The 121,896-nt window shown below is 39.6% G+C and overlaps 1 protein-coding gene across 1 annotated transcript; it reads left to right on the top strand.

The window, feature by feature from the left end:
* Window positions 1–1,917: 1,917 nt before the first annotated feature.
* FBLN7 (fibulin 7) lies at window positions 1,918–79,213 on the top strand. Its single transcript, XM_036747989.1, has 8 exons — window positions 1,918–1,992; window positions 45,939–46,098; window positions 53,621–53,791; window positions 66,419–66,544; window positions 69,749–69,886; window positions 71,489–71,626; window positions 75,459–75,597; window positions 78,841–79,213. Exons 1-8 carry the CDS (start codon window positions 1,918–1,920, stop codon window positions 79,211–79,213), a joined length of 1,320 nt encoding a protein of 439 aa, XP_036603884.1.
* The last annotated feature ends 42,683 nt before the right edge of the window (window positions 79,214–121,896 follow it).

Genomic DNA, 121,896 nt, shown 5'->3' with positions numbered 1-121,896 from the left:
ACAGGAAGGGAGAACTTCTGGTTGTCATTGTCTTTAGAATACCCCTTTAATTACTTTGTTGCTCCTAAATAGAGTAGGGCAGTTAGGTGACACAGTGGATAGAGGGCCAGATTTGGAGTGAGGAAGACTCATCCTCCTGACTCCAAATCTGGCCTCAGACACTCTCTAGTTGTGTGACCCTGGACAAGTCACTTAATCCTGTTTGCCTCAGTTTCCTCATCTGTCAAAGGAGCTGGAGAAGGAAATGGTCAACCACTCTAGTATCTTTGACAAGAAAACCCCAAATGGGGTCACAAAGAGTCGGACATGACTGAAATGACTGAACAACAAAAAATAGAGTAGCTCCTGGGTGCCATACTCAATGAGTTGAGAAGACCAACCCCATGCTTCTAAGAACTTGTAATTCAACTCAAAAAAAATCAATTCAACAAATATTTTATTAAGCACTTACTAAGTGCAAGGTGTGGGGTGGGCCCAGATAGAGGGCCAATCTTGTTGTCACAAAGATCTGGGTTCAAGTTCTGTCTGATATGCTAGCTGTGTCACCACGGGCAAAGTACTTAACTTCTTTTGGCTGTGATGACATCACAGTTCCTAAATGTTCAAGGCATTGTGCTGTGTTGGGCATATAAATACAAGCTATTCCCTGCAAGGTCTAAGAGAGAATATAATCCAATTGGTTTAAAAGATTTAGAATGTTTATCTTTCATAGAATAATAAAAAAATGAAGAGTAAGTCAATTGTAGCTTGGTATAATGAAAAGAGCACAAGATTTGATATCAAAGGTTCTGGGTTTGGATCCTGGCTCTGCCCCTTAATGTCGGTGTGACCTAAGGCCAATTGATTCACCTCTGAGTCACAGTTCCCTCATCTATTAAAATAGAAGGGCTGTACTAATTCAGGGGTGCAGAACCTGCAGCCTCGAGGCCAGAAAGTTTGGATTCAGTCAAAGGGCAGCACTTGAGGACCTAGAAGGCCACATGTGGCCTTGAGGCCACAGGTTCCCACCCCTAGACTAATTGATCTCCAAGGCCACTGACAGTTAAAAAACCCCTATGAAATCAATCCCAGGGCTTGAAGCTCTATAGAAGAACTCCCGTTATTTGGCCTTTTCTCTCGGGTGCTCATTTTCAACTCTTTAGTCATCTTCATGGTTCTTTCTATATCCCGAAAGGAATCACCCACCAGCATGACTTTAACAGCCAAGAAGGCCATGTGTCCAATTCTCCCCTGAGAGATTTCTACCATCTCTTTTTTATCAGATGCCTAAAGAATGTGCTGGTTGCTCTCGGAGGCATTCTCTGCAGGAGCAGCCCTTCTCTTTTGGAAGAGACAAAGAGGGAAGGAGCATTTCAGCTCCCTTTGAAGCCAGTGCAGGCTGCAATAAGGTCCCATTTGCACCTCCCCCTCGATCCAGGAAAGGGCCTGGGGACTCAGCCAGCAATTTGGCAGGCAGAGGCACATGCTGGTGCTGTCCTCTCCACCCCTTCTTCCCCCTGGATTACAACTAGAGGACTGGCCTAGGCTTTGCTGGGTATTTGAGTGGGAGGGATAGAATCAGAGCCAAACCAAGCCACTTAGGTGTTAGCTCATAAGCCCTCAGAGCAGCAGCAGCAGCAGCAGCAGCCTCTGCATCTGGGACAACAGCAACAGCAGCAGCAGCTGCAGCGGCACCACGACCACGACCATAGAGCTGGGTGTACAGAAGAGGACTTGTAAGAGCAAGAGCAGCCTGATGCCTCCCAGCCTTCAACGTCATTAACAAGCATTTTGACTTCTCAGAGGCGTCCCAAACTAGCGCACTGCTGGATTCTAATTGCTGTCAGGACTTTTGACACATTTAAGACAATCTTGAAGGAGGGTAGGGAAAAAAAGAAGCATTTTTCCTCCCTGAAAAGAAACTCACAAATTAGAAAGATGATTTCAGGATCTCAGTGTGCCTTGTTCTTTTTCTTGTCCTTCATTGCCTGTCAAGGATCCCCGGTATCTCAGGTAAGATAGTTTTTCATGGATTGTATCACTGGAGGATTTCATGACTGAGAATCTGGTGTCCACCTGCCTTTCACAGGTGGAAGATGCTAGCTCCAGATGCATATGCCCCTGGGGTTTTTTTTTCACAGTCCATGTTGGTGCTTTGGTCAGGGGCTTAGGGGATGGGGCAAGTTAGAAAAATAATTTAGAGTTTGTGTCTTTAAAAAAGCATATTTTATTAGCTTTTTCAAGTATGTGTCTGATTCTCCTCATGTGGCACACTGGTCTTGCCTAAAGGTGGGTAGAACTATTTGCCAGCTAGTAACTGATCAACCCTATGAAGAAAGTGACTTGGAAAATGCTCTCACAAGCATAGAAAAGTGCCTACAGATATGATGATTTCTGGGAGATTTATAATTCATTGTCCTTTGCAATGTCTTGTCAGAAATCCTGTCCTCTTGTTAAACTTGAAATATTCTCTACCCTGGACAGATGCTTGTTTCCCACTGAAAATAGTGTCATAAGTACTTTTTTCATCTCTTGTGAGAGGCAGTATGGTATAGTGGATGGAGAACTGGTCTTGAACAAGGTCATGAAGATCTGTGTTCAAATCCCACTTCTGTTACTTACTGGCTATGTGACCCTGGGTAAGTCACTTAAATTCTCAGTGCTCTAGGCAAATTTCTAAGACTATAAATTGTAGAGAAAGTGCTGACCTGTACTGATAGAAGGAATTTCCCAATGGAGACTATCCCTATACCAAGGGAAACACAGATCTAGTTCCTTTTACTTCCCCAAAGTAACATCTTGTCTCTGTGTTTGTATCACTTCCAGGAGAATCAGAGAGAAGTGACTAACATTTTCTATGGGGCCATTTGGAGTTTGGGTTTGTATTTTATTTCACATAGGGAAAAGGACAACTTGCCTTTTTGATTTTCCAATCTGGCTGCTTTTGATCATTGAAAGAATTCCAAATGATTATGCCGTATTTAAAAATAAAAGTTTTCTTTTCTCCTTCTCCTCCTTCTCCTTCTCCTCCTTCTTCTTCTTCTTCTACTTCTTCTTCTTCTTCTTCTTCTTCTTCTTCTTCTTCTTCTTCTTCTTCTTCTTCTTCTTCTTCTTCTTCTTCTTCTTCTTCTTCTCCTCCTCCTCCTCTCCATCCTCCTCCTCCTCTTTCTTCTCCTTTTTCTTTTTCTTCTCCTTCTTCTCCTCCTCTTCCTCCTCCTCCTTTTTTCTTCTTCTTCTTCTTCATCCTCCTCCTTCTCCTCCTCCTCCTTCTTCTTCTTCTTCTACTACTACTACTGACTCTTGGTCTGACAGTTGTACAAGGGGTTTCCCAGGTTGGGATAAGGTTGAAACTTCCTTGGATGCACATGAGCTGTCACATACAAGGATAGGAGGAAGGAAAGTTAGGACAATTCTGGGAAACTAAAGAGCTTTGCAGGATGAGCTTTGTAGACTTTAGTAAACTTAGGAGACTAGTGGCTATCGCTGTGCAAATGTGTTGGTTATAATACTAAGGATATCAATATCTCATCTGTCATTACTTTGGCAAAATTTTCTATATATTGGACCGTATCTCTGGAGTAAGTGATCTGCTGGCCAAGACTAAGTACATTGTTTTGACAGATACATCAACATCTTTGAAACACTTAGGGACGATGAGTGCCTAAAAGATGGGCAGGTTACTAAAATCACTGTTTTTCCCAAGAAATTACTCAACAGGATCATAGAATTTCAGAGCTGGAGAGGACCTCAGTGGTCTGACCTGTGACTTCATTTAGTCCATTTAATCTCTCTTTGAGCTCTTTTGCCCATTTTACAGGAAGTAAAAAAGTCAAGTCAGCAAACATTTATTTAATGTCCACTATGTGCCAGGCACTGCAAAAAAAAAACCTAGTGGAATTGGGAAAAAATGTCTTGGAGCAGCAGCTAGGACTTGGACCCAGGATAATCGGTTGCCAATCCTGGCTCTGTTACTAGCCATATGGCCCAGGGTAAGTCACTTCCTAGCTATAAGACAATGATAGCATGTACACTACCTATCTCAAAGAGTTGATACGTAGAAAGTACTCTGGAAATGCTAGAGAAATGTGAGTCATCATTAGATGTAAAAGGAGAGGTTAGCCAGACTTTGCTGCTTTGTTGTCTCCAAATCTCAGGCACAATTTATCAGACCATACTGTCAAGGTGGTCTGAAAAACCCCCAGAGAATCCTGGTTTCCTGCCCCAGATTACAGGAAGGATGGGAAGAGTTCCAGAAAGGACCAGTCTTCGAGTGGTTATTTATTTAACCCAATAGAATGTAAGCTCCTTGAGGGCAAAGGGTCGATTTGTTTTGGTCTTTGAGAAGTGAGGGTATAGAGGCTAGAGTACCAGCCTTGCAGCCAAGAAGACCTAGGTTCAAATCCTTCCTCTGACATGTACTGGTTATGTGACCCTGGGATAAGACACTTAACCCTTCAATGCTCTAGGTGCCTCTTGAAATTGCAAAAAATTACTGACCTGCATTGATGGAGGGAGTTTCATCCCCTGGGAATTTTCTAGATTAATTGAATCATACATAGTTTCAGGCCTTATCCCCTCCTCATGCCCGGTGTGTGGCACATAGTAAGTACTTAATAAATGCTTATTGATTGAGTTCCTACAATTAATGAGCTATATAGGGGGCATAAGAGAAGCAAAAAGTTACTGCAGTGGTCCTAGACCATTCTCCACTGAAGAATTTTAGGTAATTATAGTGAGTGGGTGAGAAAGCAGGAGAAGGAAGACTGTTGACTTTGATGGCAGCAATCTGGATAATTAATTTTATATTGTTTAATATTATATTGCTATCTATTGGCCATGAATTATAGACGTGTGTCAATTAAGTCATGTCTTAGAGTTAAATGCATCTAATAAAAATGAAGAGTGTTGAGTGATGGCTAGGAGGACCTTTTCTTTCTTGTCATTAAGTTTTGTTGGTTGGGATTGGGTCTAGGTGAAGTTAATGAAAAGTAGTGATAATTGATTAATAAAAACAAAAGACTGGAAAATTCCACCCACCTCCTCCTATCCCTACCACCCTTTTCCAATTGTGTTTAGATTTGAAAGCAATTCCAGGTTGGCCTGGATCATAGCAAAGTTTAATAATTAAGTTGTAGAGATGCTGTTTGCCTGAGAAGAGATAACGGTCTGGAGAAGTGACTTTAGAAAGCTTGAAGTGACTTGTCTTTGTGTTAGCAGTAGGATCTGAACTCAGTGCTTCCAAACTATGTAGTATTTCACCAGGCTATTCTCCATTGCCTTGTGGGTAACTTAAAATTTTGATTCTTATTCTTAAGAGATTGCGATACTTCATTTTTGCAGCCATATAGCACCACTGGGAAAATATTGATATTAGAAGATATGAATTTTTGTAAAAGGTGGCAGCTTGGGATTGTAGAAGGCCCTGTGGAAATTCTCAAATGTAACTCAGCCTGCTGTCTTCCTGCCATTCCATTTTGGGACTAGATCATTGTCCAATTACAGCACTCATTCAATACATATAAGCTGATAGATTAACTCAATAAATTGGCAAATGATAATAATACTAATAGCTGGCATTTATACAGCACCTAATATGTGTCTGGTACTATGCTAAGCACCTTACGAATATCTCATGTGATCTTCACAACAGCCCAGGGAAGTAGGTGCTATTATTGGCCCCACTTTATGGATGAGGAAACTGAGGTAAATAGAAGTTAAGTGACTTGCCCAAGATCATACAGCTAGCATATGTCTAAAGGTGGATTTATACTCAGGTCTTCCCAAGTCCAGACTCAGTGCTCTATCCACTGTGTCACCTGGCCGCCTAACATTAGGCTGTTCACACACATGTCATAGTCTGGACAACAGCTGCTGTGTATCCATTTGATTTTTCTTGTGTGAATGGTTAGGCTGTCTCTTTTTTTGAGTGACCACCGATTTAACTGAGGAGGCCTGGTAACATTATGGGGCTTGATGAACAGCGAGCTCTCTCATCAATAAGGGATACCTTGCTTATTGGTAGTCTACACAAAAAGTATTCCATGCCAGTGAAAAACGCCTTTCGTGAGCATGTGTCTCCCCGGCCTGTCCTGTGTTTGGTATCCACAATCAGAGGATCGCTGAACAGAGTTATTATTATACCTATAGTCGCTTCTCTCAAAGAGTCTGAAATGCTCATAATGGGTATGTATGTAATCAGGACTACAGGCCTGCCTTATTTTGTCATATTTCCAGAGAGCCTGGCATCGCCATGAATGCCTGCTACTAGACCAAATATTGCAAATATGAAGGAATTATAGGAAAATGTGTTCTTAGAGGAAAGAAAACTGTCCCTAAGCAGGGCAATGGGAAGAACCTACTCAGTTTTCAGTACTTGTTCCTAGAATGTTCTCATTATACTTTGGCTAGTATCTCTCTATCTTTATTTTCATCAGTTTCCTCACTTTTCACCTCCGTCTTCCAGCATTTCCTAAACCTCCTCACCCCCATCCGTTTTTCAACTCTCAGTCACTCCCAATCTATTCTTCATCTCTTTGGCCCTGTAATAAAGCTATAAATTGACCAGCTGTATCCCAGTTGATTGAGGTGCTTGGCTGTGAGATCTGCTTGTCTGTCCCTGGTCCAGTTCTCCTTATGAGTACACAAGCAATAACGATGCTTTAGTGAAACCAGGTAAATGCAGAGGACTGAATATTTTCTTTAACACATGGGAGACATCTTGTTGAAGGAGAACCCTCAAAGCTACATGTTTTTTAAACGATCAAAGACTAAACAAAGTGGGATCTTATATTCTTTTCACTTTTCAATTAGTTGTTTGACTGTAAAAATGTGTGCTGCCTATTAGAATTGCCTGCCCTTATGTTTCTTTCTCAAACTTCTGTCAATGATTTGTTTGATATATGTATAGATCATTCTTGTATTTTATCAAATGAGGAAATAGGTCACTGATGTCCTTATAAACAATTTTAAAGGTTATTGACACCATCTAGGATTTTTTTCAGTCATTTGGTAAGGTTCTTCCTGCAGAAATTTTGAGTTCCATATCTCATTGGTACTTTAAAAATTATATCAGTTCCTGGAGAATTTCTTCTGTTTGCATGTGATCTGGTCCAGCTGTTCCTCTTTACTTCATCTTTGTTGTTATGGGCACAGAGACATCAGTGATGAAGACAGATTGTTATAGAAACATTACTCTTTTAAAAATGTATTTGTTATATTTCTTTTTCATCTCTAAGTACTCTTGGGGTGATCTGGCTTCATTGAATTTCATGCTAAACTTTATATAAACTCATTTTTGATGCTATTACCGCACTGATACACTGGCTTGAGAGGTGATACTCCTCATAATCCACTCCTGAAACATTTCACAAATGAGTTTACTTTCTAAAGTTATTTGCTATCTGTTTTTCGCTTGAAAAGAGCAAGTGTTCCCTGATTCAAATAACTTCTGAGATATTTTTGCCTCCTTGTGGTGGCAATTGCTTTACATTGGCTAAATTTCTGTAGGAAACACAATCAAAGACAATTGGCTTTTGATTTGTTCATTTCTAATTATTCAGCATTGGTAGCTTGCTTTCCTCATGCTATAGTAAAAATAGTTCGTGCCTTTGAATTGACTTTGGGGCGGACGGGCAGAGCGATGTAGAAAGGAGTAACGTAATGAGTTTTGTGAATTTAATATTCTGAAGAAGAAATCCCCATTGGTTCTCAATTGGTAGTAGCGGCAAACTACCCAAGGGAACCACCACAGGAAATTCCCTCAGAGGCTTTCTGTTTGGGGGCTGATGAGTTTGTTTCACAACAATGGTGACAAGTGGAACGTCTTTGTAGAACTTCATAAACTCTCATCTTGCTCACTCTCTCCCACATGTACCTGTGTGTTCTTCATCTCAGAGCTGTAACTGGGAATTTTTATACTTGGGTCAAGGAGCAGGATGGTTCTAGAGTGGGAGTGTGGGCTGGGGGACAGGGTTTTGGGGAGGGTGAGGTGGAGTGGGAAGTGTGTCCCAGATAGGTTTGGTCCGCACTCTTGTGGCTTTCTCATCTTTGTCTCAATCCTATTTTTCATAATGCCAGCTGAAGGAAAAAGCAGCTGAGTGTAAAGAAGGGCGCAAACATGAGGGAGCCTCTCTATTCCAGTCCTTCTGAGTCACTGCTTCTTAGCCAATGGGGAAAGTCATGGATGAATCAAGATGAGAGAACTGAGGCAGAGACTGATTTAGAGTCGGGGATCTAGGTTGCTATTGAGGACCTTTTTGGGTTTCTGTTTGTGTGGAGGCAATCAGGGTTAACTGACTTGCCCAAGGTCACACAGCTAGTAAATGTCTGAGACCAGACTTTAACCCTAGGTCTTCCTCACTCCAGAGCTGGTGCTCTGTCCACTTCACCACCTAGCTGCCCTGCTGTTGAGGACTCTTAAAGTCTAGGGGGAAATATTCCAGTGGCTTTCAGTACCTTGGCCAAATAGCAAGTCCCAGAGTTCTCCACCCACTGAACTGTGAGACAGACTTTTAGATTCTAACTTATGATGTAAATAACCATAATAATAGCTTCCATTAGGTAGTGCTCTACAGTATGTGAAGTGGACATGGCATATCTGTTGATTATTATTGCCTTTGAAAATAGATTTTATTGATATCTTTTCTTTTTACATCACCTATATTTGCCCCACTTGTCTCCCTCTCCCTCATAATAAAGGACCTTATAATATAATAAATATAAATAAAATAAAAATAATAATATAAATATAATAATATGATATAATAAAAAGGATATAATATAATAAGGGACCTTCTAATACAGGACCAAAAAAAAAGAAAAGAGAAAGAAGAGAAAACAGGAAGGAATCACTTTAAATTGGTAACACCTTAGCATGAAAGAGTTATCAGATGACATTTCTTTGTAACATAAGAGGAACCCAGGTAATGTCAGAACACTGAAGGTGTGGGTATGGAAGACTGAAGTGGGGGTTGGGGGAAGCAAGGATGGTAGAATTGTAGGCTAAAAATTTGCCTAATTTATAGTTTTGCTTAGGTTCAACCTCCTACCTTTCTGGATCTCTTCTTTTTCAGCTCACTAGCTCTCTGCATATTTTGAAGTTACATTCAAGGGGTCATCCTTGCTGATCCACCCTGGCACTTTTCATTTTTACCAAGTCAGAGAAGCAAATTTGGTGCTTTCCACCTTCATAAGAAAATGGTCAATTAAAGTTTCATTTGCTTGAACTTCCTCAGCCCTCTTTAGATCAGGGGGAAATTCTTGGTGATGGATTGAAAGGAGAGGGAGAGGGAGAGAGAGAGAGACAGAGAGAGAGAGAGACAGAGAGAGAGAGAGACAGAGAGAGAGACAGAGAGAGATAGAGAGACAGAGAAAACATTTCTTAAGCACCTACTACGTGCTGGGCACTGTACTAAGGGCTAGAGATACAAATGCAAGCAAAAAGGTGGCACAGTCTGTTGACACATTAGAAGAGGGGGCTGCAAGGTGGAGGGAAGAGGTGGAAATGTCTGGAAAATGAGGGGAGCTAAAAAGATCCAGTGAAGTTAAGTAATTTGCCCAAGATCACCCTGCTGCTACAGAGCAGAGATAGGATGTGAACCAAATTCCGTATTCTTTCTACCACACCTCCAGGCCTGTCAAGGGGACACATACCTCAGTGCTTAGAGAGCCTCTTTCTAGAATCTGTCCTAGCCCTTAATCATCAAAATAAATCTGACTGTTTTGTAGCAGCCTCTTATCCTTGCTGTTGTGTAGTGAGGTCTCGGTAAAGGTTCTCTGAGCAAAGCTTAGTCCTCTGACAAAGAGCTTACTATACAAAAAACTACATTCCAGGAAGAAGAAATCTTTGCCATCCAGCAAAGCCTGTACTCCTCACCCCCCAGCAGGTGCCGCTTACCATAACAGGTGTTTTCTCTTAAAATCTAAAAAATTAAATTAAATTAAAAGGCCCTCTTGCAATAGAAGAGAATTTCTTAACTCAGGACCAGGATTCTGGCACCTGTATAAGCAGGTCTTGAAAACCAGGTATTTGAAAATGAGGGGCTATAATTGATAAACAAATACAAGTCCATGAAGAGGGGGGAATATTTGGGTTGATGTAAGTTGTTAGCAGTCTACAGCTATGAGTCACTGAGGACTAGAGGAAGAAGTGGGGGTACCCTCGACATCTGTGCCCCAAATGAAAGAAGTGTGGCAGTTCCCCCTTTACTCAGCAGGACACTGGGGTCCAACTGCTATCATGGCTTTTGCCCAGACTCACCCAGGACTCCTGGGATCAGCAATAGCACTATTAAGGTGCTAATAATCAACACTGGCCCTAGGATGTTCTAGGATCTCTTCCCCCTCCCAACCCCATGTGTCAGAATTTCCAGTTATGGCACTGATGCTCAGTACCCTCATTCTCTTGACCACTAGGATAAACTTATATGAATCATTACTACTAATGTCTGGCACAAGCACAGTGCCACCTAGACAGTTAAGTGTGGATAGAGTGCTGGTCCTGGAGTCAGAAAGACCTGAATTCAAATCTAGCCTTAGACACTTACTAGCCAAGTGACCCTGGGCAAGTCACTTAATCCCTGTCTGCCTTATCTATAAAATAGGGATAATAACGGCACCTAACTCCGGGGTCTTTGTAAGGATCAAATGAGATAATATTTGTAAAGCCCTTAGCACAGTACATGGAACATAGTAGGCACTTAACAAATTTTTCTTTCTTTTTTTCCTTCCTTCCTCCCTCCCTCTCTCCTTCCATCTCTTCCTTCCTTCCTTCCCTCCCTCTCTCCTTCCTTCCTTCCTTCCTTTCTTCCTTCCTTCCTCCCTTCCTTCCTTCCTTCCTTCTTCCTTCCTCCCTTCCTTCCTTCTTCCTTCCTTCTTCCTTCCTTCCTTCCTTCTTCTTCCTTCTTCCTTCTTCCTTCCTTCTTCCTTCCTTCCTTCCTTCCTTCCTTCCTTCCTTTAAATAGGACATAAAATGTGAAAGTTCTTTGAGAAAATGGTACTTTTCACAACTCAGAGAGAGGCAGGACAGGGCAGGTAATATGATGCCCATTTTTCAGTAAGGAAAACAGTCTCAGAGAAGGGAAATGACTTGGCTAAAGCCAGTTTGTGGCAGAGCCTAACTGCTCTCTTTGGAGTCTCATTTATTACTTTCCCCCCCACCACCCCATCCCCATTAAGGCTTGGTGTTATGGAAGGATCAAGATGTGGAGTCAATCAGAATGGCCCTGGGTTTGAATTCCACCTCTGACATTTACTAGCTGTGTGACCATGGGCAAGTGACAAACTTTCTGAGCCCCAGCACCCTCATCTATAGAATAGGGAGAATAATACTTGCAGTCCTTACCTCAGAGGCTTATTATGAGGGGCAAATGAGATAATCAATCCATACACACTTATTAATGCCTACTATGAGCCAGGCATAGTGTTAGGTTCTGGAGACACAGACAAGAATAAAACAGTCCCTGCCCTCAAGAAGGTTCTATGTCATGTAGGAGGCGCAGTTTGAATGGAGCTTTGAAGGAAGCTATGGCTTCTAAGAGGAAAAGGTAAGTAGGGTTGGAAGCCCGGGCACTAGTGGCAGAAAGTACAAAGGCACGGAACATAGGAGATGTTTACAAACTTGCGAGTGCGTGTGTGTAGATGCGTGCACATCCATGTATATGTACATCTAGATATATACATATACGCACATGTATGTGTGTGCATATTAGCACTTAATTGTTTTTAACCATTGTTGGACCACACCTCCTCTTTTATTAATCATTGTGCTATAACTCCCCTCAGGGACATGTGAATTTTATCAAGAAAAGCTCGAGTCAGAGGAAAGAACAATGGAAAGTTTACGTTCATATAGCATTTTACAAAGGGCTTTGTCTTTAAGACTCATTAAGAACTTAATGAGGTAGATAGTGTAAATGTTATCTCCATTTTATAGACGAGGGAGGCTCAGAGGGGTTAAGTGACTTTCCCAGCATCAACCAAACAGTGCAGTGTGTGCTAGAAACTAGGAACTTTCAGGTTCCACTAAACTACAATCACTTCTCTACATTCTGGAATTTGAATTATCAGCTCCCCAGAGAAGAGGGCGGGCAGCGCGCGCGTGCGTGTGTGTGTGTGTGTGTGTGTGTGTGCGTGTGCGTTGCAATGGGAGGCAGGAGGGGACTGGGCTTCCACGTTCCCCTGAAATGCCTGAAATTCCAAGCTAGTAAACTCCTTGGGTGAGGGTGAAGGGACTGGAAATTCTAGAACTGGGAAAGGAAGACCCTAAGTCAATGTGGAGGCAGCTAAATGTCATGGAGAGCAAGTGGTAAAGAACAGGGTCCTAGCATAGGCCTAACAACATGAAATGTCAGCATGGCCCTGGCCACTTGTCTTCCCTTTGTACACATGAAAAACCTAAAAACTTCCACAGCTGAATAAACTAGATAGTGCTTAAAGGCATATGACATACTTTATATGTATTATTTACATGCCTAAATTAATTAATGCTCATTATCTTTAACTCCAAACCTACACCTCTTCCCAGCTGCCTTGTTTCTGTCCAGGGTACCCTACTCCTTCTACTTCACCCATGTTGACAAGGTCACCCTACATATCTGATCAGCAGCCAAATCTTTTTGTTTGACTTCCCTTTCTGTGTCTGTCCGTATCTCCTCTCCACTCCCATGGATGCCATGTTGCTTCATCACCTCTTACTTGGACTACTGCAATAACTCATCTCCCAGACTCAAGTATCTACCCTTCAATCCAGTTTCCACACTGCCGCTCAAGGGATTTTCTTAAAACACAGCTCTGGTCCCATCCTCAATAAACTCCAGGGGCTCTTCAGCTCTAGAATAGAAATTCCTCTGATTGTCATGCCCCAGCTTTATTCCGCATTACTCCCCTTAACTGAATCAATGGTCCAACCAAACCTTTTCCTCATGCATGGCATCGCCCCTCTTGCCTCTTTTGTACAGAATGTCTGTGATGTCATCATTTCAATGTCTTTGCATCCCCAGATTTTTTTAGGGTTTAGCTCAAGAGCCATCTGCTGCTAGGTCCTCCTTCAATTCTCCCCTCCCTGAAATTACCAGGTATCTACTAACCTATGTTTTCTCCTCTGACAGAGTGTAAGCTCCAAGAGGACAGGTACTGTCTCACTTTGTATGTGTGTGTATGCGTTCTGTTTATATGTGTTATTTACATGCCTAAATTAATTAATGCTCATTATCTTTAACTCCTGATATATCTGTTTGTTTTTCATATTTTAAATGTTTCCTTTGGTTTCTTGCACCTGGATGTGTCCTTGGCACACAGTAGGTACTTAATACCTTACTGGTGATTATCTCATTTGAGTCTCACAATAACCCTTTGAGGTAATCACTAATATCCCCACTTTACACATAAGGAAACTAAAGCTCATAAATGTGAAGTGACCTTAATCAGAAGGGAGATTTGAACCCAGGCCATCCTGACATCCAGGACTAGCACCCTATCCTCTGTGCTACTTCTCCCAAAGTCACTGAGAAATTCAGCAAAGATGAGAAGTTGAAATTCCTGCTTGTTGCTAAGGCGTTTCATGATTACAGTTATTTCCAGTATTTAATCAGTCACAGATGATCCATAAGACCCCCCACCTACCCACTGAGGTCTGGAGAATGTGACTCTGTTCACTTGAGCCTCTGTATCAATGTCTTAAGAAATTAATTATATCATGATAAGTTACTTACATAATATTCCATCAAAGGAAAAACCATAGCATCTTCAAGCTGGAAGGGGGTGTTAGAAGTTATCTAGCTCATCCTCCCACCCCTCTAAAGCATCCTTGACAGAATAATTCATCGGACTTCCAGGATCACTAAATCAATCTCCCACAAGTGGAAAGCTTAATGAAAACCATATATCAATTCCCCAAAACTCAGCCAACAAGAACTCTGAACCCCTCTCACATTTGATCCATTGCCAGGAGACAGCCCCATTTCCTTTCAGTCCTTTGGCCTGGCTCTTTCTATGATTTCTTTCTAACCAGCTTTATTTCCAAGTACGACTTCATGAAGACACTGAATCATACATATTTGGATGCTAGAGAAGAAAAAGGCTGTTTGTTCCTATTCTTTCCAACAAGGGAAAGATTTACCTTATATCAACTCTATCTTGAAAAATCGAATAATTTCTTTTTATTGTTGTTCAAATATTTCTGGCAAGATCCGTTCTTTAGAAGCAGCTGTTGTCATTCATATCTCAGTATCTGGTTCTTGTCTTTGTTTTTCCCAAATTCTTACCCAAATCCTGACCACATTCTGCTCTTTGGTAGAGTTTTTCCCACTGGTGTTGAGTTGTGGCAAACAAATAATAGTCTTTGCTAATGTGGAAAGACAAGACGAAAAAGAAGCTATTAAAGCTGTTTGCATGGTGGAATGATCATGCCCGGGTGCATGAGAACATCTTAGAGTAGTTTGAGGAAAAGTCAGATTTTAACTTAATCCTTCTAAACTGCGTTTGAAATCAAGACACCACCATGATCAAAAATTGTACAGAAGTCTCCATCATCGACAGAACAAAATCTTAAAATCCTTAGCTCAGCCAGCAAGTCTTTCCATGATCTAGTTTCAGTTTTATCTTTTGTTACTCCCTTTCATGCACTTTACAATCTGTATTTCACCCAGTTCTCCCAATATGTCCATGAGAGGATTTTAGAGGGCTTAGTGGAAGGATTGGCAGGATCCCTTGGTGTAGACTTCTTCAGGAGAAGCCAGAGAAGGAAGGTTGGGAGGCTGGAGGGAGGATGAAATTCTGAAGACACAAGGAGGAATAATTCTATTGGACAGGAAATGAGGGAGTTGTCTAAAGAGGCTGATGGGGATGCCCAGGGAACCTACTGATCAGCTTAGATTTTTAAAACATATGCTGGAGATTGAAACAAAAATGAGTAATGGAGGAAGAGTACAAAGTATTCTTACCATCTTCTGAGAAGAACATCAGAAACACCAAAGTTCAGAATCAGATAAGGTTAGAAAGGAAAGCTAAGGATAAAGAAAAGAAAAAGGAAGAGGAAGGATAAAGGAAAAGATAGAACTAGGGGTAGGTGGGGTGACAATGCTTGAAGACTGAGAAAAGACAGTTACTTTAGTTAAAAAAATTTTTTTACATTCATCTCCTCTGCCAAGGAGTGAAATATTAAAAGTTGGATAAGACTGATAAAATATAGCTAATTGGGATTCAGTCAGTCAAGGAGCGTTTATGAAGCACTCACTGTATGCCAGGTATTCTACTAAGTGTTAGAAATACAAAGAAAGGCAAAAACACAATCCCCACTTCAATGAACTTCACATGGAGTTGATATCAAAGATGAGTAATGGGATTATAAGAGATAGATGATCTAGTGCTTCCGAGTCAGAGGAACTCCATTCCAGGGCACTAAAAGAAGCAACAGATGTGACTGCAGAGCCCTTTGAAAGATCATGGCAAAATGGGGCAGCACCCCAAAATCAGAGGACAAAGGAGGTTCCAATTTTCTTTATTATAATAACTGACATCTAAGCAGGGTTTTGATGTTTTCAAAGCACTGTACAGGCACAGCACATCTCATGTGAGGTGGATAATGCATGCACTGTTATTCCCGTTTTACTGATGAGGAAATAGACCCAGAGAGGTTAAGAGACTTGACTAAAGTCACACAGCTAGTCATCATCAGAGGCAGAATTTGAACCCAAGTCTTACCTTATTCCAAGTCCAGCACTCTACCCTATAGTTCATTAACTCTCTGTTAGCCTAGTTTTCTCAAAGGGAAGAGAATATAGTCTGCAAGCTAGTGAGTTTGACTTGGATTGTCACAGAAGTTTTAGAATTAAAGGGATGATTCGTGAACATCTGAAAAAAAGAGGTGATGTTTATAAGAAATCAGTATGGCTTCCTCAATAATAGAAATCTATTCTTTCTGTTGTTGAGGCAATCGGGGTTAAGTGACTTGCCCAGAGTCACACAGTGTCTGAGGCTGGATTTGAATTCAGGTCCTCCTGACTCCAGAGTCAGTGCTCTATCCCCTGTGAGGAAGACCTGTTCTTGACAGAATGAACCCATTGCTCTTTTGGACTGGGTTTCTAAACTGGAAGACCTGGGGAAAACTGAAAGATGTAGTAAATTTAGATTTTTGCATAATGTTTGGCATAGTTTCTGATGCTAATGTTGTGGACAAGATTCAGAAATATGGGCTAGATGAATAGTTGGATTCAGAACTTAGCAAATAAGCAAAAATGAAGAGTTTGATGTCAACATGATCAGTGGACTGCCTCAGGGGTCTGTACTTGACCTCATCTTTGTCAATGAGTAGAACAAAACCATCGATTGCTTGATTATCACAATTTTGGATGTCATGAAGATGCATATGTGTGTGTGTACACGAGTGTGTGTGTGATAACCAGGATACTAGGTGACAGGATTAAAAAATATTGACAGACCAGAAAATTGGACCAAATATAAGAAGATAAAATTTAATAGAGAAATTTATCAAGTCCTACACTTGGGTTGAAAACATCAATTTTGCAAGTATAATAGAAGGGGGAAATGGCCAGATAGCAGTTTTTCTGAAAACAAACAAACTAGGGGTTTTAATGAATTTCAATATGAGTCAGTAGCAGGATGTGGCAATTGCAAGAGATAATATGATGATAATATGATCTTAGGCTGTAGTAAAAGTTAGGTAGAATGTCCAGGATTAGGGAGATGAGCATCCTGACTTATAGCAACCTGGTCAGACCTCAACTGGAGTGTTGTGTCCATTTCTAGGTTCATTTCTAGGAAGGACATTGATAGGCTGGAGAGAACTCACAAGAAGGCAGTAGGGTACAGGGTACTTGGAATCATGTTTTACAGAGTTCATTTGAAGGAACTGGGGATATCTAGGTCGGAGACAAGAAGATTGGTGTTACATAATAGCTATTTTCAAGTATTTGAGGTACTATATCTTGTGTAAGAAGGATTAGATTTGTTCTGCTTGGCTCCAGAGGACCGAATGAAGAGCAGTGGGTGGAAGTTGCAGACACGCAAATTTCGGTTTAATATAGGAAAAAAATTACATTTAGAGTTATTCTAAATTGGAATGGGCTGACTCAGGAGTTAGGGGATTGCCCCTCACTCGAGGTCTTCAAGCAAAGGCTGGATGATCACTAGTCAGTTATATTACTGAGAGGATTCTCATTCAGATACAGATTGGAACAAATACCCTCTGAAGGCCCTCTCAAGTCTTAACATTCTGTGATTCTATCTCTTTCTGTGACCTTCAGAAGATCCTCTGCTCTTACTGCTCCCCTCATTCTATCCCCAACCTCCAAAATACAACTGTGGATCTCTTAATCATTAATGCCCTGAAGTGTTCCATGATGCCGCCTGGCCAGATGCAATCTCTCCCACTAAATATTGTATTTCTCCTATAGCAATCTGTCTTTCTGCATTGTTATTATTTGTGCCCTTGGTCATTTTCCCTACTACATAATAAACTAACTGTGTCTTACTCCTCTCTGTGTCTCCTATAGGGCTGAGCATAGTTTAGTCACTCACTTTAGCCATTCAACAAACATTTGTTGAAGAAATAAGTGGAAGCAATACATTGTTTTTGTTGAGATTAAAGTAATCCACAGATTCTTGTTCTAGGCTTGGTAAATGTGGATTTGTTTCATTTTAGCATAATGCTTGGCACACAGTAGGTGTTTAACAAATGTTTGTTGACTGATTTGTTGACATGAATTCATGGTGGATATCATTCTCAAGTGTCATGGGCTTCAGCTTTTCAGCATTTCATTAGACAACATAATCTACATTGTGGTGATCGATCAAGTCATCCCCACCTTGGACCTGTCAAGGTGGTCCTCTGATAACTTTCTGGACTTATTTTTCATTTTTATAACTTTTGTTTATTAAGAAAGAATAAAGGATGTTTATCTTGCCAGAGGAAGTAGGAATCTAGTGACAAGAATACTAGATCTGGACCCAGAGGGCTTGTGTTCAATGTGGACTTTGCTACTTACTCCCTGTGACTTAGAATCACAGAATTTCATAGTTGAAAGAGACTTAGGTGGTTGTCTTGCTCAACCCATACCATAGAGGCTTCCCCTCTATAACACACCCATCCTGTGGTCCTCCAGCTTCTGTCTGCAAACTTCCAAGAGCAAGGGTTCCATTCCCTCCCGTGGCAGCCCATTCTACTTTGGGACATCTCTAATTGTTAGGAAGATTTTTTGGTTTGTTTATTTTTTGTCTGCTTTTGTTTTTTCTGACACGGAACCAAACTTTGTTCATTTGAAATGTCCACCCATTGCTCCTAGGTCTGTCTTCTGGGTCCACACCCTATAAATCTAATCCCTCTTACACATGACAACCCTGCAAATACTTGAAGATAGTTATCATGTGCCTCCTAAATCTTCTTTTCTCCTGTCTAAACATCCCAAGTTCCTTGTCACACTCCTCATATGACATTGCCTCAAGGCCTTTCACTCTCCTAGATGCCTCTGCTTTGGACATTCCTCAGCTTATCAGCTGAATCTGATCAGTAGTAACCGCAGAGGGACTAATAACAAGCAAATCCTAAGTGCCTACTATGTGCCAGGTACATGTGCTGGGATTACAAAGAAAAAGAAAATGCAGTCCCTGCTTTTGTCTCAGAGCGCTTACATTTGACTCAATCAATCCTTCAACCAACCAGCCAATAAACATTTACTAAGCACACCTGTGTTAGGTACTGTGGCTTCAAATACAAAGAATGAAACAATCTCCTTATGCTCAAAGAGGTCACGTTCCATCCATCACCTTCTTAATCCTGAAAGTTCTGCCTTCCAATGCTGCCCTAGATGGCATTCCCTTTCTCAGGAGCCTCATTACTCTTCTGACCCATTGCCCTTGACTTCACTTAAACCCTGTACCTTTTTCAGACTAAGTGCTGCCTAACCAAGCCCTCCCATCCTGTATTTGTGAAGACACAGATGAATGAGACACATTATATACTTGAATTCAAGTGTAAGACTTTACATTTACCTCTATTGAATTTCATCTCATTATATTCTAACCAGAGCTCCAACCTGTTAAGATCATTTTGGAACCTGACTTTGTTATCTAATCTGTTAACTATCCCTGCCCCCCTCTGTTGTATCATCTGGAAATTTTATAAATAGGTTATCTATAACTCCATCCCAAGTATTGAAAAATATATTAAATGGCATATGGCAGAGGGCAGATTCCTGGGACCTTAGTTCTACTAACTTCATCTCAAGTCACTTCAATCTCTCTCTGTCTCTGTCTCTCTGTCTTTGTCTTTGTCTCTGTCTCTGTCTGTCTCTCTCTCTCTGTCTGTCTCTCTCTCTGTCTCTGTTTCTGTCTGTCTCTCAGGCACTATACTTTCTTTTTTAAATTTTTTAAATTTTTATTTAATTTTTAACTTATGGAATAAAACAAGTATCTTCATAACATAGTATAATTTTTTTTAAAAAAAGAGATGATTGCACACGAAGCTACAAATCTATTACGTACAAATTGCTATTCCTTTGAATTATATAATAAAGTTATCATGTAAATTTCTTTTTTTCCTTCTCCCCTCTCACCCCCGGCCCTAGAGATGGCTACCATTAGACTATTATACTTTCCAATTTTATAGTCAATGGTCTCCTATAAACAATGATACAAAGGAGAGTGTAGTAAATACAGAGGTTAAGTGTTTGTCTGCATCATGCCTCATTAGGTGGAGGTAGCTCTGAGTCAGTAAAATGTATTTTTGGATCTTTGACTCTCTTTACCAGCCCTGGTCTTTGCCTCTAGTCTGTGTTTCTGAAAGCTCACAACACTCTACTTTTTTTTTTAAACCCCAAACACAGCCTGTTGGCCAAGACACAAGAAGTCATTATGAGCATTTTAGCTGGACCTCAAACTTGAATCCCTGGCTTGTTTATTATAGCCCAGTGTGTGAAAAAAATGCATAGCACAGCCTGGGGAAGGAGGTTTGGATTTTAGCATCGAGCAGAGTGAAGTATCCCCAGAGACTAATGGCATTTCTCACATAGGAATTGCCTTAAAGGTAAGTTAAACTTTAGGAAAGATTGTACTTTTCCTCCTCTCTACCTTCCCTAAAGCCAGCATTGGAAATGACAATCGAGGCCAGTTTTTGCCCAACCAGAACCCTTAATAAAATGGCAAGTAGGGGAAGCTCTTTGCAAGACCTCCATATAATGGAAAATATTAGAGCCTGAATCAATGCCTGGCAATCTGAAGCAGTGGAGAGGACACTGCATTTGGAGGCAGGGGAGGACCTAGGTTTAAATTCTGGCTGTGCTCCCGCTCATGTTATTTTACTTCTATCATATCAGGTCTTGGATTTTCTCCTATGTAAAATGAGGGGTGGGGTAGAATAAATAATCTCTTTGGTCCTAGAAGACAGAAGCTCTGGCTAATGTGTCCATCACAGGAAGACCCCAGTGCTAAGCCTGGCATGTTATCATTTGTTAAGCTTACTGGCTCTATGGTTAGATAACTAAGGTGAGTGGTGTGCCAGCATTTACAGTTTTATGACTGGCTTTCCCCCCTCCTCCTGTAAAAGTACTCAGGATATACTCTAAACTTTAATTTGCATTATTAACATTTTCTTCATCACTTTCTTAAGTCTGGATAATCAACAAAACAATAAATCTAGCCTGCTCTGTAGCATTTGATTTCTGAGGTGTAAATTTAACAACCAGCTTTTTCTCCTGGAGCTGACTCCAGCACACCCTTGGTTAAGGTCATTTTCTTTAGAGACAACAAGGCTTGATCCAGGCAGAATGAACATCTGCTCCTCATTGAGAGTTTCTAAATTTCTTCAAGGGCCAGTGGTGCCTCAGAGGGCCCTGAACATGTTTCCCATGTTCCCAGCCTGAGTGATGTTCAGAAATGGTGCTCTTCTCTCTACCTTTTCTATAGTATAGGGATACTTAACTTGAAGATCATGGACTTGGTTTAAAAAAAATTTTGTTGGGGGAGGAGGGGAATCTCTATTCCAACATAATCGATTTCCTTTGTAATTCTATGTATTTTATGCCTTTAAAGATGTCATTCTGAGAAGGGGTTCATAGGTTTCACCAGATCAACTGCCAAAGGGGTCCATGATTCTTAGGTTACGAACTCCTGTTCTAATGAGGGAAGTATTTGACTAAGAGTCAGATCGTTTGCCTTCAGGTTCTAGCCCTGGGCCTCATCAGCTGGGTGACCTTAGCCTTTTGGGCATCTGGTCCTCACCTGGAAAAGTGGGTAAACATTGGCAGCCTCTCGAGGTTATGATGAGAGTCAAATGAGGGAGTGTATGTATAGTTCTTTGTATGTGAATTGTAACACATCACATGAGAATTCCTTCCCGGTGCCTCATATAAGCTGCCCTATAGCCTTGGAACAGAGAACCTGCCTGCTGCTTACTACTTGGCACGTCAAACACTATTAGTTTTGAAGTAGCAGATCTATCTATTCTCTCTTTTATTCCCAGTTAATAATTAGGTTTGGATTAACAAAGGAGTATCTTTTGATTTACTTTGTCATTTTGTTTGACCAGAATTCAGAGGACAGAGCTTGGAGTTTACAGGCTGCCTGATAAACACTTTCCATTTCAGTTTCCAAAAATCTGTACCTTCTTTGATGTGGGTGCTCCCTCCAACTGTGTAGACCACAAGACACCTGATGAGATAGCTGCACGAATTTCTGTAGATGAAAAAAAATAAAAATCATCACTTCTTTGTCAACCTTCTGCTGAAGATGCTCCCTAAATTCAACACAACTTACCCTTTAAGAATAAACACAAACTAGCTAGGGTGGGATGGCTAGAGCTTTGACCACAGGTCTTGAATTTAGGGGTTGCAAACAGCATTTGCAGTATTTCAGCATCATAGAAACAATAGCATTTAACATTTACCATCTAGCAAGAAAAATTAGTTAAAATAGGAGGTTACCAGATGGCAGGTGAGGTGATCTCCTCTGCTCTCTGCACTATGACCTTCCTAGCAGCAAGCTGCACTAGTCTATGTCTTATTTCTGCCATGAGATGATATCTTGTCCCTACTCCCATCTTCACCCCTTTCTCCCACTCAACTTAGTACTCATGTCCATGCTTCTTGCCTTGGGCTCATCTGTGATACTTACTCAATTGCAAGAGCTCTGATTGCTGGGCAGTGCTAAGAACTTTTCCAGATCAGTAGGATTGCTAAAGCTTCTGTTCTCTTGGCCCAACCTTTAGGAATCCATGGTTACCTCCACACCACAATGAGGCCTTGGACTCCCAGGAAGGCTATTCAGTATCATTGCCTTCTCTTGATTAGAAGTATTATTGTTTTGTTTCTCATGTTTTTTGAAAATGGGATTCCCTATCTGTCTCAGACTGGAAGTGCAGTGATTGGCTACTCATTGCTGGGCCTAATCCCATTGCCAACCTGCACAGAAGCTTTGACTTGCTCCTTCCAACTTAGGCCAGCTCCTTCCTCCTTAGAAAACCTGGTTTTCCCTCCCTCCCCCCATTGGTGCCTAGTGTGGACACCCTACAGGCTTTAGCCCCATTACAACTCAAAACTCCTATCTCAAGTGATCCACTAGCCTTAGCCTTCCCAGGAGTAGGGATGATAGGTGTGTACAACATGTCCAGCATATTTTATCGTCTCTAGTGTCTAACACCGTGCAGGGTATATAGCAGGTACATTTTCAAGGCTGGTTGATTGACTGATTGGGAGATGAGGGAGGAACCATTTATATTGCAAATCCAAGCCTGGGTCCCCACCTTATAGTTCCAGACTGCTCAGTGAATTTCCCATTATATTTTAACGCCTCACCTGATATAAAATCCTGTTTGGTATTGAAACCTCTTCATAACCCAGCCCTGTTCTACCTTCCCAGATTTCTTAGGCCTTGTTTTCTTCCATGAATTATATAATTGATTTACATTGGCCTCTCGGTGGTTTCTTGAACACAGTATTCCATCTTCCCTTTTGTTGCCTTTGCACTGACTTTCCCCCATGCATAGAATGCTGTACTACCTAACCTATGTCTCTTAGCTTCTAGCATCCTTGAAGGCTCAGATCAAATCCCTCTCTCTGTAGGCTCTTCCTGGTCCCCCTAACTACTAATGCCTTCTCCTTTAGGGTCACCTTCATCAATGTTATCTCCCCCATTAGAATGCACGCTCCTTGAGAGCAAGCCTTTTGTCCCCCTTTCTTTGTATCCCTAGCACATGGTAAGCACTAATGACTGACTGACTTTGTCCTCTTTTCACTTTCCTTCAGGTGTCTCAGGGGCCCTCATGATCACCATTGACTAGCCTGCTTTTCTTTACATCACCCTCTAGGCTTCAAAATCATTCCTCCACTCTCTCCTCTCCTTGCCAATCTCCCATTCCTCATTTATGAATGACTGATGTCAGACACTAAAGGTTCATAGGCTTAACCTTATCTGTGTTTTAAAAGGGGAGCTTGTTAATTAGTAGAATGCGCAATGGAGATGGTTTTGAGCAGTGGCTTCTTTCTGGTTCCCTTATGAATAAAAGGAGCCAGACATTCAGTCCTCACTTCTGAGAGCCAGCCCTGGCTTTATGGGCACGGGAACTTTTCTAGAAAGCTTTATGAACCTCAGTGTCCCTGTGTCCTTTTGAGTTTCTTTCTTTTCCCCTTGTGACTATTTCTGACTCAGACAGATGCTGGTGGGTGAAGGGTGAAGGGATGAAATCCAGACAGGCTGGTTAAGAAAAAGTAAAATATAGATCAGGCTGATTCTTGTGCTAACCGCAAAAAAATTGTTTTTTGTATTATTTCAAACCAGAAACTCAGTCCTGTCCTGAATAACCTCACCCCTAAAAGCATGCTTGCCGGACATTAGATTTGATTCATAAGCAGAAGCAACCCTAGGCAAAGTTGTAAAGTGGGAAGAACTCCTATTTTTAGAGGGTTTTAAAGTTTGCAAAGAATTTTTCACAAAACTACCCAAAAAGAGATATTTATATCCATCTTGTAAATAAGCAAACTGAGTCAGATGATTTGCCCCTGGTCACATGAAGACAGGATGATTTAGTAAATATAAGGCTGGCCTTGTAGCTAGGAATATAAGCCTGGGCCAACCACTTAGCCTCTTGGGGTTCTAGCCTAGGCAACTCTCCATTCAGTTTAAGGGAAGGTGCTGACCTGTATTGGTTAGGGAGTTTCCTCATCCGGGAGTTTCCTCATCCAGGAATTCCCTAGGCCAATGGAATCACAAGTCCAGTTCTCATCACCATGTTATCACTAGTGCCACAGAAGGATTCTGAGCTCTGATTTCCTGACTTCAAGTCCAGTCAATCTCATTGTCTTTTATAAATGGAATATGTTCTCAATTTCTCTCTTAGCTGCTGGTTAATGCCACTATCCAATTTCCCATTTGTATTCGATCTCTCCACCTTCGTGCTCCCACTCCTTCCTGCCTCACTTCCTCTTTCCCCACTCAAAACTTAATTGCTTTGTATGATATTCTTTCTGGGCTCTGCACTCTGTAACATTGGTCTAACTGAACAAACTTATGATTGACCATAATGTGTGTATCATATTACCATATAATAATAATCCTTAGAAGCATACTAATAAATAGGCTAGCATATGTTTCATTCAAGTACAGGTAGGACAGAGCATAGATTTAGAACTAGAAGGAACTTTGCTGATTTTTTAGTCCAAATCACTTGTTTTATCAGATGAGTAAATTGAGACCTATGGAGGAAGCTCTGAGATTCTATGATTCCATGAGAGTCATATAGTCAGAGAGTCGGACACGACCGAAATGACTTGAACAACAAAAAATCATACTGGTGGATGATAAATTAATATCCCCTCCCCAAATAACATGTTTTCACTTTATTTTTAAAATTTAATTGATAAACTTTGGTTTTATATAATATTTATTTCCCACCCCTGCCTAAAGAGCCATCCTTTACAACAAAGAAGAAAGAGAAAGAAAACAAGCGATTCAACAAAATTATTCAACATATCAACCAAGTCTAATACATTTTCATGGAGATGTGACTTTCCTAATACTACTTTTAGGTACTATAAGAGAGATGATCTCGAGTTGAGAGGTCTTTCTGTATTCCTCAAATTACCTGAAACTGGATATTTATTCCTAGTAAGCCCTACAGAGAAGGTCAAAACCATAAATAGGGATTCTTGTACTCGGGAAAAAGTGAGTGTTTTTTTTTCTTTGGGAGGGGGGATGGCAGCAGTGAAGAAAGCAAGTCACCAGTGGATACAATTGTGTTAGAAGAGGAAGCTGCCTGTCCCCCAGTATCCTGAGGCCCCTTTGGGAATTGGACCAAAGGCAAGTCATCTCTTCTTGAGAGAAGGGAGCCAAGGCCCCTAAGTGATGGCCTAGGGGGAGGAGGGAAGAGTATCCCATTATTTGCTGTTGTAGCCTGGCTGAGGACTATGAGGTCCTCATGTTGTAACAGTGGCTGCTACAGGGAGGAAGTTCTGCTCCTTCCCCACTTGTATACCCTGGTACAAAACTCTACTTGTCCTGTGTTAGTTAAAGCTCTGGTTTGGGTCTGGATTCTTTTGCATGACCTGCCAAATAGATGGAAATAAATCCCTTTGTAATTAGGATTTGCATTGCTCACACATAGTCACAGTTGGTTGGGGCGAGAGATGTACCCTGTGGAAGGACAGGCTTGAGTATTGGGTTAATCAGAGCCCTTTGATGATGCTTATTAAAAATGCCTAGAGATAAGAGTATTTACTGGCTACAAGGTGAATAATAATGGTGGTTATATATTCTATACTTAATGCTGACAAAAGTACATTTTACAAAGCATTTAAAAGGGGAAGCGGGGAAGGTGGACAATAAAATAGTCTTTCCCAACATAAGTCTTAGTATTCTAGGCAGGAGCAGGATTAAGTAAATACAGGAGCAAAAGAAAAATACCAAACTGGAAAACTGAGACAGTGCTTGCAAAGTGAGCAATGAAATCTCATTAGCTCATCATCAGCATCTGGGGAATTAGCCATTCTCCTGCCTCCAATATTCTTTTCTCCTTCTTTGAATAGTGAGTAACTACCCGACTCCATCAAAATAAACACATTTTTATTAAAAACAACCCATGGTTTGGCAGGAACCAAATGTATCCATTTCCAAGTAAGTAAAATCTGCATCCCAAGAAATTAATCTTTTTTTCCTTGAGTGCACTCAGCCTCGTGTGTGGGAAAATATGTACCCATCTGGTTGGATACAGATAGATCCGATTTTTCCATTCTTGAGATGAAGTCATCCTTAGATCCTTTATGGAGGGGTACTTGGTGAGCTGGGGTTTGGAAAGACTTTGGGGTTAAGTGACTTGGAAGAGAGAGGCCCACTTTTTGGGAAGCAATTTAGCAATTCCTTGCTTTTCAGGGGAGTTGGAAGCAAAGATGGGGGTCTGGGCCACAGGAGATATCATGTGGTCAGGATATCAGGCGATTGAATTGTTAAAGGCAAATGAGATCCTAGAGTGTTCTGGCCTAGCAGAAAGGGCTGCATGAAGGAAAAGTGATGCTGCTGTCATGGTGGGTCCATGAAATCTTTGAAGACCCTGAAGTCTACTCCCTCTCCTCACCCCACACATATTCTTGTCCTTTTTCTCCCTTCAGGTATCCCCCCACAAAATAGATCAAACACTAAGAATGTTTTTAAGCATATAAGCTATGGCAAACTATGCTAATTATTGGGGGAGATAAAAGTTTAGTTAAGACCTAGCTCCTGTCGGCTCTATTCAATTCACTAATTTATTAAGCACCTGTTATGTGTCAGGAACTGTGCTATGTACTAGGAATTTTTGAAAAACCCCTGTCCTCAAGGAATTTATATATGACCTCAAGTAGCTTGTGTGCATATCTTTCTTCCTGTGCCTTCCTTTTTTGAAACACACCCTCTAGACTGTAATGCCCTCCATCTAAAATGCCCTCCTTTCCATGATTGGTTAACTACCTGATAATGAATCCTTCCCAAGTACTGTATACCAAAAGAACACTAGCCTTGGGCTCAAGAAGGCACATTTTTAGATTCTGGTTCTATTTCTTACTGACTGTGTGACCTTGGCCAAGTCACTTTCTGGGCTTTAGGAAATAAGATGAAGGGGCTGGACTTCACGTTATTAAAGATATTTTTCTAAATCCAGAATCTTCTGATCATATGAAATCAGACCAGGTTTACATTAAGGCCTCCTGCCTCCTACAGCCACAGGCGAGGCCAACTCAGGTCATCTTGGGGATCATAGGATCCATTTAGAGCTGGAAGGGCCTTACACTTGGAGTCCAAGCCTCTCATTTTACAAATAATGGGCCAAGAAAGATGAAGCAACTTGACTGATGTCACACAGATAATAACTAGTGGTGCTAGGATTCAAACCCAGGTACTCTGACTCCGAGTCTAATGCTATTTTTTCATTTTATTTATGTCCTTTCTTGCCCATTCTGCCAATCATTTGGTTCCTTTTCCTCCTCCTTAACCTCTTCCTTCTCCTCTTCTCCCTATCCCCTATAAACCAATACCACACATTTTCTCCCAGAGGCTAGTTTCCCCCATCACTTAGGAACATGGGCTCATAGATTTAGAGCTGGAAGGGACCTCAGAGGTCATCTAGCTTCCTCTACTCCAATCTCTTCATGTTACTTACATGAAGAAATTTGAGGCCTAGAGAGATTGTGACTTGCCCAAGGCCTCACAGCCTGCAAATCCTCTCACTCCAAATCCAGGGTTTTCCTTACTATTATACCATGCTGCCTGAGTTGTACTTTATGTAAATGAATTATTTGTATAGTAAAAAAGTACTCATGAAACCAAGGGAAGCAAGTTCAAGTCATTTAGAGTAGCAATATTTATATTTGTAGCAGCAATATTTATAAATGCAAATATATTACAAATATATATATAGTAGAAATATTTATAAATGCAAAAAACTACAAACTGCTGAAATGTCTCACAAATGGGGACTAGCTGAGCAAAACATCGCTGTTAATAGAATGTAATTAATAATGACAAATAAGAGACTTTTTTTAAAAGGAAGAACAGTACAAAACTGTGCGATGTAAAGAAGGTAGAAGTTGAGTTTCAGCATATACACTGACTGTATAACAGGCACATAGAGATGCAGAACTGTGCAAAGATGATGGAGAAGGGCACAACAACCACAAAGGTATTGAACAAGCAAGGCCCCAAATATAGACAAGTTCACTGTGTTCATTGCTGTTGTTGCTCAGTTATTTCAGTTGTATCTGACTCTTTGTGACCCCATTTGGGGTTTTCTTGGCAAAGACACTGGAGAGGTTTGCCATTTCCTTCCCTAGCTCATTTTACAGGTGAGGAAACTGAGGCAAACAGGGTTAAGTGACTTCCCCAGGGTCACACAGTTTGTAAGTGTCTGAGGCCAGATTTGAATTCAAATCTTCCTGACTCCAGGCTCTGTGTTCACTTGCCTCCAAAGGTAAGGCTTTACTGCTTTTGTTTTTTGCTCATCCCTTTTAAACAAATGTGAAAGGAAGAGACCTAGGTCATCTGTGTTTAGGAAGCCTAGCAAAACAGATGAACACACTTCAAAGAGATTCTGTGGTGCCTTAAGTTTAAATTGGATTAGAAGGCTTAGTTTTGTTCATTTATCTCTTTAGAAGTTCAAGGGAAAGGGAGGAGGTTCTTGGGATAAGATGAATTGAGAAGTTCTCTTGTTCATAAAATCATAGAATGTCAGGACCTCGAAGGATTCCTGTTGATTATTTGAGGCAGCTAGGTGCTTTAGTCAGTGGATAGAATATTGGACTTTGAGTGAGGAAGGCCTCAGTTCAAATCCTGCCTCAGGTATTTGCTGGATGTTTGACCCTGGACAAGTAGTTAACCTCTTTGTGCCTCAGTTTCCTCATCTGTAAAATGGGGTAATACTAGTAGCTTCCTCTTAGGTGGTTGTAAGAAACAAATGAGATAACACACGTAAAGCTGCTTGCAAACCTTAAAAACTAGCTATTATTTCTATGATATTGTTTGTACCCATCTTCATGTCATAGAGGAAGAAGCAGGGGTCATATAATTAGTAAATATTAGAGCTTGAAATAAGCCCAGAGCTTCTAATTCCAAGTAAAGTGCTTTTGATATTACACTGAGGTGCCAGTTCTAATAACCAGGTGTCCCCAGTCCTTTAACAGAGGTACTATTGTGCAGTGGACAAAATACTACATTAGAATAAGGAGACCTGGGCTCCCTACCCACTGCTCCCGTTGGCTAGAAGTGTTAGGCATTTACATCACCTGCTCTCTGTGAGGCCTCAGCTTCTATACCCATAAAACAAGGGATGGAAGGGGTTGAGGTTGGAGTAAGTGACTTCTAAGACTTCTAGGTATTTTGAGATTCAGCCCCTCCCCTCCCTCTTAGGCACAAATAAATAAGGCCTGAACGAATCATCCTTAGGAAAAAAGATGAGGGATATTGATCAGAGTTCGGTGAGGTTCGATTAGAGAGCCTGGAGAAAGTCCAGCTTCATGTTGGCTGTGGATGGTGGAGAAAGGAATGAGGCTTCACAGGTTGGAATAGAGTCTAGGTGGGAAAAAGTAGGGGCACACTGACGGAGTTGCTTTGATTGGAGAGTGATACAACGGAGAGCTGGATTTGGTTAGCAAGTCCCTGGTTCAAATCCCATCCCTGACATTGTGTTATTTTGTCATAGAGGAGTGAGTCCCTTAACTTTTCTGGCCCTCAGTTTCTTTATCTGTAAAATTAGATTAGATTAGATGCCCTTCCAGCTCTAAATCTATGATCCTGGGTATAACTTCTAAGTTACTATAGAATTTAATTCAATTCAACATGCATTTATGAAATGACTAATACTAGTCAAATATTGGGCTTAGTCTGGGAATAGAGCGACAAAAATGGCAGTCTTCACCCTTGGGGAGCTTCCACTCTATTGGAGAGGGATATGGCACACAGATAAGTTAAAAACAGCGACAACAACACCACCCAAAGTTATACAAGGTAATTTCAAGGGGAAAGAAGCCCCAATAACAGGAAAGATCATCTGAGACCTTCTGTGATAGATACTGAGAGGTAGAGGTGAGGAGTGACTGCGTACCGGAAATGGGGTGCTGCTCACACAAAGGGCTAGGAGATAGATGTCACATACCAGGAACAGCGACCAGGCCAGTTTGGCTGGAATGAGTAGGGCCAGGTGTTACAGATTGGGGATTGTTTTCCTTGAGTTGTTCCTTTCCAAACTGGATAGGTTTCTTGAGGGTAGGGACCACATTTTAATAATGTTAATTATCTCCCCCATTCTCAATAAATTGTCAATCAATGTGTAACAGGGGCATTGAGAATCAATTTCCTCCAAGGAGGAGAGTCTTATGCAAATGAACTCAAGCCCTGATTACATTTGTCCGATGAATCTCAAAACTCCCTATCTCTACTTCCTCACCCACCTACTACTCAATCTCCTAAAATTTATTTTAAGTCCCCACTGGGCAACTAATATTCTTTCCAAGGTCGGCAATGACTCCTTAATTAATCAGTCTTTTTCTCAGCCCTTACTTTTTTTTTTGGCTTTTTTGTAGCATTTGACCTTTCTATTCACCTTACTCCTATTCTTTTTCTTCCTTAGCTCATATTTGTTCCCAAATGCCCCTCTCCTCTAATCTCACTATGCCCTAAACATCTATCTGAAGCCCTCTCCTCTTTTCTCTCTTCAATCTCCTAGTTACCAAACTCCTCTGCTCTAATGGCTTCAAATTTTACTTCTGTTGGCCCAAATGCTGGTGGAACAGGGTTAGCTTGAGTAAACCTCTACACTTTCTCACCACCAGCTGGTTCTATTGTGAGCAAAAATGATGCAGAACAGACCTGGGGTAGATTGAACTTAACTTTACCCCAAACCAGACTGATCTGGGACCCTTCTGTGGGTTTTCTGGGGAAGGAGCATCTAAAGATAGCTTCAGAATGCTGTTGGGAGCTCCTTGGGACTTCCTTGTGGACTGTGTTTTATTTCCTTCAAAGTGGCTTTTATTTCTTTGTGGATTGCTTTAGCCTGGGGGTTACTGAATTTGTTTTTATTAAAGAAATCATATATTTGAACCCTTAGGCTTTGAGTGGTGCATTGCACTAAATATGGGGCCAGGACAATCACCTTCATGTAAATCTGTATTTTCAGCCCCCTTTAAGCAAATAGTTCATGTTTCCAGTTACTACTATAATAACATCAGAACCTACTTGTGCTTCAAGCACTTTATAAATCAGTTGATCCTCATAACAACCCTGTGAAGTAAGTACCACAATGGGCATTATCATCCCCATCTTGTGGAGGTGGAAAATGAGGTATGGGAAGTTTAAGTGCCTTGTTTATAGTTGTAGAACTAGTGTCAAAGAAAGAATTCAAACTATGGCTTTACGTGTGTGTGTGTGTGTGTGTGTGTGTGTTTGTGTATACACATATTTGTTTCTAATGATAGCCATCTCTATGGTGGGGGAGGGGAAAAAAGGAAAAAATTAAATAACTTTATTATACATTTAAAAGTAATAGCAAGTTGTACATAATGCATTTGTAGTTTCATAGTCATCTTCTTTTCTATTCTACTATGTTATGGAAAGGCTTGTTTTATTTCTTAAATTCATAATAAAACTAATAAAATTAAAAAACAACGAAACAAACACATGCCTCTCCTTACTCCATGTCCTCTACACTGAGCTTCATCTGTTCACTCCCATTCGGGTGTTACTCTGGCTCCTCAAGATCAACATGCCCAAAATGAGACTTATTCTCACCATAAAACCTGGCACTTCTCTTGAATTCACTATTTCTAGTAATACTGCCATCATTCTTCTAGTCACCTGGGCTCAGAACCTCCCCCATATCTGACTGTTCTCCTTACTCTCTGTATCCATCAGTCGCCAAGCCCATTCTGTTCTCCCTCCACAGTTTCCTTCCTCTTCATCTTCTCTCCATTCACACTATGTGTAATTCAGGCTCTCAGCACTCTACTTTCAAACTCCAGTCTCTTTCTCTTTCCAATTCAACATCACAAAGGTACCAGATTAATCTTATTAATACAAAGGTCTGATCTTATATTTCTCCTTCCCTCCCCACACCCACTCTCATCTTTCAATATCATCCTATCAACCATAGAATCAAATATAAATTTCCTAGCCTAGTACTTAAGGTTCTTTATGATATGGGTCTTACCAACTTTTCCAACCTTATTTCTCTTCATCCTCCTCTGCCTAATCTCCATTCCAGTCAAACTGAACTACATAGTAATAAAGGCAGAGTCATGTAATACAAAGGCCCCTAAATTTTGAGTACAAGCATTTTAGGTCTGAATTCCAGCTCTTCTGCTTATTAGGGTGGTAGCATGGGATAGTTGGGAAGATTTGAATACAAGTCCTCCTTCTCAGACATATTGGCTACCTGACCCTGGGCAAATCGCTGAATCTCTCCCTGTTCTTGGCAACTCTTTAATTCTCTAATTTTCAGAAGGTGTCAGTCTGCATTGGTGGAAGGAGTTTCTTCATCATGAAGTTCTCTATACGCATGAAATCATTAGTCCAGTTGCCATTCTTCTTCTACTATTTACTACCTGTATCACCTCGGGCAAGTCACTAAACTCTCTGGGTTTGTTTCCTCTGTTTCTGTAAAATAATAGAGTTGAATTATATGACTTTTAGTCTTCTGGTTGGTCTCTCTGACTTAAGTCCCTCCTGCCTTCAGTCTATCTTCTACTTAGCTGCCAAAGTGATCTTCCTAAAATATAGGTCTGACTATATCACTCCTCTACTCAATACACTCCAGTGACTCCCTGTCACTTCCAGGATCAAATATAAAATCCTTTGTATGGCTTTAAAGTCTTTCACAAACTGGCCCTTTTTTCTCCCTTTCTAACCTTCTTGTACTTTACTACCCTCCGCATACTGTATGATCCAGTAATGCTGGCCATCTTGTTCCTTATATGTGACACTCCATCTTCCAATGTTCACTGACTGTCTCCCAGGCCTGGAATCCTCTCTCTTCTCACTTCTACTTCTGCCTCTTGGCTTCCCTGGCTTCCTTCACTATTCAGCTCAAATCCTATGTTCTGGAGAGGCCTTTCCTGGTTAGAACACTCCATTCCCTCCCATTCAGTGCCCACCACCTCCTGTTTACTCTCTCTCTTTCTATATATGTATGTTTGTATGTATGTATATATGTATCTATCTACATATATATATATAGATATAGATGTGTGTACATGTATGTGAATAGATGTGTATAGGTTTATTTACAGAAATATGTGTGTATATATGCACACAATACATATATATATGTATGTGTGTATGCACTCCCTTTCTAATGGGGAGATAGCATGCCAGCAACTATGTACATACTATATATAATGTATATATTTATGTATATATAAATATTATATATATGTACATACTATATATACACATTTTATAATACTTTATATACATATATACAGCATTAATGGGAGGTGATCAATCTGTCTGTCTACAGTACAGATGGGAGGCATTTTATCTAATTATCTCTCTATCCAAATATTATATGTATATGGTTGCTTGCTTGCTAGCTCTCCCCTTAGAAAGGGAGGTTCTTGAGAGCAGAGACTGTGTTTTTCCTTTCTTAGTGTTCTCCAGTCCTTAGCACAGTGCCAGGCATATCGTAAGAAATTAATCAATGCTTGTCAATGGATAGACTGACTTTACAACTTTATATCTGTGATCCTAAATGCTCTTGAATTTAACCCTTCCAGTAACACTAACCAACAAAAACCAAGACAAACCAACAGAAACCAAAAATAACTCATTGCCTTGTCTTTGCTGTCCTAGGATTCCAGTTGCTCTTGGCTAAAGAAAAGTGATAGCATGATTTCAAAAATCATTTACTCGTTGCTGAGCACACATTAGCAGCTTAACATTATCAGCTACATTTGAGGATCTGTATTCTGTACATGTGGGGATTCCCCTGCCAATGCGGACCACACCCCAGCTACAGCCCTGCAGACAAGTCTTAGTTAGCTATGGCTCCTACCAAATAAACAGAGAATGGAAAAAGACAAAAGGCCCAGGAGCCCCGGCTCTCTAGGGGCTTGAGATGTAGAGAGGGTAGAGGGTAGAAAGGAAGGAGGAGCATCTGTCCGGTCAGCTATGTCAGGGAGGGAAAGGTGGCTGGTTTGCAATGTACATATGCTGCCAGATAAATAACCAATCATTTAGAAGGAACTTAGATGCTGATGATAATGATGTTGTTGCTAAAGGCATTCCTAAGGAGTTGGCACAAGACTGGCAGCAACAAGAAAAAAACACAACAAACTGAGTAAATAGTAAGTTGAAAAGTAGATGCTGATGGAACAAATAAATGAAAGAGATATGTTCTAGGCTAACATTTACCTCCTTAATTCATTCAACAAATAGTAGCCAATTGCACATTACTCAAGATGTGCTTTGATTGGGAGAAAATACAGTGGGGCTATCGTTTCCCTCACTCTGGACGTTATAGCTTTCTTGAGCACTGGACTTGAGGTCAGGAAGATCCGGGTTCAAATCCTGCCTTAGACACTAGCTGTGTCATCCTGGTCAAGTCACCTAACCTCTCTATATCTCAGTTCCCTCATCTGTGAGATAAGGGGGAGCACTCAATGGCCTCTAAGCTCCCTCCCAGCTCTAAATCTATGATCCTATGAATGGAGCATAAGATTATCTCTCCCATTTCTATGACTTTGTACAGCTACATGGTGCCATTGATAGAGTGTTGGAGTTGGAGTCAGGAAAACTGGAATTAAAATCCTGCCTCTCATTTCCTAGCTGTGTGACCCTGAGCCAGTCACTTAACCTCTGTCTGCTTCAGTTTTCTCATCTGTAAAATGGGGATGACAATAGACTCTGCCTCCTGGAGTTATTGTGAGGAATATTTGTAAAGCGTTTTGCAATCCTTGAAGTGCTATTTAGATGCTAGCTATGATGGCGATGATGATGATGATGATGATGATGATGTTTTCTCTCCCCATACTTGGGATGTACTTCCCTTCCCAAGTGGAAAATTAAAGCAATCACCCACAGGATTCAGGTCTACAGCACTCTGAAGATAACCAGAGAGGTGAGGGGAAAGTCCTTTATTGGCTTGAATTAGCCAAACAATTTTCTCATTTCCCCACTTCAAGTTTATGATGTATAGAAACATCCTAACTTATCCTATCCTATCCTATTCTATCCTGTCCTGTCCTGTCCTGTCCTGTACTGTCCTGTCCTGTCTGGTCCCATACTGTCCCATCCCATCCCATCCCATCCCATCCTATCCCATCCCATCCCATCCCATCCCATTCTATCCTATCCTAGCCTAGCCTAGTCTGTCCTGTCCTGTCCTGTCCCATCCCATCTTGTACTGTCCCGTCCCATCCCATCCCATCCCATCCCATCCCATCCTATCCAATCCCATTCCATCCCATCCCATCCTATCCTATCCTAGTCTGCCCTGTCCTGTACTGTCCTGTCCCATCCCATCCCATCCCATCCCATCCCATCCCATCCCATCCCATCCCATCCCATCCTATCCTATCCTATCCTATCCTATCCTATCCTATCCTATCCTATCCTATCCAAAAATGCCTATCCTGTTTCTGAAATCTAGAGTTCTCAGAAGATGAGGCCCAATTGTTTTCTTTTGGTTGACATGAAGGGTTTGGGGAGCTGTGGAGCCCAGTTAGCTGTGTCTATATGGTCTCCTAGTCATTGGTAGGGAATGCTTTCTTTCTGTAAAGGATACAGAGCTATTTATTTTCAGGTCAGGATCACAGCTTTAGAGCTGGAAGGAAACTTGGAGGTCATTTATTCCAGTCCCCTTTATTTGAAGATAAGGAAATTGAGATCCAGAGAAGGATATGACTTGCTGAGGTCATACCAGTAGTAAGTGAACCCAAATCCATATGGCCTCCTTTAATAACTACATACATTGGGAGGGATTCCCTCCTCAGGACTTTCCTATACTCATGAAATCAGGTCCAGAATGAAAAACATAATATGTTTTTGTGAGACCTTAGGTTTGGGAGGTACTTGGTGGTAGGAGATTCCCCAGTGTAGCCAATCTGTAAATTCTTGGTATTTTTCTTTTTTAAGTAATATGCCCAGAGTAACCAATCTCTAAATCTCTGGTATTTTTCTTCTTTGAAATATGAAATTGGATTTATGAAGTTTGTTTTATAATAGTTTGTTATTGTCTTGGAGATGAGCTTGAAAAATAGCCCAGAAACTTTTTCTTTTAATAAAAAAAATGATGTTTTTTATTTTATCACAGTCACTTCCCATGCAAGTCCCCAATTCCCTACAGAAATTTCTTTTGTAACAAGTAAGTACAGTAAAACCAAACAAATTGACATATTGGCCAGGTCTGAAAACGGATAGCTCATTGTTCATCTGTATTCTGCCCTCTCTGCTGAGACCCAGATTTCATACTTCATTGTCAATCCTTTGAAATCACATTCGAGCAATATATTGACTAGGGTTCTGATGTATCCAGAAACAGTTTCTGTGCCACCATCACACATTATTTTTTAAATATTTTTCCTAATTACATGTAAAGATATTTAAAAAGCTTTTGAGTTCCAAATTTTCTCCTTCCCTCCTTCACCTCCCCTCTCTCTGAGATGGTAAACAATTTGATATAAGTTATATAGGTGCAATTATGCAAAACACACTTCCATATTAATCATGTCATCACACATTCTTGAGCATTTTCCTATCCACCTTCATTTTATAGATGAGGAAACAAAATGTAAACTGTTGTTTTCTGTTTTAAAATCTAGTGCCCTTTCCACTTTAAATAATTTCCTCTCCATTCCTAGACTTCATAAACTTCATGGACAAAAAAGGGGTGGTGGTGGAAATCATCCTTGTGAAAGTATTGTGAGAAAGAGATAACAGAAATGAAGAGAAATCTGTGGAATAAACGCACAAGTTGTATTGTCAGGCAACATGTCAGTTGTGTGTTTTTCACCAAGATTGAAACAGGAAATAGTGTCACCCAGGCAACAGTCTGCTATCCAGGACCAGTGGTATCTAGGACCCCAGGCAAACAGTGAACACTTCAGCCTACCCACTGAAAACAAGTCAATCTTTTTCTTTCATAGAATGGTCTGTTTTTCTGTTTCTTTTGGGTGGGGGTTAGGGAGGAGTTCTGTGGATTCTGGAAGTCAAGAGGAAAAAGGGAGATGTCTGTGTTATAACACTCTTCTGGTTTAGCAGTTCGAGAGAGAGAGAGAGAGAGAGAGAGAGAGAGAGAGAGAGAGAGAGAAAGGAAGGCAGAAAAGAAGGAAGGAAGGAAGGAAGGAAGGAAGGAAGGAAGGAAGGAAGGACGGAAGGAAGGAAGGAAAAGAAAGTAAGACTTCTGCTAGGGAAAAGATGTACAATTCCTACATGACTCAGATTCCAAAGTCTTTAAACCCTTGACTTCAAGGTAGACATTTTGTAAGTGTGTTTGGCACTTTAAAAGAATACCTAAGGCATCGATAACATCTGTTTTCCCATTTTTTAATGCTGAAATGAAATATAGTTCTGAATTGGAAAAAGGCTAGCATGAGTTGTGGGCTCTGATCCACAAACTCATGCTACAAAGGAGCTGCAAAGTGATTACAACTCCTACCTATAGTCTCAGAGGTAGGATTACTCTTTCACAAAGAAAAGAAAGAAATCTATGGGAAATCATTCCTGCATGGCATTTATTATTTTGGACCTCTCAGCTAGGTCATGTGAAAAACCCAATACATACTAAAATCTTGGGAAGCTTCAGAAGCCTGGTGAATTAGTCCCTTGGTGACTTTATAAAAGCTTTGTACTGTTAGATGATGATCTCAGAATTCACATTCTGTACAGTAAATTTGAGTCCTATAATTTCAACAAAATGAGCTCCCTCTGCTTTTTTTGAGACTAGGTCTCCCTAACTCTCCAGGCTGGAAGTTTAACCGCCACTCATGGACCTGATCCTAATACTGATAAGCTGGGAAGATTTTTCCTGAATATTTGCTTGGTGGCCCCCTCCCCACTTCCTCCCTTCCCTAAGGGATCATGTACTTAGTGCAGACACCCGCTCAGCATTAGCCCTACAGCAGCTCAAAATGACTGAAGTCAATTAATCCACCAGCCCCAGCATCCTCATAGCAGGAATTACAGGTGTGGGCCACTACAGTGCAAGCTTCCTTTCTTGAGCCACGTTTATCTATTTCTGCTACAACAGGAAGCGTATATAAACAGTAAAGGATGGGGATGGGATGTTAAACAACAAGGGTAATGTGGAAGGAAAAAAAAGCTGTTCCTGGGTCCCAGTGGTCACTGAAATATTACTTCTTTTTCTGTGAAAGGGGTAGGGGTGTGTGTGTGTGTGTGTGTGTGTGTGTGTGTGTGTGTTATAAATAGCTTTTAGCAGACAAAAAATCCTGTTCAGTGGAAGCCACCTGGAACACTCCCCAAAGCAAAGAGTATTTCCTGGCTTAGAAAAGAGAACACAAATTTTTTCAATGGAATCCATTTCAGCAGATTTGGATAGCAGGTGGATGAAATGGCCTCATACTTTTCCTAACTCCAACATTCCCCCACTCCAGCATTACCCAGCATTTTAAAATTTATATAAATTGAGGCTAGAGGCCTTGATAATGATCATGCCAGATCTTCCACTCCTGGATCAGGTAGCAGAGAAGAAAATCAGGGGGCCAACAGAAGCCATTTCCTATGGTGGTTGACCACCCTCAAATTAATGCTTGCTTATTGAGAGAATCCTCATGCCTAGGGAACTCCCTCTCCAGTCTGATTCAGAGACAGAAGCTACAGAAACACCTTCATGAGGTTAGTTCCTGAAGAGATCATATTTCTAAATCAGGTATCCTAAAAAGGATCAAGTCTGACTTCCCAACTAGTCTGATGTATGGTAAGGAGAAGCCTCTGGCCTCTTGATTTGGGTGCCATACGTGCAAATCTCCTGACTTTCCTGTTGGGTTTCCATCTTAAATGTTCAGGGTGCCATGATTCTTCACAGCAAAGTTTACTGCGCCATAAGAAAAGCATGTTTAAGAACAACTGATCTCATCCAATTCCATCATTTATAAATGAGGAAAACCAAGGCTCAGAGATGTCAATTGTCTTACTCAGGATGACACAGGAAGTTGGTGGAAGAACTGGGATTTGCACTTAGGCCTTCAGAAGCCAATCCCCATGCTCTTTCCATTGTACCAATATGGCACAAGGCCCCACATCTCAGAAAACATGTTGGTATCCAAACCTCACCACCACTTGATAATAAAATCAAGTTGTTACAATATAAGCTTGATTTTTTAGTTTCTTTCCAGAAGACTCTAGCTTCCAGATACATTGGTTAAAGGTTTATGCCCATCAAATTTTGTTCTTTCAGATCGTGTGGCAACTTGCCCAAGCCCTTTCAATTCTCGCTAAGCTTTCTGGGCTCATGGAGTAACAAGTCTCATAGCAGCTGCTGCCAATAATCATCCCACAAGAGGGCTGGAAATTCCTCATTGGAAACCCCCACATCCTTCTCATTTCCTTGGCAGCTTCACCCTAACAACTGGTACCCTCCCTCCACAGGGCTCTGCAGAGATGACTTGCACCTTTGGTTCATTCTGCAAACAACCAATCTGTATGGTTTGCTCATGGAACCAACAACCCGTGTCCAGAGAGATGGAAACAGAATTTTTGCACCCCCTGACCTTGTTAGCAATGTATTTCTCTAACCTTTCCCCAGACTATTGTTGTGCTTTTCTTCCCCAGTGGGAATCAGGATTTGATTTGAATTCAAAATTCTTTCATCAACTGTCTCTCAGGATCATGGCATCACAAATATAATATATAAACCAAGAAACTATATAAAGAAACATTCTCTAGCTCTGAAAATAGAAGTTAATAATTTCTTGACTTGTCTTAGTGATGATTTCATCCTTCATTGGTAAAGGAACCAGCAAGGATAACTTCTATTCTGGATCAGATTCTCCAGAGGCAGCATGGCTTAGTGGATAGGATATTGGCCTTGAATTCAGCAAGATTTGTGTTCCAATCCCACCATAGATACTTTACTAGCTTTGTGACCCTTGGCAAGTCACTTGAGTTTTTCTCTGCCTTAATTTTCAGACTTTATGGCCTTTCAGACCCCTTTCATTTTTAAATCAATGATCAATCTAAAACAGGAAAAAACTGGTTACTATGATAGAAATGATGGGAACCTTCCAAGGAAGAGACTCTTAAGGGTTTTTGATAACAAAGGGGAGGACAGTTGGGCCTGGTATGACATGCACCAGGGATTTGGGGAGAGCAGAATTAAATAGTTTAGGGAAGACAATTCAAGAGGAATAGGAAGTTTTCAAGAATGAATTTATGGAGATACAAAAGAAAAAGTTTTCATGATGAAGGAAAAGTGGAGATATCTAAAGAGACGTGTAGAGATAGAGAGAATGCATCAGCCAACTTTTATCTTTAAGAAATTTTTTTAAAAATGGGATTAGCTTGAACTCATCAAAGTCACCTAATATTATCTCCTTAATAATCTTCACTACCAACTCCTTATTCCCCATTTTAAACATTTCATATGTGTACACATACACACACATGCACACACACACACACAAACACACACAATTTACTTTTACTTTTATTCTGAATTTGCCAAATAGAACAAAATGAACATTTCCCTAGGTAGCAGAGAACAGAAGGATAGGATTGTACATGAAACTGTGGATTTCTTATGGAGAGCTTACCTTTCTTGTTAAGCATGATAAATTCAACAGGTAGATTTTCAAAGCTATCCTGCTGTCTATAATTCCTTCTCCCAAGCTTTTGTATTCTTCATCCTCTTTATCCATCCTTGAAGAGTTCAAGTCACTGGGCTTAGATATGCTTCATCCCAGGGCACTAAAAGAATTAGCAGTTGTGATAGATGAGCTGTTTACAGTGAGCAAGGCAGCATAGTATCAGCGAGAAGGCCCTGGACTGGGAATCAGCAAAGCCTGGGTTCTAATCCCACCTCAGAGACATACTAGCTGTGTGACTCTGGGAAAGTCACTCAATTTACCTGTGCCTCAGTTTCCTCATCTGTAAAATGGGAGGGATTGGGCTTGATGGTCTTTAAGGTTCCTTCCAACTAAATCTATGACCTTCTCATTGTTGGAAGACCATGGAGAATAACAGAAGTGCCGCAGGAGTGGAGGAAGGCAAATATTGTCCAGATTTTCACAAAAAGGAGTCTGAGCACTATAAGCCAGTGAGCTTGTCGATATCTGGCAAAATTCTAGAATTCTTACGTGGCTAGTTAGTAAACATCTAGAAGAGGAAATGGTGAGATCACAAAGAGCTAGCCTGGCTTCATCAAGAGTTGGTCACTCCAGACTCAATACGTTTCTGTTTTTGACAGAATTACTAGTTCAGGGCAATGCTTACAGATGTGATCTATTGGATTTTAGCAAAACCTTTAGTAAAGTGCATTATGCTATTCTTTTCGGACAAGAAAGAGACATGGGGAATAGATGACATTAGTTAGGTGGTTTTGGAGATGTGTTGAAAAGTCAGATCCAAAGATTCGTCATTAATGGTTCAATGTCCGCTAGGAAGGAGGTCTGCAGCAGAGAGTGACTATTGGCCTGGTGCTAGTCAACATTTATATCAATCATTTGGATAGGGGTATAGGTAGCATCCTTATTAAGTCTGCAGGTGACACAGAGCTAGAAAGGAGAGCCAACTCACTGGGTAATAGAATCAAGCTCCAAAAGAGATTATAATAAACTAGAAGCCATTTAATTTGATTCTTTTATTTCATAGATTATGTAACTGAGGCCTAGAGAGGTTAAGTAATTTGCCGAGGTCAAATTTCTAGTGAAGTGGCAGACTTGAGATTTGAACCCAGGTCTTCTGACTCTAAATTCAATATATCATGATGCCTCTCATAAATCTAAAAAGATGAAATTGAATAGAAATAAATAGAAGATAAAGTCAATAACCACTTATTAAGTGCTTACTATATGCCTAGCACTGTGCTAAGTACTAGGGATACAAAAAGACAAAATACAAAATACAAAATTAGTCCCTGACCTCCTTCATTTACCTTTGGCCCCATCTTCTCCAGTCTTCTTCAGCAGATTGCCCCCACCCTCATCCTCCCTCTCTCTTATCTTCCCTACTGCCCATAAGCTTATCTATATCTCTTCCAACCTTGAAAGTCCTTCACTTGATCCTTCTCTCCCTTCAAGACATTGTCCTGTTCTCTTTGTGACTAAACTCCTTGATAAATCCATCTACTCTTGGTGCTTCCTCTTCCTCTCCTCTCACTCTCTTCTAAACCCTCCGTGACCTGGCTTCCAGCCTCATCATTCAACTGAAGCTGCTCTCTCCAAAGTTACCAGTGATTTCTTAATCACCAAATCTAATGGCTTTTTTCTCAATCCTCATCCTTCTTGACCTCTCTGCAGCCAGTGACAGTATTGATCGCCTGCTTCTCCTGGATACTCTCTCTTCTCTAGAGTTTTTGTGACATTTTCTCCTGGTTCCCCTGTCTGACAGTTCTCTCTCAGTCTTCTCTGTTGGTTCCTTATCCATGTTTTGTTCTTTAAGCATGGGTATCCCCCTATTCTCTGTCCTGAGTTTTTTTCCCTTTCACTTTATATTATCTCACTTGGTGATCTCATTAATTCCCATTGGTTCAGCCATCATCTCACTAAAGATGATTTCCAGATTATGGATCCAATCCTAGTCTCTCTCCTGAGCTGTAGTCTTGCATAATCACCTTTTGGGCACATTGAACCGATGTTTTATAGCTATCTCAAACTTAACGTATCCATAATAGATCTTAATGGCTTTCCCTCCCAACCCACTCCTAATTCCGAACTTCTCTATTACTACTGAGAGCACCACCATACCCTCTAGTCACCCCAGCTCACAGTCTCTGGGTTATTCTCAATTCCACATCAAAGTCACCCCACATATCTATGACTAAATCTTGAAATTTCTACCTTAATAAGATCTCTTTTATATTCCTTTCTTATTGTTCTTACACCTGTCACCCTAGTTCAGGTTCTGATCAACTCTTAACATACCATTGCAATAGCATTCTAGCTGGTCTCCTGACTTCAAGTCTCTCCTCATGCCAACCCATCCTCCACTCACCTTCCAAGGTGATATTTCTCTAAAAACAACTAACTTTATCTATATTACTCCCCTGATCAATGAGCTCCAGGTGTTCCCTATCACCTGAAAGATCAAGTATACAATCCTCTGTAAGTCATTTAAAGTCTTTGTAGCCTGTCCCCTTCCTTCTTTCCCAATCTTCTTACACTTTATTGCACTCTGCACTCTGTGATTCTGCTACACTAGCCACTTGCTAATCCTCAAATATGATACTCTGCCTCTTAGCAACCTCTGAACTGGCAATCCCCCATTCCTGAATGCATTCCCTCTTCACTTCTGCCTTTACATTTCCTTGGCTTCTTCCAACACTCAGCTCAAATCCTACATCTTCTAGCCCTCCTTGCTACCAGTGCCTTCTCCTCCATAGTATCATCCATCCGTTTGTACCTAATTTTTTACATATTGTCTCTATCTTTAGAATATGAATTCCTTGAGAGTAGGGGCTGTTTTTAGGGGCCTTTCCTTGTATCCCCAGCACTTAGCACAATGCCTGGAAAATAACAGGTGCTTAATAAATGCTTGTTGACTGACTGAATAACTAGTGGAGGAGACAACATGTAAATAACTAGATGCATATAAAATCTCAAATTTTTTCTCTCCCTCTCTCTCTCTCCTTCCTCCCTGCCTCTCTCTCTTTCTGTCTCTCTCTCCCTCCCTCCGCCTTCTCTCTCTCCTCTGCCATCCTTCTCCCTCCCTCTTTCTTTTGAAGCTTGTGCCCTTAGTGATTTCAAAATTATGTTACCGCTAGTGTAAACATCTTCTGTGTTCTGATCGAGCTATTCTTCGTCAGAGAGGCATCATGGTATATAGGATAGTGTGCTCTTTAAAGTCAGGAGGACATGGACTTAAATCCCACATCAGACACACTCTCTCTCTCTCTATTGGACGGGTCACACGATCATGCTGAGCCTCCATATCCTTACCCATTAAAATGGGTACAGTAATAAAGCCCACCTCCCCAGGCTGCTGTGAACATCAAATGAGATAATGCATATAAAGTGTTTTGCACTATGTAAAATTGAGCTCCTTTTGCAGTCTTCATCTTCTTAAGAGTCATTTCCACTTACTTTTATAGCCCTTCAAGTACAAGTAACATCTTTAAAAAGGAGAATAGTTTGCTGTGGACACATTGACAGATCGTTTACATTTTCTGTCCATTTGTGGGTTTCCTTACAGTTTTTTAGATTGGCTTGAAATGGTTTAACTGAGCCTCATGTCAAATTTGGCGTAGGCTCATCCTCTGTACCCCTAGTGCTTTGTACTCTTTTCTGAGGTGACATTGAACACAAAGGATAACAGTAGGGTAGTGACTTGTCCCTGGACCATTTCTATTTTTATTTCATTGAATATAAGATGGAAAGAGAAAAGGATAATAATGACAATGATGATAAATAATAATACTAATAAATAACAGAAATTCAATCTGACCACACCAAATAAGCTATTGGTATTAAATAATGGGAAAAGCCACAAATGTAAAGATGTTTACTTTAGCATAGTTTTTTACAGATTAAATAGCAGAAGTAATCACCACCATGAGGAAGACGTAAGAAACCATTTTAGTCAAGAAATATTCAGTCAAGAAACAGTTATTAAGTGCCTGCTATGTGCAGGCACTGTGCTAAGTGCTGGGTAAGGAAGCACTATTTGCCCAGAGGAGAAATATGACAGTCAAGGACAATGCTTGATTAGAATATAAACAAATTTGTAAAAAATGATTGAGAATGTTCTAAAAATTATGCTCAATATCAGGATGATTTTAAGGTGAGGGTCATGGATTAGTGAGCTCAATGCAATATAATACAATATAAAAATAAGGTAAATACAATAAACATTTATTAAACAACTACTGTATGTATAGCATTGACCTTAGCTCTGGAGGAGATAAATATTCATATGGAATGGGGCCATGGAGCTTATATTCTAGTAGACTGTCCTGATGCCAGAACTTTGGCTGTAGGAAAATCACCAGTCATATCAAGTTTGTGACAGGGATGTGTTGGAGCCAGTTCATTCTGGCTCCCTAGAGTTGATTGTTAAATTTTCAACGTGAAAATTTACACTTCGGAAATTGGATAGGACTTAATTTAATGTTTTGTTGGTTGTTTAGACTAAAGGAAGTGATAGTGAAAATGTAATTAATACAGATTAGACTTAGACATGTGTCCTACGTATTTTTCCCCCAGCGAATCCACTGTTAAATATTTGCTGGTACATCCACTGCTTTTGGGTGATGTACTTTAAGGAAATACCAAATTGCTACTTGGCAGGCTGGGTTGGCCTTAAGCACATCACTTTCTCTCCTTTCCACTTCAGGGCAAACATTAAGGGGAAAAATCTACCATTTTAAATGACCAGAAGGGAAAGAAAGAAAAAGCTCATCTCAAGTCCAGTTTTCAGAGTATTAGGGTAGGTTGAAGGAAAGAACATGGTGTCATTGATATCTGAAAGTGTTTATTATTTTTGATCCAAAATGATTCCCAACCACCAAATAATATTTTTTGACCAGTGTTGTTAATTTCCTTTCCCAAGATCGGTAATCGTATTTTCTTGGAAAGATTAATTGGGGGTAAGACATTTACAGAAAGTATGATGATTGGTGACCTGTTCTGACAGACACTGGAACCAGCAGGAGCACTATGAAGGAAAAACAGGCTCATGTAAGTAACATCAAACCTGCACAAATTGGCCATTGTAGTCTGGGGCTATGCTACCTACAAATAGGGCCAGATCACTGAGGCAATGAATGCTCAGAAACAGAAATATCACATGGCTATTGGACTGACCCAAATGCTTCATATTTTTTTCTTTTGCAGAACTGTCTCAATAAACAACAGCTCCTATCTGCTATCCGTCAAATGCAACAGTTGTTAAAGGGCCAAGAGACCCGCTTTACAGAAGGGATTCGCAACATGAAGAACCGGCTGACCATGCTCCAGAATTCTGTTAACAAAGCTGTTCCAGATGTCCCAGCAGGTAAGATGGCAAACCAGCAACTAGCTGCTGTAAAGCAGTGATGCTGGCATCTGTGGTTTTTTCCAAGTGCTATGATAACTTTAAATTTGTTTTTCTTTCGCAAGGCATCTATTTGGTCCTTGATTACATTGACCCAATTTTGAAGATGTTGCCAAATAGCTCTGGTATAGCAGAAAGATCAATGGATCTTAAGATAGGAAGACCTGGGCTCAATTCCTGGGTTTACTCTTTTCTACCTATGTGATACTTATTGAAAGGAAAAAAACCTGCCCCCCAAAAAAACCCTGTGCCTCAGTTTCCCTATCTGTAAGATAGGCATAAATATAAGATCCATATTACTTGTTTTGCAGGGATGTTGTGAGGAAAAGTGCTTTGTAAGCCTTAAACTGCTATACCAATATGTTATGATGATTGTTGTTATTGTTATTATATTTTCACAGGCATTTAACTCTTCAAGAAGAAATAGTGTAATAAAGAGAGTACTTGGGTTTAAATTTTGGTTCTCTTGCTACTTGTGTTCCTTTCAGCATGTCACTTAATCTCTGTTGACCTCAGTTTTCTCATCTGTAAAGTAGGACATTTGTTCTATGATCCCCAAGATTCTTTAAAGCTCTAATGCATGACTTCTTGTCTAATTTGTGGAAAGGCATTAGATCTTAGCACAGCAGTTGTCTGGTGTCTTCTTCCCAATGGATCCAAACAGCTCCCTTGTCCTGGAAGTGAACACATCCATTGTCCCCCTCAGCAATGGAAACACATCATTATCTAGAAAGATGACGGGTTGGGAAACTATACAATAAATGCAATATAATATAATATAATAATATAAAAATACAATAAAACTTTAAAATATAAAAACCAATATAACAAAATATGATATAATAAAACTTTAGAGGTTGCAGGACAGATTTGGCCCTTGAGTTTACCAACTCCTGATCTAGATGCTTGGCTGATATAGCAAATATGAGTGAATAAGAAGTAGGAAACAGGAAAGGAAAAAAAATACTCTGGCATCTGGAAGTATCCTGTTTCTGTCATCACAGATTCCATGTCATGGACCACATGGTTTAGTGGAAAAGTCCAAAGGTCTGCAGGGTTTCAAATTCTTGGTCTGCCAATTACTAATTTAACCTCTCTGGATCTCATTATCTCTTTCTCTCTATCTGTATGTGGCCATTGAAGTAGGTGACCTCTGATCCTTTGACACTTACTATGTGACCATGGTCAAGTCACATAACCTCTATTTGCCTCAGTTTCCTTAACTGTAAAATAAAGATATAATAGCACCTACCTCTCAGGGCTGTGGTGAGGGTCAAGTGAAATAATATTTGTAAAGCACTTAGCACAGTGCCTGGCACATGGTAGGTACTATATAAATGCTATCTGTTATTTTATTAACTTTAATTAATAATAATAATACCTTGGAACTGTGGAAGTACCCTGCACATAACTATACTACAAAGGTCCTTATTTTGTTGTTGGAACTCCCTCCACCTCAGAGATCACAAGCTCTCCATGCTCATGAATTGGGCTGGCTGAAAAAAAATCTCCCTTAGGCTAGACTTCCTGTGATCAGCCTCTATGAACTTAACTAGAGCTGGTCCTTGTATAGCAGATGAAGGAGTAATGCACTTGACCTAGCAGGGTTAAATAGGGTCTGGGTATGACCACACTCATTTATAGGTCAGACACCCTCAGCCTGCCGTTTAACACCAAGGTGATTCCCACAGTGGCTGTGGCTGCTATGAATATGCCAGTGTAGTTCTGAATCGCAAAATATAACAGACCCTCTCCACTGAAGGTGAAACCAAAATGTTTATTCAAACACCAGAAAAGCAAATCCATCTTAGTAACAAAGAAACCCATACACATTATCAATGTGGGGGCACCGACATCCCCAAGCCTTCCCTCTGTTGGGGCCTTCCCACAAACAAGGGCACAATCACTTCCTCTCTCACTTACCCTAGCTGTTGCTCTGTGTCTCTCTCTTCCAGCTTGGACTATTCTGTCTCATTTCCTGCTCCATCCCTTCCTGCTCCACCCCTTCTCTTCCAAACACAGGCTCCATGTGACTCAGGCTCCATGTGACTCAGACTCATGTGACTAAGACTCACATGACTCAGGCAGGTCACACAGGCCTATTAATGAATGGGAAAGATCTTCCCATTTTCATTAACCTAACAACTCATAATCATATAGTTTCATTTATCCTCTCAAGTTCTCTAATTGGAGTCTGTTGTGAGAATGAATTTCTTCTTAGTAACCTTACAATCTCTTTCATTTATCAGTTAATCGACTTGAACTCCAGCTCAGCTAATTAAATATTAGTTATTTAATAAAATGGATAAAATTCCTTTCCCAATACTTAACTATAATTGAATAAATATTGAAATTACTGAATGTAGAAAAGTTATAAATGGGTAAAAGCAATAAAAAGCATAAAGACATATATAACTACTTATAATATTTTGGTGATGACTAATGTCATGGTCAGTTGTGCCCTCAATATAACAGTAATGGACATGTCTGGAAATTCAGTTTAACTTCATTAATCTATACTAATAAAAGTCTCTAAAGAATCTTAATATTTCTATTAAAGATTAGTCTTTTTTCCTTCATCTTCTCTTCAGTAATCATAGAAAATAATCTTTTAAAATATGTTGTATTTGTCACTTCCTCATAGATTCTTCACAGAGTTCTCTTTATAATTTTTTAATAATACTAATTAAAATAGTTACAATAAGAAGGAAGTTTTTCCTCACCTCCTTCCTGTCTGTCTTCTTCACAGATACCTCACAGATCCTCATGCATCACAGATAAAAAAAAAACCTTCTTCTTGATTCTGTAGAGAGAAGTACTTCCTATTGAGTTATCTACTCAACTGTCACTTTGAGACTGACAGCGCAAACTGCTTTTCTTGCAACAATTCACATGACTTCAATACAGAGACAGTAGTTGTATCTATAATCTAGGTGAGATAGGCATTCAAAACAGGAGTTATACTTGTGGGACAATACAGTCTGTCCCCAGGGCTGAGTTTCCTAACGGAAGACCTGTTCGGACCTTCCAGAGCTTAGGCTCTGTTGGTATTGGTGATGGAATCCTAGGGTCCCCACACCCCATGGAGACTTTAGAGGAGGATTTTAGCATAGGTCTCAACATAGTGGATGTTTAAAAAACATCATGATAATCTGTAAAAGGGGAGACATTTAGATGAAATGATCTTGAAGATCTCTTGTAGTTCTAATTCCTATTATCTGATGATCCAACAGTCCTGTGACTAACTTCCCATTTGAGTAATTCTTTTAAACTCGATGACCCGTTGTCACGATGACAACATCATGGGCTATGGTCCAGGATGGGAATAATCCTGGGAAGAGAAGGCCCTAAGGATGGCACCATTTTCCAAGTTCTTTTTCTTCCCCAGCATTGTGGTTGAATTGTCACAGCTCCATTCCCACCCTTCCCCATGGCCCCTTGTGAGCAGTGATACACTGTGAAGTCTGTTCCCACAGCATAGACAAGCCAACAGGACACTTTTTCCTTTGGCACAATTATGAGCAGGTGCTGGTACATTATGCTGCATTCCCTACCCCCCCACCCCCACCCCCGAGGAATTGACTCATCCTGTGATGCTCTGGCTTTTAAAATCAATTAATTAAAAAAAAAACCAGGCTTTTTTCCCGTAAGTCGAAAAAAGTAATCTTACTGAAGTCATGGTGACCAGAGAAAGGCAAACCATCCGAGCTTTAGAGAGCCTGACAAGACTAAGTTCTTTTCCTTTCAAAAAAAGAAATGTTAGAGAAGAGAGCCATTGTGTACTCTAGCAATTGTGTGACTGGCAAAGGTGCCACTTACTCTTGGCTCTAACCATAAACAAATATAAGCAAAGTCCCCTGAGCAGGTACTTTGCCTTTACGGATCATGAGGAATACAAGGAAACCCCCAAATGGTTACCAGTGTGAATGTTCAGAAGCTGTGGCACTTGTATCTGTTTGCTCTGGCATTCTAACATTGGAACATCATGGAAGAACATTTCAGAGATTCCAGTGCTGGAAAGCCAGAGCAAATGGATACAAGTGCCACGACTTCATATTGTCTAACTTCATGAATCAAGGAATTGTTTTGGTTGTTTTTTTGGATGTACACAGTGCAGTTCAAGCATGGCAGGTCTTTGCTGTCCATTCCAGACATGGATTTCATGACCAAGATGGGGCTAGACTTGGAGCAAAAAGCTATGACAAGATATAAGGATGAGCTGGTGAATTGGAGCAATGCAGACAAGCCGATTGGATTGTCTGGGTCAAAAATACATCCATTTGGGTGGGCTTAGTAAGTCAGTTAGTCAATAGACATTTATTAAGTGCTTACTATGTACCAGGCACTGTATTAAAAGCTGGACAACATGCAAACAATATACATATGAGGAGCAGACAGAGTGGATGGAAAATAATCTTACAAAAGCTGACTCATATACTGACTGAATTCTTTGCCTTGGTCCTTACTGAAGAAGTTGGAAATATCTGCATCGTCAAATTATCTCTGGGATTGTCCAGATTCCATGGAGAAGCATTCAGTTCTCTGCTTTGCTCTCCTCTGAAGACCTGGCCAGAGAATGCCAGAGGGGGATCCACTCTTGATGACTCTGTGTGTCAATACTTCATTTGCTGCTTTTCCCTTTGGGGAAAAGAAAGTAACTTCTGGCTTCCTAGCAGTTTTTCAACTCCATCACTCAGATCACTCCTTCATTCCTCCAGGGTTCAATTACCAAGTAACAGAGTATTAACTGTGCATTTATAAAGCTTGAAATCTTTTAGAAATAAGTGAAATTTGGGGCAGCTAGATGGTGCAGTGGAGAGAGCACCAGCCCTGGAATCAGGAGGACCTGAGCTCAAATCTAGCCTCAGGAATTTATTAGCTTTGTGGCCCTGGGCAAATCACTTAACCCTGAATGCTTCACACAACCCACCCCACAAAAGAAAGAAGTGAAATTCTATGGAAAAATCATTCTTAGGGCCTCTCTTCCAAGATAAGGGCTAACTGAGGGGTAAAATGGAAATAGATAATGTTTGATAGAAATGTAGATGAAAGCCAGATTTCTTTAGAAGATGTTCCCAAAGATAACAGCAAGAGCACTTATTACTTATATTATGATTTTGGCAGTACTACTAGGTCTTTATCCCAAAGAGATCATAAAAAAAGGGAAAAGGACGTACACGTACAAAAATATTTATGGCAGCTCTTTTTGTCATGGCAAACAATTGGAAATTGAGGGGATGCCCATCAATTGGGTAACGGCTGAACAAGCTGTAGTATATGAATGTAATGGAATACTATTGTGCTGTAAGAAATGATGAGCAGGAGGATTTCAGAAAAACCTGGAAAGACTTATATGAACTGATGCTGAGTGAAGTGAGCATACCCAGGAGAACATTGTGCACATTACCAGCAACATTATGCAATGACCAAGTCTGATAGGCTTAGTTCTTCTCAGCAAAGCAATGATCTAAGACAGTTCCAAAAGACTCATGATGGAAAAAGCTATCCATACCCAGAGAAAGAACTATGGAGTCTAAATGCATATTGAAGCACATTATCTTCACTTTCTTTGTTTTGCTTTTTCTTTCTCATGGTTTTTCCCTTTTATTCTTGTTCTTCTTCCACAACATGACTAATGTGGAAATATACTTAATATGGTTGTACGTGTATAGCCTATATCAGATTGCATGCTGTCTTGGGGAGCGGGGAGGGAAAGGAGGGGCAAAATTTGGAACTCAAAATCTTATAAAACTGAATGTTGAAAACTAAAAATAAACAAATTAATTAAATTTTTTTTAAAAAGAAAGAAAAATGGGACACAGAAAAAAAGAAAGACCACCAAACCATCAGAACTATATACTTGTCTGGAAATTCTACCTTCCCAAAGAGGATGGATGTAGATTTTCTAAAAAGGAAGCATTTTCCCTTGCTCCACAAAATGATGAGGATTATGCATAGGTTCATCTTGGAGAGTATCTTCTATTGGTCAAAGGAAAAAAGAGATAAGTCATGGTGGTTGGTGACTCCTTGCTAAGTGTTGTTGACATTGTCATATGATATGAACAAAGAGAAGAGGTTCATTTCCTGGGATCTGTTCCTATGATATAATGAAGACCCTCCCAAGACTAACTGTGTGTGTGTGTGTAGCCTTGGGCAAGTCACTTAGCTGCCATAGACTCAGTTTCTTCATTTGGAAAATGAAGGGGATTTGACCAAATGGCCTCTGAAGTTTCATTTCTAAATATGTGATCTACTGTGTGATTGCCAAATCTGAATATTAATACTCACTTTAGATTTTCTTGGGGCAAGGGATACTAGCAGAAGGAAACTAGATAGACTCTCTAGAGATGAAGTCCTGGGCAAAAAACTGAAGACCTTTGGAATACAGGTGATGTTTTCACTGGGGCTGCCAGTTGAAGGTACTGCAGGAGTCTCAAAAGAGAAAGATTTATGGGAAAGGAATAAAATCATTAAGAAGGTGGAATATGAGAATAGGGACTAGATTCCTGGGCCAGGGCTTCAGACACAGTAGTGATGGACTTTTGGCTAGGGATAGGGTAAAGGCCAGGAAGAATATATTTACTCAGTGACATGATTCTGATCAAAAGGGCTTTTAATTAAAAATGGAAGGGGAAGGAAAAAAACTATTCACATAAATCTACAATACCAGATATCAGAGAGGATAGGAAATAAGATAGGAAGAATATCAGTCAGGAAGATCCAATAATTCACAAGTGACACCTGTTCACCAATGCACAGCATATAAGTAATTAGCAAACTGAACTAGAGATCTTCAGTCAAGAAAACAAATTCTGCCTCCAAGGTATTACTGAGACTTGATGAGATGTGACTCACCAGTGAGGATATATTTTATTTAAAAAGAACCGAGTAGATAAAGGAGAAGGTAAAACAACCTTTACTGTAGAAGCCGAGAGAGAAATTTCGCAGGTCTGACCATGTTGCCCCTCCTTCCAACTCCCTACTCAATAAACTCCAATGACTCTCTATCACCTCCAGGATCAAATATAAAATCCTCTATTTGGTGTTCAAAATCTCACCTTTCTAGGTCTTCACCTTACGCCCTCCCCACTCCCATGTACTCTGTGATCCAGTGATGTTGGTCTCCTTGCTATTCCTTGAATAAGATCCTTTTATAGGCTTTCTACCAGCTTAAATTCCTCTCCCTCCTCATCTCAGACTGTGGACTTCCCTGACTTCCTTCAAGTCCCACCTAAAATCTCACCTTTTTTCAAGTGAGAAATGGGGAAAGTGAGATTTTAGCCGGACCTTCTTAATTTAGAAAAACCATAAAAGCATTTTGCCTGATTAACTTGGAAGTCAATTTCCACAGATTTGCAGAGAAGACACTACCTTCCCATTCCTCCTTTGAATTTGTAGATCTAATTTTAGAACTGGTCTTGTGCTACCTTCTCTTGAAGCATAGATTATCACTGCAGTAATTTCATATCTGTTCCTTTTGTAGTCTCTTGTCCTGCGCTGGAAGCTCCACCCAATGGGAGAAAATTTGGCAGCAAGTACTTGGTGGAGCATGAGGTTCATTTCACCTGTAATCCCGGCTTCCATCTGATTGGCCCCAGTAGTCTTCTCTGTCAGTCCAATGGCAATTGGACAGGTGACAAACCGGAGTGCAAAGGTATTTATTGTTCTCTATCTTCTCATGGATGGGGTGTCTGTGTGGGCCTGGGTTACCTTCTCACAAGCTCATACATGACTTTAGAAAAGTCAAGTTGTATAGTGACTATCCTACCATTATAAAGTAGAAATCAATAGTAATTAGGGTGCTAATAGAATTCCTATGCTTTATTTGATTTTTAAACCTCCTACTGAAAAGCTGTGGCACTTTATATAGGCTGTGGATAGAATGAGAAAGGGGAATATATTTCTTTGACTTTTTTTCTTTCCTTACCTTCCTTCCTCCCTACCTCTCTCATGATTTCCAGTTTGTGAAAGAATGAATGAATAACAAAACATTTATTAAACACTATGTGCTAAGCACTGTCCCAAGTTCTGGGGACATAAATTTTAAAAAGTAGACAGTCAGGGCAGCTAGGTGGTTCAGTGAGTAGAGCACCGGCCTTGGAGTCAGGAGGACCTGAGTTCAAAGCCGGCCTCAGATACTTGACACATGTACTAGCTGTGTGACCTTAGGCAAGTCTCTTAACCCCAACTGCCCTGCCCAAAAATTAAAAAAAAAGTAGACAGTCATGCTCTAAAGGAGGTCATACTAAAAAGACAAAACATAAAAGAAAGTTCATCTGCCTGTGGTCATCAGCCCTGGAACAGAGGGATGGCTCCTGAGGCCTTGTGATACCAATTCGCTACATGTCTTTTAGGCAGGCAAATCCCAGCAGAAAATGTAGGACTCTGGCAGAGTATATGAAAGTGAGAATGGAAAAAGTTTCATCCTTCTTTCCCCTCTGCTCAAAGGAGACAGAACATTCTTTTCTGAATGCACTAGGAAGAATCTTTCTTCAAAATGGGAGTGTTCATTTTGGATGGACCATCTGTTTAGCTTTCAAAGGACCAGCAATTAGGTCTGCCAATATTATTACCAAGGAACATTTGCAGAGAATTTTCTTCCATGGTGACTTTTGGTATGACAAGACTTACATAGTTTTGGCTTGTTAGATCTGACCTCAACAGAGAAAGAACTGACAAATAGATGTACAGAATAATTTTACACACCTATTTGTGTCTAATGGTAGCCATCTCTGGGGCAGGGAGGGGGGAAGCAAAAAAATTTATGTGATAATTTTGTGGTATATTTGAAAAGAATAGCAAGTTGTACATAGTAGATTTGCAGTTTCATATGCAATCATCTTTTTTATTGTACTATGTTATGGAAATGCTTCTTTTATTTCATAAATTAAAAATAAAAATTTTTTAAAAGCAACTGACAAAATAAATGTAGTAGAATGAGGCTGTATTGGCATATGTGTTACAAATAACTGTTGATTACATTAAATAATTCATAAACAACTTAGAATATGTAAATAAATTTAATACAGATTGATACATTTAAAACTTCATGTAGGAGTTGGATTAGATAACCCTCAAGTTCCCTTCCAAATCTTAAATTCTTAAGTCATACTTGTATTTATGGCACACCTAAAGATAGCTACCAGTTAACATCAGCTACAAGGAATAACACTGAGTAAATTTGTGAATTAAGGTTCTATTTAACCTTCTTTTGGGAAGTATAATGATTTGTCAGTTGAATACACATACCATCTACAAAACTATTAGCTGACTTAAGTCAGTCTTTTCAAAAGTCACATTGTTGAAATTCTATTATGTAGAAATTCAAATACATTTTAATTTATTCATGGCCACAATAAAAGCTAAATATCTACTTAAAATGAAAGATTTACATTCAAATATAGGGATAAACTGAAACCCCTAATTTGGGAATTTGCTTTTTTTTTTAATCCTGTGCACACTTTAGTTTTGTTACATTTAAATCAATGGTTCTTAAGCTGGAGTCCACAGACTCTGTGAAGGGATATATAAACTTGGATGGGTATTTTTCCTAACCTCTAACTTTAATTTAGTATTTCCTTCAGTTCTTTAAAAACATGGTTCTGAGAAGTGATCCATACTGCCAAGGGGGTACAGGACAAAAACACAATGATCTATAACCATTACACCTACACAGAAGTTAGTGTCACATGGTTGCAATGAAATGGTGTGGGTTAGTAGATGGGTTTGTATTAAGGTAATGCCTTCTTCCCCAAGTGTGATTAAGAGCAGATAAGAAGCCTCAGAATTGCATTCTTACATAACATTTGAATTCTTCTAGTCTAGGGCCAATACTTATCAGTAGTTGCCAATTTTTCTAGCCACCAAGTTAGAAAGCTGACCAATTTAGGACACTTCCTTCCTAATCACCCACAGATCAAAAGAGATCAGCAGGACTCTTACTCTGCATCCCTCTCTCACCTGGGAACAAATGAGCAGAACGTGGCTGCTTGGGCCAGTTCCAAATGGACAGCTTCTAAGGGAGCACACAAATCGATGTCCAAGATCAGAAAGGGGTGGTATCCTGTAACACAGGAAGCAGAAGATTCCCTGAATGCCATGGCCCTGCTTAAGCTTCCCACTCGTGAAAACACACAGGATTTTTGTGATAATAACTTGTCTCTGCGTAGGTGTAGAGAGTTTTTGTTTGATTTCTTTTTTGTTGTTGTTGTTTTGAAAAAGGCAGCAATATTTGACTACTGTCATTCTCCTCATAGTGTTTATGTTCATTATTTAGTTCTTAAGGAGGTAGAAGGATGAGGGAAGGGGTTTCACTGCTAAGCAGCCTCTAGGAAAGGGGCCCTAGAATCCAAGAAACAGCTATTGCATTCATTTGTTTTGTATTGAGTTAACCCTAAATACTGTGCTCAGGAACTTCAGGGGGAAAGCAAAGTGATTTTGAATCAAGTAATTTCAAAATTAATCAAAATTAATTTTATAACCTGTAATGTCAATGTAATTGAAGAAACTGACAAGACACATAAATACCAAACTGTCTTCCTCTCATCCTGCCCTCAGATACCTATTTGGAAAGATGCCTCTCTGTCAGCATATGACTGATCCAACTTGGCAGGGAAGAAAATTACATATAATTACACCCTGTTAAAAATAATTTAGTGGGCAGAGGTTGGTTCATGATGGAGAGCAGCCATTTGGCATCTTAAATGTCCAACAGATTTTTCTCTCTTGTTCCTCTGAAAGCTATGTTTGTAAAATTTAGGGCCTGCCTAAAACTAGTGTATAATAGCCCTAGCTGTTGTCTCCCTGAAAACATGACAAACCAAGATCCCCAAACAAAATACTGGCTGAACCTCATAACACTACTTCATTCCGTTTAAAAATTCAGCACTGGTCCCAGCCCGAGCTTCCTTTGTTTTCTCTTTCCCAGGATGCCTTTCCTTCTTTAAACATTAACTCAGCAAATGTGTATTATGTATCTACTTTATTATTGTTATGAGAAAGCATATGTATTAAATACCTACTATGTGCCAGGTACTCTACTGGGTTCTGAAGAAACAGATACAAAAATGAGACAGTCGTTGGTTTTAGTGAGCAGATAATCTAATAGAGGAGGATGACGTATAAATATAAAGTTGTCTGGTGACCAAGGAGGGGAAGTCATAGGGACAGTGAGTGGAGCCATGGCACAATCCGTGGTCATTCCCTTTCCAGAAGCAATAGTAGGCAGGGTTGGTTTGATAACTATTCTCAGAACAAGAGATGGAAAATGGGAGAGGGAAAGGGGTATACAGAGGCATGTCCTGCAGAGGCAGGACATCTGGGTTAGACAGTTAGATGGATCACTGGCTAGCTAACTAGACAGATAAAGTACTTCTTAAGCACTTATTGCCAGGCACTGTTCTGAGTGCTGGGAATAGGAATATAAGCAAGGAGCTTATACTCTAATGGAGGAAGCCAACACATAAAAGGGAGCTGAAAAGGGAATTATAAGGGGTACTAGAGAGAGGAAATATACCCATATTTACATGTTAGTGTGAATTTAAGTGAATAAGTTTCTCCTTTGGATATTTTTTTAAGCATGGTTGCAAAAAAGCAGCATTATGGAAAGCAGTTCCTGAAATTTCCTGTTATAGGAATTTCAGACCTCAAGGAGAAGATGAAGAAAGCAAGTGGTTTTTTGGATGGGGGAGGGGTGGGTTTGATGGTACCTCTGAAATTGCAGTGTGTATAGGTTGTCTCCTCCTCTGGCTATGAGTGAAGGTGGGCCTGCTGAGGACGTATCAATCAATCGGTAAAAATTTATTAAGCATCTACTATGTTCCCGGTGCTAAGCCTTGGGTTCATGTAAAATTGTAGAAGAGATCATATTCTGGAGGAATGGATCAGAGAGTCTCAGCTCTTTACAGAAGGCTGACTTAGGACCCTTGGCTTGGCAAGAGAAGAGAGGAAGAGGATGAGGGCAGGGAATAGGAAGGTGAAAGCAGATGGAAGCAATGTGTGAGGGCTAGTAATTTCCACTTCTAAGGAGAGTTAGGTTCATCTTGTTATGTCTCAAATCCAAACCCAGTTTAACTCCAACAGAAGCTGGATACTCTTTCAGCTGGCACCAGGAAGTGAATCATTGCCTATTACCACTGGGCCCAAGAGGTTCATGGAATTTGACTGGCAGCATTTGTCTGGGTATCAGGATAAAAAAGCAGGAACACCAGTAAGGTCTGTTTTAATTCTGATAGGTAATTTCTTAAACTTTTTACTGACTTGGAAAGTCTCTCCTCCATTAACTCCTCCTACCTTCCCATTCCCCCAGTTCTCAGCGACGGACAGTGAAATTATTTTTTAGGCAGATAGCTAGGTGGCCCAGTAGATAGGAAGCTAGAATTGGAGTCAGAAGGCTTGAGTTCAAATATGGCTTCAGATTCCTACCAGCTGCGTGACCCTGGGCAAATCACTTGTCTAGGATAACATTAAAGCATAATTGAGGCAGAAACTATCTGCCTCAGTTTCCTCATCGCTAAAATAGGATAATAATAGCACCTACTTCCCAGGGTTATTGTGAGGATCAAATGAGAAAACATTTATAAAGCTCTTTGAATACCTTAAAGCACTATATAAATGTTAGTTACAGCCAACCCTCGACTTTCACAGAAATAACGTTCCTAGAAAATGGCGCAGAAGTAAAAAATACAGATATTGAAACGTTGAACTTATGGGAAATAGGGGGTTAGATTCCTGCAGTCACCAAAAACTGTGATCTTTCACTAGAGGTGGCTGAAAATATACTTTTCTGCATACAATTCTTTATAACAAAACATTAATTTTGATAATATGTACTTTTCTTAACAGTAACCTTGAAATAACTCATAAAATGCAATACACAAAATAAAATTGGTAGCATGCAAAATATTTTTTCTTACTAGTAATTCTCTACAATTCTGTGGCCTCTTGTGCTAACATTCTCAATTTTTAAAAAATTGATTTCAAATAATATTCACTTTTTATAATATGTGAAATCTACAATACCATAGCTGCTAAATAGCAAATAAAGTTCTTAAAATGAAAATATTTTTAACCTGAATTTTACCTTCCACTGTGTCAGATGGCAGTATAAGGGTATTGTTACTATACTGCTGTAAACCTCCCTACCTTGGCCACTCTCTGAAAACCAAGGGAAAGGTTGCTGGGACTTGAGTCCCTGCTGTCAGAAGATGGCCAGACTGGAGAGGTCTTGACTTCACCTCTAACACTCTGTCTTGCTAGGCTGGTGGATGGCTTTGGAGAATGTGGAGGATTCATCAGCTTGAAATAATCCATCAGTACATCTAGAGTTAGAGTTGTCTGCTTCGTGCCCCATTTGAGATTCTTAAGGGCCTCCTGGCCCACAATGGCTACAGACATTTCTGCCCATAGTTTATCCAACACCTTTATTTTCTCGCTAAGCCACATCTCTAACTTTGCACACTTGGGCTTAGAGACCAAAAGACTTGCACCAGGCTTTGGGGGAATAATTGCAACACAAAATTTAAATTTTAAAGGCAAACAATGAAACAAACCTACGAGAACCCTTTATAATGAAGCCCCTAGTAGGATGCCAGCCGCTCCACAGATTTGCTCGCATCTTGCCTTTCTTTTTTTGGTCTGTTGGACATAGCTGCAAATGTGGACATTTGCCAACACGAAAATGAGGTTATTAATAAAATCAGGTGAATGCTTGAAGTCACAAAAGTTAAACATGAGAATCAACTGTATTATTAAATGAGATAACTGATGTTTCATACGCGACATTAGCTTTCCTCTTCTAGCAACAGCCAGGTACCACAGTGGATAGAGTCCTGGCCTAGAATTAGGAAGACCTCAGTTCAAATCCAATCTTAGATACTAACCCTGTGACTCTGGGCGAGTCATGTAACTCCCATCTGCCTCTGTTTCTTCAACTGTAAAATGAGGATAGTAATAGCACCTGACTCACAGTGTGGTTGCAAGGATCAAATGAGATAACATTTATAAAGTGCTTTTTAACGTGGTTACTGGAATATTATAGGCCCTTAATAAATGCTTATTCTCTCCTTACCTCTTATCTTTCTTTTTCTGATCCTCCTTAATTTTAATTCCTTCCCTCTGAGATTATTCCCAATTTATCCTGTATATATTTTATTTGTACATAGTTGTTTCGTGTTGTCTCCCCCATTAGGCTATATGTTTCTTGAGAGCAGGGACTTTGTTTCTTCACCTTTCTTTCTATCTCCAGAACTTAAACAGTGCCCAGCACACAATAGGTACTTAATAAATGCTTGTTGATTTGTGGAGTTTGTTCCTCTTTTCTCTTCATCTCTTCTCTTCTCTTGGCTCCTCTTTGAGGTGGAACAGTTACCATTTGACAAGAGCATGATGGGTCATTGCCTGAAGACAACATACTTGAATTGCTGAGGAGAGAGTCAGAATGGGAGGTAGGGGGATGAGAAGCTCTAGGGCTATATTAGCCGTTGCTTAATAAATGGTTGTTCGAACAAATGGATGAAACAATGCTAGTAAAACCATAGACTTCTTTGGCTAAGTCAACCATTTAAATTCCTATAGGATAATGTTGACAGGATGAGAGAATCATATATTTAGAACTAGAATGGACCTTAGAGACCATCTAGTCTTTCTCATTTTACAAATGAGGAAACTGAGGTCCAAGAGAGGTTAAATGACCTGCTCAAAGTCATGCAAGATTTGAAAGGCAGTCAAGATTTGAACCCAAGTCCTATGATTCTAAATCCAGCACTGTTTCCCTTACATGGCATCAGTATGGTATAAAGCCCCAGGACTCCTTATTCCCAAACTTATCCTGACTTCTTTATGACTCTCTTTCCATTCATTCAAGTATATTCCTTCCAGGTGATGATACATCATGCTCCCTCCAATAATTACTATTTTAACTTTAAAGAGAGTAAAGAATAGAGGAAAGATGGAATCAGGAAGGATTTGTGTTTAAGTCCTGCAAGTCATACAATGACTAATTTACAGAAGGGTTGTTGATATGCCTTGGTGAATGGATTTTCCATACTCAGATTTTCCTTACTCTAATAAAGTCATGGGGCTAGAACTGCTGCCATCCCCCAAAGTGAGAATTTTTAAAAATAGTATTTTGTTTTTCCAATTACATGTAAAGACAGTTTTTAATGTTCATTTTTTAAAAAAAATTTGAGTTCCAAATTTTCTCCCTCCTTCCCTTCCTTCCCCCATCCCTAGGACAGTAAGCAATTTTATATAAGTTATATATGCACAAGCATATAAAACAGATTTCTATATTAGTCATGTTGTGAAAGAAGAAACAGATCAAAAAAAGTGGAAAAAAATAAAGTGAAAATAGTATGCTTTGATCTGCATTCAGACCCCATCAGTTCTTTCTCTGAAGGTGGATAGCATTTTCCATCATGAGTCCTTGGAATTGTCTTGGATTATTACTGAGAAGAGCTAAGTCATTTATAGTTGGTCATCACACAACATTGCTAATACTGTGTACAATATTCTACTGGTTCTGCTCTCTTCACTTTGCATCAGTTCATGTAAGTCAAAGTGAAAATTTTAAGAAAACTTTCTAATGCATCCCAAAGCCCTTTGATTGATGCTACATCAGTCATTGGAGTAGATATGTGTATCCTAGGCATTTAAGTACTTATTATGTACCAGGCATTGTAATAAGTCCTGGGGATGCAAAGGAAAGACAACCACCCAGTCCCTGCTTTCAAAGAGCTCACAGTCTAATGGGGAAGGCAATATGAAAAGAACTATGTCCAAACAGGATGTAGCGGGAGGAGAGAGGGAGCAGGGAGGAAGCTTCTTAAAATATGAGAACTATTTAAAACAACAGCAGAAGTGAAACATCACTATGTCTCCTTCAACATTTCAAGGAGCTATGATTTCCCCTATTTGGGTACTCCCTCTATAGCTGCAGATTGCAATCCCTCCATACCTTTATACATAGTTTAACACTGAATTTTTGTGCCTTCCTGTCACCTCAAAAAAGTCACGGTCTGCTGGCTAGTTTTCTGGTGCCAAGCCTTTCCGAATTCAGCTAGACTAGTCTGACAAAAGACACTAACTATATTCTCAAGCCTGTGTTTGAAGACCTCTCAGCTATGTAAGACCAGCCAGAGGTTGTATTCCATGGGCATACCTTTAAAAATCCTAGGGCAACCCGGCATTGGAGAACTTGGTCAATGGAATGCAAAAGATGCAATAAATAAACTAATTCAATAAAGTCAACCATACCACCAGATCACCTGCTGCTTTGCTCTCCTACCTACTGAGTTTAGTACTTAGTAACCTGACAAATGTCTGTGCTGTTAACACTCATCTGTCCATCCAGAGAATAAGGAGTTACTTGGGGTCTCCGAAACTGCTAAGTATTTTGCCACATTCCACAGTCTTTTTTTGTCTGATCCGGTAAAGAGATAGCTTAGCCAGGCTGCAGAGACCTGGGACTTCCTAGAGCTGCTGGAGGGGAGTGGGGAGTGGGGAGTGGGGAGGGTAAGAAGCACAAAAGGATTATATCACATCTACTAGAAAAGCCAGAAGCTAAGAGGGACTTATGGACTGAGGTCAGTGGGCCATTAAATCCTCCCTGACTCCTTAGCAAGATAAAGAATAAAGAGGGTACTTATGATGCCTTTTCATGAAATGAAAATTCTTGGCAACCAACTCCAGAGAGGGAAATATTATACTCTATCTCCAAACACCTGTGCAGGGGCTGAACCGTGCATTCCAATAAGGAGCTGGCAATTATCTGGCACTTGGCCCCTCATTCAAATGCAGTCATGGCTCCGTGCTTCCACCTTAGCCAAAGCAAGAAAAAGATAGGGGAGCCCAGTCCCTATTGGGGGTCAAGTTGAAGGACATTGGGGTTAATGCTCTTTGGCTTTCTGTCAATATCTTCATGGTCTAGCAGGTGGCCAGTATTTAGGCTATGCTACTGGGAAGTATAAGGGTAGGAAAAGGGGAATTTCTAGTTCTACGGTATTTGCTGACTGTCTTCATTGACATTCCTTGGAGGTGGAGATTTGGTAACATAAAAGCATGAGGAATAGATTAAGCTAGGGCTTAGGTTAATAGGAAGTTGAAAGCATTCTTTCCAAAAAGATGGGTATCCAAGCTAAAAACAGGTTTTGGAATTTTTTCTTCTATTATTAAAAACATTAACATAATTTTCTTCAAAATTTAGATGAAGCTTAATTCATTCTTTTAGATTTTTCCCAATCTGTCTTCTATGTGAAGCCTTTCTTATTTGTTTTAATACCAGTGCTTTCCCTCTATTATTTCCAACTTATTCTTCATACATTTTGTTCATACACAGTTATTTGCATGTTGTCCTCCCATTGCTGTGAGATCCTTGAGAGCAGGAACTGTCTTCTTTACTCTCTTTGAATTTCTAGTGCTTAGCACAGAGCCTGGTACATATTGGGCACTTAATAAATGCTTATTGAATGACTGATCTAGACAAATATCAAGGCTTTCTTAGCAACTGGTTAACAGTGGATAATCATTTCTTCCTCATGATCCTTTTAAGACTGGTATTTTGTGGAGCATAGACTTTCAGTCAATGTGCCAGGCACTGTGCTCAGTGCTGCTAAACTTCCTAGCATCATATCTTCTGGTTTAGAAAGGAAAGGAGAAGGAAAGGACACAATTTGGCAACTGGAGACCAGGTACAAGAATGAATGGAAAGATCTTTGTCTTTGGAGTCACGGTACCTGAGTTTGATTCCTAGCACGAACTTGGGCAAGCTACTTAGCCTCTCTGGGCCTCAGTTTCCTTATCTAAAAAATGAGAGCATTGGATTCTTAAACGATCCTGTGGTTTAAGGAAATCACAAAATTTCTGAGTTGGAGAGGGCTTCAGAAGCAATCCAGGTCAAGTCATGCCTGACTAATAATCCCCTCCACAACAAACTACATAAATAATCTGGTGAAGGGGAACCCACTACCTCCTCAGGTAGCACATTCCCAGTTTTGGATAGCTCTAACCAGGATATTTTTCTTTAAAACTTAAATTTGCCTATTTTTGCCATTTCTGTCCATTTCTCCTAGTTCTGTTCTTTGGGGCCAAGCAAATTCCTTTTCTACCTGATAGTCCTTCAAAAACTTAAAGACTTTCCTTTTCCCCCCATCATTTATTCCCTTCTCCAGGCTGTGTGCCCCTACTTCCTTTAGTCATTCCTGGCTAGATTTCATGGGAAACTAAAGGGAATAATAAAAAATAAAAATAATAAATAACTTCCCTATCTGCAAAATGAAGATGGTTAACTTCAAAGTTCCCTTCCGGTTCTAACTCTGTGATCCCATGAGATCTTGCCATGTGAGGAATAGTTAAAGGATCAAGGCTATGCAGGTAGTTAAGGTTATATAGATGATAAACCACAGAGCCAGGGCTTGACCTCAGGTCCTCTGACACCAAGTCAGGTGCTTTTCCCATTATGCTTTATTATCTCCAAGGCCTGTTACTGTCCTAATTGCTTCCCTTCAGCTTAGCGATGTCCTCCTTGCCAGCAGGGATGGTTTCTTCTTGGTATCTGTATTGCCATTGCTTATGCCTGGCACACAGTCTGTGAACTGCATTCTTCTTGTTTCACTAAAATGTTTCACAAGACTCAGTTCTAAAATCACTGAGTTCTTTAACTATCTTTTCAGTTTGATTTAACAAATTTAGCAAGCATAAATTAAGTACCTACTATGTGCTAGGAACTGTGCTAAATGCTTAAAAAATCCCCAAAACCCAAAACAACACAAACAAAAACAGTCCCTGCCCCTAAGGAGCTTACAATCTCTCTACTTAATGGGAATCACCTGGTTTTAAGAAACAAGTTAGGAGGATTTGTCAGAGTCTAATATGAACTATGTTTCAGTATTGCAAACTCTAATCCAAAATGGATATGTTAATGTCTTCCAACATGTGAAGTCCTGCTCCCCTAACCAACAGGTTGGTACGTACTGCAGCAGTCTGTGGATCTGTGGATATGCTGGCAAATGTATGTGGTTGTAGAAAGTGGGGCCAAATTAAAGTTCATTGGAATCAGAATACAAGCTCTGCACCTGGGGCAGCCTTGGGGAAAGTGGATTGGCAAGGATGTGCTGAAACCAGCTTGTACAGGCTCAGGAGGGCCAATTGTTAAATATTTAGTGTGATCATTTACACCTCCGAAATTGGAAAATGCTGCAGAGCAGGGCTTGATTTATTGGTTTGTTGACTGTCTAGACTTACGGTGATGGTTAAAATGTTAATAATACAGATTAAATTTAAAAGTGTGTCATGTGTATATTCCCCTCCCACTCATCGCTGGTTATGAAACATTTACCAGCACATCCCTGGTTGTGGGTTTTATTGACGCTGAGAGTTAGGGACCAGTCGTCATGTTGGGCAGATCTCGGTTAATGCTAGTGCATTATCTCTATTATCTCCAATTTATCCTTTATACACCTTGTTTGTGCGTAGTTGTTTTCAAGTTGCCTCCCCCATTACACAGTGAATTCCTTGACAGCAGGGATTGTCTTTTGCCTTTCTTTGTATCTTCAGCATTTACCACAGTGCCTGACATGTAAGAGGCACTTAATAAATGTGTATTGACTGACCAACTGAAAGAATGTACAATTACCCTTTAACTAGTAGTCATAGAGTTCTGGTATTATAAAACTGACAGTGAGATGTAGCAACACAGTTGTCAATACTTCCTGATTCAACAAAAAGTGTCAAATTCAGGGATTATGTGGTTAGGGAAGTTACTCGTACTAACCATCCCCTGTGGTAACTTCTCCTTCCCCGGAACAACTCTATCTTTAATCAAATCTCTTTTTAGCCAGATACTGAATAATACAGATTAAGGTTGAACTGTCTCAGGAGCAATTGGACAGCTGACTTCATTAATACCTTACAAAATAATATGGCAAACTTTTAAATAAGAGATGTCAAAGTCCTAAGCCCTTTACTTTGGATCTTGGGAGGAGTAGTTGGAGGAAGGAAAAGTGAGTTCACTCATGAGATAATAGAAGTTGAGGTCCCACTTGTTGGTCTCTCACTGAAAAACAGGACAGGGTATGTTTGCTGGAAGCTAATTCTCACAGCCTGATGAAGTTCATGTTATTGTTGGGGAGCAGAATATGAAAGCAGCAGCTGGCATTTGTGCCAATGAAAACAGACCCATGCATCAATATGGGGTAGGGGTTTCTGATATCTGTTTTGTGCTAATCTAGTCATTTTCGGGGCCAAACCCCACATCGTTATACTTGAAAATAATTTCTTTCTTTAGATATCAGTGAATGTGCTAGCCATCCTTGTCAAAATGGCGGAACATGTGTGGAAGGAGTCAACCAATACAAATGCACTTGTCCACAGGGATGGACTGGAAACAATTGTCAGCACCAGGCTCAGACAGGTAGGTAACAGCTTTGTGAGGGGGTAAAAAGAGCAAGAAATTGGAAGGAAAGGCACAAGTCCTGGTACTCCAATCTATTGATTTGCCTGTATACTTTAGCCCATGCTTGGAGTCATGGAATTCTCCCACTGTGCTTCCTGGTGATTTCCCTTTGTGTTTCCCAGAAGTCTATCTTCCGTGGAATGGCACTTTAGCCATTCTTTTGGCCAGCACCAAAGCCACATTTCTGTTTATATTAAAACACAAAAGTGAGAAGTCTATGCAATCATCTGAATAAGTAATGAAATATGAGGCCTAACACTCTGAGGTAGCTGTAGAAATATTATTATTGTTTCCTTGCCATAAAAAGGAAGAGGATTAATAGATATTCTTAGGGCACTCAATAGCTTAATAACAGTTACAAATCATTGCGTCTGTTGAATGTAACCAAAAGAGATTTATCTCTGGAAGATGCCTATGAAACCACTAAGGTCCAAGAATGGAATCAAAAAGGCCCTCTGTGAGTGACAGCCACATGAACTCAGCCAAAAAATATGTTGATATGCTGACAACCATCCAACAAATGGCTAGGTCATGTGGATTTGTTTATGGAAATAGAAAGATGTATTATGATGGTAATTCAGAACCAGATCATTACCACCAGAGACCAAGAAAAGGTTATTATCTCTAAGGGGCCCAGGATTAGTGATCAAGGCAGATTGTATAAGGGGATGGTAGAAACCATGCATCACATCACTGCAGGTTGTAAATATTCAGTACCTACCATATACCTAGTAATACATGATCTGGCGCCTATAATTATATTTCAGAAGTGCACTATCTTTTATGGACTAACAGATAGCAAGTTCCCATATTACACAGATCTCAACATATATTGGGAACTCAGCCGCTAAATTACCCTGAGGCTGGTTTATTATCACACAATGAACTATATAATTGCTCAGATATAACACTGATCCATAAAAGCTGAAGAACATTTTAATAAGATGGCACCATACCAAAAACTCATAATCTCCAAATTGCATGCAATGCAAATTTTTCAAAATATAGAGACTTAATAGAGTTTATGGGAAGAGAATGAAATATATATCATCCTTGTTGCTCTATCTGCTAATGGTTTTGTACTAAGGGTGATTTCAGTAAGCCTCTAGGCAGATGATAGGTGACTCAGTAGATGGAACGCTAAGCCTGAAGTCAGAAAGATCTGAGCTCAAGTCCAGTTGCAGACATTTCTTAGCTGTGTGGTCTTGAGCAAGTTGTTTAACCTCTGCTTCAGTTTCACCAATGTTAAAATGGGGATAATGGTTACACCTATGTCACATTTGTTGTGAGGATCAAATGGGATAATATTTGTAAAGGGCTTAGCATGTACCTTGCACATAGTAGATGCTTAATAAATGTTTATTTGTTCTCTCCCCTAAAGAGGACAGGTTTACATCCTAATACCCTTTTTTGTTCAACCACAAATAGTTATTCTATCTAGCTATGAGATAGTCCATGGACATTATATTATATTATATTATATTATATTATATTATATTATATTATATTATATTATATTATATTATATTATATTGTATTATATTATAATAATGGCAGGATAATGACTTGTCCCGGAACTGTTTTTTATCTGAACCCTATTAAAAATGTGAGAAGGATGAAATAATAATAAAGTAATATAATTCCCATTATCCTGTCTTCTATTGGAGATGCCTCTAGGGTGCTTTCAGTGAGCTTATGAAAGATCAACTTATACCTTATACTTTTATTCAATTATAAAAAGCAGTTATTTTATCCATCATATAATAGTCTACAGAATATTAAGTATAAAAGAATAGTAGCATGAGATTTGCCCAAGGACCATTTTTATCTGAACTCCCCTAAAAAAGGTGAGAATAACAACAACATCTAAGATCCAAGAATGGAATCAAATACCCTTCATGGGTGATAGCCACATGAACTCAACACACAAACACTGAAGAAATGGTGAAATGAAGTAGATTTGTTTATAGACATTGAGAAGTTTATAATAGTGATATAGAGTCAGGTCATTCCCGTGAGATATTATATAAAAGCTATTCTCAAAGAGTCTAGACTTATTGGTTGATAGAGACTATGCAAGAAAATGTTAGAAACTGTGCACTGTATCATTGCAAATTATAGAAATTTAGCACCTCAAGAAGCTTTACATCAGAATTTTATACGATAAGTTCACTCTTCTTCAAAAATCAACAACTAATCCCTATATTACAAATAGTTTTCAAAATATTCTTAAGAATTCAATAAATAAGCTGTAATGGAACTAAATAACTATCAGAGGCACAACTGTTGCCCACAGTCATCTGGATATAACATTGATCTATAAAAATTTAAGAATGTCATTTTAAATAGATGTGACCATAATAAATATTCATCCTCCCCAACTATGAAAAGTGAAAAGACTTCAAAACACAGTGACCTAGCAGAATGAATAAAAGCTACGTGGAACCAAGACAAAATACGGATCTTTCCAACCATCATGGCTACTCGTTGGAGTTGGCCAGAAGATGCTTTTAGTGAACCTACAGGGAGCTTACATTCCAATACCTTTATTCAGTTACAAAAAGTAGTCATTTTATCTACTTGACCACAGAACGCTGAGCACAAAAAAATACCGGAATAATAACTTGTTCTAGGACAATTTCTCTAAACCTCGTAAACAAAGATGAGAACAAGATTAAAAACCATAATCTCTGGCATCCTGCCCAAACAGGATGAAAAGCATGAGATAACAACATCAGCAACAGTAATTACGGTAGGGGCAGCTGACCATTATATAACGCTTTCAGATTTGCAAAATGCTTTACATACATCATTTCATATTATCCTCCCATTGGCCCTATTGTTTGGTATTGTAGGCGTTATTATCTCTGTCTTACAGATGAAGAAGCTGAGTCTTGGAGAGGTTAAGTGACAACTATAGTCACAAATTAGTGTCACAGGCAAGATTCAAACCTAGGTTTTTCCTAAGCCCAAGCTCCTTGCTCTTTGGCCCACGGCACACTCCCTCTCGGTACACTTCCATGCTGACTCCCAGACTCAGCTCCTTAGCTATACTTAACTATACTCTCCCTGGCTATACTAAGTTGAGAACAGGGCGCTTCCCCACAGATCCAAGGTAAAATGCTGCAAGAGTAATTTAAAATTGATTTTTTCTCTCTTCAGTGGCTCCTGAATGGAGTGTGACCAATGACCCTGCCTTCAGTCGCAAGCCGCGTTGTGCCAAGGTGGATAGGACTCAGCATTGTAGCTGTGAGGCGGGTTTTCACATGAAAGGCACAGCAGATAACAGCATATGTCAGGGTAAGTGCTCAGGGTACCCTCTAGGGCCAGGATTAGGAGGCTGAACTCAAGACTTTAGGCATTCATTACTCTTTTAAGACCCTCGGTATTAGTGGATTGAAAGAACACACAAGCATCCCCATGGTCCTAGCTTATCACCAGGGTGTAACTCAGACAGAAGAGGAAATAAATCAGCTGCATGAGTTCTGATGTTACCTTCGTGTGTGGAACATGCTTTTTTTGGCGGTGCTGTCTTAATGAAGCAAGGAGCTGAGCCACTTGCATCAGCAATCGCCTCATTTTGAACATCTTGAATTGTACCTCCTGCAGACATCACGAAATCAACATGCCCAAAAAAGAACTCATTATCTCCCTTTTCCCCTAGTGCTTCCTCTCTTCTCATTATTACTGTTTAGGGCACCACTATTCTGACAGTCATCTCCACAGTGATTTTCTCTAGTCAGCACCATACCTGGGGCTCTAAGGTACAGGTTGAAAGAGACTGGATTATTCATGCAATGTACATTGATTATAATAGCGGGCTATCTATCAAATCTCCAATGTACTTTCAGTGTGTGATATAGTCCCAGTCTTCTTTGATGTGGACAATGATAGCAGGATGATCCCATACCTGTTCTCTGATGTGTTCCATTCAATCACTCCTCATGTACCCCACTGACACCTGATCTCTCTTTCCACGCTGCTAAACCAAGGGATTTGTTCTAAAGAGGAAAAGGATTGATACTTTGAGATTTTTTCTGGATTTAAGACCTTAAAAATCACCCATTTTACAACTGTTGAAATTGATTCTCTCTTTTATAATTCATGGCAGGAATTGCTTAAGTCTTTTTAATGGAAACATTTAAGGGTCCCAAAGTCCCTTATTCCCAGGCCATCTTACTTTGCTCTGGACTAGACTGTGTTAGATAGAGATAATATACCCTCTGAAACTTCCAAACTTGTCAGCTACAAAACAGGGACACACCCAGACAGTGGCATGCAGGCTGAGAAATGCATGTGCTTTCACTGCCTGTCAACACCAGCCTGCCTGGGAGGACACTGAGTCAGCTCTACCTCCCAATAGATGAATGGAAAGAATTGGCCTCTTCCCCAGCCCCACTGGCTCCTTCCCCTCTTGTTCTCTTCACCCCACACCCTTATTTCTACTGTCCCTTGAGCTTCTGAGAAAAAAGCAACTCATTGGAACCTCCCAAACATCTCCTTATGGAAAGTTAGTTTAGCCTCTAATGAAGGATTCTTGTGGTTCAAAGCCTGGGAGTTCCCTGAGGGCTTAATAGCAGCACTCAAGGACATTCCCAAGGTCAAGGGTTCTTTACTCTTTTATGTCATGGCCCCTTTAGCAGTCCAATCCTTTCTCAGAAGAATGTTTTTTAAACACATAAAACAAAATGCATAGGATTACAAAAAAATCAATTATATTGAAGTGTAGTTATCAAAACAAACTTTAAAAAACAAGTTCACAGCCCCCAGGTTAAGAACCTCTACACTGGGCAGAAGCGGTGATAGCTGTGCGGATGGCACATTAGGGGCCTAGTGTGCATTGACCCCAGACTCATGGATATGAATTATGGGGGGTGGGGGATAATTTTTTTTTCTCCACAGATGTGAATGAGTGTGAAGTTTATAAGCTGGAGGGGGCCAACCAGCTCTGTATGCACAACTGCATTAATACCCCTGGATCCTTCCTCTGCTCTTGCCCAAGTGGCTATAGGACTCTAGAGGATGGAAAAAGCTGTGAAGGTGAGTAATGTCCCACTGACTGAAAAGGTCATTGGTTGGGAGTGGAGGGAAGAGACTGCAGAGCAGACAGAGAGACCTCCACTTCTATCTCATTCTGTTGTTTCAACTTTCTAGGTCTTGAGATAAGGGGGAGAGGCAGGGAGAGGGGAAGGCAAAGAAATGTAGATGATTAGTCTTACAGACATACCTTCCAAATATTCCAGCCTACATGATTGTTTCACAAAAGTTTTTTTTTTTAAATCTGGTATAAAAGATTCTCAAGCATGTAACCATTTTCAAGGTTGTAACTGTTCTACAGAGCTAATCCCTGCCTCAGAAGGGAGAGGTTTGAAGCCTGCACAGCAAAGGGATAGTTTAAAGTGAGGAATATGAGTAGGTATCATTGTGCTGAAGGAAATCCCAGAATAAATAACAATAGTATTATAATATAATAATATCAATATATTACAATATGATTTTATCATATAATTATATATTATAATAACATAATAATATCATTATACCTCATAGTTGGCTATTTTAGAGAGGGTGGGATATGATCCCTCTTTCCACTTCGGCTGATCACAAACCTCCCTAGAGAGTCCTGGTCTCTACTTTGGAGACCATTGTCCCAGAGGACAGTGGAGATGGTATTGTAATCTGAAGGGGAAAAAGGGGAACTGATTATTGCTTTGATGATGTCACTTAGCCTCCTTGGATCTCACCTTCCTGATCCCCATGAAATGAGGTGATTGGACTAGATGTCCTCAGATGTCCCTTCCGAATGAGAAATGGGAGGGGACTGATGACAACCTCTGCACACCTCACCACCATTCACTCACACACTCATAGCTGTTCAGTGAAATGGGTTTACTGTCTTCTTAAACAGACTGAACACTAGCAGTAGGAAAAAAGTTTGTGCCAAGTAGAGATAAAAAGGCTGAAGGTATGACTTCGATAATACCCATTTGTCACTTGCCACCTTCACTGCTACTGGAATTTGGAGTCTATAATGTTAGAGTTTTTTCCTAACATTTCAAAATTTATTTTAAAAATTTTTTAAATGGTAGCTGGGAAGAAGAGAATTAATATTGCCAATTTATGTGTGAAATATGATGCTGTGGGGATAGGAAGAAGAAGAAGTGTTTCTTCATTATGCTGATGAGGGCAAAATGCTAGTAACACTAAATGGTAATGCTGATCTAAATCACATTTGTATTCTGAAGTTAATTGGTATGAGCCCCCCAGTCTGTCTTCTGAGGCCCAGCCTTGCCAGTAGAAGCAGTGTGGTACAATGGAAAGAGAAGAGGTTCGTCAGATTTTCAGATGATGCAAACCTGAGAGGGAGTGCTAATACAACAGATGACAGAGTCGGGATCCGGTCTTGACAGGCTAGAGTACCAAGCCAAGTCTAGAAAGATGAAATTGAAGAGAGGTAAATGTAAAGCCTTGTTCTTGGGAGCAAAATATCAGTTTCACAAGCATAAAATGGGGGAAGCAAGAATAGACCATAGTTCTACCTGGGTAGTTTAATGGACTGCAAAACCTATATGAATCAGGGGTGTAATGTGGTAGCCCCTACCCTCCCAAAATTCAAAGCTAATGTGATCTTGGGCTGAATTAAGAAGGGCATAGCTTCCAGAAATATTGAAGAGATACCCCTACTATACTCCACCTTGGTCAGATCTAATCTGGAGTACTTTTTTCAGACCTGGGAACCATGGTTTACAAAGGATTGTGATAAACTAGAGAGAGTCCAAAGGAAGGTAACCATAATGGTGAAGGATCTTAAGTCCATTTCATGAGAATTGGTTGAGGAAAGTAAGCATATTTTACTTGGGGAAAAGAAAACTCAGAAAGAACATGATAGCTGTGTCCAAGTATTTGAATGGTTATCATGTGGACAAGTGAATAGATTTTCTGTTCAACCCCAGAGGGAAGAAGCAGGAATGATAGGTGTGAGTTAAACAAACAGGCAAATTTTAGCTTGATGTCGAGAAAAGTTTCCTAATAATTTGAGCTGTCCAAAATGGACTTCCCTTTGCTCAGAGGTCTTAAAGTAGTGATTTTGTACTATACAACCATTTGTTGCATTGTTGTTTTTTTGATCCGGGGATTCCTTTTGTGTCAGTTGGACTAGACAATGGCTGCCGAGGTCCCTTCCAACTCTGAAATTCTGTGATTCTGTGCCTTCAATAAGATGACCTGGGTTCAAACTCTGTCACTTAAATACCTGCACTACCTTGGGCAAGGCTGGTTCTCAGTTTCTTTACCTGTAAAATGAGGGTATTGGACTAGTTCTAAGGTCTCTAAATCAACAACCTTCAGTTTGGAAAGGTTTATCATAAGTTTGGCCATGTAATTATATCAACAATATTGTATACCTAAAAGTACTGTAATCACCACATAAGACTTCTTCTACTCCTTGCTCTGACACCAAATAATTGTGTGATTTTGGGCAAGTGACTTCATCTGGAGAACGTGTATTATTGGAGAAAAGACCAAGGAGTATCCCAAATAGCATTTGATGCAAAATAATAAAGATTTCCTATAAGATTGATGGATAAAGGAGGAATTTATGAACAAAAGAGATACAGAGAGATCTTGGGGAGTAAAATGTGTAATTCTGATCATATGAAATTTAAAAGGTTTTGCTCAAATAAAACCAGTGCAACCAAAAAAATCAGGAAAATAAAAGAAAGCAGGAAAAGTGGCAAAAAAAATTTATAGTTTCTGTGTTGAAGCCCTCATTTCTTAACCATATCAGGAAGTGAGCCAAATTTATGAAAATAAGAACTATTCTCCAATTGATAAATGACTAAAGTATATGAACAGGCAGTCTTTAGAAGAAGAAATCAAAGTTATCAATATGTGAAAATGCTCTAAGACAATTCTGAAGTATCATCTCACATTTATCAGATTGGCTAACATGACAGAAAAGGAAAATGACAATTGCTGAAGGGTAAGTGGAAAAATAGGTACACTAATGAATTGTTGATGGAATGGCAAACTGGTCCAACCATACTGGAGAATAATTTGCAACTATGCCCAAAGGACTATAAGACTACCAGGTCTGTATCCCAAAGAGATCATGAAAAACAGAGAAGGACCTGTTTGTACAACAATATTCATAGCAGTTCTTTTGGTGGTGGCAAAAAAAATTGGAAATTGAGGGGATGCCCATCAATTGAGGAATGGTTCAACAAGTTATGGCATATGGTTGTGATAGAATGCTATTATGCTATTAAAAATGACAAAGGGGATGGTTTCAGAAAAACCTGGGAAGACTTATATGAACTGACGCAAAGTGAAATGAGTAAAACCAGGGAATATTGTACACAGTAACAGCAATATTATATGGATGATCAACTGTGAAAGACTAACTTATTCTCAACAATACAATGATCCAAGATAGTTCTAAAGGATGCATGATGAAAAATGCTACCCACCTCCAGAGAGAGAGCTGATGGAGTCTGAGTGCAGATTAAACATCTTTATTTTTCTTGCTTTTTTTTAACACCGTGACTAATATGGAAGTATGTTTTGCATGACTTAATGTATAATTCGTTTCCTATTGCTCACCTTCTCAATGGGTGGAGGTAGGACCAAAGGGAGGAAGAGAATTTGGAATTCAAATTTTTTTAAATTAATGTTTAAATAAGGTAAAATTACAAAAGAAAAGATATAGGTCTGGGAGAATTGGCACCAAGTCTAATCTTTTATTTCCTCTCTACCACCCATTTAATCCCTTACAACTTGAGGTGGGAAAGAAACTCTCATGGATTTTGTCAGATACTGGGGGAAAAAGTTTGATTCTTCCTTATTTTGCTATTCTTTTCCCTATTTGTTACAGATATTGATGAGTGTGCAGATTCCCAGCATACATGTACCCGGGGGACCACATGCATTAACACAGGTGGCAGTTTTCAGTGTGTCAATCCGGAGTGTCCAAAGAGCAGTGGTAACGTGAGCTATGTGAAAACATCCTCCTTGTAAGTAAAGTGAAACATGTCTCCATTGTAAGGTCACTTTAGCCCATACGGCCCAAAGATCTTTTTTAGTGGCCTTCAGCTCTTCAGTGGGGCTCAGAGGAGGTAATGTTTTCTAATGGGAAAAGAAAAACTGTGGGGTTGGGAGTCAAGACAACTGGGTTTTTGTTCCATTTCCACTATTGTCAAAAAGGGAGAACTGGAGCAAGACACTTATCCTCCCTGAGTATCACTGTTCCCAAATATGAGATGAGATCAACAGCTCTTGGCCAATAGATTCTTGTGATAACATTTTGGATATTATTGCTGTAGTATAATAAGGATTTAGTAGTGTACCAATGAATACCGTAGTGTCATCTCCCAAAGCCACCTTTCCAGGGAGGAAATGTACATACATATGTAGGGTCATAAATTTTATAGTTATATTATTTATTATATATCTATTATAGCTATATTATTTAATATTCAAAAGAATAGATGTTAGTATTAATGTATCTAAGAAGTCATCCTTCTAGCAGTCACAAATATCCAGAACACAGTCATTATATTAGACCAAAAATCTCCAAAGGCTTAAATTCTTGAATATTTAAACCAGACAAAGGGTTAAAAAGGTCTCAGAAGACAATGGCTCCCACAAAACCTATGCCCTTCACCCTAGAGAAAAGAGATGGGAAGATTTAGAATTGTCTATGAAACTCAGCTCGCTGATTTAACAAACAGTTTTCTGGTCTCATAAATTAGATTAAAAGTGGTACAGAAAGGAATGATGTCTATCAAAGTTGAATCACTGGAAATGGCAGGTATTAGCAGGTTTGGTGATTGGGGTAGGGAGATAATAGAACCAGCTAAAAGTCTGGGACTATTTAATGTCAACTGTATATACCCAAAAGAACGTAGCTGTATACACCCAAACAGCCCCCTAAAGCATCCTTAAATCACAGCATAGTATATAATTGTTGTTCACAATAATAACCCTGAGTCATCATCAAAATGTAAAATTGAGATTTAGTAGTCAATTCAACCCAACTAACACTTCCTAGGCACCTATTATGTGACAAATACTGGGGGTACAAATATCGGATAATCATCCAGAATATATTAACTGTTTACTATATGGCAGACACTGGAAATACAAACATGAGTTAGGGTTTACAATTACAAACATGCTGACCTCAAGGAGCTCAATCTAGTAAGAGAGATAAGACAAATAAGCACGCTACAAATGGGAGTATTAGGAGTCCAAAGTACTGTGAAATTGAAGGGAGGAGAGATCATTTCTATCTGGTTGAATTTGTGAAGGATCCTTTGAGAAGAGAGATTCTGAGCTGGGCCTTGATGGAGGGGAACGATTTTACTGGGTTAAGATGGGGCGGGGCAGGGGGGAGGTGAGGCAAGGAAGAGTATACTCCAAGCAAGAGGGATTCTGTGAGCAAAGAAACAAAGAGAGGGAAGAATAGAGTTGGATGAGGGCTGAAGTAAGGAATATGGTTTGGCTGGAACATGGGATGGGCAAAGGAAAATAGTATGAATTAAGCTTGAAAAAGTTGATTATATTTGTATCTCCTTGAAGGCCCAGCACAGTGCATTGTACACAGTGGGAATTTAATAGATGAATGAGTGAAAGTTGGAATTAGTTGATGGGGGTTCTGGCTAAGGAGTTTCTATTTTATTTATTAGACAACGAGAGCCAATGAAAAATGTTGAACAGGAAGCCAACAGGACCTGAGTGATATAATTGGATTTGGAGAAGGGCTTGAACTGGGGAAAGACTAGAAGCCAAAATACCAGCAAGAAGGCTATTATTAAAAATATCTTCTGTTTAATAAAGGAAACAAAATTAGCACATTTAAGTTAAATTTTAATCCAAAATGGTTGAAATAAAAAAGTATTGGTGCTTAAGGGAGTAAATTCAGTTATCTGAAAAAAGTCTAATTCTAGTGGTCCAAATATAAACCACTATCAAATAAAGGTTCTGCTTATAAATGGAGGCCCTTTGAAAGGAAGATATACATATATGCAAACATGTTATATAAGCATGTTGAGGACCTGTGATTTTATTGAAGTAGCAATTCTCTCCACTGAGGCAGATTGCAACCCATCTAAATTTATAGTCTCAGAAAGGTAACCTTGGAGGACAGGAAGAACAGGGTTCAAGACATATTTCTGATAAATATTTCTTATGGGCCCCTGGACAAGTCCCTTAACTGTTTAATGATTTAGACATTTTTCTCTAAGACTATAACTTACAGAGAAGGTGCCAATTTGTACTAGAAGAGGGAGCTACCTCATCTGAAAATTCCCTATTATACCAATGAAATCACAGATCCATTTCCTATCCCTAGAGGCAACTAGGTCATTCAGTGGACAGAGTGCTGGACCTGAAGTTAGGAAGACCTGAGTTCAAATCCTGATTCAAGTACTTACTAGCTCTATAATCCTGGGCAAGTCACTTAGCCATAGTCTGACTCAGTTTCCTCATCTATAAAATGGAAATAAAAATAGCTCCTACCTTCCCCAGTTGTTGTGAGAATAAAATGACATAATATTTTAAGATACTTTGCCAACTTTAGAGTTCTCTGTAAATGTTAGCCTCCCTTAGTTACATGAGACTCAAAAAGGTTTAGTGACTCCTCTATGGCCACATACTCAATATCAGAGACAAAATTTCAACCTAGGTCTTTTTGGCTTTATGTCCAGTGCTCTATGACACTGTCATGTTGCCAGTGTATGTGTGTATGTATGAATGCAAGCATGTTTGTATATAAATATGTACACACTGAAAACTAACACTGAGTATAGGCTATATTCATATTTTTATATAAGCTATATTTTGCAGGAAAGTGTGGCACATACGAAAGTATGTGGAACACCATCATTCCTGATGATATCTGATAAATTTTGTATTTGATTAGACAGTGGTAGAACAGGGAATCAAAGGGACATCTTCATCCCACTACTCCTTTAAGTGAACTGAATATACTTGTGTCCAATTCATATTTATACAGATGTGGTAGAAACGTGGCTATAGGCAGCCCCTTGGACAACCATTCTCTGGAACAAGGGGATGGGAAACTGACAGGTTGGGACAAAATAAGTGTGTGTGTGTGTGTGTGTGTGTGTGTGTGTGTGTGTGTGTGTGTGTTGGGTGAAGTCATACTTTGGGAATCTATTCCAGTGTCTATGTGGATTAAAAAAAAGACTCCCCTGCTCTGGATCTTAAAACTTCATTGTCCCTTTGTTTTACAGCCAATGTGAACGCAACCCCTGCCCCATGGACAGTAAATCTTGTCACCATGCTCCCAAGACCATCTCCTTTCATTATCTTGCACTGCCTTCGAGCCTGAAGACACCAATCACACTCTTTCGCATGGCTACAGCTTCAGCTCCTGGGAGGCCAGGGCCTGACAGCTTGCGCTTTGGGATCGTAGGAGGCAACAGCCGGGGGCATTTTGTGATGCAGCGCTCTGATCGACAGACTGGGGAGCTGATCCTCGTTCAGAGCCTGAAAGGGCCACAGACATTGGAAGTGGATGTTGACATGTCAGAGTATCTGGATCGTACCTTCCAGGCTAATCATGTGTCTAAGATCACTGTTTTTGTGTCACCCTATGACTTCTAATAGGGCTATGTGGGATGGTCACAAGCACCAATAGCTCAGGATTGTTTCTCTTCACCAAAGACTCAGCTCTGGGTGCTGGTTCTAAAGGCCTCTTTCCCCTTCTTAACCAAACTCATACCTTAGCAGTGGAGACTTTTTGGTCACTGTAATGTCGCTGTCCCACTTGATGGTGCTGAAGTGTCATCAAGACACTGACACCCCTGAATGGTTTCTGCCTTAATGTTCTTCTAATAGATTATGCACTAACCTTCTCAAGTATGCCTCAGGAGATGGAGAGCTTCTTTAAATACTGTGGGAATAGTAATGCAATTTGGAGTCAGTTGGGGGTAGGAAAGGGCAAAATATACTTTTCTGATGACCTTCAAATGTTTCCTATACTAGAATAAAACCCTACAATAGAGTACTTCCAAGCTTGTGGCTTTAGTAATGTTGCAGGCTAGATCACATTTCCTCCATAAGTAGTGGAATATTTCTCTCCTCCCTATAATGCAAAGAACCTTTAACATGGGTTCTATCTTTGTCCCCCACACTAGTTATGTTGGAGTTTCGCTATAGACATGTCAGCACACTAATCAAAGAAGCTGAGGATGATCTGGAATCTTCCTTATACTCCTTTGAACCAAGAAGACTAAATAATATATCTATAATAGCTACAAGAGATCTTGATATTGCCAGAAGTAAATACTTCCTGAGAAGCAGAGCCATGTATTAATAACTCCATTTTACAGCTGAAGAAACTGGTTCTGCTTTCCTGGACTTTGCTCCTGGTTTTGGCCCATAAAACAACATAGTGCCATTTGGATGCATTAATATGACACTCGTCTTATTGTACTAGCTCAAAGAAACCCATGGAAATGGGAAAGAATGCAAGCAAGCAGTGTTACGTATTGAGGAATGCTGGATTTTCATACAATAATCCCACTACCAAAGTCTATCTATATGATAGATTGAGAAGCCCACCATCTTGCCATTGATTTTTAAGGAAAAAAATCTCCAGATGCCATTTTCCCCCATATGATTACCTCCCAACCATGGATAAGTCAAAAGATGATGCTTACAAGTGACTAATAAAAGAAAATACTAGGAAGGAAAAATTGAGAATATTTGTGTATCCCAGAGTTTAACCTCATTACTGAAATTTCATAGCATCCACGTGTTTAACCTCATTACTGAAATTTCATAGCATATATCTTTTTTTAAGCTTTACAAGTTTTTCTTCAATGTATTTTGTTTGTTTTATCTGACACTGAGAGGCAATGTGGCATAGTGCGATAGAGAATCAGAATCAGAATCAGGAAAACCTGGATTCAAATATTGCCTTTAACACATACTGGATGTATGGCTCAGGCCCGCAGTCACCTTTCTAAAAGTTGCAGGGAAGGTGCTGACTTACATTGGTAAAGGGAGTTTCCTTACCTAGGAGAGCCTTATAACAATGAAATCACAACCCTAGTTGATGTCCCTGTGCATCTGGAACTGGAGATGGTTCTACTATTGCCAGTGGAAGAGTATAGGTAGTATTGTGAGTCCTGGAGATGAGATAGTCCTAAAAAATACAAACATTTTCATTTGTTATAATATGTTGAACTATAAATGTTACTGTCCCACTCATAAATTGATTTTAAAATGTGCGTTTTCCTCCCACAAGATTCTTTTTTGGAAAATGAGGCTCCCAGAGATCATTGACTCATAGGTCAAAACTGCTTCTTAGAATTTCCCATTTTCTCATACTTGATTGGTGCCTCAATAAATTGCTTTGTGTTTTGCCAAGTCAAGTAAGTTGGGAATTACAGATATGAAAAGGTTGCTTCCAATAAAGCACTTCTTCTGCTTTTGCAGGTGTTAAAGGCAATATTATTATCTAGAAATGAAAAATAATCCCAATGATACATGAGAGCTAAAATAACGAATAGCCATCCATATAACAAAATTCCCCATTTGGTTTTATCAAGGACTTTAGTGGAGAGAAGAGCTGATGTGGCCAATGAAGACTATGTAGAATGAACTATCCTAGTACAGTATCCAAGTCAAATAATAATTTTTGAATGCTTTCCTCTTTCAGAAAATATCAGCTTAGTAGGGTTCTAGTATTGCTCCTTGTAGCAGGACTCTACTATTTTTATTTTCATGTCACTGGGGGTCTCCTCCAATCCCCTTTTCTACCATTAACAGAGAAACTTTGATAATATTGGGTAAGCCTGAGGTGAAATTTTGAGCTAGGCATTGTTTTATCTTTGCCAATTCTGCCTTCCCACTTTTGACACCTTTGCCATTCATTCATTCAACCAACATTTGTTGAATTGCCATTTACCTGGGCTCTCCTCCTTATCCTTGCCTGTTGGGGTCTCAGTTGTGCATTTTCCTCCCACAAGATTTTTTTTTTGGAAAATGAGTCACTTGGGTCTTTTCCCCTCAGAAGCACTCCAGCCTGATAAATGTCCCCCTAGTAAATACCGCTCTTGTGTCCTATTGGTCTCTGCTAGGTGAATACTAGATAGTCTGATAAACTAGTACATATTAATAGATGCTTATATTATCCTTCTTGAGAAATATATTTGAATTTTATTAGACTTTTCTATACACAGTGCTTTAACTCAGGAGTGAATTAAATGATGGGCATTTCAGACAGTATAGGAGGCTGATGGAGGAGATATTTAGGGGTCAGATGTACCTTTTGAACACACCATAAATAATTCCACATAGTCAGTGACCAATTTCGCATAGATGGAAGCCTATTTTTCTTGATCTCCACATTCTCAATGCTGCCCACTAGTCCCCAGACTTAGCCACATACCCTTCTTTTTCTCCCAGAGTGACAGCAGCTATATTGAGAGAGTAATGGGCATTCTGCTACCTGAGGCAATCTATGCCTCTCTCCAATATATTTCAGCATACAATGCTCAGAATGGGTTTAGAGTAAGATGTCAGTACTATATCCTGTGACTATAGGGACTTCAGGTTGTTCCACTTTTGGATGGAGCTGACAGCTCAATGCTATTGCACCAGCAAAGCCCATACATCCCATGAATTCAGTTCTTTTGAAAGTCAAATCACTCATCGGTAAGCCATAAGAAAGAACTGTATAAGTGTCCCAGAGGGAAACTACAGAAGTTCATGGGAAAAAAATTTGTTTAGATCACGTTGGGAATAGTCAGGGAGACTTTTCTACTCAGATAAAATAAAGCTGAAAGTTACTCCCTCTTATTAGGATAGTGAATGTGATCAGACAAGCTTAGGAATTCAGGTACATCCTTGCCCAGTTGATGGGGCTGCCACACATCTAGCTAGAAGAAGCAGTTCTGTAACCAGAAATTTCCAATGAATATGATGGCCCAAAAGTAACAGGTCATGGGACAACAGATTTTGGGCTGGATGGGTTGAATGTAATATCTCCTCTTACCAATCCCCCTCTTTCAATCTTAATTTTTATTTCTTCCTAGTATTCAACAATACAATACCAGTCATTAAAGAAAACTTTAAAAGGCAGCATTTCTTGAGACCATTTAAAAATTCACCACAAAGTTGGGTTACTTAATTCAGAAGGAAAGACAAAAGTTTCATCGTCTGCATTCATTCCACAAAAGCACAGGAATAAATACTGTCTATTTTTATTGATGAGAGTAGTAGACTTTTTATGAGGGATACATTGAACAATTTCATTTTTAAAGAAAGTTGGCATAGTGGTTCATTAAATCTGGCATATTTAGGTCTGTAGACAGATTTCAGAGAATCTTTGAACTTGGATAAGAAAAAATAATTATGTCTTTATTTTTATTAACCTCTAAATAAAAGTTAACATTTCCTTTGTTTATTAAAAAAGGCACCCATAGGCTTCACCAGACTGCCAAAGCAGTCCATGACATAAAAAAGCTAAGAACCTCTGTCCTAAGGATTGAATTATCCCACTACATACAACTCTCAATAAAAGAGCAGGAGGACCTCCATGAATTAATACCATGTATGGTCTTATTATTTCAACTTTCTCCCCTCACCCAAGGAACCCCACCCAAAAATTTTTAACAGAATAGTGAAAAGGTCTGAGTTGATTTTTGCCTCTTCTGCTTGTTTTTGACCTCTCTCTCTGGAAGATGTAAAATAATATTGAATGGATAAAGGACAGGAAGCATGAGGGGTCTGCACAATGTACAGATTGGAAAATTGGCTCTTGAGTAATGGAAAGTAGGCTGAGCTCTCAAAAGCCTTTTCTTTTTCTTTTGAAATAAAAGCAATTTTTTAAAAAAAGAACCTCACAGTCAAATAAACTGCAAGATCTCTTCCAACTCAAAATCCTGCGATCTAAGGGAAAAATAATATTAAATGATTGTGAAAAACTTGTTGAGTTCAGGAAAGGAATTTGAGGAGGGGATACAAAGAATATTACTTTTGTAGGCTTTGAGGAAGTTGCAGATCAGCTATGAAAAGGTTGTTGCTGAAAAACTGCTGCCCCTGCTTCTTGCAAGTATGGAAGGCAATATCGTTATTTGGAAATGGCTATATTTTGGGTGTGTATTATAGAACCTGTTGTTGTGTTCATGTTGATGTCTGTATGCCATAAATAACAAGCCATCAGTACAGCAGACCTATGTTTTTAAGGCTTCAGTTATAGCCCTAACCATTTGACTTGGTAGTAGTACACTTAGAGAGATGAGTCTAGTCATGCTATTGAATTGCCTCCCTGCTATCAGTTGTTTGCCCCAAGTAGGACACAGCCTAGGAATAAAGATTGGGGGAAAAGGAAGAATGCATTCAGTACTGTCTGCTCCTTACCACCAGCAGAACTGTAACAAAAATTTAAATGCTGAAGGCAATTCAGTTGAATTAAAACTCTGAGACACCATCCCGTGGTAGGAAGACTGATCCCAGGAAACTATGAGACTAATTTTGGGAAGACTTCCATAGGAGGGGGAGGAAGCAGAGTGGGTTATGCCAAGAAGGAACTTACCTGAGGTGAGTCCTTGGTGGGGGAAGAAATGTCATCTGGGAGCTTCCTATTTTAGGTAATTATTCTTGCTAAGTAGGTATTAAACTCAGTTGTTTTCTGCACTTCAAGAAAGTTTAAGTGCTGTAGGTGATCTCTAAATTTTGGTACCCTGGGACTAAACTTTAGTTGTCCCACCCTAGTTGTAGTTCTTGTGCCACCATTACCACCTTCAGCAATTAGATACATTCTGCTTGATTCTGAAAGGGTGCTCATTCATCTGTGTTTTTGTATATTAACTGCCAAACACTCCATTATGCATGTATATTTTTCACACTTTATTTGACTAAATGAGAGGATTTTGATGCAATGAAATAAAAAATAAAATAATTTACGTTTGATCTCCTTTTGAGGTTTATTCACAAAGGGGTACTTGTTCATAAAGGATGAGCAGTTCAATTTAACAATTTATTAAGCAATCAGTATATGTATACCTGGATTCTAGTCATAGGGAATGCAAAGATAGAAAGAAAAAGTCCCTGGCCTTGAGGAGTTTACACTCTACTTGAAAATAGATAAGCATGGGAGTGATGAAGACAAAGGAAAGATCCAGACAAAGTACTCTAGGAATATTTGAGGAAAAAGTATTTATAACTGGGAGGGTCATTAAGTGGCATCTGAGAGATAAGGATTGAGAGGTAGTGATGAGAAATGAATGTATTCTGGGCATGAAGGGATGGTCTGGACAAATTCACTAATGTAGGAAATAGAATGCCAGGTGTGAAGAATCGCTGGTAGTGTAGTTTGACTGGAACGTAGAGGGCATGAAAAGGGAATGATGTGAGTAAAAACTATTGAGATAGGTTGGCCCAAATTATGTAAGGTCTTAAATGGCAGGAAGGATTTTGTAGTTTGTGTTATAGGAAATTAAGAGCCACTGAAAGTTTGTGTTAAGACTTATGCCTCACCAAGATTATTTTAGAATCTGTGTGAAGGATGGATCAAAGGAAGAGAGACTAGAAGTAAGGAGAAAAATTGGGAGTCTGCGAAAAATATGGGAAGCCAACCAAGAACTGACAAAGGCCTAAACTATGTGGTGGCCATGTCAGTGGATATAGGCAAGAGACATTGTAAAGATAGAATTGATATAACTTGGCAAATTATTAACTCTTTCCTCTTCCCTGTATCACCCCCATCCAAAGATGACTCTGTGGTTTGGAACTTGGGTTACTGGGAAGTTGGTAGTGCCAAAATAGAAAAGCTTGGAATCATGGAAAAATATGGTGGGGAGAAGATGCTGAATTAAGTTTTGGACAGACTAAGTTTGATGGTGTAATATCCAGATAGGGATGGCTGACAGACAGCTGCAGATACAATTCTGATATTTAGGGGAGATATTAGGGCTCAATATACATATTATATCCTATATGTGTGTGTGTATGTGTGTATGTGTGTATATATATATTATATATATTGGAGTCTTCTGTGTAAAGAGGATAATTAAACGCTTGTGAACATATGAAATCATTAAGGGAGAGAGTATAAAGAGAAGAAAATATAGGATATCCTCTTGGGGGACACATATACTTAGGTCATGGTAAATGGGACACAGAAGATTAAGAAGTAGCAGTTTCCTAGGAATATTGCTAGGAGAAGGCATTCATATGGAAAACAAGTGAGAAGAAAGTATCTAGTTAGTTGTTGTTCAGTCATTTTTCTGTCACGTCTGACCCTTCATGACCCCATTTGGGGTTTTCTTGGCAAAGATACTGGAATAGTTTGCCATTTCCTTCTCCAGCTCATTTTACTGATGAGGAACTGAGGCATACAGATTAAAGTGACTTGTCCAGGGCTACAGAGCTAGTAAGGATCTGAGGCCAGATTTGAACTTAGGGAGATGAGTCTTCCTGAATCTAGTCCTGGCACTCTATCCACTGTGCCACCTAACCTAGGTAGAGGAGGTGGTTGACAGGGTCAAAAGCATCAGAATGGCCAAAGAAGATGAGTTGAGATTAGATAACATGAATTTTTAGTGAAACTTATTCCTCCAGGATTGATCAATAGTTTAAGAGGAGGAGAAGAGAAGGATGATATGGTTGATGAGACTGATTCAGAGCTGAGGAAGTTAGAACAAAAGATCAAGGAATTTGGAGTGAAGGGAGGTCACTCCCTTTTTGAACAAGTTAATTGTAGGCTCAAAACTCAAAAGATAAGTAAAGACAGGATAGGAATGATGGGGTGGAAAAACTAGAGAGAATAGAAAAGCAAATTTCAGAATTCAAAATATTGAAGCTGAAGAGTTTTGGGTGGTGATGAGGTCTAAGGAGAGATAACACTTATGGGTACACAGAGGACATTGTAGTTGAGATGGTTGATAGTATCATTGTGCCAGACTAACCTCATTTCTTTTTTTGATGGTAGACTACTGCAAGGGAAAATGTCTTAGTGGATAAAGTTGGCCTGAGAGTCAGGAAGATGTAGCTTCAAGTTCTCCCTTGGACACACAGTGGTAGCTTCTCAGCACAGTCTCAGCTTAAAGCATGGTTTTGGGGATAGGAAATATTTTTTTAAAAAATACATATATATAGATGATGATAATGATGAATAAGATGATGATAGACAAATGAGAAATGATGACTGCATTATCAATGGCCATCATAGAAGCAAAAAAAAATATCAGAATTCCAACAGCCATACTGAATTTGTCTAGTTAAATACAATTTCCAGGGAACTATCCATTAAAACATGTGAATTCCTATTCTCTGATGACGTCTTTTCAAATGGACAGCTTGAGCAAATTAGCATGTCTATTTACGAGCACTATTCCACAATCCAGAGAGGATTAAAATAGTGTTTTCATAAGCACATCCATGAATCATCTCAAGGAACATGTGAAAACTTCCAATAGGAAGGAACACTCTCACAGGAACATACACGCTTGCAGGGTTAGAGCAGACCCCATGGCTCCTGGATCCATGGGAAGCCCAGTGGCATCTGTATTTGGTTGCCTGTATATTGGATATTGATATTCACACAATGGGAATTGTTGTCAGTTCACCAAGACTCTTCCACTGGAGGTACTACATATTGCTTCTGCTCCTCTTTCCTTGGGGATTGGTAATCAATACAAAACAATCTTACCTTATCCCTTTCAAAGAATGGTGTCTTGCCTATTGGACAGAACCAATCACTGAATTCCATGATTTCAAGAAAGCCTTTGTTGGTCAACATTTTTATTTTCTGCAAATGTCCTCTACAGAGGTCTTTCTACCTTGAAAATGCCACAGATGTAGGCCTAGCAGTTGTTCCCTGGCCTCCTTGTTCTCAGGTTCCTTTCTGTCTGCAGAATGAATTTACAATCCTGTCTTCTAGATGGGTGCAGATATTAATAGATATGGACAGGGCTTCTCTCTTTTGTCAGGCCAATGAATATACTCATGCTATAATAGAAACCTCAGACTGGTCTTCTCAGGCCCTCTTCTCTAAGACCCAGCCTCCTTGAGAGGGTATGACACTTCACTACAAGGCATGTAGAGAATTAAATTAAATTCCCCATCAGTAGGTTGGAGGATATGGAACAGTTTATGGGAGATCTTTGCAAAGATGGAGTTGGACAAACATCCTTAAAGTACCCTAGCCTGCATCAGAAACACAAGGAGCAAAATCTAATCAAAATTCATGTGGGCTTTTAAATAGAGGTATTCCACTCAACTCAATTCAATTCAACCAATTGAATCAGTAGAATATAAGCTCTATGAGGTTAGGGACTACTTTTTTATCCCCAGCAACTAGCACAATGCCTTCCTTGCATGTGGTTGTTGTTTGTCCTGTGTTCTGGAAGAGGATCATGACTTCAGAGAGGTGATGCCATGACATACAAGTGAATTGAATTTAAGTGAGGGAGGGCTGCACAAAGTATAAACAGCCTCACTTCCTCCTCCCTAGCCATCTGGGTTCATTGGGGGGGTATAGATCAGAAGAACTGGAGATTGCCCTGGAAACAATAGGACACCTGGGCCATTTTAAGCTAAGGTCTTTAACAGGTCTCAGTTTGACTGAAGCAACACCCATTCAGTGATTAAGGCTAGGTAAGTAATGAGGCAGAGAATGGCCTCTTTACCTAGTAAAAAAATCAATTTGGGAGGGGAAGATGGGGGGGGGGAGTTTCCTGACCAGAACATAAACATTTACTATTTACATTCACTTTGAGCCAATTAGGGCCCAAAGAATGACCAAGTGAAGCTTGCCCTGGGACCTATTGTTGGACAATCAATGAAAGCCAGAGTGATTTGGGTTTAAGGCATTGTCCTTAAGGAAAAAAAAAAGGTTTCAGTGATCAAAATTACATTCCTTTGGGTAGGGCACCCCTATGATATCCTATGTGAACAGAAGAAAGGAAAGAAAGAAAAAGAGAGAGAGAGAGAGAGAGAGAGAGAGAGAGAGAGAGAAAGGAAGGAAGGAAGGAAGGAAGAAAGAAAGAAAGAAAGAAGGAAAGAAGGAAAGAAAAAGAAAGAAAGAAAGAAAGAAAGAAAGAAAGAAAGAAAGAAAGAAAGAAAGAAAGAGAAAGAAAGAAAGAAAGAGAAAGAAAGAAAGAAAGAGAAAGAAAGAAAGAAAGGAAGGAAGGAAGGAAGGAAGGAAGGAAGGAAGAAAGAAAGAAAAAGAAAGGAAGGAAGGAAGGAAGGGAGGAAGGGAGGAAGGGAAGAAGGAAGGGAGGAAGGGAAGGAGGAAGGAAGGGAGGAAGGAAGGGTGGAAGGAAGGAAGGGTGGAAGGAAGGGTGGAAGGAAGGGAGAGAGAAAGACAGAGAATCCAAGGACACTATATCACCCTCATCTCCTCATTTAATATAGTCCACCTCCCATTGTGTTAAACAATCAGAGTTGATTTCTACTCCTCTTCCAAAAGAACATATAAGCCCTGAGCCAGCTGCCATGATTGTCTTTGGCCTAAGAAAAACAGCCAAATGACCATCCTTTTATTAATAATGTGCTGGTCTTATTGATAAAATGATTAAATTACCCAGAAACAGTCTCTCGAAATTATTTTAACCACCACACTATCCTATCTTTCCAATTCTCTTCCCCTCATTTCAAGCGAAACTGCTTTTTGCCATTATAATAACTTTATTAGATTAAGAGTAACAATCTCTTCCTATTCTCTCCATCTATTAGCTCTTTTCTGGCTGTATTCCATACCTTGATACTAATCAGGGTGCCGTGGTTAGTAATTTCACCAATGAGGTTAGTAGCAGCCTAAAATTGTTTATTCCCTTGTCCTTCCAACATATCCATCTTGCCAGACCCTAGTCCTGGCCAACACTCTATATCTTCTTTGGCTTCTCCTGTTCTTAGGCTTCTGGTTTGGGGGAGAGGGGGCAGAATCATATGTAAGGTTGAGTTGGGTGGGATTTTTTTACTCTTTCCTCTTTTGGAGTACTTATGTAATCAAGCACCTTTGATGAGTCTGGCCTTTGTTTCTTTGATTAAATAGGTAGTCTTTGACAACCTGCTTATCTCAAAGGAAAGCCTAGTTTACATGGGTTTGAGTTGCATATTTGTGATGCCCTTTGACCCTGAACAGGGTATATAACTCAGAGGTTAGCCTTTTGTTGGGAGCTCTCACTCACTGGAAGAGTGTCAGTGTGGACACTCTGGGTAGCTGCTGGAGCCTCCCCGCTTTGAAGAAAACCCAGATGTTGGCTCTTCTCTTTTTGGTAACTATGTGTGTGATGTCTTGTTGAGACAAAGCCTGTTTATTGAACTATGTTATTTGATTTGTTGATATTTTCTGTTTGTAACTTCTATTTGTATTTGCTCCGAAGTTCAGGATGCTGGCTTTTCCTCCTGAACTAAGTGAATGATAAATGTATGTTTAATTAAAGTGAGATTGTAAACCCCTTAACCTTGCTTTCCTTAGAAAAGCAGATCAAAGAACCTATGCTAGCTGCTCTTGTTGCTGATCTTATTGGATCTTACACCCCTGTGCTGATAAATTCCAAACTCATGCTACTTTGTTTCCAATTCTTTGCTACCCAAACAAGTGCTGCTATAAATATTTTGGTGCATGTGGGGATTTTCTTATTGTCAATGACTTCCTTGGGTTATAGGCATTGTAGTGGAATCTATGAATCAAAGGATTTGGACATTTTAGTCACTTTATCTACATAATTCCAAATTGTTTTCCAAAATGATTGTATTGATTCACAGCTCCATCAACAATGCACCAGTGTGCCTATCTTCCCATAACCTTTTCAAGGTCAAATATTCCTATCTCTTGTCATATTCGACAATTTGCTGGGTGTGTTGAAACTTCAGAGTTGTTTTCATTTGCCATTCAATTACTATTAGTGATTTGGAGCATTCTTTCACATAGTTGTTAATAGTTTACAATTCTTTTGAGATATGATAGTCCATATCCTTTGACTATTCATCTATGGGGAAGTGGCTTTTGGTATTATTTTACACAAATATGTATATTAGCTCACTCTCTAACTGAGGGGATAACATGTAAACGACTAGGTAAATATAATATACATACACAGAATAGTTAGTAGGCACTCTGAGAGGAAAAGGTATTAGCTGCCAGGGCAGAGGATCAGAAAAGGCCTTCTGGAATAGGTGGGAAGCAGAGGCAAGGAGGCAGACAATTGCACTGTGAGAGACAGTGAGTTCAAAGGCAAGAAGACAGATCAGAGTGTTATGTTTCAGAACTTGCAAGCTGGTCAGTGTTATGGAACATAGAGTTCAGAGAGGAGAGAAAAATGTAAGAAAACTGGAGATGTAGGAAATGACCATATTTTGAATCATTTTAAATGCCAAAGGAATTTATATTTGATCCTAGAGGTGATAGGTATCATTGGATTTTATTGCATAGGGGGTGGCTTGATCAGAACTGTGCTTTGGAAAAATCACCTTGCCACGTGAGGGGAGGATGGATTGGAATGGAGAGAAACTTGAAAAAGGGAGACCAATTAGAAAACTATTGTAACAGTCCAAGAAAGAGGTAATGAGGGCTTGTATTAGGGTGATGACTGTGTAAGGGGAAGTGAGGACATATACAAGAGATGTTCTGAAAGTAAAAATTATAAAATTTGTCCATAGTTTGGCCAATCTATTGAATCAGTACACTAAACAGAGATCTAGGACAGGTTTTGCATATGGCCTAGCTGGGTCCAGAATTGAATAGAAAGAAGACCATAGGCTGGATTAAATTTGGGAAGTTGTTTGGTACTTTTAGGAATTCCAGGCTGCTTCCCAACACAAAAACTTGTATTTTAAATATCGGTGTTTATTTCCCCGGGTTGCTTTTGCTCATATCATTGATTACAAGGAAGCATGATAAAACGATGAAGAGAACATTGACTCTAGAGGTTGAGGATCTATGATCCTATGGTACATAAGGTTCTCCCTTTCCTTTTCCACTTGTTAAAATCTTCTCAGCCAGCTCTTCCATCAAGCCTACTCTGAGTCCCTGAGCTGACAAAAAGCAAACAGCAATGAATGCATACAGATTATGTAGAGCATTGTATCGATCATAGTTCTTACAGTTTTCAAAGTTGTTTGTTTTTAGAGTGTTATTATATAAATTATTCTCCTGGTTCAGCTAATTTCATTCTTCATCAGTTTATAAAACTCCTCAAAATTATTTGTTATCATATTGATGTTATAGCTTAAACTGTTGTGGGTTCTGCTCACTTTGCAGTAGTTTATATAAGTTTTTCCATGTCTTTGGGATGTCATCTATTTGCTCATTTCTTACAGTACATTCCTATAAGGTGACTTACTGAACCATTCCTCATTATTTCTCTAGGCAACCCATTTCATTTTCAAATTGCACTAATTCATGAAAAATTTTTCCGTATAGTAAACTAAAATCTGCCTCCTTTTAACTTCTACCTATCAGCTTTCTGGATCCACACAAAATAATTAAATTCCCCCTTTCCAACACAACAGTTTTTGAAATATATGAAGACCTTCTCATACCCAATCAACCTCTTCTTTTAGGTTATGGATCATCTGAATAGCTCTCCAAGTCAGCCAAGAAGGATATTTTTTCAGCAACTACTATGTGCCAGCACTATGCTGGAGATACAAAGAAGAGCAAAAGACAATCCCTGCTTTCAAAGAACTCACTGTCTAAAGGGGGAGACAACATGAAAATGATTAAGGACAAACATGATGCATAAGACATATATACAAAGGTAAATTTGGGGGAGTCTCAGATGGAAGGTACTACAAGTAAGGAGTACTGGGAAAAGTTCCTTGCACAAGGTGAGATTTTAGTAGAGACTCGAAGGGAGTCAGGGAAACTAAGAGACAGAGATGAGGAGCGAGAGAGTTTGGGGCATGGAGGACAGTGAATAGAAATGCTTGGAGAGGAGAGATGGAGTTTCATGGATGAGGACTAGCAAAGAAGGCTAGTGTCACTGGATTGCAGAGTAAGTGAAGGGGAATAAAGTATATCCATATTGGACAGCCAGAAACGGGTCAGGTTATAAGGGACTTTGAAAGCTAAAAAGAGAATTTTATATTTTATCCTGGCGGTAATGGAGAGCCATTGGAGTTTATTGAATGGAGGTTAGGGTAGGGGGTGTGATATGGTCAGACCTAAGCTATAGAAAGATCAATTTGAAAGCTGAGTAAAGGAAGGATTGGTGTGGGGAGAGACTTGAGTCAAACTAACCAGTATATTATTGCAATAGTGCAGGCATAAGGCAGTGAGGGCCTGCTATGGTGCTAACACTAGAAAAGAGAAGGGGCATATATACAAGACTTGTTACAAAGGTAGAAATTCCAAAACTTGGCAACTGATTGGTTATGGGAGGTATGAGAGAACGAGGAGCTGAGGATGTCACCTAGGTTGTGAGCCTGGGTGGTTGGAAAGATGGTGGTACCCTCAAAATTTGCAGCATTGACTGAAGCCTTGTCATTATCATAGCTTTAGAGCTGGAAGGAAACTTAGTGGTTATGTCAGACAACCCCCTCTTGTCTCACAATGAGGAAACTGAGGCTCAGAGAGGGTGAGTGACTTGTCTAGTCATGAGGAAGAGATGGGGTTTGAATCCTCATCTTTTGACTCCACATCCTTCACTCTTTCCACTGTGTCATGCTTTCCCCTTTGCTTCACACCTGTCCTGTTAGTGAAAAAAGCATGGACAAGAGACTAGGAGAGGCTGACAATGTGATGTCTCAGTGATGGGAAAAAATATGTCCTGAATATTTTTTTTAATAAAGGGGTCTTAGATAGGAAGAAACAGGGAGTCTTCAGAGAGAAATGAATAATGTGTTTTTATTATCCTATGTATTTTGAATCTTATTTTGATCATCCTTTTTCTGCTTTGTTCTTCTAAATGCAAAGAGGAAAGTGGAATTTGCTTCCTCCTCACTTCTGCCTCTGAGCTTCCCTGGCTTACTTCAAGACTTGGTTCAAATCCTACCCTGTTCAGGAGACCTTTCCAGTCCTATTCTCCACACCTCCCAAACCATGTCTTCTCTATGGTATTACCTTCTATTTATATGTACATAGCTATTTGCACGTTGTCTCACACACAAGCATGTGTGATCCTTGAAGGCAGGGACTATTTTTGTTTTTATTTTTATCTCCAATATTTAGCATCGTATCTGGCACATAGTAGGCGCTTAACAGATGTTTGTTGATTGACTGACTCTGCTACCAGATTCAGTACTCATTCCCAGAAATGAAAATCCTCAGAGGATTGACTTGAAGGGGAGAGAATGTAATCTATCATTTCAGGGGCTTTGAAAGGCAGTATTCTCCTTTCTCTGTGGCTCCAGCGTATGTTACTGTTTTCCATGTAATAAGAAAGGGATAATTTGTCTGATTATGTTTGCAGGCCTCAGATTTAATCCAGGGCTGGGAAAAGAGTCTACATTCTTTCCTTATCCCTGGAGAAGTATGAAATTATAGCCGGAATTATGCTGGTTGATCCTTTTTATTTCATTTTGCCCAGCTTAATATATTAATAGCAGTTGTCAAATTAACCCTCTACATCGAAAAAAAATCCAAGTATAGTGTCTGAATCCATGGCTCCCTGCTGCTTCAAATGAAGGCACACCGACCATGCAATCTGTGTGAGGTATTTCCCACTGCCTCCGAATTCAACTGCCATTGAGGTAAGCAAGTGACTTTCTTGTTCTCAGATTATGGGACAGAAGAAAAAGGCAGTATTGATCTGAGAAGTGGCAAATTAGGGCAAAAGGATTTGCCTTTGGATTGACAGTCAGTGTTTCTCTTGATTGTCCAGCGTGAATGTGACTCCTTATGTTCTAAATTGTTGGACCCAGAAAGACCACTCCTATGACCCCAGAAAAAGCTGTAGAACATGTTTAGAGAAATAGTTTCCTCATCCAAAAAATAATAAGAAGTAGATAAGATGTTCTCTGTGTTTTGGCTGTTAATAGACATTAAGAAATATTATTTTATGGAATATTTAGTCATCATGTATTGCAGGACTAATGATAAATATTTACATGAAGACCATCATGAAAATAATTGCAGCTTAAGCAACTCCATCAGTTGCTGAGGATGGAATGGTAGGAAAATTCTTTGAAGAATTAAATTAAATAAATTTCTAATAGCTAGTTAAATGCAAAGATGAAAAAAGGTGAGGTGTGAGAGGAAAAAAATGGGAAAGTATATTTCAAAAAGAAGGGACAAGAAAGGCCAAAGACTAGTAGATCACATAAGTCTCATGCCTCTATATTATGATTACTTTCTTTGAGAAATATTTGGTATGCACTAGGTGTATTGAGAAGGAAATAACACCACAAAAATAGAGTATAATTTAATTGATGGGAAAAGACTTGTTATTAATGGAGAGATATCCCTTTCTGTAAAGTCACATCATAAGACATACTTCAGATCTAAGATCAAAATTAATAAGAAAAACAATAATAATAATGAGAAAAGAATATGATATATAGTTAAGAAGATTTAACTCTGAATCTTTAAATAAGTAATTGAAAATAAAAAATAGGTAAGGTACAACAGAAATGACACTGGTACTAAATGTAATAATTTTATCCAGATTCGTAACCAATGAAAATAAATTACTACAACAAAGAAACCAAAAAAGCCCAGAAAGTCCTTCAGTTAGCAGGCTTTAACTTAGTTGTCAGATTAAGAAAGGCAGCAACAAATTTGTAAAATTGTACAAAGAAAGATTAATAGGAAATTATGGATAACATGGTTTTATAAAGAAGAAAATCATATTGGAGGGGGAAAAGAGTTTAAAGAAAAGTTGGAAAGAAATCCAACTAAGCAAATAACCACCAAGAGAATTCAAGGATGAAGGTGAAAGGAGAATTACAAAAAGAAAAAAGATGGGAAAGATCTGCAAAAGTCATTATAGGAAACTTGTGTCCATGAAAGACAGAAGACTTAGAGCATTTGGACCCTAAAATAAATCACAGTGTTGCATATGTTGGTACAAAAGGCACTACCCAGCAAAACTGAGTATCATGCTCCAAGGTAAAATATGGATTTTCAATAAAATAGAGGACTTTCAAGCTTTCTCAGTGAAAAGACCAGAACTGAATAGAAAATTTGACTTTCAAACATAAGAATCCCGAGAAGCATGAAAAGGTAATCAAGAAACAGAAATTGCAAGGGACTTACTAAAGTTGAACTGTTTTGTTTACATTCCTACATGGAAAGAGGACATGGATGATTCATGAGACCTCAGTATTAGGGTAGCTGAAGGGAATATGCATGTGTATATATATATATATATGTTTATGTATATATATATAAGTGAATGTGTATGTATGTATATATCTATGTGTATATATATGTGTGACACAGGGTGAGTTGAAGATGAAGGGAAGATATCTAAAGAAATAAATGAAATTAAGGGATGAGAGAGCATCATACTGAGAGAGGGAGATAGGGAGAGATAGAATGGGGTGGATTATCTCACATAAAGGTGGCAAGAGGAAGCAGTTCTGTGGGAGGAGGGGAGAGGGCAGGTAAGGGGGGAATGAGTGAACCTTGCGCTCATCAGATTTGGCCTGAGGAGGGAATACCATACATACTCGGTTGTGTATCTTACCCCACAGGAAAGAAGAGGGAGGAAGAAAAAAAAATAAAAGGGGGGGGATGATGGAGGGGAGGGCAGATGGGGGTGAAGGTAATCAAAAACAAACACTTTGGAAAGGGGACAAGGTCAAGGGAGAAAATTCAATAAAGTGGGATGGGTTGGGAAGGAGCAAAATGTAGTTAGTCTTTCACAACATGAGTATTATGGAAGGGTTATACATAATGATACACATGTAGCCTAGGTTGAATTGCTCGACTTCTTAGGGAGGGTGGGTGGGAAGGGAAGAGGGGAGAGAATTTGGAACTCAAAGTTTTAAAATCAGATGTTCAAAAACAAACAAAAAAAAGTTTTTGCATGCAATTAAAAAATAAGATACACAGGCAATGGGGCGTAGAAATTTATCTTGCCCTACAAGAAAGGAAGGGAAAAGGGGATGAGAGGGGAGGGGGGTGATAGAGGGGAGGGCTGACTGGGGAACAGGGCAACCAGAATATATGCCATCTTGGGGGGGGGGGAGGGTAGAAATGGGGAGAAAATTTGTAATTCAAACTATTGTGAAAATCAATGCTGAAAACTAAATATGTCAAATAAATAATTTAAATTAAAAAAAAAAGAGAAAACAAAACACTAAAAACAGCCAGATTTAACCAAGTATATGTGGACAAGATCTATTTTGGAGATGACACAATTGTGAGCATATCAAGGGACTAATGTTGAGGGGAGAAAAAAACCAAAGGTATGAAAATCTCAGATCTTAATACTGAAAAAGCCAACCCAAGAGAATATTTGCAACAACAACAATAATACTAGCTAACATTTATCCAGTGCTTTAAGGTTTGCAAAGCTCTTTACATATATTTTCATAACTGACCTTTACAATAATCCTCTGAAGTAGGTACTGTCATTTGCCCCATCATAAAGATGAGAAAACAGGCTAAAAGAGATGAGGTGATTTGCTCAGAGTCACACAGCCAGTAAGTATCTCAGCCGTTTGACTCATAGGCCTAACCTTCCATCTATATGAAATCTTTGTGAAAATCATCTCTACCCAAATTAGGGGTATTTTTAATTTAGGATATTAGTAGTGATCAGGCTTTATTAAATTATATTCAATAATTAACAATATCTTCACCAAAATTCAATCCTGTGTAATTATAATAATCGAGTTTGGTTCTGAAGAAGAGATTACAAGATGTACCTTTCTTTACAGAGGTGAGAGACTATAGGTATGGAATATTTAATATTTTGTCAGCCATGTGTAACAACAAGTACTGTAGATTAAGGAACTAGATCTTTTGTTTTCTTCCTTCCTTCCTTCCAGCAGAGGTGGAACTTAATCTCATCCAGGCTTTAACTTTCAGAACTTGCTGGTCTCATCCTTCTCTTCCTCCTTCCCTTCTGGCTCAAGGTACTAAACATTTAATTTGTCACACTCCTTTAAAACAATTCACTTCTTGTTCAAGCGTGGTTTGGTAGAATCACTGTATTTAGAGCTAAGTGCAACATAATTGCTCTCAGGTTCATGTGGTCTCTTTTTCTTCTCTCTTAGGGCGTTTGTAGCATACAAAAAAATTATTAATACAATTATAATAGCTTAGAGCCCCTAGCCAGGAAAATTCCTAATATTCAGATAGAAGTTTGGTTTTCTGCCCTAATTTAAATTTTATTTCCAGCTAGCTTCTTTACATTTGGGGAAAAATCGGGATACAGAAAATTCTTAGGTGAAAAAAAATGAGCAGAATATATGATTGTGCCTGGTACAAGACTTATATGGGTAGGGGAAATTAGGGGAAAGAATAGAACTTTTGGAACTTCTCTTCAGTCCTTGAAGCAGTGAGTATGTCTGGCAGCTTCTGTCTTGGTCCTCTGTAATAAGATGGCTGCTGGGACCTGATGGCTCACCTCAATTTTTCCTTTCCCTACTATGACTCAGTTCACTGTCCAGCTCAGCCAGTCAAGTTCTGAGTAGGACTGGGGATATTATTTCTCTTTACCTTCTACCTCAGCTTTTCTCTTTAAGGCTGAGTTTCTCTTTTAAAAACTCCTAGATATGATTCAAGTCTATTTTCTAGCTTAAAGATTGAGATAGTCCAAATTACTCACAAGACTGAGAAAGAATGAGAAAGAATGCTTGCCCTACTGAACTCCAAATCCCAGAAAGTCAGTCAATTCTCAAACTTTTATTATACTCTGTTGATGTGTTGACTAATTTTGCTGAATTGTGTTTTTTCCTTCTTCCTTTGTTGTTGTTGTTGTCATTTTTAAAGAGATGACTTGCTGGATTGGAGAAAGGATACACTTAGAAATGGAGACTCTTGCTGTGTGGGGACCCCCAAAATTATTGGAGTGTGGAAAGAATTTGAGGACTCAACCTGTCTTCAAGTAAAGTGGCAAAATTTGATTGTGACATTATAAATCGGGCTGAGCTCCTCAGGGAACTCTAAACCTAGTGGAGGTTGAGTAAAAGACTTTATGGGGAAAGCTCAGAGCATGGTGTGTTAACTATGCTAATTAGGTGGTGCAGGCTGAATCAAGGAGTGGTCAGTTCTTAAAGGAACATACAATTTCTGTATCTTGGGTGCAGGTGTCCTACTCAGAATATATTTTTGGAAATCCTGGGGTGGGGGTGTAGTCTTCTAACGGGTGTGTTTTTGGGTCTCCTACATCACTAAGTCAACTAGTGGTCCTGTTTATACAATATAGCCTTGGGAATTGTTGTCTATAGCTTGACCTCTGGATTGTATAAGGTAACTGTGGGAGTCAGTACAGGATAATTCTGTCGGTACAAGGAAATTCTACGAGGTCAGCTTGTTCCTGTAGCAGGGAGGGATAGTTTTCCTCATTGCAGCCCACTCATGGGTTACTGCCAGAGATATGATCTTTATCTGGGGTCCAATCACCCCAATTAGAGGTAACTTAGAAAATTATGAATTAAAATGTAAAAACGACAAGTATCCTGTACTTGGAGGTTTAAACCCTTAATCTCTTAGAGGCAAGAGTTTTATAATTTAATTTTAAGCTCAGACAGGAGTTTCTGTGGTCAGCATGAGAGCACTGGGCACCAGGAGTTTGGTGTTGGAAGCCCTGACATTGCCATGGGCTGATGGGGAATGAAAATAGAAGGGACCAGGGAAGAGAGATGAATGATATGTGAAAGCTACACCATCTTCCAAACACTAATCTCCACACTGAGGGGACACAGACAAAATCAATGTACCCAGAGCTGGAGGATGGTGGTTGTGGTTGTGTTTGTGATGACTTAAGTCTCTTCCCTTCCATCACTCCTTAGTGACCACCTACTAGGCAAAACTATCCTTATTATTTCAAAGCCTTTTTGTCATTTTCTTAAGTTAGATGTCAAGGACTTCTCCCCTTGCTGAAAGAGTTCATTAGAAATAAAAATAGACACCTGAGTTAGACCCTCCCCCATCTATGCTTTTTAAGGAAAGATTTAAAAAGAGCCCAGGAGAGAAGGATAATACAAGAGGTTGACAAAGAGAAGATGAAATTGTAAAGTCAATGTACGTTGATTTGACCACTCGCCTACCTTCCTCCCTCTCATTTTCTCTTTCAACCTTATAACCCATCTTCTATCTCAATTCTTTTGAGCTGATAGCTTATAACTAACCAATTATTAGTTAAGTTCAAATATGTTAATAAAGAACTCTTAAAGACCCAAAAGGCTTCACAACCCAAAGGAATGAAGCTATAAGAGTTGTTGCCGCTGCTGTCGTCATTAGTTTTTGAAGGGGACTGGTGGCATCATGGAGTGATGACTTGTTTGTCATGAATTTAAGTGAAGCAGAGTTGTACAAGGTTTTCAATCTCACTCTCTCTTCCAGAGTCATCAAAATCTAGTGGAAGAAAAGCAGTAGTACTAACATTTTGTGGGCAAGGGGTCTGCAAATCACCTCATGTGGGTGAGAACCTATTTATTTAGTCATGGACTGTTTGAGGGATTCAAAAGACTTGAATCAGAATTCCTATGCATCTACTTACTACCTGAGTGAACCTGAGCAAGTCTTGTCTCTTGGCCTCAGCCTGCTCATCTGTAAAAAGAATAGATTAGATTAGAGGATCTCTAAGATCCCCTCTAGCTGGAAGTCCTATGATCCTGTGAGTCAAGGAGAAAAAGGAAAACTGGAATGTGGAAAGAGGAGAAGGAGATAAAAAACTGGAATAATGGAAGAAGAAACTCCTGTTCCTAAGCAGTAGGTTTGGACACGAGAAGAGAGAATCTAGAGGCTTGCTTTGTGTGATCATAGGATGGTAAATCCAGAGTATAAAGGGATCTTAGAGCTTATCTAGTCCAGCTTCCACGTTTTTACATGTAGAGGGGCTTGTCCTGGGCAAACCCAGGTTGCCTAACATGGAGATGCTCAGTATCCCCTACCATGTGGGTAGGGGTAGCCTCCTTTGATTGGCTGTTTAGTTGGAAAGGCTTTACAACTAGCTAGACTGGGACAGTTTCTTTTGTGTGACCTGTTTCCCCCGCCTTCAGAGAATGAAGATAATAGTTCACCCATAGTATAGTTTCCAAGAACTGAACCAGGGAAAGGGAAAGGATTTCCTTACCCTCTTTTCCCTCTTACCCCTTGGCTCTGAGATTTCTCTTGGCCTGAGAGTGTTTGTTTCTAGTCTGTGTCATTTGTCCTTCCTAGTGATTCCCACTTAACCCAGGAGTTCAAGCTACGGTGACCTTGGAGCCAAGATTGCATGCAGGATGTTGCAGCCAATCAGCCTGGCAGGGAAGCCCAGAGAAACTTTGGTGCCTGGGATCTTAGCCCAAAGGATATTATGGACTTGGAACTTGAGACTGTGCTGTATAGGAATTAAGCTGATGAATGAACCTAAACCACTCTCCTCCTCAAAGATTGATATGATGTTGTTGGTGGGGGGAGGGGAGTGGAGAGAGGGAGCCCCACTTGTTGAGGAAGTATGTCTGTATATTTGTTAATGTGCTTGTTGAAGTAAATATCCCTTTGTAAAAGCTACTCCAAAAGTTAGTGGTTAAATAGGCAACCTATCCCTATACTTGGGGCTGGAACCATTGACAGTGTAGACACATACCCCAAATCCCCTTAAAGGTACTTAAGAATGCTGGGGGAGGGGTGGATTGTAACATACTTGGAGGTAGAGGCCAGGATAGGCAGAGTAACTTATAGTTGAGGAAATTGAGACTAAGACCTGAGAGGGATTAAGTGGTTTACCCAAGGTCACATAGGTAGTCATTGGCATACGCAGAATTTGAACTTATTGAAGAAATTCAATGTTCTTTCCACTGAACCACACTGTGGCTTGAAATGAAGTATTATATCTTTACTTCTTTCTTTTGCCATGGCAAATACATAATTATATTTGAAAGAAATTCTTCTCAGTGAAACTTCTCTGATTCTTCTTCTTCTTTTTTTTTTTTTTTTTTTTTGGAACGTGGCCTTTTCTTTTGTTTTAACAATTTCCAGTCCAGGAAAGACTCGGCCACCAGAGAAAGGTTAAAATGAATTCTCTGTGACAAAAAAGGGTGAAACTTTATAATCTATATGCTTAGCTGTAGGAAGTCTACAAAGCCTACAGTCACCTCCAGTATACAAAAGGAAGAATCCAAAAAGTGGCGGAATGGATAAAAGAGGGAACTCACTTGGGGATTCTGTCCTGAGGGATTCCATTCAAACCCTCTCCACTGATGGAAATGGAAAAGGGAACACTACTTTGTGGCACAAGGACAGACATTCAGTCTCCAACACCATCAAGAATTCACAGGAACCAAGATTTCTTCTTAAATGTTCTGAAATGACTGTTTTATGGGCATTTGGCTGAAATAAGGGGCATTACTGTTGACTTAAGGTTTACCTAACTGAATTTAGCTACATAAGGAAGTTTCAATTGGCTGGAGCTCCCCAGACATATGGAAGATGGAGAATGGCTGGTTTGTCAGCCATGGTGGGGGCTGAATCACCAATTTGTTCAGGGAGCCCATGATTAAAGTTTAGTTTGTACTATTATGTAACAAAAATACCTGCCAAAAAACACAGTCAGGGAAATAAATCTGAAATACTTGTGTGTAGGATACAGCTGGGATACAAAACTTGTACTTATTGAAGACTTATGGGACAGTAAACAAGGCTGCATCTCTGGAATTCTTTTTAAAAAAAAAAAAAGGTGTTCTCTCAATCCCCACTATTTTTGTGGGGGAAGGAAGGATTTGAGGTGTTTATGAAATTTAATTCAACTCGACAAGCATTTCTTAAGTGCTTACTGTGTGACTTTCTGAGCTAGTTGCTGAGGATTTGAAAGTAAAATGAAAAACAGACTCTTCTCTCAAGGAGTTTACATTCCACTGGAAACAAGCAGGGTATTCTTGGTACTGGTCTGTCTTATCTTTCCCATAATTGTGTCCATCTCCCCACTCCTATGCTTGTCACTCAACACTACAGGTAGAAATTTTCTAGGTGAAGAAAGAAGCTTTTAACAGAGGAAAGGATTGGATACTGTTCTGTATTAATACTTAGGTAACTGGGAGTTGAACCAGGCATGCCCAAAGCTGCCCTTCCTGTTCCTTGTCGTATGTGACTTAGCTCTAGGGCACACTGGAGATTCTGGAATCACTGACTTAATTCCATTGACCATGAATGTGACTTCAAAGCTAAAGGATTTTTACTTTCTGAGATGACAAAGCAATCCTCTCATTGATCACTGAACTGGAAGAAGCCAAGGAGTCCATCTTCCCAACATACCCAGGTCACACTTGTCTAGACGCAGGATGGCAGCTCTGTGCATGCCTTATCTAATCCCTGTTCACACCTGTCACAAAACAATTATTTCTAGTATAAGTCTATAATAATATTATCTTTTTTGCAGTGCTTTCTGGTCACAAAGCACTTTGAATATTGTATATCTTTTTTTGTCACTTTCAGTTTTATCGATATGCATTTTTATATTACTTCCACTTTGTGACAGTTCATTTGTAAAAAAGATAAAATAGTTAAGTAAAACTAGTAATACAATCTCATCTGAAAGAGTATGCGACATTTCACATCTGGAGTACCTTCCCATATCTCTATTTTTAAACACAAACAGAAATCTAATTTTGCTCCCTCCCATCTCTCCTCTCCATTTAAAAACAACAACAACAAAAACTTTCTTGTAACAAATAAATGCGTGTGTGTGTGTGTGTGTGTGTGTGTGTGTGTGTGTGTGTAAATAAAGATCTCATTCTGCATTCTAAATCTATCACCTCTCTGTAATGGATAGCATACTCCAACATCAGTCCTCTGGAATCATGAATGGTCACCGTGCTAATTATAGCTCTTACAGCTTCCAAAGTTGTTTGTCTTTACAGTGTTGTCGCTGTATAAATTGTTCTGGTTTTGCTCATTCCATTCTTCATAGGTTTATAAATGTTCTTAAAACTGGTCATTTTTATAATACTAATGTTATAGTGCAAATTGCTCTTCTGGTTTTTCTTACATTACTCTGCATGAGTTCATATAAATCTTTCCATGTCTTTTTGAAATCGTCTATTTTCTCATTTCTTAGAGTACAATATATTACCTCATGTGAATTTCACAACCACATGAGAGAAATAATGCAATTATTACTATCCCCATTTGTAGTAGCAATTTTGATTTGAAGATCTTTCCCACCTGTTATTAGGCCATGTGTCCTGCTTATGTCACAGGAAGCCCAAGTTACATGTGGTGGAGGAGCTTCCCGACAGGAAAAGGAAGTTATGTCACAGGAAATGGAGAGAGAGGGAGAGAGAACAGTTATGACTGCTAATGGCTGATGGTGGCCACCCTTGTGATGGTCAGAACTGAACAGGCTGACTTAGCTGTACTGTGAGTTTGTTTTGGGGAAGACCCCAGCAGGGGATCAGAGAGGTTTTGGGATGGTGAGGCTCCATGTTGTGATATTGTGTATGGAATGTTATTCTGCTCTGATAGATTGGATGAATGGCTTGTGGGATCTGGTTCTCTGGTGTCTGAATAAATGGTTTACTTCTTCTACCTTCTACGTGGAGAGTCTCATACACTTTGCGATACAGAACCACAGAGGCATTTTGACAATTATCATCTACATTGTTATTATTGCCTCACTGTTACACCATTATACAGATGAGGTAACAAAAGTTCCGATAGATTTTATCCAAGGTCACACCAGTAGGGACCCCTCCTTCCCAACCAAAGGACCTGAGAGTCCATCTAGTCGCACTGGTACGTGACCAAAACTAACTTCTGCAACTTTGCTGCCAATTCTGCTTGCAGAGCGCTAGCTCCCTACTATCCCCCAAGGCAATCCATTCTACTTTGGGAAGGATTGAATAGTGAAGAGGTTTTTCCTTACAAACTCAAATTCAAAACTAAAACTCTTCCTGACTCAAAGTCCAGTGCTCTTCCCGTTTTACTGTACTGTCTTTCTGAAAATGAAGATCATCGTTGAACAAGGTTGCAGGTAGAGTACTTGAATGAAACTGTTGAAAAACAAAACCAAATCCCAAATTTAATGTTAAATGTTAAAATTTGAGTGATGAAAACGCAGACCAAATTTTCCATCTGTATCAGTGCATCTTCTGGATCTTCTGCTTTCATAATTATTTTAATCATTCCCAGACTGTGCCATCAGGTAAAGACTAGTCTTCTAAAAATATGGACAAAGCATTTTAGAGACAAAGGGGGAACAAAGGAGAGTCATACAGGAGCATGACATACTCCAGTTCATCAGTAGTTGAATGGATCTGTGATCTCATCGACACAGGTACTCCATGCATACCTTCTCGTCCTGTGACTCTTTATTACGCCCTTCGATAAATGCTTTTGGAGACTTTTTTTAGATTTTAAACATTATGCAGGCTAGCCATCTGTCATCCCTTGTTTTCTGTACATGGCTAGTTCACCTCTCTTTCCAATCACCTACTTTCTGGTTGATGTTTTTTATTCCACTTCTTGCACAAAAGCCATCACTAGTAATATGCCACAGTCCATTTATGCACATGAAATATCACCTATATTTCACAAAAATAAATAGGAAATAGGTACTTTATGAGTGACATTTGAACACTGGATGTGTACTTTCAGTCTTTCATCCTATATCAATATTTTTTTAAAAATATAGGCACACTTTATTGTACATAATTAATTGGTTCCACAAAAGTATAACATTAGGTGAAATAATATTATTGGGGATGGTTAGTTTCATAGGACTAGAAATGAACAGGAGCTCCATATATCTCATAACTGGGAAGGGTGGAAGCTGCCTGTCTAGAGACAACACTGAGCTAGTGGGATGGAATCAGGAGCTATCCAGTGGTCTCAATCCCACTGGGAGGAGCAAGAGTGAGGACTGAGTTATATTAGTCTCAGGGAACTGGTCTTACATCAAGAGAGTGAGGTTGAGGATGTTATGGCAGAGTTTGGTTATGCTATTTTAATTAGATTTTTGGAAAGTTTGTGTAAGGTCCCCCTGTATCGAGTATCATGGGGTTCTCTCTGGGGAAAGTCATGGAAACTTTAGGTAAGAAGAAATTAATACCAAAGGAAAGAGAACAAAGGGCTGGAAATAAAGTTATTGTGAAGAAAGATTACAAGAACAAGCATTTATTAAACTCCTAGTATGTCCTAGGCACTGTGCAAAGCACTTTTATAAATATTTTCTCATTTGATACTCACAACAACCCTGGGAGGTAGATGTCATTATTATCCTCATTTTACGGTTGAGGAAGTTGAGGCAAACAGAAGTTAAGTGATTTGTCCAGTGCCACTCAGCCAGTAAGTATCTTAGGCTGGATTTGATTCCTGATTCCAGGCCAAGGACTCTATCCACTTTGCCACCCAGTTACCTCTGAGGACCTCTGGGTCTTCAAAATGAAGGGATTTTGCAAAGAGAAAGAATTAGTATTCTTTAGCCTTTCCTTTCTGGGACACACACTGCAAAGGATCTACACTCCAGATTCTCTACTTGGTTATCCAGTTTAAGAAAAGATTCACTCTGACCTTGTGCACATCATCTGTTCTTGATACTTGTGAGGCCACCATGAGACATGCTTAAAAATGATGTAGAACCAGATTGGGAGAATTTCCTAGGACTATGTGGATCCCTTAACACCCTATAAGTGGTGGAAGGAAAGTGACCATTTTCCTGGTAAATAGAAGTTGCATAAGTCTCCTATCTCCCCCTAGCCCTTTAGGGGTACAAATCCATGAAGGGATGGAGAGAAGAAGCATTACTATATTTCCTACTATCACCAGGCACTGTGCTAAGAGCTTTTACAAATACTATCTCATTTGATATTTTATATATGGTTTCAACTGTTCCTCCAGGGATAAACTCATCACTTCTAATCTCATCATCATACTGCTAACCTAAACCTTGACTGACACCACCTCTTAGTCTCCTCTCCCCTCTGATTGGAGGGCTGGAAAATGAATTACAAAATGCCTCTCAGTGCCTTCATTTATAGAAGGCAGGGACTGGACTCTCAGATCACTCCACTTTGCATCTGCTGCTCTGCCTGGTTTCAGTTCCACAGAACAAGATGCCCCCATGCCAGTCCTGCCACCTACCCCTACTCTCCTTGTGTGTTGTGCATAGAGCTGGGCACATAGTAGGGGCTTAATAAATGTATATTGGCTTATTATTGGCTCCTCACAACAACCGTGCAAGTGAGTGCTATTACTATCCCCATTCTAAAGTTGAGGAAACTGAGACAAACAGAGGTTAAGTAAATTGCCCATGGTCACACAGCTAGTAAGTGTCTGGGGCTGGAATTTGAACTCAGGTCTTCCTGACTCCGGGCCTGGCACTCTATCCACTTGTTTCACTTAGCTGCCTCTAGAGGACTATCCTTTATAGTTTTATGAAAACTCAGTCTCTAAAACAATTTGTATGAAGGGAGGAGATATGTCTATAATTCTGTGAGTGATTTACACATTTAAAGAAAAATGGGTTTTGCATGATGGTGTAATACAGTACAAGTTCACAGAATTACAGAATCTCCAAGTTGGTCAAGACTTCCTTCGGGTTCAACCCATATCTGAAAAAATAGCCCTATTACAACAACCTATTCATTCTTTACTTGACAACCTTCAATGATGTTCAGGACCTCACAACCTTCCTAGGCAGTCCATTCCATTTTGGAAAGCTCTAATTGTCTGGAAGTTTTTCCTTAAGTCTAAGTGTTTCCCATAAAATCAAGGCCATGTACAATTCTGGACACAGTCATGTAATTTTGGACTCTTCAGGATTTTTCAAGCTTCAGGGATGAATTGTCTTCTAGACAGGACAGAGATCTCAATTGTCCATATGGAAACTGTTCAGTTTCCTGTTTGATATTGGCAAGAAAGAGATGAGTTAGCAGCAACAAGTTGTATGAGGAAGTCTGTAGAAACCACATTATGTTGCTAAGTAAATAAACTCATGGTATTTGTGGCTCAGTCATTTTCCATGTGTTATGGTCTTCTTGTTTTCCAAATATGCACAGAATGACATGAGATCTGCTCCTGGGGATATCGCTGTCCACGTCGTTATGGTTACCTTCATGTGTGAAGTGTCAATCTCCCTATCTGTCTCCTGTCCCACCCACCCTGCTGAAGCTGGGAGTCTGTATTGAGTTTGGGGCAGTGCAAATGCCTTTAATGTGGAGATCCTAACATGTAAAGAATTTCCTTTGGGACTATGTGTTTCCAGTGGGAGTTTGGTGTTTGGGAGTTTTCCAGTGAGAGGAGGTGGAATAGGTGGTAGGGGTGAAATTTGGGGGGCTATAGCCAAAGAAAACTGATTTCTAGTCTAAGAATGGCTATAGATTCTGGCTTAAGTCCAGACCTGACATAAGCTCAATGCAAAATTGCCTAGTCTATATCTGGCGGCTGCAGTTAAGTCAACTTCAAGGCAGTCAATGGCTTGTGGTGACTTTCAATAGGTTTTGAATCTGTTTGCTTTCTTTGGTATGTAATCATTTGGGGTCATCTTTGGGAGCCTGCAAGATACTGGGGAAGAATGTACAGAATCCCAGGATCAGAAGGGACCTCAGTGGTCATTTAGTCTCACCCAAACCTCAGTAGGATTTCCCTCTACGAATCTCTAAAAATTCATCCAGCCTCTGCCTTAAGATCTCAAATGGGGAGGAACCTGCCACTTCCCAAGGCAGCATCCTCCACTGAGGGATGGCTCTAATTGTTAACAAGCTTTCCTTTACCTCAAGTACGAATCCGCCTCTTTGCAACTTTCACTCAGTGCTCCCAGTTCAGGCTCCTGGACCAGGCAGAATACTACACGGAGACTTTTGAGACATGCTGTGCTACAGATGGGCAATGAACTGGGCCCAGAGTAGAGTAGGAGGAAGAAAACATGCTAGTCTATTTTTGGGAAATGGCACCATGTTTTTAATGACCCCAAACTTCTCTCTGAAATAGGATGTCTCAAACTGGATGTCCTAGAGACATCTCAAACTCAGCAGGTCCAAAATGGAACTTCCCATTCCACCCAAATCCACCTTATCTCCTGATTCCTGTTGGGCAGAAGGTGAATAAGCATGTATGTAGTTCATACTGCATATGAAGCATTGTGCCTTTAAGCACTTTTATAAATATTATCACGTTTGATCCTCACATCAACTCTGTGAGGTAGGTGCTACTATTACCCCCCATTTTATAGTCAAAGAAAATGAGGCAAATGGAAATTAAGTAACTTGCCCAGCATCACACAGCTAGTTACTGTCTGAGGCTGGATTTGAACTCAGGTCTTCCTGACTTTAAGCCTAGTGTTTTAGCCACTGGGTCAACAGCTTCCTCTATTATGCCTCTAGTTACCTAGATTTACAACTCTGGAGTCATCCTTGACCCTTCCCTTTCACTTAACTAATTACCAAGTCTTGTTGATTCTACCTACATGACATCCCTCACATGTGTACCCTTCACTCAACTACCTTCATTCAACCACCGCTCTGGTTCAAGGCCTCCCTCATCATTTCTATCTTAGCCTAATGCAATCATTTCTTCATTAATTTATTTCTCTCAGGACTCTCCTCATTCCAATCCATTCATTCTCTAGGCATTGTCAAAACGATTTTCCTAAAGTACAAGTCTTACCACGCCACTTTCCTGTTCAATGAACTGTGGTACCTCAGATACCACCACATACTCTGGGATCCCGATATTGGTCCCCTTGCTTCTCCTCCGTCTCCTGACTCTGAGCATTTTTGCTGGCCAGCCTCCATGCTCAGGATGTTCTCCTTCCTCATCTCTGTTTCCTAGCTTCCTTCAAATCTTGGTTAGAATCACATCTTCTATGCCTTTTCCAATCCCTCTTAACTCTAATACCTTCTCTCTGTTGTCTTCAATTTATCCTGTATATAACTTGCTTGGTCAAAGTCGTTTGCATGTTGTCTTCCCCTTAGACTATAAACTCCTTGAGAGCAGGGGCTGTGCTTTTCCCTTTCCTTGTATCCCAGTGTTTAGCACAGTGCCTGAAACATTAGTAAATATTTATCGACTTACTATTACTTTCAGGACCAGATATAAATTCTGTTTGGCACCCAAAGTCCTTCATATGCTGGCCCCAATAGACTCTTCCAGACTTATTACAATTATTAACCTGCATGCATACTGATTCAGCCAAAATAACATTACCGTTCCTCATACACAGCATCCCATCTCCCATCTCTACGCCTTGGCCATCTCCCCATGTCTGGAATGCATTCCCTTCCCATCTTTGCCTGTTAGAATCCTTAATTTCCTTCAAGGCTCAACTCAAGTGCCACCTTCTACATGAGGCTTTTCCACATTTCCTCACTCTTGCTATAGCCTTCCTCCCCATATTATCTAGTACTTAATTGGTACGTTTTTATATGTCCTTGCATACACACACACATGTTTGTATGTGTGTGTGTATGTATATATGTATATATGTATCAAATGGCCGCTTGCTAAATTGTAAACTCCTCAAAAGTAGCTACTGTTTTACACCTTTGTCTTTTATATCTTTACATCTTTGTTTCTTTAGCACCAAACACAGTGCCTGCCACATAGTAGGTGCTTAATAAATGGTTGGTTGAGATGACAGAATCATTGAAATATTTAAATGTAGAGGAATACTATCAGAGTTATAACTACACTGAGGAATTTAGGAGTGTTGCTCCATTTTGGGTATACACAAACTATTTGTTTATTCATCAAACAAGCATTTATTAAGCAACTACTATGGAAATTCAAAAACAAAAATTAAACAGTACCTGCCCTCAACGAGGTTACAGTCTTCTGAAGGGGAGGGAATAGAATAAATACACCATTAAGTATAGTATAAAGTAGCTTGTGATTAGGAAAAAAAAGTGCCCTAGGAAAATTAGAGAAAGAATCATAGATCAGCATCTGGAAGGGACATCTGCTCTAAACTCCTTCCCATACAGATAAGGAAACTGAGGCCCAGAGAATTAAGTGACTGACCCAAGGTCACACAGGTAATAAACAGTGGAAGCAGGATTTGAAACTAGGTCTTTTGACTCCATAGCAGTGCTCATTCCACTGTACTACTCTGCTCAAGGATTGTTTAGCTTCCTGAATACAAGTTTTACCACCTCCTCCCAAAAATTACACAGTCTTTAGGGGAGCTACGACTATAACACGAGTCTCACTTATCCAAAATTCGAAATCCCTAATTGACATTTAATGCGTGTTTGCTCAGTTAGATTACATCTATTTGGAGAGTAACACAGGAATCTGGACTCCTTCTCTTGCACGTCTGGGATAGTGGTTGGCTTGGTTTGTCTCTCAGGGAGCACTTATTTACACCATCTCTTTCGCAAATGCACTTGTTTATGCTAGGTCACAACTAGATTTTCAAAAGGTACCAGGGCTCTTTAATGAGTCTTAAGTTCCCTGAAGGAAAAGGTAGCAGAACTACCGGACTCTGGCCACTGTGTCCACCCTAGGCACCCACCATTTCTACCTGTTGAAATCCTTTCCTTCCTTCAAGATCCAATTTGAGTGCCACATACTCCATGAGGCCTTCCTCACTCTTCTCTTGCCTGTTCTACTCAACTGAAAATGATCACCACCTCTTTAAATTGCTTAGCCTAAACCTTTCCTTTTCATCTTTTTCAAGTTCCTTTGTATTATAGTTAGTTGTGTACCTGTCCTTCCCCCATTGACACTCATTCGACCAACAAACACTGATAAGTGCCTACTATGTGCCAGACAATGGGGATACAAATGGAAAGAATAAGGATTGTAAACTCCTAGAGATCAGGGTAGATGGTGTGTCTGTCTGGGTAGCCCCAGTGCCATATAGATAATGGAGGCCTGATCATGTTTGTTGAATAAGTGCTAGTTTTAATGTTCCTTGAAAACCTTTTAAAATCAATCAAGGGGGCAGCTAGGTGACACAGTGAGTAGAGCACCGGCCCTGGAGTCAGGAGGATCCAAGTTCAAATTTGGCCTCAGACACTTGACACTCACTAGTTGTGTGACCTTGGCCAAGTCACTTCCCCCCTCCAAAAAAAAATCAATTAAGAACGACATCCAAAGGTTAAGTAGAACGGTCTTAAGTGAGCAGCCTTATGTTTATAGCTTTCTTCAAATATCTCCTCCCTGCCGTGGATTATTTCATAACAATTCCAAGGAATAATTCCGGATCAATGAGGCCTTGAACTCTCCTGTTGCCAGAAGTGCACAGTATGTAGGCTGCAATCTCTAAGCCAAATAATGTGTGTTTGAAAAGTTTATTCCAGAAGAAACAACTTTTCCTTATTTATTGCATAATTGCTACCAGACCCTTGCTGCTTTGTTATGTTTTTGGATATTGTTTGTATCTAAAGAAAGGAACTAGTCTACCACTGAAATGTTTGAATTCCTCTGCAGAACACAGATGTGGAGTCCTGGTTCCCAGATAATGCAGATGTTTTGATGATTGACCGCCAAATTTCTGCATTAGAATGTTGAATGACTGGGACCAATGAGTGGATGTTGTTGGTTTGCAAGGGTCACTTACAGGGTCTCATTCATAAACTGGTTGCCCCTACTATTACAACTAGATTTTCCAAACAGGCACCAGATCTGGCTTTATACTTAAGTAGAGTACATGGTAGCCTCTACAGGGAGACTTAGGGGAATTAGTAAGGCCTCTGTCACCCCTGCTATTCATCCTTGTGTCATTAAGAAATATGGTATTAAGAGAGTCACTGCATATGGAATCAAATACTACTTCATTTACTTACTAGGGCAGATAGGGGGCACAGTGGATAGAGTACTGGGCCTGTAGTCAGGCCAACTCATCTTCATGAATTCAAATCTGATCTCAGATACTTATTAGCTGTGTGACCCTGGTCAAGTCCACTTAACTCTGTTTGCCTTAGTTTCCTCATCTGTAACACGGGAGGGCTGGTGTTGATGGTCCTTACATTCCCTTCCTATTCTAAACCTAAGATCCTTTTGGCTCCTGTAGCCCTTGAGGTTGTCTTTTATTGTGTAAATATTACTAGAAAGGTGTGTGTGTAAAATATGGAACAAATTTACACTAAGGTATTGGGAGACATCAGATTCTCTTTCCTCTTCTAGTAAGATAACACTAGGACTTTTCAGAGACTTAGACATAGGTATACTGAAAAGAAGGAAAAAAAGGGAAACATAGTAAGAGCCCTCGACATGGAGTCAGGAAATTTGGATTTGAGTCCTACCACTGAGTGGCTATGTGATCTTAGGGAAGTTTCTTCATCTAAACTGTGTATGTATAGTTAGCTAGAGAGATGTCATAGAGAATCACTATAACATAAAAATAAAAGAGCAGTAGAGGTACCTAGGGGCAGCTAGGAGGTACAGTGGATAAAGCGGACCTGGAGTCAAATCTGGGTTCAAATCTGGACTCAGACACTTACTAGCTGTGTGACCCTGGGCAAGTTACTTAATCCTGTTTGCCTCAGTTTTCTCATCTGTAAAATGAGCTGGAGAAAACCCCAGATAGGGTCATGAAAAGTCACACATGACTGAAATTTATGAGCAAATCTAAAAAAGAAGTTTTGGCCCTCAGATGCCTATACATAAATGTACACAGAATAGGAAACTATCAAGATAAGCTAGAGATCTTAAAGCAAAGAAACACATTTGATCTCATAAATGCCCCTGAGATTTGGACTCACGAATAGAATCGGGAACATGGTTCCTTATTGTAAAGGAATGGTGGTAAAATGGTGTAACACCTCCTTTAAAGAGAGGGAAAATGACCTGGACCCACATAGATTGCTTGGATTTAGAGTTTTCTCTCGTGTCCTAGAAAAATCATGTGGTTTTGGGAGGGAGGTAGAACTAGAAAAGAGCCCAGGAACACATCCAGACAAAAGAGGGCCTGGTGCTTTTCTCATGGCAGCCAACATGACCCTGCAGTGCATAAGCTAGTATGGCAGTTTGAAAAGCAGCCTGATGTGGGTTTTCTCTTACCAGGGCATGGAGGAAAAACAACGCCAAGATGTGGATAGTTAACCAAAGAGGTATAGACTGCTCTGATTGATGGTGGCCCATTACAAACTGAACTATTCCTCTTCACTACACCTTTAGCTAGATGCAATTGGAGCCTGTTTTTAAGCATATTCCATTACTCTGTTAAACATGTATTTTACAAAATAGGTTTTAACCCTCACAAACTCCTGTGATTGACTAGGCGTGTATATTCCTTGTATACACTGGTTCATGGCACGAGTGTACAGGGGACAGCTCTTGCAGCCACACAGAAGACGCTTTCCTTGTGAAGAGTTGAGATCCCAACTCCAGTCTCTTGTTGGAGAATCTCTATATCTTTTTCTAACTGGAGACATAAATAATCATGAGCCATGTATATGTTTAATAAATCCCAAGAAAAGAATGAATATGAACCTGGCCCTTTCATTGTGGCCCAACAACCCGTGAGGCTAATCTATTGCTTTTCTGTGTGATTCAGGTGCCTAACATATTAAGGATGGTGGGGTTCCAGGGCTACAATGCAGCACCTGGTGTTACAGAAGAAATATAGGAATTGGAGGAGAGAGGAGTTGGTGAAGTGCATTTGGATGATCAATTGAGGTAAAATAGAAATGATACAGTTACGAAAGTTAATAAAGACCACATGATCAACAAAGGAGATAGATGGAGCAATTGCAAAACCAATCACAAGCTTGGCACTGAAGGATGTTATAGTAGTGATGGAGGATTTTAATGATCGAGCTATCTGCTGGAGCTCTGTTTTTGCCCAAAGCAGTAAAGTTAATAATTTTTTGGCTTGCCTGAATTATAACGTCATTCTATAAAAGGTAAAAGAACCAAAGGAAAGGAATTACCTTTCTCGATCTAATCCTCGCCAGTAAGGAAGAGCTAGTTGCAAAAGAAGAAATAACAGAAATCTGACAGTATGAAAGAACGCTCTAAATTACCTGCAATAAAAGAAATGCAAATTGAAACAATGCTGAGGTTTCGTTGCACACGCAGCAAACTGACGGAGATGATAAAAGACTGGAGAGGTCAATGTTGGAGGGGCTACGGAAAGATGTGCACACTAATGCATTGTTGGTGGAACTTCAAATTTGGGGAAGTAATTTGGAATTATGCAAATAAACTAACTAAAATGTCCATTGCTTTTGGCCCCGAGATTCCACTACTGGCCATACACCCCAGAGATATTATTAATAAAAAGAAAAGCTTTGTATACAACAAAATATTTACAACAGCAATTTTTGTGGTAGCGAAGAACTAAAAATAAAGTAGATGCCTATTGATTGGGAAATGGCTAAAGAATTGGTGGCACATAAATTTAATGGAAAATTATTTTGCTGTAACAAATGATGCAAACGTCAGTTGATTCAAAGTAAAGAGAAAACCAAGGGCCAAGAAAACAATACATACAATGACTACACAATATAAATGAAAAGAATAACAATGAATATAGCAAAATTGCAAAGAGCAAACGCTGCCTCAAAGAAAAGATATGGGAACATACCTCCCCTCCCCCCACTCCTTTGCAGAGATAAGACATCCACTGATGTGGAACATCACATTTGTCAGATTTTTGTCCATATTGATTAGTTTTGTTTATTTTTTCCTCTTCTTCTTTTTCTTCTTTTTTTTTCTTTAAAAAAACCTTTGCTAAGTTGGATACCTCTCTAGGAAAAGGGAGGGGGAAAGATATGGGAGAAATTTAAGAAATGTAAAAATGAGAGCTACCAACAAAATTTTCTTATAAAAATGACAAGCTTAGGGGAGAAATCACTGTTCTATCTTAGAATTTGTAACAGAGGGGAGGAAAGCCTGGCTTCATCAATCATAAATTCTAGATTTTAGGAATGAGACTTCAAAGGATTCAGAGGCAAGATCCTAGGGACTAAAATTCTACAGAAGTCTGCCCAGGGAAGATGGGAAGCTTCAAGAAAAAAACTCTGAAGAAAAAAGAGAAATAAATTCATTGAGAGGAAAAAAAGAGAATTGTCTAAAGAAACTGACATGGGTGCACAGAGAACTGATTGTCCAACTTATACTGTTTAAAATTGAAAATAAACAAAAGGTACCAGGTAACAAAGGATAAATATAAAAGTGTGGCACAGAATTGAAAGGAGAGTTCCAAAAACACTAAATCTCAGAATAAGCTGAGACTGGAGAGGAGTACTAAGTACTAAGGATAATAAGTCTTTTTTAAAGCCATACTGGGGATGATTGAGAAGGGAAAGGACTGTTGGCCAATGTGCAAGAGATGATGATGGTGATAATAGGCAATAAAGAGAAGAATGAGTCACTCAAATATTATATTTCTTCTGTTTTCTTTTCCAAGCAAGATAATCTCTGGAATGGAAAAGACCATGTAAAAATGACTAATAGTGGGTTAAAATCTAAGTTAAGTAAGGAATTTGTAAGAGGATACCCAGCTACCCTGAAAGATACATCAGATTAAAATGAACCATATCCCAGGATAATGAAAGGACCAACAGATGGAACTTCTAAGTCACTGCCATTCATCTTTGAAAGAACATAGAGAATTTGAGAGATGACACAGAAAAGGAATCTATGATTTTTAAGAGTGAAGAGAGCAAGGATGTGCTTGAAATGTTTAACAACTAGCTGTCTAAAAAAAAGAGAGTAGAGGGTACATTTTTAAGTTTAATCATCATTATTAATCCATTTGCCATCACTTCATAAGTCTACACACTCAACAAAACAATAAGTCATTTGTAGCATGTGCAGATTTCCAAGGTGTAAATGTTCACACTGAAAATTTAAGAGCTGTGATAAACTGGCTCCAGCCCCCTCCTGGAGTTGATTAGAGCCACAAACCTTGGGTTAAAGAGCTTGATTTCCATTCCTGGCTCAGTTAGTAAGGACAGAAAGGAAGAGTGCTCAAAAAAGATACAGCTTGGCTTCATCATAAATAGGTAAGGAGTAATCCAAGAATTGTAAAAGGATTTTTGTCTTTTAAGTTTGATTGATGTGTTTATTTTCATATCACAAATATTTATAAAGTACTCCTCCCACTTTGTGAAAGTTCTCTTGTAACAAAATAAAAGTTAAGAAAACTAATAATTCAGTGACCTCATCTGAAAGTGTCTGGAACATTCCACACCTGTAGCACTCCCCCTTAACCCTCACTACCATTTTACATGTTTAAAAAATTAATAGACATCTGCTTTCTCTCCATTCCACTTTCCCATTAAAAAAAAGATAACAGAAAATCAAATTCCTTGATGCAATGAATATGCATAGTGATGCAGCAAAGCAAGTGCTTTCATTGACTATATGCATAGATACAAACATATTTACCTACATTTACACACATACATACATTTATAGTGTACATATATTTATATGTGTATATATGTGTGTGTATATATGTATGTGTGTATACATATGCATATGCATATGCATATGCATATACATATACATATACATATACATAAACATATAAAATTCTGCACCCTGAATCTATTCTCTCTCTGTCAGGAGGTCAATAGTATTTTTCATCATCCTTCGTCCTCTGAAATCATGGATGACCATTTTATTTTTCATAATAAAGAATAGAAGACTATCAACAATCAGATAAAAGATGGCCCTAAAATACTACTACAAATAAAATATTAATAATAGTATAAATGCAAATTACAACAACTCTGAGATTTTATCTCACACCCAGTAAATTGGCCAAGAGGATGAAAGGTGGAAATGATTCATTTTGGAAAGGCTTTGGGAAAACAAAGATACTAATACATTGACAGCTACGTGGTGCAGAGTTATCTTTATGAGTTCAAATCCAGTCTCAGACATTTACTAGTTGCTGTGCAATCCTAGGTAAGTCACTTATCCCTGTTTGCCTCAGTTCCTCACCTGTAGAATGAGCTGGAGAAGGAAGTGGCAAACCACTCCAGTATCTTTACCAAGAAAACCCCAGATGGGGTCACAAAGAGTTGGACATGACTGAAAATGACTGAATAATAATATACTGTTGATGGAGCTGTGAATTGGACAACCAGTCTGGAAAAAAAACTGGGCATCATTCAAGAAAAATTACTAAACTCTCTAACTTTTAGAGTCCACTACTCAGTCCATGCCTCAAGGACAGCAAAGATGGAAAGAAAAGGCCTATATATGTTCCAATCGTCATGGAAGCACATTTTGTAGTAGCAAAAAGCAGAATTAAAGTAGTTGTGCATTCCAAAGAGCTGCACATGACTGAAATGACTGAACAACAAGGACTGTCAGCATAGAATAGCTGTGCAAAATGTGGTATATGAATTAATATCCAGAAATAACTGATATAAAAACAAAAGTAATTGATAAAACATTTTTAATAAACAGGTGATGACAGGATGATGTGATTTCCTTTTTTAAATAGTTCTTAAGCTGATAGATCAGGAGAATGCTGTAAATATAATTGGCCTAGATCTTAGCAAAGCTTTTTAACAAAGTCTCTAGTGAACAAGACGGAGAAATGTGGACTAGACAATATTACAGTTAAGTGGATTTTGATTGGTTAAATGGCCAGACCTAAGCATATATACATGCATATAAATACACACATATGTATGTGTATACATACATATGAGTACATGTCAATGTACAATACACATGTGTGTGTGTATTAAGGATTTGGTGATAAGTTGAAAAGAGATTCCCACAGCAGTGCTTCAGGGGCCTGTGCTTAACATTTTTTATTGATGACTTGCATAGAGACATAAACTCGGATTCGCAGATGACACAAAATTGGGAAGGATATGTAATACTACTGGCTAACAGAGGCAAGACTCTAAAGCTATCAACAGGCTAGAAAGTTGGACCAAATCAAAGAAAATAAAATTGAAAAGGGATAAATGATGTGCTATTTGTGTTCAAAAAAATTAACTTCACAGCAACAAGATGAAGAAGAATGTCTGGCCTAGTCTGACACAAAAACTGAATTTTGGGAATGCAGACTTCAAGGAGGAGTGGATAGAGAGAAGTCTGCCTAAAAAAGATCCAAGGGTTTTGTTGGCACAATATGTGTCAATAGGGTAATGTGTCAGATAAAAAAGGTTGAGCATTCTTAACCTGCAACTAAGAGTCATGACATTGGGCAGTATAAAGGGGTGTCAAACCCAAATAGAAATGGTGCATCCCTAAAGCTGCATATTTGACATAGAAAATGACATATTAACATTATCCATGTTCCATTATATTTTTGTTTCTTTTGTTAAATGTTTCCCAAATTAATTAAATTTTTATCTAGTTCCTGTGGCATTTGTAGTCAGTGGACTTGACACTTCTGGTGTGGTGGATAGAGAGTTAGTCTTGAAGTTTGGAACTGAGTTCACATCTTACTTTTGTTACCTCTTGGTTCTAGGAGCCTGGGCAGGTCATAACTCCTCAGGGCTCTAGCAATTGACAATCTAAAGAAGGAGAGGGTGACTCTTCATTGAGAGTTCCCTACACCAATGAAACTTTTGTTGTTGTTGTTTTTGGAGTCATTTTCAGTTGTGTCCAACTTTCGTGACCCCATTTAGGGTTTTCTTGGCAAAGATACTGGAGTGGTTTGCCACTTCCTTCTGCAGCTCATTTTATAGATGAGGAAACTGAGGCAAACAGGATTAAGTGACTTGCTGAGGGTTGCACAGCTAGTAAGTATCTGAGGCCAGATTTGAACTCAGGAACTCTATTGTATTGGTAATTAAAGTGGGACTTACTGTTTTCTCTTTTGGAGCACTCAGGTAATCAAGTGCTTTTGATGAGTCTGGCCTTTGTTTCTTTGATTAAATGGGATATCTTCTCTTTTACTTTAAAGCCCTTTGGTTGGGTCCGCAAGACTGTATCACACTAGCTCCTGTCAAGTTCATAGAATTGCTGGTCAGAAACTTATCTTTCCTGCATTTTAAACAGAAATCCAAATAACACTCTCAAGTACCATTCTTTTTAAAAAAAAAATTTATTCATTTTATTTTTAATTCATGGAATAAAATGGAATTCATGGAATTCATGGAATAAAATAAGCAATTCCATAACAGTATAATAAAAAGAGATGATTGCACATGAAACTGCAAATCTATTATGTACAACTTGATATTCCTTTTAAATATATAATAAAATTATCATGTAAATTTCTTTTTTTTTCTTCTTTTTTTCTCAGCTCTGTCTTCTCCCCCACCCTAGAGATGGCTACCATTAGACTCACTATCTTCTTAAATAAATGTCCATTTTTCAGCCCTTTCTTTTCTGAATCCCTTGCTGTGGTATTAATGTGATTAAAGATCTTCCCCACCCATTCAATAGGGCCTTTACTTACACCCTTTACTTACCAGGGGAGAAGCCATAGGCCCATACCCTTTCACTAGGCATGAGATGCCAGGCCCACAGCCTTTTGCTAATTAGGTAACAAGAAGTCAGAGCCAATTGTATGTGCACCAAGTTCTAGCCAATCAGACGTGCATGAATTCAGCCAATCAGAGACCTGAGTTCTAGCCAATCAGATACCAGCTAGAATTGTATATGAGGAGAGCCCAGAGTTTGAGAGAAGCAGAATTGAGAAGGAGACATCAAGAAGACATTGAGGGATCAGACATCGAAGAGGGCATTGAAGAGCCACCATTGAGAGAGCAAATGTGGAGGGAGAGCCAGCACAGAGAGAGACTGCAGAGCGGAGAGTGTAGACCAGACAGTTGCAGTGATCAAAGAGTTGAGAATCTACAGCATCAAGAGATTGGAGAACTGAGAATCCAGAGAACCCAGGAGACTACAAGGACTCTGAGAATTGCAAGGGCTTTCAGAACCATGGGAGAAGACTCAGGCAAGTAGACAGAGCTTGGATTTGTGAGTGATTGTTTATGGAAAGGCCCTAGCAGGGGGGAAGTTATGAGACGACTTGGTTCCTTGCTATAATACTGTGTTATAATTTCCTTGTTGCCACATTGAGGTGGGCACGGGTTTTGGAATATAATTACTGCTATATTGAATTGGAGTTATTGGCTTTGGACTTTGATACTATGGTGTCTAAATAAATGTTATTCTTCCTTTGCCTTCTACCTAGAGAGTTTTTCATACTTTGCCATTCTGAACCACATAGTCATGTTCAAGGTCATCCTCCAGGTCATGAATCTTGCCTTATTGATACACTTGCCTTTGACAGAAGTGAGGACAACACCATCCATTTCCCAGATGTCTTCAGTTTCTAAGTTGTTTCTGACAGTGTCATCTGTTCCCATGTGAATCATCTGAAGAAGGTTCTTGTAATGGCAAGTAAAGTTGGACTTTTTCTTATCTTTTGTTTTGGAGTGCTTCTCACCACTAAAGTAATCAAGTGCCCTTGAGTCTTGCCTTTGTGTCAATCAAGAGTCTTTGATTGAATTGGAAGTCTTTGACCTGCTTAAGTCAGGAGAAGGCTTAGGTCATAGTTGTGATGCTCTCTGACCCTGAAGAATAATATATATATGTATGTATGTATTCTGAGGTTAGCTTTTTGTTTGGGGCTTACTCACTGGAAGAGTGTCATGTGATTTGACTAGACAAAACTCTGTTAAGGAGCCCTCCAGCTTTGAAAAACCCAGAAGTTAGTGCTTCTCTGTCTGGTAACTATGTATGTAATATCCTGGTCAGATAGCTAGAAGCCTGTCTGTTGATTTGTGTTATTTTGCTCTGTTCATATAATTTCTGCTTGTAATTTCTGTTTGCATTTTCTCTGAAGTTCAGTGTGCTGACTTTTTCCCCTGAACTAAGTGAATGATATATGTATGTTTAATTAAAGTAAGATTATTAACCCCTCATGTTTTCCTTAGAAAAACAGATCAAAGAACCTATGCTAGTAGCCTTTCTGTGTGCTGGTGTTATTGGCCTAACACAGCCACAGGAGCTGCAAGTAATGTTGTTACAATTCTCTGGTTACAGTTCTCTGACTTTTGGAAGAGTCTTTATCAGGTCTTGGGTATCTTCCCTAGGAAAATAGCAGACCTTTCTATTTTTTCTTTATTAAGTTGCCTTAAGTTGTTGTTTGTCCTTTGTTTTCAAAGAGGACCAATGACATCCTCCTTCAGTGGCAACTCACCAAAACCTATCGGCTTCTTCTGAACTCTATTGGGTTATTTCACTCCGGACAATGCCTGTAGACAGATAGTATCATTTCTTGAAGGATAAGCAGTTGGTTTCTTTTTAGGGGGTTCAGTTCTCTCCTCTTTGAGAAGAGCCTTGTATTTAGTTCTAACCTCAAATTTGCTCTTTTCTATAATGTTCTTCTGTCCTCTGTCTTCTGACCCAAGAC

The sequence above is a fragment of the Trichosurus vulpecula genome, chromosome 3 (genome assembly GCF_011100635.1).
Source record: "Trichosurus vulpecula isolate mTriVul1 chromosome 3, mTriVul1.pri, whole genome shotgun sequence".
Taxonomy (NCBI): domain Eukaryota; kingdom Metazoa; phylum Chordata; class Mammalia; order Diprotodontia; family Phalangeridae; genus Trichosurus; species Trichosurus vulpecula.
This window is presented reverse-complemented; position numbering and strand designations above follow the sequence as displayed.

Excerpts from the sequence above, each read along its gene's own strand:
- FBLN7 (XM_036747989.1), top strand. The coding sequence starts at position 1,918 with ATGATTTCAGGATCTCAGTGTGCCTTGTTCTTTTTCTTGTCCTTCATT. Across the intron at positions 69,887-71,488 it reads AGATAACAGCATATGTCAGG|ATGTGAATGAGTGTGAAGTT; the intron begins GTAAGTGCTCAG and ends TTTTCTCCACAG. Across the intron at positions 75,598-78,840 it reads TATGTGAAAACATCCTCCTT|CCAATGTGAACGCAACCCCT; the intron begins GTAAGTAAAGTG and ends TTTGTTTTACAG.